General features: G+C 51.7%; 2 protein-coding genes across 3 annotated transcripts; both read left to right on the top strand.

The window, feature by feature from the left end:
* The first annotated feature begins 11,126 nt into the window (after window positions 1-11,126).
* LOC142243802 (uncharacterized) lies at window positions 11,127-58,392 on the top strand. 2 transcript variants are annotated; one of them, XM_075316005.1, is made up of 20 exons: window positions 11,127-11,657; window positions 11,947-12,004; window positions 16,799-16,921; window positions 24,780-24,920; window positions 25,225-25,350; window positions 25,575-25,697; window positions 25,793-25,915; window positions 26,797-26,919; window positions 27,007-27,129; window positions 27,312-27,434; window positions 30,912-31,037; window positions 33,559-33,687; window positions 33,878-33,970; window positions 41,248-41,343; window positions 43,851-43,946; window positions 44,569-44,664; window positions 46,663-46,764; window positions 54,302-54,407; window positions 54,518-54,634; window positions 57,214-58,392. In XM_075316005.1, the coding sequence occupies exons 1-20, from the start codon at window positions 11,418-11,420 to the stop codon at window positions 57,290-57,292; spliced, it is 2,343 nt and encodes a 780-aa protein (XP_075172120.1). In that variant the 5' UTR covers window positions 11,127-11,417; the 3' UTR covers window positions 57,293-58,392. The 2 variants fall into 2 exon arrangements, with proteins under 2 accessions (XP_075172120.1, XP_075172121.1); XM_075316006.1 differs by lacking the exons at window positions 54,302-54,407; window positions 54,518-54,634; window positions 57,214-58,392 and adding an exon at window positions 46,902-46,963.
* Window positions 58,393-67,194: 8,802 nt separating this feature from the next.
* Window positions 67,195-107,665, top strand: LOC142243776 (NXPE family member 3-like). The gene is made up of 6 exons (XM_075315976.1): window positions 67,195-67,320; window positions 70,650-70,873; window positions 90,806-90,872; window positions 90,915-90,921; window positions 90,956-91,162; window positions 107,142-107,665. The coding sequence occupies exons 1-6, from the start codon at window positions 67,195-67,197 to the stop codon at window positions 107,663-107,665; spliced, it is 1,155 nt and encodes a 384-aa protein (XP_075172091.1).
* The last annotated feature ends 920 nt before the right edge of the window (window positions 107,666-108,585 follow it).

Here is a 108,585-nt window from a genome sequence, read left to right as displayed (position 1 = left end):
GTCTATAGAGAGCGGAGGGAAAATCCTGCAGATGTGTTTGTATAGAGAGCGGAGGGAAAAACCTGCAGATGTGTCTGTATAGAGAGCAGAGGGAAAAACCTGCAGATGTGTCTGTATAGAGAGAAGAGGGAAAATCCTGCAGATGTGTCTGTATAGAGAGCAGAGGGAAACTCCTGCAGATGTGTCTGTATAGAGAGCGGAGGGAAAACCTACAAATGTGTCTGTATAGAGAGCAGAGGGAAAAACCTGCAGGTGTGTCTGTATAGAGAGCAGAAGGGAAAATAATGCAGATGTGTATGTATAGCGAGCGGAGGGAAAACCTGCAGATGTGTCTGTATAGAGAGCAGAGGGAAAATCCTGCGGATGTGTCAGTATAGAGAGCGGAGGGAAACTCCTGCAGATGTGTCAGTATAGAGAGCAGAGGGAAAAACCTGCAGATGTGTCTGTATAGAGAGCAGAGGGTAAAACCTGATGTGTCTGTATAGAGAGTGGATGGAAAAACCTGCAGATGTGTGTGTATAGAGAGCGGAGGGGAAAACCTGCAGATGTGTCTATAGAGAGCGGAGGGAAAAAACTGCAGATGTGTCTGTATAGAGAGAAGAGGGAAAATCCTGCAGATGTGTCTGTATAGAGAGCAGAGAGAAACTCCTGCAGATGTGTCTGTATAGAGAGCAGAGGGAAAATCCTGCAGATGTGTCTGTATAGAGAGCAGAAGGGAAAATAATGCAGATGTGTATGTATAGAGAGCGGAGGGAAAACCTGCAGATGTGTCTGTATAGAGAGCAGAGGGAAAATCCTGCAAATGTGTCTGTATAGAGAGCAGAGGGAAAAACCTGCAGATGTGTCTGTATAGAGAGCAGAGGGAAAAACATGCAGATGTGTCTATATAGAGAGAAGAGGGAAAATCCTGCAGATGTGTCTGTATAGAGAGTGGATGGAAAAACCTGCAGATGTGTCTGTATAGAGAGTGTATGGAAAAACCTGCAGATGTGTCTGTATAAAGAGCGGAGGGAAAACCTGCAGATGTGTCTGTATAGAGAGTGGAGGGGAAAACCTTCAGATGTATCTGTATAGAGAGCGGAGGGGAAAACCTGCAGATGTGTCTGTATAGAGAGCAGAGGGGAAAACCTGCAGATGTGTCTATAGAGAGCGGAGGGAAAATCCTGCAGATGTGTCTGTATAGAGAGCGGAGGGGAAAACCTGCAGATGTGTCTATAGAGAGCGGAGGGAAAATCCTGCAGATGTGTCTGTATAGAGAGTGGAGGGGAAAACCTTCAGATGTGTCTGTATAGAAAGCAGAGGGGAAAACCTGCAGATGTGTCTGTATAGAGAGTGGATGGAAAAACCTGCAGATGTGTCTGTATAAAGAGCGGAGGGAAAACCTGCAGATGTGTCTGTATAGAGAGTGGAGGGGAAAACCTTCAGATGTGTCTGTATAGAGAGCGGAGGGGAAAACCTGCAGATGTGTCTGTATAGAGAGCGGAGGGAAAAACCTGCAGATGTGTCTATAGAGAGCGGAGGGAAAATCCTGCAGATGTGTCTGTATAGAGAGCGGAGAGGAAAACCTGCAGATGTGTCTGTAGAGAGTGGATGGAAAAACCTGCAGATGTGTCTGTATAGAGAGCGGAGGGAAAAACCTGCAGATGTGTCTATAGAGAGCAGAGGGAAAATCCTGCAGATGTGTCTGTATAGAGAGCGGAGAGGAAAACCTGCAGATGTGTCTATAGAGAGTGGATGGAAAAACCTGAAGATGTGTCTGTATAGAGAGCGGTGGGAAAACCTGCAGATGTGTCTGTATAGAGAGTGGAGGGGAAAACCTTCAGATGTGTCTGTATAGAGAGTGGATGGAAAAACCTGCAGATGTGTCTGTATAGAGAGTGGATGGAAAAACCTGCAGATGTGTCTGTATAAAGAGCGGAGGGAAAACCTGCAGATGTGTCTGTATAGAGAGTGGAGGGGAAAACCTTCAGATGTGTCTGTATAGAGAGCGGAGGGGAAAACCTGCAGATGTGTCTGTATAGAGAGCGGAGGGAAAAACCTGCAGATGTGTCTATAGAGAGCGGAGGGAAAATCCTGCAGATGTGTCTGTATAGAGAGCGGAGGGGAAAACCTGCAGATGTGACTTTAGAGAGCGGAGGGAAAATCCTGCAGATGTGTCTGTATAGAGAGTGGAGGGGAAAACCTTCAGATGTGTCTGTATAGAGAGCGGAGGGGAAAACCTGCAGATGTGTCTGTATAGAGAGTGGATGGAAAAACCTGCAGATGTGTCTGTATAGAGAGCGGAGGGAAAACCTGCAGATGTGTCTGTATAGAGAGTGGAGGGGAAAACCTTCAGATGTGTCTGTATAGAGAGCAGAGGGAAAAAACTGCAGATGTGTCTGTATAGAGAGCAGAGGGAAAATCCTGCAGATGTGTTTGTATAGAGAGCGGAGGGAAAAACCTGCAGATGTGTCTGTATAGAGAGCAGAGGGAAAAACCTGCAGATGTGTCTGTATAGAGAGAAGAGGGAAAATCCTGCAGATGTGTCTGTATAGAGAGCAGAGGGAAACTCCTGCAGATGTGTCTGTATAGAGAGCGGAGGGAAAACCTACAAATGTGTCTGTATAGAGAGCAGAGGGAAAAACCTGCAGGTGTGTCTGTATAGAGAGCAGAAGGGAAAATAATGCAGATGTGTATGTATAGCGAGCGGAGGGAAAACCTGCAGATGTGTCTGTATAGAGAGCAGAGGGAAAATCCTGTGGATGTGTCAGTATAGAGAGCGGAGGGAAACTCCTGCAGATGTGTCAGTATAGAGAGCAGAGGGAAAAACCTGCAGATGTGTCTGTATAGAGAGCAGAGGGTAAAACCTGATGTGTCTGTATAGAGAGTGGATGGAAAAACCTGCAGATGTGTGTGTATAGAGAGTGGATGGAAAAACCTGCAGATGTGTCTGTATAAAGAGCAGAGGGGAAAACCTGCAGATGTGTCTGTATAGAGAGCAGAGGGGAAAACCTGCAGATGTGTCTATAGAGAGCGGAGGGAAAATCCTGCAGATGTGTCTGTATAGAGAGTGGAGGGGAAAACCTGCAGATGTGTCTATAGAGAGCGGAGGGAAAATCCTGCAGATGTGTCTGTATAGAGAGTGGAGGGGAAAACCTTCAGATGTGTCTGTATAGAGAGCAGAGGGGAAAACCTGCAGATGTGTCTGTATAGAGAGCGGAGGGGAAAACCTGCAGATGTGTCTGTATAGAGAGCAGAGGGGAAAACCTGCAGATGTGTCTATAGAGAGCGGAGGGAAAATCCTGCAGATGTGTCTGTATAGAGAGCGGAGGGGAAAACCTGCAGATGTGTCTATAGAGAGCGGAGGGAAAATCCTGCAGATGTGTCTGTATAGAGAGTGGAGGGGAAAACCTTCAGATGTGTCTGTATAGAGAGCAGAGGGGAAAACCTGCAGATGTGTCTGTATAGAGATTGGATGGAAAAACCTGCAGATGTGTCTGTATAGAGAGCGGAGGGAAAACCTGCAGATGTGTCTGTATAGAAAGTGGAGGGGAAAACCTTCAGATGTGTCTGTATAGAGAGTGGATGGAAAAACCTTCAGATGTGTCTGTATAGAGAGTGGATGGGAAAACCTTCAGATGTGTCTGTATAGAGAGCGGAGGGGAAAACCTGCAGATGTGTCTGTATAGAGAGCAGAAGGGAAAACCTGCAGATGTGTCTATAGAGAGCGGAGGGAAAATCCTGCAGATGTGTCTGTATAGAGAGCGGAGGGGAAAACCTGCAGATGTGTCTATAGAGAGCGGAGGGAAAATCCTGCAGATGTGTCTGTATAGAGAGTGGAGGGGAAAACCTTCAGATGTGTCTGTATAGAGAGCAGAGGGGAAAACCTGCAGATGTGTCTGTATAGAGAGTGGATGGAAAAACCTGCAGATGTGTCTGTATAGAGAGCGGAGGGAAAACCTGCAGATGTGTCTGTATAGAAAGTGGAGGGGAAAACCTTCAGATGTGTCTGTATAGAGAGTGGATGGAAAAACCTGCAGATGTGTCTGTATAGAGAGTGGATGGAAAAACCTGCAGATGTGTCTGTATAAAGAGCGGAGGGAAAACCTGCAGATGTGTCTGTATAGAGAGTGGAGGGGAAAACCTTCAGATGTGTCTGTATAGAGAGCGGAGGGGAAAACCTGCAGATGTGTCTGTATAGAGAGCGGAGGGAAAAACCTGCAGATGTGTCTATAGAGAGCGGAGGGAAAATCCTGCAGATATGTCTGTATAGAGAGCGGAGAGGAAAACCTGCAGATGTGTCTATAGAGAGTGGATGGAAAAACCTGCAGATGTGTCTGTATAGAGAGCGGAGGGAAAAACCTGCAGATGTGTCTATAGAGAGCGGAGGGAAAATCCTGCAGATGTGTCTGTATAGAGAGCGGAGAGGAAAACCTGCAGATGTGTCTATAGAGAGTGGATGGAAAAACCTGAAGATGTGTCTGTATAGAGAGCGGAGGGAAAACCTGCAGATGTGTCTGTATAGAGAGTGGAGGGGAAAACCTTCAGATGTGTCTGTATAGAGAGTGGATGGAAAAACCTGCAGATGTGTCTGTATAGAGAGTGGATGGAAAAACCTGCAGATGTGTCTGTATAAAGAGCGGAGGGAAAACCTGCAGATGTGTCTGTATAGAGAGTGGAGGGGAAAACCTTCAGATGTGTCTGTATAGAGAGCGGAGGGGAAAACCTGCAGATGTGTCTGTATAGAGAGCGGAGGGAAAAACCTGCAGATGTGTCTATAGAGAGCGGAGGGAAAATCCTGCAGATGTGTCTGTATAGAGAGCGGAGGGGAAAACCTGCAGATGTGTCTGTATAGAGAGTGGAGGGGAAAACCTTCAGATGTGTCTGTATAGAGAGCGGAGGGGAAAACCTGCAGATGTGTCTGTATAGAGAGTGGATGGAAAAACCTGCAGATGTGTCTGTATAGAGAGCGGAGGGAAAACCTGCAGATGTGTCTGTATAGAGAGTGGAGGGGAAAACCTTCAGATGTGTCTGTATAGAGAGTGGATGAAAAAACCTGCAGATGTGTCTGTATAGAGAGCGGAGGGAAAACCTGCAGATGTGTCTGTATAGAGAGTGGAGGGGAAAACCTTCAGATGTGTCTGTATAGAGAGCGGAGGGGAAAACCTTCAGATGTGTCTATAGAGAGCGGAGGGAAAATGCTGCAGATGTGTCTGTATAGACAGCGGAGGGAAAAAACTGCAGATGTGTCTGTATAGAGAGCAGAGGGAAAATCCTGCAGATGTGTTTGTATAGAGAGCGGAGGGAAAAACCTGCAGATGTGTCTGTATAGAGAGCAGAGGGAAAAACCTGCAGATGTGTCTGTATAGAGAGAAGAGGGACAATCCTGCAGATGTGTCTGTATAGAGAGCAGAGGGAAACTCCTGCAGATGTGTCTGTATAGAGAGCAGAGGGAAAAACCTGCAGATGTGTCTGTATAGAGAGCAGAGGGAAAATCCTGCAGATGTGTCTGTATAGAGAGCAGAAGGGAAAAATCTGCAGATGTGTCTGTATAGAGAGCAGAGGGAAACTCCTGCAGATGTGTCTGTATAGAGAGCGGAGGGAAAACCTGCAGATGTTTCTGTATAGAGAGCAGAGGGAAAATCCTGCAGATGTGTCTGTATAGAGAGCAGAGGGAAACTCCTGCAGATGTGTCTGTATAGAGAGCGGAGGGAAAACCTGCAGATGTGTCTGTATAGAGAGCAGAGGGAAACTCCTGCAGATGTGTCTGTATAGAGAGCGGAGGGAAAACCTGCAGATGTGTCAGTATAAAGAGCAGAAGGAAACTCCTGCAGATGTGTCTGTATAGAGAGCGGAGGGAAAACCTGCAGATGTGTCTGTATGGAGAGTAGAGGGAAAAACCTGCAGATGTGTCTGTATAGAGAGCAGCGGGAAAATCCTGCAGATGTGTCTGGATAGAGAGGGAGGGAAAAACCTGCAGATGTGTCTGTATAGAGAGCGGAAGGAAAAGCTGCAGATGTGTCTGTATAGAGAGCAGAGGGAAAATCCTGCAGATGTGTCTGTATATAGAGCAGAGGGAAACTCCTGCAGATGTGTCTGTATAGAGAGCGGAGGGAAAACCTGCAGATGTGTCTGTATAGAGAGCAGAGGGGAAAACCTGCAGATGTGTCTGTATAGAGAGAAGAGGGAAAAACCTGCAGATGTGTCTGTATAGAGAGAAGAGGGAAACTCCTGCAGATGGGTCTGTATAGAGAGCAGAGGGGAAAACCTGCAGATACGTCTGTATAGAAAGAAGAAGGAAAATCCTGCAGATGTGTCTGTATGGAGAGCGGAGGGAAAACCTGCAGATGTGTAAGTATAGAGAGCAGAGGGAAAAACCTGCAGATGTATCTGTATAGCGAGAAGAGGGAAAATCCTGCAGATGTGTCTGTATAGAGAGCAGAGGGAAAAACCTGCAGATGTGTCTGTATAGAGAGCAGAAGGAAACTCCTGCAGATGGGTCTGTATAGAGAGCGGAGGGAAAACCTGCAGATGTGTCAGTATAGATAGCAGAGGGAAAAACCTGCAGATGTGTCTGTATAGAGAGCAGAGGGAAAAACCTGCAGATGTGTCTGTATAAAGAGAAGAGGGAAACTCCTGCAGATGGGTCTGTATAGAGAGAAGAAGGAAAATCCTGCAGATGTGTCTGTATAGAGAGCGGAGGGAAAAACCTGCAGCTGTGTCTGTATAGAGAGCGGAGGGAAAAACCTGCAGCTGTGTCTGTATAAAGAGCGGAGGGAAAAACCTGCAGATGTGTAAGTATAGAGAGCAGAGGGAAAAACCTGCAGATGTGTCTGTATAGCGAGAAGAGGGAAAATCCTGCAGATGTGTCTGTATAGAGAGCAGAGGGAAACTCCTGCAGATGGGTCTGTATAGAGAGCGGAGGGAAAACCTGCAGATGTGTCTGTATGGAGAGCGGAGGGAAATCCTGCAGATGTGTCTATATAGAGAGAAGAGGGAAAATCCTGCAGATGTGTCTGTATAGAGAGCAGAGGGAAACTCCTGCAGATGTGTCTGTATAGAGAGCGGAGGGTAAAACCTGCAGATGTGTCTGTATAGAGAGCAGAGGGAAAAACCTGCAGATGTGTCTATATAGAGAGCGGAAGGAAAACCTGCAGATGTGTAAGTATAGAGAGCAGAGGGAAAAACCTGCAGATGTGTCTGTACAGAGAGCAGAGGGAAAAACCTGCAGATGTGTCTGTATGGAGAGAAGTGGGAAAATCCTGCAGATGTGTCTGTATAGAGAGCAGAGGGAAACTCTTGCAGATGTGTCTGTATAGAGATTGGAGGGTAAAACCTGCAGATGTGTCTGTATGGAGAGCGGAGGGAAAACCTGCAGATGTGTCTGTATAGAGAAAAGAGGGAAAAACCTGCAGATGTGTCTGTATAGAGAGAAAAGGGAAAATCCTGCAGATGTGTCTGTATAGAGAGCAGAGGGAAACTCTTGCAGATGTGTCTGTTTAGAGAGCAGAGGGAAAAACCTGCAGATGTGTCTGTATAGTGAGAAGAGGGAAAATCCTGCAGATGTGTCTGTATAGAGAGCAGAGGGAAACTCTTGCAGATGTGTCTGTATAGAGAGCAGAGGGAAAAACCTGCAGATATGTCTGTATAGAGAGCGGAGGGTAAAACCTGCAGATGTGTCTGTATAGAGAGCGGAGGGAAAAACCTGCAGATGTGTCTGTATAGAGAGCAGAGGGAAACTCCTGCAGATGTGTCTGTATAGAGAGCGGAGGGTAAAACCTGCAGATGTGTTTATATAGAGAGCGGAAGGAAAACCTGCAGATGTGTCTGTATAGAGAGCAGAGGGAAAAACCTGCAGATGTGTCTGTATAGAGAGAAAAGGGAAAATCTTGCAGATGTGTCTGTATAGAGAGCAGAGGGAAACTCTTGCAGATGTGTCTGTATAGAGAGCGGAGGGTAAAACCTGCAGATGTGTCTGTATGGAGAGCAGAGTGAAAACCTGCAGATGTGTCAGTATAGAGAGCAGAGGGAAAATCCTGCAGATGTGTCTGGATAGAGAGCAGAGGGAAAAACCTGCAGATGTGTCTATATAGAGAGCGTAGGGGAAATCTTGCAGATGTGTTTGTATAGAGAGCAGAGGGAAAATCCTGCAGATGTGTCTGTATAGAGAGCAGAAGGAAAATCCTGCAGATGTGTCTGTATAGAGAGCAGAGGGAAAATTATGCAGATGTGTCTCTATAGAGAGCAGAGGGAAAATCCTGCAGATGTGTCTGTATAGAGAGCAGAGGGAAACTCCTGCAGATGTGTCTGTATAGAGAGCGGAGGGGAAAATCCTGCAGATGTGTCTGTATAGAGAGCAGAGGGGAAATCCTGCAGATGTGTCTGTATAGAGAGCAGAGGGAAAATCCTGCAGATGTGTCTCTATAGAGAGCAAAGGGAAAATCCTGCAGATGTGTCTGTATAGAGAGTAGAGGGAAACTAAGGGTAAGTTCACAGAGTGCGTTTTTCGCGGCGTTTTTGCGCATTTTTCGGGTGCGTTTTTGCTCAGAAAACGCTGTGACGTTGCTTCCCCAGCAAAGTCTATGAGTTTTCTTTTTTGCTGTCTGCACACAGCGGTTTTGTAGCTGCGTTTTTGTGGTGCCCACTGCAGCATGTCAATTATTTTTGCGTTTTGCACCCATTGAGTTCAATGAGATGTTCAAAAACGCAATGAAAACTGCAAATTGCAAATATAGCTGCGTTTTGTTGCGTTTGACTAAAAACGCAGCTATAAACGCTGGGGGCAGTAAAGTGACGTGTGCAGGAAGAGGATTCCTTCTGTCAGTAAACGCAGAAGCGTGAATCCTCCCGGTACCGCCACCGCCGCTTTCACCTCCAGTCCAGCGCTATGTCTGCTCCCGTGCGGCGCCATGGTCGGGCGGGAGGTGGAAGCGGCTACAAAATTAAAAGTGAACAGTAGAAAAATGTCATACTCACCTGTCTGCAGGGTCCCGGTGCATGTCCGCTCCCAGCTCTTCTCCCGGTACCGCCACCTCCGCTCCAGCTGTGTGCAGACTCCCGGGACGTGTCCGATGTCTGCAGGACCTGGCGGTGATCACCTGATGCGGTCACCTGACGCATCAGCTGATCGTAAGTCTCGCGGTGACGCCGGCTTTTTAGCGCCCGGCCGGCTATCAGCTGATCCTGCCATCAGGGGACTTCATCAGCTGATTACCGGCAGCTCCTGCAGCGATCGGACGGGATCAGACTCCGCTCCAGGAGCTGCCGGTAATTAGCACATTTTTTGTTTTTTTTTTGCACCGATGCATCAGCTGATTGTATAAAAGCCGTTTATACAATCAGCTGCTGTGTCATGTGATTCAGGCCCTTGAACCTGACACATCATCTGATCGCTTTGCCTTCCAGCAAACCGATCAGATGATATTGGATCCGGATTGGACGGCGCGGGACCCTTGACCCAGGATTATTGCGGAGGGGGGTTCTTTATTTCAATAAAGATGGAGTCACTAATTGTGTTGTGTTTTATTTCTAATAAAAATATTTTTCTGTGTGTTGTATTTTTTTATCATTACTAGAAATTCATCGTGGCCATGTCTAATATTGGCGTGACACCATGAATTTCGGGCTTAAGGCCAGTTGATAATATACAGCTAGCCCTAACCCCATTATTACCCAGCGAGCCACCAGGGCAGCTGGAAGAGTTGGACACAGCGCCAGAAGATGGCGCTTCTATGAAAGCGCCATTTTCTGGGGCGGCTGTGAACTGCAATTTGCAGCAGAGGGGCCCAGAAAGCTCGGGCTAACCTGAGCTGCGGATTCCAATCCCCAGGTGCCTAGTTGTACCTGGCTGGACTCAAAAATTGGGCTGCTGTTTGCTCTCCTGCATACACTATTGGATGGAGTGTGCTGAGCCTTGTAGTTCTGATCCCTCTGTCTCTCCCTCCAGCATACAGTCCTGGATGGAGTATGCTGAGCCTTGTAGTTCTGCTCCCTCTGCCTTTCCCTCCAGCATACAGTCCTGGCTGGAGTATGCTGAGCCTTGTAGTTCTGCAGCTGCTGTCTGCTCTCCTGCATACACTAGTGGAGAATGAAGAAGATATTGAAGAAGGACATGACATCAGACCTTTCTTCTTTTTTTTTTTTTTTCAACAATCTTTAATGGCATTGTTCAGTGATAAAAAAAAACGCATAAAAACGCAGTGAGCAAAAACGCAGCAAAAACGCACCAAACTGCGGTAAAAACACACTCGGGTGCATTTTTGTGCTTTTTTTGCCGCAAAAAACGCACAAAAACGCAGCGTCAAAAAAACGCAGTGTGTGAACCTAGCCTAAGGGTTTCAGCTGTATAAGGAAGATGCAGCCAGCAGTCCTATGTAACACCACAGATAATACAGTGATATGTCTGAGTACAGATGATGTGGTATCTGTCACCGGCAGTCCTATGTAACACCACAGATAACACAGTGATATGTCTGAGTACAGATGATGTGGTATCTGTCACCGGCAGTCCTATGTAACACCACAGATAACACAGTGATATCTCTGAGTACAGATGATGTGGTATCTGTCACCGGCAGTCCTATGCAACACCACAGATAACACAGTGATATCTCTCTGAGTACAGATGATGTGGTATCTGTCACCGGCAGTCCTATGCAACACCACAGATAACGCAGTGATATGTCTGAGTACAGATGATGTGGTATCTGTCACCGGCAGTCCTATGTAACACCACAGATAACACAGTGATATCTCTCTGAGTACAGATGATGTGGTATCTGTCACCTGCAGTCCTATGTAACACCACAGATAAGTGATATCTCTGAGTACAGACGATGTGGTATCTGTCACCGGCAGTCCTATGTAACACCACAGATAAGTGATATCTCTGAGTACAGACGATGTGGTATCTGTCACCGGCAGTCCTATGTAACACCACAGATAACACAGTGATATCTCTGAGTACAGATGATGTGGTATCTGTCACCGGCAGTCCTATGTAACAGCACAGATAAGTGATATCTCTGAGTACAGACGATGTGGTATCTGTCACCGGCAGTCCCATGTAACGCCATTATCAGGCAGTGGTATGGCGCTGGGCTCTGCACATCTGGCTTGCTTCCCCCTTCCCCTCATCCTGTGGTGACAGGCCTCCGCCTCCCCCTCGCCCTGAGGAATTATTCCCTGGGAAGACTCCTCAGGAAAGTCTCTGGAGAGGAAGTGTGGGGGGTTCTGCTCCGGGGCCCCTGGCTCGGGCCCTCCCTGTCTCTGGACGCCTTTCTCCGGCCGGTGATCTTCCTTTTTGACTCCTGGGGCCCCTGGATCTGGATCTGTTTCCTGGGCCCGTCCTTGTTATTTGTCAGCACTGGATCCTGCAGGATTCTTCTCTGTGATCCACTCCTCTGTGGTTATGGATCCAGTGATCTCCTGATTCCAGGATGAGTCCTCCCTGGAGATTGTCACCGCTGCTGCTCGTCCTCCTCCTCGCGGAGCCACTGATCGCTGCTCAGGGATCCACCATCACAGAGGAGAATCCGGCAGGATCCCATAGAGCGGAGGGGGCTGAGCTGGGGGCGCCCCATGGCACCCAGCACCTTCAGCCCAGTGTCCGGCCCAGCACGTTGGGTGGAGGATCCCTGAGGACGGCGATCACTGAGGGATCTACAGAACAAGAGGAGGTGAGTGGGATCATACCCTGGCTGATTCACTAAATATCGGGGGCGTATTTCTTACTATGGAGCCTGTGCTCCCCCATATTCCTGTCCAGACCCCGGATTATTGGACTGTGCTCCCCCATATTCCTGTCCAGACCCCGCCGCTCTCACAGACCCCGGATTATTGGACTGTGCTCCCCCATATTCCTGTCCAGACCCCAGCACTCTCACAGACTCCGGATTATTGGACTGTGCTCCCCTTCTTTATCGCCTTCACTTCTGTTATACCCCTCAATTCTGCTTTTCCTTACAGGTTTCTGGGGTCTCCAGCACCCACCGACCGGGTCAGAGCGGCCACAATCCCCCCGAAGGTGAGATCACATCGGAGCCACAGGAAACAGATCTCCAGGATCCATCACCGAGTGCGCTCCGGATGATAAATCTGAGTTACACAGGTTAGGTAGTGTCATGTCATGCCCAGGTAGAGTCACACCGTGCCCAGGTAGAGTCACACCGTGTCCAGGTAGAGTCACACCGTGTCCAGGTAGAGTCACACCGTGTCCAGGTAGAGTCACACCGTGCCCAGGTAGAGTCACACCGTGCCCAGGTAGAGTCACACCGTGTCCAGGTAGAGTCACACCGTGTCCAGGTAGAGTCACACCGTGTCCAGGTAGAGTCACACTGTGCCCAGGTAGAGTCACACCGTGCCCAGGTAGAGTCACACCGTGTCCAGGTAGAGTCACACCGTGCCCAGGTAGAGTCACACCGTGTCCAGGTAGAGTCACACCGTGTCCAGGTAGAGTCATACAGTGCCCAGGTAGAGTCACACCCTGTCCAGGTAGAGTCACACCGTGTCCAGGTAGAGTCACACCCTGCCCAGGTAGAGTCACACCGTGTCCAGGTAGAGTCACACCCTGCCCAGGTAGAGTCACACCGTGCCCAGGTAGAGTCACACCCTGTCCAGGTAGAGTCACACTGTGCCCAGGTAGAGTCACACCGTGCCCAGGTAGAGTCACACCGTGTCCAGGTAGAGTCACACCGTGTCCAGGTAGAGTCACACCGTGCCCAGGTAGAGTCACACCGTGTCCAGGTAGAGTCACACCGTGTCCAGGTAGAGTCATACAGTGCCCAGGTAGAGTCACACCCTGTCCAGGTAGAGTCACACCGTGTCCAGGTAGAGTCACACCCTGCCCAGGTAGAGTCACACCGTGTCCAGGTAGAGTCACACCGTGTCCAGGTAGAGTCACACCGTGTCCAGGTAGAGTCACACCCTGCCCAGGAAGATTCACACCCTGCCCAGGTAGAGTCACACCGTGCCCAGGTAGAGTCACACCCTGCCCAGGTAGAGTCACACCCTGCCCAGGAAGATTCACACCCTGCCCAGGTAGAGTCACACCCTGCCCAGGTAGAGTCCAGGTAGAGTCACACCCTGCCCAGGTAGAGTCACACCGTGTCCAGGTAGAGTCACACCGTGTCCAGGTAGAGTCACACCGTGCCCAGGTAGAGTCACACCCTGTCCAGGTAGAGTCACACCGTGTCCAGGTAGAGTCACACCGTGCCCAGGTAGAGTCACACCGTGTCCAGGTAGAGTCACACCCTGCCCAGGTAGAGTCACACCATGTCCAGGTAGAGTCACACCCTGCCCAGGTAGAGTCACACCGTGTCCAGGTAGAGTCACACCGTGCCCAGGTAGAGTCACACCGTGCCCAGGTAGAGTCACACCATGTCCAGGTAGAGTCACACCGTGCCCAGGTAGAGTCACACCCTGCCCAGGTAGAGTCACACCGTGTCCAGGTAGAGTCACACTGTGTCCAGGTAGAGTCACACCCTGCCCAGGTAGAGTCACACCCTGCCCAGGTAGAGTCACACCGTGTCCAGGTAGAGTCACACCGTGCCCAGGTAGAGTCACACCGTGCCCAGGTAGAGTCACACCGTGTCCAGGTAGAGTCACACCGTGTCCAGGTAGAGTCACACCGTGCCCAGGTAGAGTCACACCGTGTCCAGGTAGAGTCACACCGTGCCCAGGTAGAGTCACACCGTGTCCAGGTAGAGTCACACCCTGCCCAGGTAGAGTCACACCGTGCCCAGGTAGAGTCACACCGTGTCCAGGTAGAGTCACACCGTGCCCAGGTAGAGTCACACCCTGCCCAGGTAGAGTCACACTGTGCCCAGGTAGAGTCACACCCTGCCCAGGTAGAGTCACACCGTGTCCAGGTAGAGTCACACCGTGTCCAGGTAGAGTCACACCCTGCCCAGGAAGATTCACACCCTGCCCAGGTAGAGTCACACCCTGCCCAGGTAGAGTCACACCCTGCCCAGGTAGAGTCCAGGTAGAGTCACACCCTGCCCAGGTAGAGTCACACCCTGCCCAGGTAGAGTCACACCCTGTCCAGGTAGAGTCACACCGTGCCCAGGTAGAGTCACACCATGTCCAGGTAGAGTCATACAGTGCCCAGGTAGAGTCACACCCTGTCCAGGTAGAGTCACACCGTGTCCAGGTAGAGTCACACCCTGCCCAGGTAGAGTCACACCCTGCCCAGGTAGAGTCACACCGTGTCCAGGTAGAGTCACACCGTGTCCAGGTAGAGTCACACCGTGTCCAGGTAGAGTCACACCCTGCCCAGGAAGATTCACACCCTGCCCAGGTAGAGTCACACCCTGCTCAGGTAGAGTCACACCGTGCCCAGGTAGAGTCACACCCTGCCCAGGTAGAGTCACACCCTGCCCAGGAAGATTCACACCCTGCCCAGGTAGAGTCACACCCTGCCCAGGTAGAGTCCAGGTAGAGTCACACCCTGCCCAGGTAGAGTCCAGGTAGAGTCACACCTTGCCCAGGTAGAGTCCAGGTGGAGTCACACCCTGCCCAGGTAGAGTCACACCGTGTCCAGGTAGAGTCACACCGTGCCCAGGTAGAGTCACACCCTGTCCAGGTAGAGTCACACCGTGTCCAGGTAGAGTCACACCGTGCCCAGGTAGAGTCACACCGTGCCCAGGTAGAGTCACACCCTGCCCAGGTAGAGTCACACCGTGTCCAGGTAGAGTCACACCCTGCCCAGGTAGAGTCACACCGTGCCCAAGTAGAGTCACACCGTGCCCAGGTAGAGTCACACCATGTCCAGGTAGAGTCACACCGTGCCCAGGTAGAGTCACACCCTGCCCAGGTAGAGTCACACCGTGTCCAGGTAGAGTCACACCGTGTCCAGGTAGAGTCACACCCTGCCCAGGTAGAGTCACACCCTGCCCAGGTAGAGTCACACCGTGTCCAGGTAGAGTCACACCGTGCCCAGGTAGAGTCACACCGTGCCCAGGTAGAGTCACACCGTGTCCAGGTAGAGTCACACCGTGTCCAGGTAGAGTCACACCGTGCCCAGGTAGAGTCACACCGTGTCCAGGTAGAGTCACACCGTGCCCAGGTAGAGTCACACCGTGTCCAGGTAGAGTCACACCCTGCCCAGGTAGAGTCACACCGTGCCCAGGTAGAGTCACACCGTGTCCAGGTAGAGTCACACCGTGCCCAGGTAGAGTCACACCCTGCCCAGGTAGAGTCACACCGTGCCCAGGTAGAGTCACACCGTACCCAGGTAGAGACACACCGTGTCCAGGTAGAGTCACACCCTGCCCAGGTAGAGTCACACCGTGCCCAGGTAGAGTCACACTGTGTCCAGGTAGAGTCACACCGTGTCCAGGTAGAGTCACACCCTGCCCAGGTAGAGTCACACCGTGCCCAGGTAGAGTCACACTGTGTCCAGGTAGAGTCACACCCTGCCCAGGTAGAGTCACACCGTGCCCAGGTAGAGTCACACTGTGTCCAGGTAGAGTCACACCGTGTCCAGGTAGAGTCACACCGTGCCCAGGTAGAGTCACACCGTGTCCAGGTAGAGTCAACACCGTGTCCAGGTAGAGTCACACCCTGCCCAGGTAGAGTCACACCGTGCCCAGGTAGAGTCACACCGTGTCCAGGTAGAGTCACACCGTGCCCAGGTAGAGTCACACCCTGCCCAGGTAGAGTCACACCGTGCCCAGGTAGAGTCACACCGTGCCCAGGTAGAGACACACCGTGTCCAGGTAGAGTCACACCCTGCCCAGGTAGAGTCACACCGTGTCCAGGTAGAGTCACACCGTGCCCAGGTAGAGTCACACCCTGCCCAGGTAGAGTCACACTGTGTCCAGGTAGAGTCACACCGTGTCCAGGTAGAGTCACACCGTGCCCAGGTAGAGTCACACCGTGCCCAGGTAGAGTCACACTGTGTCCAGGTAGAGTCACACTGTGTCCAGGTAGAGTCACACCGTGCCCAGGTAGAGTCACACCCTGCCCAGGTAGAGTCACACCGTGTCCAGGTAGAGTCACACCGTGCCCAGGTAGAGTCACACCGTGCCCAGGTAGAGTCACACCGTGCCCAGGTAGAGTCACACCCTGCCCAGGTAGAGTCACACCCTGCCCAGGTAGAGTCACACCGTGCCCAGGTAGAGTCACACCGTGTCCAGGTAGAGTCACACCGTGTCCAGGTAGAGTCACACCGTGCCCAGGTAGAGTCACACCCTGCCCAGGTAGAGTCACACCGTGTCCAGGTAGTGTAACAGTGCCTTATTTTATGCCCACTTAGTGCCTACACATAATGCCATATTGTGCCCCCAAGTGCATACGGTGTCCAAATAATACACATTGTTCATACATAGTGCATATTGTGTAAATATAATGCCATATTGTCGATATTGTATCCAAATACTGCCATATTGTGCATATTGTGTCCATACACTGCCATATTGTGTTCATATTGTGCCCATTTGCTGCCATATTGTACCCACAGTGTGCATATTATTCCCATATACAGCCATTGTGTGCATATTGTGCCAATATACTGCCATATTGTGCCCATTTACTGCCATATTGTTCCCACATTGTGCTTATTGTGCCCATATACTGCCATATTGTGCATATTGTGCCCATATACTGCCATATTGTGCCCACATCTTGCCCATATACTACCATATTGTGCATATTGTGCCCATATACTGCCATATTGTGCATATTGTGCCCATATACTGCCATATTGTGCATATTGTACCCATATACTGCCATATTGTGCCCACATCTTGCCCATATACTGCCATATTGTGCCCGCAGCCTTTACTATAGGTGGCTCTGGCTTCTGCTTTCTTCCCAGATGTTGATGAATGCGCTGCTCTGGCGCCCCCTTGTGGACTGTACGCTAATTGCACGAATACGATTGGATCTTTTCTGTGTCGCTGTGTTCGGGGTTTCCTGAGAGGAGCGAGCGTGTGTGAGGGTGAGGGGATCCGAATATCCTATAATATACATTACTACAGGGAATTATCTGCAGTGATCCGGCAACTGAGGATTCATCTCTGCTCCGTACCTCACCTGTGCGAGAGTGGGGGATACAGTCTATTGCTACCTGTTATCAGCCAATTCAGGCCATGGAGAGGCTGAAGAGCGGGCAGGGGGCAAGTAACGGGAGGTTATGTTTAGTGATCAGCGAATATATTTGTCTCTATTCACTTGTAGAGGAGGCGCGGGGCTGTTGTAGGGAGGCGCGGGGCTGTTGTAGGGAGGCGCGGGGCTGTTGTAGAGGAGGCGCGGGGCTGTTGTAGGGAGGCGCGGGGCTGTTGTAAGGGAGGCGCGGGGCTGTTGTAAGGGAGGCGCGGGGCTGTTGTAGGGAGGTGTGGGGCTGTTGTAGGGGAGGCGCGGGGCTGTTGTAAGGGAGGCGCGGGGCTGTTGTAGGGGAGGCGCGGGGCTGTTGTAAGGGAGGCGCGGGGCTGTTGTAAGGGAGGCGCGGGGCTGTTGTAAGGGAGGTGCGGGGCTGTTGTAGGGGAGGCGTGGGGCTGTTGTAGGGAAGGTGCGGGGCTGTTGTAGGGGAGGCGCGGGGCTGTTGTAGGGGAGGCGCGGGGCTGTTGTAGGGGAGGCGCGGAGCTGTTGTAGAGGAGGTGCGGGACTGTTGTAGGGGAGGCGCGGGGCTGTTGTAGGGGAGGCGCGGGGCTGTTGTAGGGGAGGCGCGGGGCTCTTGTAGGGGAGGCGTGGGGCTGTTGTAGGGAGGCGCGGGGCTGTTGTAGGGGAGGTGCGGGGCTGTTGTAGGGGAGGCGTGGGGCTGTTGTAGGGAGGTGCGGGGCTGTTGTAGGGGAGGTGCGGGGCTGTTGTATGGGAGGCGCGGGGCTGTTTTAAAGGTGGTGTGGGGCTGTTGTAGAGGAGGCTCGGGGCTGTTGTATAGGAGGCTCGGGGCTGTGGTAGAGGAGGCGCGGGGCTGTGGTAGGGGAGGCGCGGGGCTGTTGTATGGGAGGCGTGGGGCTGTTGTAGGGGAGGTGCGGGTCTGTTGTAGGAAAGGCATGGGGCTGTTGTAGGGGAGGCGCGGGGCTGTTGTAAGGGAGGCGCGGGGCTGTTGTAGGGGAGGCGCGGGGCTGTTGTAGGGGAGGCGCGGGGCTGTTGTAGGGGAGGCGCGGGGCTGTTCTAGGGGAGGCGCGGGGCTGTTGTAGGGGAGGCGCGGGGCTGTTGTAGAGGAGGCGCGGGGCTGTTGTAGGGAGGCGCGGGGCTGTTGTAGGGGAGGCGCGGGGCTGTTGTAGGGGAGGCGCGGGGCTGTTGTAGAGGAGGCGCGGGGCTGTTGTAGGGAAGGCGCGGGGCTGTTGTAGGGGAGGCGCGGGGCTGTTGTAGAGGAGGCGCGGGGCTGTTGTAGGGAAGGCGCGGGGCTGTTGTAGGGGAGGCGCGGGACTGTTGTAGGGGAGGCGCGGGGCTGTTGTAGAGGAGGCGCGGGGCTGTTGTAGGGAGGCGCGGGGCTGTTGTAGGGGAGGCGCGGGACTGTTGTAGGGGAGGCGCGGGGCTGTTGTAGAGGAGGCGCGGGGCTGTTGTAGGGAGGCGCGGGGCTGTTCTAGGGGAGGCGCGGGGCTGTTGTAGGGGAGGTGTGGGGCTGTTGTAGGGGAGGCGCGGGGCTGTTGTAGGGGAGGCGCGGGGCTGTTGTAGAGGAGGCGCGTGGCTGTTGTAGGGAAGGTGCGGGGCTGTTGTAGGGGAGGCGCGGGACTGTTGTAGGGGAGGCGCGTGGCTGTTGTAGGGAAGGTGCGGGGCTGTTGTAAAGGTGGTGTGGGGCTGTTGTAGAGGAGGCTCGGGGCTGTTGTATAGGAGGCTCGGGGCTGTGGTAGAGGAGGCGCGGGGCTGTGGTAGGGGAGGCGCGGGGCTGTTGTATGGGAGGCGTGGGGCTGTTGTAGGGGAGGTGCGGGTCTGTTGTAGGAAAGGCATGGGGCTGTTGTAGGGGAGGCGCGGGGCTGTTGTAAGGGAGGCGCGGGGCTGTTGTAGGGGAGGCGCGGGGCTGTTGTAGGGGAGGCGCGGGGCTGTTGTAGGGGAGGCGCGGGGCTGTTCTAGGGGAGGCGCGGGGCTGTTGTAGGGGAGGCGCGGGGCTGTTGTAGAGGAGGCGCGGGGCTGTTGTAGGGAGGCGCGGGGCTGTTGTAGGGGAGGCGCGGGGCTGTTGTAGGGGAGGCGCGGGGCTGTTGTAGAGGAGACGCGGGGCTGTTGTAGGGAAGGCGCGGGGCTGTTGTAGGGGAGGCGCGGGGCTGTTGTAGAGGAGGCGCGGGGCTGTTGTAGGGAAGGCGCGGGGCTGTTGTAGGGGAGGCGCGGGACTGTTGTAGGGGAGGCGCGGGGCTGTTGTAGAGGAGGCGCGGGGCTGTTGTAGGGAGGCGCGGGGCTGTTGTAGGGGAGGCGCGGGACTGTTGTAGGGGAGGCGCGGGGCTGTTGTAGAGGAGGCGCGGGGCTGTTGTAGGGAGGCGCGGGGCTGTTCTAGGGGAGGCGCGGGGCTGTTGTAGGGGAGGTGTGGGGCTGTTGTAGGGGAGGCGCGGGGCTGTTGTAGGGGAGGCGCGGGGCTGTTGTAGAGGAGGCGCGTGGCTGTTGTAGGGAAGGTGCGGGGCTGTTGTAGGGGAGGCGCGGGACTGTTGTAGGGGAGGCGCGGTGCTGTTGTAGGGGAGGCGCGGGGCTGTTGTAGGGGAGGCGCGGGGCTGTTGTAGGGGAGGCGCGGGGCTGTTGTAGAGGAGGCGCGGGGCTGTTGTAGGGAGGCGCGGGGCTGTTGTAGGGGAGGCGCGGGGCTGTTGTAGGGGAGGCGCGAGGCTGTTGTAGAGGAGGCACGGGGCTGTTGTAGGGAAGGCGCGGGGCTGTTGTAGGGGAGGCGCGGGACTGTTGTAGGGGAGGCGCGGGGCTGTTGTAGGGGAGGCGCGGGGCTGTTGTATGGGAGGCGCGGGGCTGTTGTAAAGGTGGTGTGGGGCTGTTGTAGAGGAGGCTCGGGGCTGTTGTATAGGAGGCTCGGGGCTGTGGTAGAGAAGGCGCGGGGCTGTGGTAGGGGAGGCGCGGGGCTGTTGTATGGGAGGCGTGGGGCTGTTGTAGGGGAGGTGCGGGTCTGTTGTAGGAAAGGCATGGGGCTGTTGTAGGGGAGGCGCGGGGCTGTTGTAAGGGAGGTGCGGGGCTGTTGTAGGGGAGGCGCGGGGCTGTTCTAGGGGAGGCGCGGGGCTGTTGTAGGGGAGGCGCGGGGCTGTTGTAGAGGAGGCGCGGGGCTGTTGTAGGGAGGCGCGGGGCTGTTGTAGGGGAGGCGCGGGGTTGTTGTAGGGGAGGCGCGGGGCTGTTGTAGAGGAGGCGCGGGGCTGTTGTAGGGGAGGCGCGGGGCTGTTGTAGAGGAGGCGCGGGGCTGTTGTAGGGGAGGCTCGGGGCTGTTGTATAGGAGGCTCGGGGCTGTGGTAGAGGAGGCGCGGGGCTGTGGTAGGGGAGGCGCGGGGCTGTTGTATGGGAGGCGTGGGGCTGTTGTAGGGGAGGTGCGGGTCTGTTGTAGGAAAGGCATGGGGCTGTTGTAGGGGAGGCGCGGGGCTGTTGTAAGGGAGGTGCGGGGCTGTTGTAGGGGAGGCGCGGGGCTGTTCTAGGGGAGGCGCGGGGCTGTTGTAGGGGAGGCGCGGGGCTGTTGTAGAGGAGGCGCGGGGCTGTTGTAGGGAGGCGCGGGGCTGTTGTAGGGGAGGCGCGGGGCTGTTGTAGGGGAGGCGCGGGGCTGTTCTAGGGGAGGCGCGGGGCTGTTGTAGGGGAGGCGCGGGGCTGTTGTAGAGGAGGCGCGGGGCTGTTGTAGGGGAGGCGCGGGGCTGTTGTAGGGGAGGCGCGGGGCTGTTCTAGGGGAGGCGCGGGGCTGTTGTAGGGGAGGCGCGGGGCTGTTGTAGAGGAGGCGCGGGGCTGTTGTAGGGAGGCGCGGGGCTGTTGTAGGGGAGGCGCGGGGCTGTTGTAGGGGAGGCGCGGGGCTGTTGTAGAGGAGGCGCGGGGCTGTTGTAGGGAAGGCGCGGGGCTGTTGTAGGGGAGGCGCGGGACTGTTGTAGGGGAGGCGCGGGGCTGTTGTAGGGGAGGCGCGGGGCTGTTGTAGGGGAGGAGCGGGGCTCTTGTAGGGGAGGCGCTGGGCTGTTGTAGGGAGGCGCGGGGCTGTTGTAGGGGAGGTGCGGGACTGTTGTAGGGGAGGCGTGGGGCTGTTGTAGGGAGGTGCGGGGCTGTTGTAGGGGAGGTGCGGGGCTGTTGTATGGGAGGCGCGGGGCTGTTGTAAAGGTGGTGTGGGGCTGTTGTAGAGGAGGCTCGGGGCTGTTGTATAGGAGGCTCGGGGCTGTGGTAGAGGAGGCGCGGGGCTGTGGTAGGGGAGGCGCGGGGCTGTTGTATGGGAGGCGCGGGGCTGTTGTATGGGAGGCGCGGGGCTGTTGTATGGGAGGTGCGGGTCTGTTGTAGGAAAGGCATGGGGCTGTTGTAGGGGAGGCGCGGGGCTGTTGTAAGGGAGGTGCGGGGCTGTTGTAGGGGAGGCGCGGGGCTGTTGTAGGGGAGGCGCGGGGCTGTTGTAGGGGAGGCGCGGGGCTGTTGTAGGGGAGGCGCGGGGCTGTTGTAGGGGAGGCGCGGGGCTGTTGTAGGGAGGTGCGGGGCTGTTGTAGGGAAGCGCGGGGCTGTTGTAGGGAAGCGCGGGGCTGTTGTAGGGAAGCGCGGGGCTGTTGTAGGGGAGGCGCGGGGCTGTTGTAGGGGAGGCGCGGGGCTGTTGTAGGGAAGCGCGGGGCTGTTGTAGGGGAGGCGCGGGGCTGTTGTAGGGGAGGCGCGGGGCTGTTGTAGGGGAGGCGCGGGGCTGTTGTAGGGGAGGCGCGGGGCTGTTGTAAGGGAGGCGCGGGGCTGTTGTAGGGGAGGCGCGGGGCTGTTGTAGGGGAGGCGCGGGGCTGTTGTAGGGGAGGCGCGGGGCTGTTGTAGGGGAGGCGCGGGGCTGTTGTAGGGGAGGCGCATAGGGTAATATATGGGGTAGATGTCAGCTGTTATTTGCCAAAAATCGCAGCTGCCATCAAGCCCTGGGTTGGTAATGGAGAGATGTCCATAAGACCCCCCTACCCCCCTCATTAGCAACCATGTAAGAAAAAAAAACACAAACACAAAAATTCTTTCAGCAATTTAAACAAACACTCTTTTTCACCAATTTATTAACCCCCAAAACACCCCCTCAGGTCCGAAGTAATCCACATGATGTCCCATGACAATTCCAGCTCTGCTACATCCAGAAGCTGCAGTGAATACATAAACAATTACTGCAGCTCCTGGGACACGCTGAGGACAGCGGGGGACCCGGCAATAAGAAGCGGTGATGTCAGTCAGGTCAACGAAGTTCACAGCCGGGTTCTCATGGTACGAAATGTGACCGCCGGTGAACCTGCTGCCAAATTGCTGGACTGCATGATTCTGGAACATGGCACCACCAATCTCCAGACTTCACACTTGGGAGCTCCCCCTCTGCCCTCAGTGAACTCCGCTGAACCAGCTGCCAACTATTACCGGACAGTTGGATTGCGGGACACGGCCGCACAGCAGCCCAACAATCCGGCAGCAGTTTCAATTAATTTTGAACTCCAGTGACCTGTCTGCCGGATTACCGGACTGTCAGATTGCAGACATGGCAGCACAGCAATCCGACAGTCTGGTAGCTGTGAGGGATGTTCACCTTAAAGGAGCCTTTAGGGTTCCTGGAGTTCCCAGCTGTTGTTACACCTGCAGGCTGTGAACTCTGATAAGGCTCCCTTAAAGTTACTGGGTTGAAAGCTGCCACGAGACTGTGAACTCTGGTAACCTAAAAGGTTATCGATGCTTACAGCCACCAGGTCTCCCGGCAGCTGTGAGGCCCAAACACCTGAAAGGAGTCTTTAAGGGATCCTTTAAGCTTTCTGGAGTTCACAGCTGTTGGGACATCTGGAGGCGGTGAACTCTTACTAGAGGTCCTGCCCCCAATGTGATTACTGAGCAGTAGGTGATGGAACGAGTTACTGCCCCCATGGGGATCACTGATCAGTAGATGATGGGACGTTACTGCCCTCATGGGGATCACTGATCAGTAGATGATGGGACATTACTGCCCTCATGGGGATCACTGATCAGTAGATGATGGGATGTTACTGCCCCCATGGGGATCACTGATCAGTAGATGATGGGATGTTACTGCCCTCATGGGGATCACTGATCAGTAGATGATGGGACGTTACTGCCCCCATGGGGATCACTGATCAGTAGATGATGGGACGTTACTGCCCTCATGGGGATCACTAATCTGTAGGTGATGGGACATTACTGCCCTCATGGGGATCACTAATCAGTAGATGATGGGACGTTACTGCCCCCATGGGGATCACTGATCAGTAGATGATGGGACATTACTGCCCCCATGGGGATCACTGATCAGTAGATGATGGGACGTTACTGCCCTCATGGGGATCACTGATCAGTAGATGATGGGACATTACTGCCCCCATGGGGATCACTGATCAGTAGATGATGGGACGTTATTGCCCTCATGGGGATCACTGATCAGTAGATGATGGGACGTTACTGCCCTCATGGGGATCACTGATCAGTAGATGATGGGACATTACTGCCCCGATGGGGATCACTGATCAGTAGATGATGGGACGTTATTGCCCTCATGGGGATCACTGATCAGTAGATGATGGGACGTTACTGCCCCCATGGGGATCACTGATCAGTAGATGATGGGACGTTACTGCCCTCATGGGGATCACTGATCAGTAGATGATGGGACATTACTGCCCTCATGGGGATCACTGATCAGTAGATGATGGGACGTTATTGTCCTCATGGGGATCACTGATCAGTAGATGATGGGACGTTACTGCCCCCATGGGGATCACTGATCAGTAGATGATGGGACATTACTGCCCCCATGGGGATCACTGATCAGTAGATGATGGGACATTACTGCCCTCATGGGGATCACTGATCAGTAGATGATGGGACATTACTGCCCCCATGGGAATCACTGATCAGTAGATGATGGGATGTTACTGCCCTCATGGGGATCACTGATCAGTAGATGATGGGACATTACTGCCCCCATGGGGATCACTGATCAGTAGATGATGGGACGTTACTGCCCCCATGGGGATCACTGATCAGTAGATGATGGGACATTACTGCCCCCATGGGGATCACTGATCATTAGATGATGGGACGTTACTGCCCTCATGGGGATCACTGATCAGTAGATGATGGGATGTTACTGCCCTCATGGGGATCACTAATCAGTAGATGATGGGACGTTACTGCCCTCATGGGGATCACTGATCAGTAGATGATGGGATGTTACTGCCCTCATGGGGATCACTAATCAGTAGATGATGGGACATTACTGCCCTCATGGGGATCACTGATCAGTAGATGATGGGACGTTACTGCCCCCATGGGGATCACTGATCAGTAGATGATGGGATGTTACTGCCCTCATGGGGATCACTGATCAGTAGATGATGGGACATTACTGCCCCCATGGGGATCACTGATCAGTAGATGATGGGACATTACTGCCCTCATGGGGATCACTGATCAGTAGATGATGGGACATTACTGCCCTCATGGGGATCACTGATCAATAGATGATGGGACATTACTGCCCTCATGGGGATCACTGATCAGTAGATGATGGGATGTTACTGCCCTCATGGGGATCACTGATCAGTAGATGATGGGACATTACTGCCCTCATGGGGATCACTGATCAGTAGATGATGGGACGTTACTGCCCCCATGGGGATCACTGATCAGTAGATGATGGGACGTTACTGCCCCCATGGGGATTATTGAGCAGACTGTTTTCTGGTTCTTTCCAGATGTGGATGAATGCCAGGTGTCAGAGATAGCCGGGCTCCAGGCCTGCCCTCCGCACTCCACCTGCCTGAACACCATCGGATCCTTCAGCTGCAGCTGTGACCAGGGCTTTGTCTTTGGCTTGGACGGTAAACGTTGTGTCGGTGAGTGCGGAGCTTGTGATAATCTAGAGCAAAAGCCCCACTCTCCATCCTCCTCACCTTACACGTTATTGTGCTGGTGGAGGATAGACTTTCCTTTACTAGTTAGTATTAATAATGTGGAAGGGTCATGATGACCTGAGCTGGTGCCGGGTACTATATGGTCCCACTATCCTCCTATGACATAGGGATTGTCATGAGAGAAGAATGCATAAATAAGGTCCCAACACTACTGAAGGTGACCATCAGAATGCCCCATGAAGGATGTGAAATGATGTATATAACCGTCATGTCGTTGTCGGGACAGATGTGGACGAGTGTGCTTTTGAAGATGGCTGCCGTCGTGAGTTGGGGAACCTTTGTGTGAACACTGATGGGAGTTACCGCTGCAGCTGCCAGGCAGGATTCCAGGAATCAGGACTCTCCTGCACAGGTGAGTGATCAATGGACCAATGAGGGTCAGAGGAAATCCATCGTCTGCAGGACACTGACTTCATGTGGTCAGGTTGTGGCCCAACTCAGATGGACATCCCTTTTCTCTAACCCATACATTAGGACTGCTCACTCCCCGGTCTTGTACAACCAACATGTGGACCGCCGGGATACGACTGTCCAGTATGCCCCTTTAACTCCCAGGATTTGTGTCTATTCTCTTAGATGTGGACGAATGTAAGGACAGCCTTCATATCTGTTCTGGGATTGGGGTTTGTGAGAATGTGGTGGGGAGTTACCGCTGTGGCTGTCAGGCTGGTTTTCGAGGCAATGGAACCCACTGTGAAGGTTGGTGCCAGATATTTAGTAATTATTTCCATCATTCGGACAATCGTTCTAGGGAGCACAGTCACTCCGAGACTATCATGGTGTTTCCCCTACAGATGAGAATGAGTGCGTTTCGGGGAGACACGGATGTGACACTAATGCCCACTGCGGTAACGTCATCGGCTCCTACTTCTGCAAGTGCTACCATGGATTCAATGGAGACGGCTACAGCTGCTTCGGTGAGAACTGGAGAACACCGGTGTGACCTTTGAGTTATGAGCGTTGTTTACCATGATGGCGACTTCCATGTCCTCCATGATTTTCCATCATCTCAGTGATCTTCTGGGAAGAGGAGATTGCTCTGGACCCCCCTCACCCCCGTATACTTGGCCCTCGCTAAATATAAATCACAATCAACTATTTCTGTATCAGATATCATAACTTGAGGTTGGTGATGAAGTCAACTCTAGAAGCTTCTCACCTCTGACATCACAAGCCGAATCTCACGTGGGCTCCTCTTCACCCTCCACCTCTTCGTGGCTCTTGGTGCCCAATTAAATCCCTAGTGCAAAGTCCTGAGATATCCAAACACAACTCACAGACCTCAGAAACATGCTTCCCATTAACACAGGACCCTTCCAATGTGGGCCATGGGGTAATGTAAAAAGGTGATGAGCCCAATAATTAACTCTCATAAAGTGAAACCAATGGTTTCCACACTCAAAAAATGTATTGTACTAAGAAAAGCATGATTTCCTAGATATGGCCACACTCAAAGTCTCCATGACCCGCGGCCTAGGTGTTCTCTATGAATTTGGGGACATGATTAGTGGGTTCTTCTTTTAGGCTTCTAATGTCCCAGATGTATGTTCTACAGATTGTGGATCACTCTCGCCTTCCAAGTCATTTGACCAGAGACATTCACCTCACATTATTAGTTATGAACCACTCAGCTGTTTTCGAGCCTGCCATATCGACTCCTACACCAATCCACCATTTTGCTCTCCGTTGCTGTCCTGCCTCACCTCCTTCTGCTTTGTACAATGACTTCACCTCATATTTCATCCTCATAGGTTTATTGCTTCGGTCCTTGACTTGTGCATATTCCTTTACGTACTAGATATTGATGAATGCTCTGTGGATAACGGCTTCTGCGAGCAGCTGTGCGTGAACCAGCCGGGCAGCTTCCAGTGCCAGTGCCACCAGGGGCATCGTCTCCTGCAGAATGCAAAGCACTGTACAGGTGATGACCCTACAGATGACTACATTGTGTTCTTCAGTTGGGTGGTGGTTATCATCGATCTCACATTTCACAATGTTTTTTTCATAGATTTTGATGAGTGTCAGACTGAGAATGGGAAGTGCCAGCAGATGTGTAGAAACACAGAGGGATCCTACCAGTGCCTGTGCCGGAAGGGATTCCAGCTACACGTGGATCAACGCCAGTGCGTGGGTAAGAGAGCGGCTTATATCCAGAGGAATGATCCGGCCATACCCCAACCACAGACAGAAGAAGGAGGGAACCCAGAGAATAACTGGGACATAACATCGGCACAGACTCTGGACTGGAGGGCGCAGGTTGGTGTCGGCCATTTTTGGGGTCTCTTCTTACTCGTATCATTTCATTATCCTCAGATATTGACGAGTGTAAGATTGATAACGGAGGCTGCTCACACTCCTGCAATAACACTGATGGGGGGTTCATCTGTCTGTGCCCTCCTCACCAGGCGCTGGCCAAGAATCAGAGGACCTGCATTAGTGAGTATGAAACATCCATCCAGTGGTCTGTGTCAAAGCGGGACTGTACCACAACCAATCCCTGCCATTGCACCACCAGCCCCTCCATACCCTGCGCCATCATCTGGTCATTACACCACCAGACCCTCTATACCCTGCGCCATCATCTGGTCATTACACCACCAGCCCCTCCATACCCTGCACCATCATCCAGTCATTACACCACCAGCCCCTCCATACCCTGCCCCATCATCTGGACATTACACCACCAGCCCCTCCATACCCTGCGCCATCATCCGGTCATTACACCACCAGCCCCTCCATACCCTGCACCATCATCCGGACATTACACCACCAGCCCCTCCATACCTTGCACCATCATCCGGACATTAAACCACCAGACCCTCCATACCCTGCACCATCATCCGGACATTACACCACCAGCCCCTCCATACCCTGCGCCATCATCTGGTCATTACACCACCAGACCCTCCATACCCTGCGCCATCATCTGGTCATTACACCACCAGACCCTCCATACCCTGCACCATCATCCGGACATTACACCACCAGACCCTCCATACCCTGCACCATCATCCGGACATTACACCACCAGCCCCTCCATACCCTGCGCCATCATCTGGTCATTACACCACCAGACCCTCTATACCCTGCGCCATCATCTGGTCATTACACCACCAGACCCTCCATACCCTGCACCATCATCCGGACATTACACCACCAGCCCCTCCATACCCTGCGCCATCATCCGGTCATTACACCACCAGACCCTCCATACCCTGCGCCATCATCCGGTCATTACACCACCAGCCCCTCCATACCCTGCGCCATCATCCGGTCATTACACCACCAGCCCCTCCATACCCTGCGCCATCATCCGGTCATTACACCACCAGCCCCTCCATACCCTGCGCCATCATCCGGTCATTACACCACCAGCCCCTCCATACCCTGCGCCATCATCCGGACATTACACCACCAGCCCCTCCATACCCTGCACCATCATCCGGACATTACACCACCAGACCCTCCATACCCTGCACCATCATCCGGACATTACACCACCAGCCCCTCCATACCCTGCACCATCATCCAGTCATTACACCACCAGCCCCTCCATACCCTGCACCATCATCCGGTCATTACACCACCAGCCCCTCCATACCCTGCACCATCATCCGGTCATTACACCACCAGACCCTCCATACCCTGCACCATCATCCGGTCATTACACCACCAGACCCTCCATACCCTGCACCATCATCCGGTCATTACACCACCAGCCCCTCCATACCCTGCGCCATCATCCGGTCATTACACCACCAGACCCTCCATACCCTGCGCCATCATCCGGACATTACACTACCAGACCCTCCATACCCTGCGCCATCATCCGGTCATTACACCACCAGACCCTCCATACCCTGCGCCATCATCCAGTCATTACACCACCAGACCCTCCATACCCTGCGCCATCATCCGGTCATTACACCACCAGACCCTCCATACCCTGCACCATCATCCGGACATTACACCACCAGCCCCTCCATACCCTGCACCATCATCCGGACATTACACCACCAGCCCCTCCATACCCTGCACCATCATCCGGACATTACACCACCAGCCCCTCCATACCCTGCACCATCATCCGGACATTACACCACCAGCCCCTCCATACCCTGCACCATCATCCGGACATTACACCACCAGCCCCTCCATACCCTGCACCATCATCCGGACATTACACCACCAGCCCCTCCATACCCTGCGCCATCATCTGGTCATTACACCACCAGACCCTCTATACCCTGCGCCATCATCTGGTCATTACACCACCAGACCCTCCATACCCTGCACCATCATCCGGACATTACACCACCAGCCCCTCCATACCCTGCACCATCATCCGGACATTACACCACCAGCCCCTCCATACCCTGCCCCATCATCCGGTCATTACACCACCAGACCCTCTATACCCTGCGCCATCATCCGGTCATTACACCACCAGACCCTCCATACCCTGCGCCATCATCCGGACAGTACACCACCAACTCCTCCATACCCTGCGCCATCATCCGGTCATTACACCACCAGACCCTCCATACCCTGCGCCATCATCCGGTCATTACACTACCAGACCCTCCATACCCTGCGCCATCATCCGGTCATTACACCACCAGACCCTCCATACCCTGCGCCATCATCCGGTCATTACACCACCAGACCCTCCATACCCTGCGCCATCATCCGGACATTACACCACCAGACCCTCCATACCCTGCGCCATCATCCGGTCATTACACCACCAGACCCTCCATACCCTGCCCCATCATCCGGTCATTACACCACCAGACCCTCTATACCCTGCGCCATCATCCGGTCATTACACCACCAGACCCTCCATACCCTGCGCCATCATCTGGACATTACACCACCAGCCCCTCCATACCCTGCACCATCATCCGGTCATTACACCACCAGACCCTCCATACCCTGCACCATCATCCGGTCATTACACCACCAGCCCCTCCATACCCTGCGCCATCATCCGGACATTACACCACCAACTCCTCCATACCCTGCGCCATCATCCGGACATTATGTGACGCCCCTGGACTATCAGGTCGTCACAGGGTATTGCACAATCTGCCCTCCCGTGCAGTATCCACATCCTTCTTGGTTATGGGTCCCCAACTACATGGTGTTGCCTACATCAGCTAATCAAATCCTAGGTACACTCTGCACCACACCCACCAGACACACCAGTGGACGGTCTGAGTGGAATAGAGTCGCCCACTTGGGGGGTTGGATAGGGGAGGTCAGGAGTGTCAGGAGAGAGGAGAAGTGTGTTGGAAGTGAAGGAGAGAGGAGGTCAGGAGCCGGGCTCTTAGGAAGGTATCTAGGTAGCAGACGGTGGTCTGGGCCTAGAGGAGCTGGACCCCCGGTCACAGGGGATCGTGACAAGGGGCTTGGATCTGTCGAGGAGGACAGCCGGCGGCCTTGCACCATCACCGGGCTGGGACCAGGGCACAATGGGGTACGTGGACACTAGGTCAGGGAGTAGCTTCAGGCAACCTGACAATTTACCCGACGAGAATGGAGCCTTCAAGATCCGCTCTCCACCCGCTCCAAAATCGGGGTACTAGCGCAATGTGGGTAATTGGACTTTCCACAAATATGGTCCAGAAAATCCCAAGCGTGAACCCTGAGAGCAAGCTCCCACACTTAGCCACACTGGGGAGCGGGACCCGAATAGTTCCATACTACCGGGACCAACAGAGAAGTTAACTAAGTGCCATGAGCAAGGTCACGGATCACCAGGCAACACCATCGGCCCCTCTATACCCTGCGCCATCATCCGGTCATTACACCACCAGCCCCTCCATACCCTGCCCCATCATCCGGTCATTACACCACCAGCCCCTCCAGACTTTTTGTGACCAGCAGATGATTACTTTTTCATTCTTGCAGACATTACCTCATGTGAGATGGATAATGGCGGTTGTCAGCAGCGGTGCAGTGATCGGCTGGAGGGCGGCTTTGAGTGCAGCTGTCGGGCTGGATATAGGCTTGGTGGTGATGGAAAGACGTGTGATGGTGAGAGCGGGAAAAAATCTGGAAAAGTAAAACCTAACTGGCCTCGTAGCTGTCAGGCAGCCCCATCACACTTATGTACTGTATTAGTTTCTATTTGTGCCCACACTACAGCCGTATAATAGTAGCACAATACTTGTATAATGATGGCAAAACAGTAATACCGTGTTTCCCCGAAAATAAGACCTAGCAGGAGTTTTCAGGGAGGCTTAAATATAAGACATCCCCTGAAAATAAGACCTAGCCACGGTCAATAATGAAGTGTCATGCAGCGGTAAAAACGTTAAAGGCACTGCAGGACACTTCATTATAGACAGCGGACACCCCTAAGGAAAGAAGAGAGAAGACCCTCCATCATACTCACCAGACGCCGACCAGAAGCAGACATACACATCAGATCACATATACACGCACACTACAGATTGTATACACACACTCACCACATCCAGCGATATCGCTTGCTTCTCGGCGCATGTAAGGACCTGCGATGCTGTGCACTGAGCTTCCAGGACCTGTATCACATGACCAGAAGCACGTGGTATGTCCGGATGTTGTGAGTGTGTGTGTGCGATTGTACTGGTATGTGCAATATTGTGCGATATTGTGAGTGTATGCGATCGGATTTGTGAGTGTATGCTGTTTGATGTGCGAGTGTGTGCTCTAATGTGTGAGTGTTGGCAGGAGACAGAGGAGGACGGTGTGCAGCACAGCTGCCTGGAGCGCCCACCGGAGGTCACAGGGAGGAATGATGTGAAATCTGATGTGTGTGTGTGTGTATATGCTATCTGATGTGTGAGTGTCAGTCAGACGCAGGGGAGCACAGCTGCTGGGAGATCACAGGGAGGAATGATGTGAAATCTGATGTGTGTGTGTGTGTATATGCTATCTGATGTGTGAGTGTCAGTCAGACGCAGGGGAGCACAGCTGCTGGGAGATCACAGGGAGGAATGATGTGAAATCTGATGTGTGTGTGTGTGTATATGCTATCTGATGTGTGAGTGTCAGTCAGACGCAGGGGAGCACAGCTGCTGGGAGATCACAGGGAGGAATGATGTGGAGTGTGGTGTGTGTGTGTGTGTGTGTGTGTGTGTGTATGTATATGCTATCTGATGTGTGAGTGTCAGTCAGACGCAGGGGAGCACAGCTGCTGGGAGATCACAGGGAGGAATGATGTGGAATGTGGTGGGTGTGTGTGTATATGCTATCTGATGTGTGAGTGTCAGTCAGACGCAGGGCAGCACAGCTGCTGGGAGATCACAGGGAGGAATGATGTGGAATGTGGTGGGTGTGTGTGTATATGCTATCTGATGTGTGAGTGTCAGTCAGACGCAGGGGAGCACAGCTGCTGGGAGATCACAGGGAGGAATGATGTGGAATGTGGTGGGTGTGTGTGTATATGCTATCTGATGTGTGAGTGTCAGTCAGACGCAGGGGAGCACAGCTGCTGGGAGATCACAGGGAGGAATGATGTGGAATGTGGTGGGTGTGTGTGTATATGCTATCTGATGTGTGAGTGTCAGTCAGACGCAGGGCAGCACAGCTGCTGGGAGATCACAGGGAGGAATGATGTGGAATGTGGTGGGTGTGTGTGTATATGCTATCTGATGTGTGAGTGTCAGTCAGACGCAGGGGAGCACAGCTGCTGGGAGATCACAGGGAGGAATGATGTGGAGTGTGGTGGGTGTGTGTGTATATGCTATCTGATGTGTGAGTGTCAGTCAGACGCAGGGGAGCACAGCTGCTGGGAGATCACAGGGAGGAATGATGTGGAATGTGGTGGGTGTGTGTGTGTGTGTATATGCTATCTGATGTGTGAGTGTCAGTCAGATGCAGGGGAGCACAGCTGCTGGGAGATCACAGGGAGGAATGATGTGGAATGTGGTGGGTGTGTGTGTATATGCTATCTGATGTGTGAGTGTCAGTCAGACGCAGGGGAGCACAGCTGCTGGGAGATCACAGGGAGGAATGATGTGGAGTGTGGTGTGTGTGTGCGTGTGTGTGTGTGTGTGTGTGTGTGTGTGTATATGCTATCTGATATGTGAGTGTCAGTCAGATCCAGGGGAGCACAGCTGCTGGGAGATCACAGGGAGGAATGATGTGGAATGTGGTGTCTGTGTGTGTGTGTGTGTGTGTGTGTGTGTGTGTGTGTGTGTGTGTGTGTGTATATGCTATCTGATGTGTGAGTGTCAGTCAGATGCAGGGGAGCACAGCTGCTGGGAGATCACAGGGAGGAATGATGTGGAATGTGGTGGGTGTGTGTGTGCGTGTGTGTGTGTGTGTGTGTATATGCTATCTGATGTGTGAGTGTCAGTCAGATGCAGGGGAGCACAGCTGCTGGGAGATCACAGGGAGGAATGATGTGGAATGTGGTGTGTGTGTGTGTGTGTGTGTGTGTCTGCAGATCTTGGCGACACCGGCTTCTTCACATGAGCTTTCTATAATAGTGCCGGTATAGAGTGGTGGTGCAGCCACCACATGCATCGATCCTCGTGGTCGCCTTCACCCGTCTTCTCTGTATTCCCAGATGTGGACGAGTGTGCGGACTTCACCCGTGGAGGGTGTCAGCAGACCTGCGAGAACGTTTTGGGCTCCTATAACTGCAGCTGTTACTCGGGGTTCACCATCCGCACTGACGACCCCACAAAGTGCCAACGTAAGGAGACAGAAGTGATGGGAGCGCGGTGCCGACGCCTCCTGTCCACTCATTTCCATGTGTTAGTGCATACTGCGCCTCCTCCATACGCCTTCCATCATGGAAACTGTCCCAACAATAAGGTGACATGACTGGAAAGGGTTAAACAGCCATTTCCGTCACTAATTTGCTGCTTTTGCTGTATTTCTAGCTGTGTGTGACCCGCCGTGCCAGAACTACGGTGTGTGTGTGGCCCCTGACGTGTGCGAGTGCCCTGCAGGCTACCCGGGGCCAGGCTGTTCAGGTAGGTGGCCATTATTGTTATATTATCTGTATGCACCGCTCGCACACGTTACTTCACATTGTATCATCACTTATGACTGGTCACAAAAGCCGCTACTTACAGGTGTAGGTGTTGCAGGCGGGGGCCGCTGCCGCTTCTGGGGCAGCTCGGATCCGGGTTTGCTGCTGCGGCTCGAGTGGTGACCAGACCCGGGCTCGCACGGCCGTCCGTCCTCACAACCGTCGTGAAGGGGGAAGATATTTACAGGGGATTTGATGTGTCGGTGACGCCACCCATGGGTTGCGGTGAGGGATGGTGGCACCGCCGCTGCTTGGTGATGGGGCACCCGGGGCTGATAGAATGGGGCAGCAAGGTGGGATCCCTTCCACGGGTAGGGGAGGTGTAGTCCCGGGGCCCGTGGTCGGTACACGGGAGTACTGGCTGCTGTAGGTGGTGTGCCGGGTTAGACCGGGGGTCAATGGTGTACTCAAAGTTCAGTAATCACACACAAGTCCAGTGGTAAACCAAGTTGCCAGTGACCGGCTGCCGTTGGAGGGGGTCCCACACCCGGGTGTAGTGAACAGGTGTCCCTTCCTCCTGCACTCTGTATTTGTTTCTTCTGCCGGACGACTCCGCATGGAACGGGGAAGTCCACTCCCGGTGCTGTGTGTGTTTGGGAGCTGTGGCCGTGAAAACTGACTTGTGGGATTTCCGTGGGTTCTGACGGACACCCTATCCCCCGCGTTGGGCTTCTGTTTTGCTCGCTGGGCTTCTGGAAGGCAAGGCCTGAAACCTTGACCACTGCTGGTTGATTAACAAGGGGCATGCAACCTTCCTCGTCCTAGGGTCCAGGCACCCCGTCTGTGCATGGCCGCTGGACCGGATTCCCGCTGTCGGCACCGGCGGGCTACAACCCTGCCCGGGTCCACTTAAGGTCTCCCGCGAGTGGATCTCCGTCACCTGTGGCCCTGTTCACTGTCTGCCACCTAGTCAGGTAGTCCAAGGGCCCCTACCCCTGACTACACTTCACTGTCAGTTCCGACTACTACACACTACTTGACTTCACTCCAACTCGACTCTGCCTCCAACTTGAACTGACTGATGTGTTCCTGCCTCTGACACCTCAGGACCCCTAGGTGGGCGTTCTCATCCGCCTTGTCCCGCCCACTGGTGTGTCCTTATTATCATGAGGGGGTGACTAGGCTTTAATGGCTGTGTGTTCTACCTGAGTGTGGGTTTTTGGGTGGTTACAAGGAGGATGGACTCTTTTGTGACAACCTGGTTTTGCCAGGCGTCACATAGGCACCATGCCTTAGTCAGGAAGTAGCCACAGCCAAACTACACCCCAGCTCAGTCCGGATAGATACAGCTGAGACCCCAGGAGTCACCGCAGAGACCCCAGTAGTCACAGCAGGACTCCACCCCAGCTGTTTCCGGATAAATACAGCAGAGACATCAGGAGTCACAGTTACAGGTGTAGGCACCATGCCTTAGTCAGTAAATAGCCACAGCCAAACTACACCCCAGCCCTGTCCAGAGAGATACAGCTGAGACCCCAGGAGTCACAGTGGAGACCCCAGTAGTCTCACCAGACCTCCGTTCCAGCCCTGTCTGGAGAGATACAGCTGAGACCCCAGGAGTCACAGTGGAGACCCCCGTAGTCTCACCAGACCTCCGTCCCAACCCTGTCCGAAGAGATACAGCTGAGACCCCAGGAGTCACAGTGGAGACCCCAGTAGTCTCACCAGACCTCCGTTCTAGCCCTGTCTGGAGAGATACAGCTGAGACCCCAGGAGTCACAGTAGAGACCCCAGTAGTCTCACCAGACCTCTGTTCCAGCTCTGTCCGGATAGATACAGCAGAGACCCCAGTAGTCACAGCAGCCGCTACTTACAGGTGTAGGTACCATACCTTAGTCAGTAAATAGCCACAGCCAAACTACACCCCAGCCCTGTCCAGAGAGATACAGCTGAGACCCCAGGAGTCACAGTGGAGACCCCAGTAGTCTCACCAGAGCTCCGTCCCAACCCTGTCCAGAGAGATATAGCTGAGACCCCAGGAGTCACAGCGGAGACCCCAGTAGTCACAGCAGCCACTACACCCCAGCCCAGTCCGGATAGATACAGCAGAGACCCCAGGAGTCACAGCAGGACTCCACCCCAGCCCAGTCCGGATTAGGTACAGCAGAGACCCCAGTAGTCACAGCAGGACTCCACTTCAGCCCAGTCCGGATAGAATTGTGACGCCCTGACAAAATCAGGGTGTCACAGAAGACTGCACCCCTCTTCCAGGTGCAGGATTCTCTCCTCTTTGGTCCTCCATCACAATCCCCATCCAGGTGCACAACACCAGCCAGCAAAGCCTAGTCAACCCCCATGACAATAGGGACACACCAGTGGGCAGGACCAAGCGGATGGTGACGCCCACCTAGGGGTTATGAGGTGTTATGGGAGGGGCCAGAGATACACAGACGGTCAGTGAGACAGAGAGCGAGGGTCGTGAAGAGCGGAGTGTGAAGTGACAGGGTAGTCAGGGGTTGGAGCTCCTGGACTACCTGACTACTAACAAACTGACTAGGTGGCAGTCGGCAGACAGGGCCACAGGAGATGGAGATCCGGTCGCGGGGACCTTAAGTGGACTGGGGCAGGGTTGTAGCCCGCCGGTACCGACAGCGGGAATTCAGACTGGAACCGTGCACGACAGGGTACCTGGACCCTAGAGCAAGGACAGCTTTACGCACCTTACTGATTGACCAGCCGGGGACAAGATTTCAGGTCTTGTCCCACAGGAGGCCCAGATATAGGAAGACGGAAGCCCAATGAGGGGGATAGGGCTCCGCAATTGCCTGCTAAGATCCCACGGGTCAGTTCTCGATGGCCACAGCTCCCAACACACAGTATCACTGGGAGTGGACTTCCCTGTTTCACGCGGAGTAGTTAACAAAAAGGACACAAACACTAAGTGCAGGAGGAAGGGACCCCTGTTTGCTGTACCAGGGTGCAGGATCCGAACACAACCGAGGTCACCGGTCACTGGTAATTTGGTTTACCATTGGACTCTGTGTGAATTTATTCAGGAATTGAGAGTACACCGGTACCATCCAGTCCAACCCTACAGACTGCACCCCGTCACACCATGCCACGTGCACCCGGGTCCCAGGACTACACCTCCCCTACCAGTGGAGGGGATAACATCCAGCTGCCCCACGCCATCAGCCCCGGGCACTACCTCCAGCGGCAGTGGCGGTGTCACCAAAATCACCGCACACCACGGGTGGCGTCACTGACAGACCTTCCTTTTAGATATATATATATATATATATATATAGATATAAAATAATCCCCCTTTTCACTTGCGGGCGACGGACGGGTGCTCAGGCCCGGGTCCGGCTTCCCCTCGAGCCACCGCCACGACCCCGGATCTGAGCATCTCGAGCAGCCCCCTGCCGTGGTCTGGCCCCTGCCTGCAACGACTACAACTGAAACCCCAGGAGTCACAGCAGGACTCCATCTCTATAGCCCTCCACCCAAGTAATTGTCGCAGGCGAAGGAGGGGACGCTGCGCTCACCCACTGCTCGGGTCCGGCTGCTGCTGCTGCTCGCTCGGTCGGTGGCTCGAGCGGTGGGCCGGATCCCGGGGACTCGAGCGGCGCTCCTCGCCCGTGAGTGAAAGGGGTGGTTTGGTTTAGGGATATTGTCCGTGACGCCACCCACGGTTGTGGTGAGGTTGTGACACCACCGCTGCTCTGTACGGGGATCCCGGGAGCGATGACAGGGAGCAGCTTGGATGTTGTTTTTCCCCTCCGTGGGTAGGGGGGTTGGTTGTCCCGGGGCCCGGTGTGGGAGGAATGGCAGGCGGGTTACGGGGCCTGGTGAGGTGCAGGGTCGCAGGGGCAGCGTGGTGCAGCACGGCACGGTGGTACTCACTCAGCCAATGATGAATGCAAAGTCGCCGGTAAAACAAACGGCTGGGTGGACGGGTCCCACAGGCGGCTGCGGTGTTTTTCCCCTGAACCCAGGTTGGTAATGTAAGTCCTTTCCTGCACCTTCCGTACACTCCTCCTGCGCTCCGGTTTCCAGCTGGCTCCCCGGTTCGGTACCGGTGGGCCACCGCCCAGCCCCTGCTACCTACGGTTCCACCAGACTGTCTTCCCGTTCCCTGCAGACGGCCACTACCGTCTGCCTGACTGCTGCACGAGGGCCATAGGCTCCAACCTAGGCCCCAGTCTGCGTCTGCCTCTCTGCAGACCTCCTCTCTCTTCCTCTGCCTGGACTTCACTGCGTTGTTTCCTGCCTCAGACCAGCCAGACTCCTCGGTGGGCGTCTCCATCTGCCTGACTCCGCCCACCTGGTGTGTCTGTCTGAACCCGAGGGAGGAAATCAGGTCTCACTGGTGATGTCTGCTGTGAACTGCTGGGGGTGGGGGGGTGTTGTTGCAGTACCTGTGACGACCTGGCTTTGTCCAGGGCGCCACATAATCACAGCAGACCTCGCTCCTACCCCACTCCTAATAGTTACACCATAACCCCCCATAGTCTCACCAGGACTCCCTCCCACCCCACCTCCAACAGCTTTGTCAGAACCCCCAATTATCACATAGGGAGTCTCCAACTGTAATAACTATAATGGATAATTTATAGGTGATAAAGCTTGTATTGTATCACACGGTGATCAGCAACAAGTGCAGAGGAAAACAATCAAGTCCATAAACACACAGTGAAGATATCAAATGAAGCCGAAGCGAGATGCAGAGCAGTATACAATGGTTAGAAAACAAATGCAGAGCAGTTTCTAGTGTCCAGAACAGTCCCGTGCTCTGCTACTGCATCAATTCACTGGTGGAAGCAACAGAGCAGTTAATTAAGCAAGCCAGCTTATGTGTCAGCAAGGCAGGTCAGGCTAGAGCTGCATCAGGGGCTCGATATCAGCAGAAGGTGGCAGAACCTCTGAAGAACCGCAGCAGGGGCTCGATATCAGCAGAAGGTGAGCAGAAGGTGGCAGAACCTCCGAAGAGCCGCAGCAGGGGCTCCCTATCAGCAGAAGGTGGCAGAACCTCCGAAGAGCCGCAGCAGGGGCTCCCTATCAGCAGAAGGTGAGCAGAAGGTGGCAGAACCTCCGAAGAGCCGCAGCAGGGGCTCGATATCACAGAAGGTGAGCAGAAGGTGGCAGAACCTCTGAAGAGCCGCAGCAGGGGCTCGATATCACAGAAGGTGAGCAGAAGGTGGTAGAACCTTTGAAGAGCCGCAGCAGGGGCTCGATATCAGCAGAAGGTGAGCAGAAGGTGGCAGAACCTCCGAAGAGCCGCAGTAGGGGCTCGATATCAGAAGAAGGTGGCAGAACCTCTGAAGAGCCGCAGCAGGGGCTCAATATCACAGAAGGTGAGCAGAACCTCTGAAGAGCCGCAGCAGGGGCTCGATATCAGCAGAAGGTGAGCAGAAGGTGGCAGAACCTCTGAAGAGCCGCAGCAGGGGCTCGATATCAGCAGAAGGTGGCAGAACCTCTGAAGAGCCGCAGCAGGGGCTCAATATCAGCAGAAGGTAGCAGAACCTCTGAAGAGCCGCAGCAGGGGCTCGATATCAGCAGAAGGTGGCAGAACCTCTGAAGAACCGCAGCAGGGGCTCGATATCAGCATAAGGTGAGCAGAAGGTGGCAGAACCTCCGAAGAGCCGCAGCAGGGGCTCGATATCAGCAGAAGGTGAGCAGAAGGTGGCAGAACCTCCGAAGAGCCGCAGCAGGGGCTCCCTATCAGCAGAAGGTGAGCAGAAGGTGGCAGAACCTCCGAAGAGCCGCAGCAGGGGCTCGATATCAGCAGAAGGTGAGCAGAAGGTGGCAGAACCTCCGAAGAGCCGCAGCAGGGGCTCGATATGAGCAGAAGGTGAGCAGAAGGTGGCAGAACCTCTGAAGAGCCGCAGCAGGGGCTCGATATCAGCAGAAGGTGGCAGAACCTCTGAAGAGCCGCAGCAGGGGCTCGATATCACAGAAGGTGGCAGAACCTCTGAAGAGCCGCAGCAGGGGCTCGATATCAGCAGAAGGTGGCAGAACCTCTGAAGAGCCGCAGCAGGGGCTCGATATCAGCAGAAGGTGGCAGAACCTCTGAAGAGCCGCAGCAGGGGCTCGATATCAGCAGAAGGTGGCAGAACCTCTGAAGAGCCGCAGCAGGGGCTCGATATCAGCAGAAGGTGAGCAGAAGGTGGCAGAACCTCTGAAGAGCCGCAGCAGGGGCTCGATATCAGCAGAAGGTGGCAGAACCTCTGAAGAGCCGCAGCAGGGGCTCGATATCAGCAGAAGGTGAGCAGAAGGTGGCAGAACCTCTGAAGAACAGCAACAGGAGCGTCACACAGGATTTGCTGAAGTAACTTGAGGTGCCACTAGGAGTAGGAAACCCGGCAGAATACTCAAGCAAGGACTGGAGGCTGGACTGGGATTGTAAAGGCAACAGGACACAGAACACAGGGAGAAGAATGAAGCAGGGGACACCATCTTGGAAAAGGGCAAAAAGCCCAAAAAGGATAAACAGAAAAACCAGAGTCCTGACACCAACCTTCCATGTTACACGACCCCAAGTAAACATTTACAGCCCACCCACCCAAGTAAATAGGGGAGAACCCACTCCCAGCCCACTCATAGATACATCATAACCCCCATAAACTACAGAAGACCTTTCTCCTGACAACCCCTCTGATTAATCACTCCAGAACTCCATCCAAGCCCACTCCGAATAGTTACAACAGAACCACCAGTAGGCATAGCGGGGTAGTCATTGTGGGATATTCTTACTTTCCATGTCACAAACCCCCTGAATAGGCACAGGAAAAATCCCTCCCAGCAACCTCCCCCCTCCCCCCCATTAATTTTATTGCCAATCCTCGTTTGCACATACTACATACCCCTGGTAATCATAACATTCCTCCTTCCCAATAGTTACAGCTGTCACAGTGGGACCCCCAGCCGAGCTTTCATGCCAGAAGACCCCAACAGTCACAGCAGAACCATCCCACCCTTCATCTTAGTGCCACAGCAGAGCTCCGTCCCTACAGCTGCCCTAATTTTTTGCAGAGGAGACCCCCGACCTTATGTAACCAGCGCCCTGCTCTGGAGGAATAAGTTGTCTTTCTTATGAAGGAGGGTTATGTGCATCCTTCTCCCATGAAGCGTCCTAGCAGCTGAGGAGCCTCGGTTTAGCGAGCCCTGACCTCTGGAGCAGGAGACCACCAGGGGGCGCCTCTTGAGATACATATATTGCTTTGTATTTGGTATATGAGCTGTGGTTGTGGTGCTCATGTGTTTCTCTCTCCTCAGCCATGTGCTCCCCGCCGTGCGCCCACGGAGGAACCTGCATGAGACACAACATGTGCGCCTGCCCACCAGGATGGACGGGGTCCGGCTGCCAGACAGGTAGTGACGCTGATCCCTATGATGTTGTCTTCAGGCGTAACAAAAACTTCTAAGACTTGACGCGTATTTTCAATTTCCTGTTTTGCCTCTTCAGTGTTTTTCGCTCTTTTAGTCGTTTCTATGGTTACTGATGGACAATTATAAACATTCCATAAGTTATTACATTCTATAGCTAAATCCATGAAGTTTCTGTAGAATCTGAATATTCCCAGCGCTGCCCCTGATTTCTCCAGACTTCTGCCCTTCCCCCGGCGGCCGGATATCGGCTTCTGGGCAGGTCCTGACTGACGACCGGTTCTGGTCTCATCAGGGCTCAGCGGTATCACAAGTTCTGGGTTTTTGACATCATTTTGTGAGGATTGAACGCAGGTTCTCAATAACTTAGATCAGTGAGTTTCCGCGTGGGCCGGGAACCCCTGCAGGCCACATACAGAGGCTGGTGTCAGCTAGGACCAGATGATGACTCACACGCACCAGGAGACCAACAATTCACTTTACATCGAGACTCTTTACTGCACGGTTCATTGTTGTTTACAGTTTTATACTCCAGATAGCGGCACATGTCTTCCAGAACATTACAGTTTTGCACAACATTATCAGACACAGTTTAACTTCCCTCTGGGTTGTGTCTGATCTACCTGGGCCGGTGAGATCCAGTCCAGCGTTACAGCGCACACCATGACGGTCACCTTCCCTTCCTGCAGTCCCACGTCTGGTCTACTCAGGAGGCCCATATTAACCAGAGTCAAGTCTTGAACTCCCAGACGTCTTAGTGGGACACCACTCCATTGGTTGACTACGTCACACATCAATAGAGTTAACCCGGTACCTTGATTGTTAAGGGGTCTGGTCACTAGAGTCCTGCACCAGCAGAAGTTACCCAGTACCTTGATTGTTTATGGGCCTGGCCCCTAGTGTCCTGCACCAACAGAAGCTACCCGTTACCTTGATTGATAAGGGGTCTGGCCACTAGAATCCTGCACCAGCAGAAGTTACCTGGTACCTTGATTGTTAAGGGGTCTGGCCACTAGAGTCCTGCACCAGCAGAAGTTACCCGGTACCTTGATTGTTAAGGGGCCTGGCCACTAGCGTCCTGCACCAGCAGAAGTTGCCCGGTACCTTGATTGTTTAAGGGCCTGGCCACTAGCGTCCTGCACCAGCAGAAGTTACCCGGTACATTGATTGTTTAAGGGCCTGGCCACTAGCGTCCTGCACCAGCAGAAGTTGCCCGGTACCTTGATTGATAAGGGGTCTGGCCACTAGAGTCCTGCACCAGCAGAAGTTGCCCGGTACCTTGATTGTTAATGGGCCTGGCCACTAGCGTCCTGCACCAGCAGAAGTTGCCCGGTACCTTGATTGTTTAAGGGCCTGGCCACTAGCGTCCTGCACCAGCAGAAGTTACCCGGTACATTGATTGTTTAAGGGCCTGGCCACTAGCGTCCTGCACCAGCAGAAGTTACCCGGTACATTGATTGTTTAAGGGCCTGGCCACTATTGTCCTGCACCAACAGAAGTTACCCGGTACATTGATTGTTTAAGGGCCTGGCCCCTAGAGTCCTGCACCAGCAGAAATCATCCGGAGCCTTGACAGTTTTGGGGCCTGGATGTAAAGAAATCGTCGTTCCCTACTATAGTCCGGAGCCTCTTCGTCTGAGGAGCAGGCTCTAGTTATTACGCTGTTCACACCTTGTGTCTCTGGCTTCTCTCGAGATTCATGCTATCTCCCCCCCCCCGTCTCCTTTGCTCCACTGCTACAAACCACCCACTGTATGCGACCTTTACACCCGATCGACTATACGTCTGTCACATTCACTCTCTAGACCTTCACTGACTCCTTCCAGAATGAACCGTCCTTTCCCTTCCACTTGACCCCTCCCAGGATGGGCTCGTCCCAACACTTAACTGTTTCTGTCCCTGCGGTCTGTTGCTGGACAAATTTTCCTTTCAAAACATTCTGACATAAATGATATACACTATGAACACTGCTACATCTTATGCACAATACACTTCACATCTATCACAACATCCACTATACAGAATCACGATACACCACATCGCAATATGTACAAAGACGCAGGCCAGTATTCACACCACATCACACGACACGATAGTAATGTGCCTGGTGGCTTCAGGGGCAGGAACACGACCACCATTGTCCACCATAGTCCACCATTGTCCACCATTGTCCACCATTGTCCACCATAGTCCACCATTGTCCTCCATTGTCCACCACTGTCCTCCATTGTCCACCATTGTCCACCATAGTCCACCATTGTCCTCCATTGTCCACCACTGTCCTCCATTGTCCACCATTGTCCACCATAGTCCACCATTGTCCTCCATTGTCCACCACTGTCCTCCATTGTCCACCATTGTCCACCATAGTCCACCATTGTCCACCATTGTCCACCCATGTCCACCATTGTCCACCACTGTCCACCATTGTCTACCATTGTCCACCTCTCTTACACAGGGTCCGGGCTGATAACGCTGGTTCTTTCTTGCAGCGGTCTGTGAGCTGCCGTGTGCTAATGGCGGACGATGTGTGGCCCCGGAGACCTGCCAGTGTACATCAGGATACAGTGGAGAACAATGTCTGACACGTATGTGCGGCCCAGCAACATGGAAAGATATGTAGACAATGCCACCTGCAGTCCTATGTAACACCACAGATAACACACGGATATCTTTGAGTACAGATAATGTAGACAATGCCACCTGCAGTCCTATGTAACACCACAGATAACACAGTGATATATCTCTGAGTACAGATAATGTAATTGATGTCACCTGCAGTCCTATGTAACACCACAGATAACACAGTGATATATCTCTGAGTACAGATAATGTAGTAGATGCCACCTGCAGTCCTATGTAACACCACAGATAACACAGTGATATCTCTGAGTACAGATAATGCAGTAGGTGTGACCTGCAGTCCTATGTAACACCACAGATAACACAGTGATATCTCTGAGTACAGATAATGTAGTAGATGTCACCTGCAGTCCTATGTAACACCACAGATAACACAGTGATATCTCTGAGTATAGATAATGTAGTAGATGTCTCCTGCAGTCCTATGTAACACCACAGATAACACAGTGATATCTCTGAGTACAGATAATGCAGTAGGTGTGACCTGCAGTCCCATGTAAGAGGTGTGTGAAGTTCTGAGTTTCCATGTACAGTGTTGCTGTGTCCTGATTTCCGCCCTCTTTACAGCTCTCTGTTCTCCCATCTGCCAGAATGGAGGGAAGTGCCTTGATGTGAATACGTGTGTGTGCCCCAGTGGGTGGCTCGGCGCCCGCTGCCAGATAGGTGAGGATCATCCCTCTTTTTGGGGTTGTTTGTTTCCTGTAGATGAGGGGCATTTTCCGCTCCTGTGATATCACTCTGCCTGCATAAAAAAGACAAAAGTGTATAAAAACATCACAGAAAGATGGCAGCCGAACTTACCAATACTATACACAAATGCAGCACAAGACGCAGCCGTCCCCTGATGAAGGCGAGGGCAGCACAAGACGCAGCCATTCCCTGATGAAGGCGGGGGCAGCACAAGATGCAGCCATCCCCTGATGAAGGCGGGGCAGCACAAGACTCAGCCGTCCCCTGATGAAGGCGGGGGCAGCACAAGACGCAGCCATCCCCTGATGAAGGCGGGGTCAGCACAAGACGCAGCCGTCCCCTGATGAAGGCGGGGGCAGCACAAGATGCAGCCATCCCCTGATGAAGGCGGGGCAGCACAAGACTCAGCCGTCCCCTGATGAAGGCGGGGGCAGCACAAGACGCAGCCATCCCCTGATGAAGGCGGGGTCAGCACAAGACGCAGCCGTCCCCTGATGAAGGCGAGGGCAGCACAAGACGCAGCCATTCCCTGATGAAGGCGGGGGCAGCACAAGATGCAGCCATCCCCTGATGAAGGCGGGGCAGCACAAGACTCAGCCGTCCCCTGATGAAGGCGGGGGCAGCACAAGACGCAGCCATCCCCTGATGAAGGCGGGGTCAGCACAAGACGCAGCCGTCCCCTGATGAAGGCGGGGTCAGCACAAGACGCAGCCGTCCCCTGACGAAGGCGGGGGCAGCACAATACACAGCCATCCCCTGACGAAGGCGGGGGCAGCACAAGACGCAGCCGTCCCCTGATGAAGGCGGGGCAGCACATGATGTAGCCATACCCTGATGAAGGTGGGGTCAGCACAAGATGCAGCCGTCCCCTGATGAAGGCGGAGGCAGCACAAGATGCAGCCATCCCCTGATGAAGGCAGGGAGCAGCACAAGACGCAGCCATTCCCTGATGAAGGCGGGGGCAGCACAAGACGCAGCCGTCCCCTGATGAAGGCGGGGGCAGCACAAGACACAGCCATCCCCTAATGAAGGCGGGGGCAGCACAAGACGCAGCCGTCCCCTGATGAAGGCGAGGGCAGCACAAGACGCAGCCATTCCCTGATGAAGGCAGGGGCAGCACAAGATGCAGCCATCCCCTGATGAAGGCAGGGGCAGCACAAGACGCAGCCGTCCCCTGATGAAGGCGGAGTCAGCACAAGATGCAGCCATCCCCTGATGAAGGCGGGGTCAGCACAAGACGCAGCCATCCCCTGATGAAGGCAGGGGCAGCACAAGACGCAGCCGTCCCCTGATGAAGGCGGGGTAAGCACAAGACGCAGCCGTCCCCTAATGAAGGCAGGGGCAGCACAAGACACAGCCGTCCCCTGATGAATGCGGGGGCAGCACAAGACGCAGCCGTCCCCTGATGAAGGCGGGGGCAGCACAAGACACAGCCATCCCCTGATGAAGGCAGGGGCAGCACAAGACTCAGCCATCCCCTGATGATCTAATATTCAGGGGCATCGGTTATCTGGAGAGAGATACATACTGGTGTGAATGGTGGCCTATGCAGACGTCGTGTGCATTCAGAATACTAGGCAGCCATCAGCGGATGTTTGGTGGGTTAGTAAGTGGTTTCATCAGTAGTTTGCACCTCTGCTGCCCCCACTTTTATCATCATGAGGTTCCTTCATCCTGGTGTGAGGTATTGGTAAGTTTGGCTGCCTTTTTTCATCTGTATGTGTCATTCTTTTGTCATCCAGAATATGACAGGTTAACTTTAGACCTCATGACTCCATAAAAACAAGGAAAAGCCTGCCTTTGTAAAGCCCTGAGTTATCCTTCAGTGCTGCACTCACAATTCTGCTGGTTGTGATTGGAGACAGCGCGCAGATCGGATGTGTGCGCACCTTCAGGCGGGGTTACCCCATTCTTCTCCTCCACCTGGTCCCCAGACTGATGGCTGCAATCTCTTCGCACCTCTTCTTGCAGAGCCCATCCGATGTGACCAGCCATGTCAGAATGGCGGCCGGTGCTCAGGATATAACATGTGCCGCTGTCCCGCAGGATTCCTGGGAGCGCAGTGCGAGGCCGGTGAGGATCTTATTATGTCTGTGTCTACTGATGATGATAACATGTAGCATGAAAGTGTCCAGTACCAACCTCTCAATGCCAGGCTGCTGCTGTAAAGCCCTGCAGGATGAGTCACTTTTATACCTTACGTATTTCAGGTATGATCTTACTGGTATAACGCTAGGTACAGGGAAGTACAGAGTGAATGGCAAAAGGGAAGGGAAGCTATCCTTAAAGAAGGGAGATACTGTATGCTGACCCCTGCCAACCTTACTGCTGGCCCCTGGCTTCCCTCAACACCCTAGACAGGTATTGTACCTATGCGCCGAGCAGGATACCTGACCCTTACTAACCCTGAAATAGGCCCTAGGTAGGGAGCGGATGGGATTAGCGCTTAGTCAACCACACTAAGCTCTAAAGAAAACACAAGGAAGCACACACAGAGGAAAGTATACAAATAACGTATCTCCAGAAGACTCAAGGACTGGGAGAGGAACTGCAACCACAACAAAACGTATCCAGATGAATACAAGCCGACTGCTAGCACTCAAGACCTGTAGAAGGTTTTTAAACCTATCACCAGCAAAGAGCAAGGGTGAATGAGAGTATTTAGACTGTGAGCCCTCGCAGGCAGGGTCCTCTCTCCTCCTCTGCCAGTCTGTTTTGTATTGGTAATAATTGTTGTACTTGTTTTTATGTATACCTGTTGTGATTACTGTCTGGTGGAGCTCCACTCTTGGACTCCCTCCTGTGGTCATTGATGCTAGTGGGTTGGATTTTATTCCTCTGTTCTACTCGCCTGGTTTGCAGCTCAAACCTTGATTTTGAATATAGGCGTGTGCTGGCTGTTTGTCTCTGCCAGTTGTCTGAAATTCCTGAGACTATAGGAATTTGTCTCTTGTCTTCCTGGCTTCCCCGATTTTAAGCTAAGCTAAGTTCTTGGTTTTGCTTCATACCTTTTGTGTGTTATTTGCTTATTGCTTCTGTGAATTATCTGTGAAGGTTTTTTGTATTGAATCCTGTTTTGTTTGTGCCATCAGATAAGGAAGATTTTTCTTCCTAGTCAGTCTATGCTATTAATCTTAGCAAGGGTTAGCCGGCAGGGTAATTGCTAGTCTTTTCCTACCAGAGTCTTGTACGGATTGTAAACATGCGAGTGTTAGATTACTCTTCTTTTTTTGCACATTCCATGTAGGAAGTTTTGATAGGGTTTTTTCATACCAACCGCAAGAGTTCCCTATCCTGTCTTTTGTATTTAGTATAGAGTGGCCTCTCTTTGCTCCATCTTGCTCTTACTGTGTATGTCTTTTCATCTTCGCTCACAGTCTGTACATGTGGGTGGCTGCCTATTTTCTTTGGGGAAATCTTTTCTGAGGCAAGATAGTTTCTTTTCACTTTCTGCCTTGTAGGTTATGTAGTCCTCTGGCTGGGTTTGAGGCATCTAGGTTGTTAGGCATGCTGCCCACCTACTTCTAGTATGGTGTTAAGTTCAGAGCTTGCGGTCAGCACTTAATTGCCTACGACTCTGGTGAATTGTGTTCATGGTAGTCATTGAACATCGGATCATAACAGTACAACTGGCCATAATTGATTGTTCCACAGAAGCAGGGAAAAAGGGTGTTTTGATCTTTTTTTTCCCTCTTGTAATCAGGGTGTTTGATGATTACCTCTTCAGTATGAGTGCACATGATTTGGCTGCTCGCTTGGACCAGCTTGCGGCCAGAGTTCAGGGTATAGAAGATTTTGTTATTCAGCCGTCTGTATCTGAACCTAACATTCCTATTCCTGACTTGTTTTCTGGTGATCGGTCAAAATTTTTGAGTTTCAAAAATAACTGTAAATTATATCTGGCACTGAGACTGCGATCCTCTGGTGACGCAGTATGTGTCGCCCAGGGAAAGGGGGTACTAAGAGCCGGGCTAATGGGGTCGCTTCTAAAGGTATCACGGTGGCGTGACCCGGTCTGTGATCCCAGGCTCCACAACAAAAGGGGAATATGTAAAGGGAGATTGTCTGTGACGCGACCCGTGGGTTGCGGTGATGAGATGGTGGCACCGCCGCTGCCTCTTGGGACCGTGCCCGGGACTGATGGTGTGGGGCAGCAAGATGGGATCCCCTCCACGGGTAGGGGAGTTGTAGTCCCGGGGCCCAATTGGGAGTTGTGGTGGTGGCAGGGATTGCAGGGAGCAGGAAACTTACAGTTCGGTTGTCCTGGTGTTGGATGAAGCTAGGCTGATGTGTGTGGTCAGAAAACACACAGTCCTTTGTAAACCAACTTGCCAAATGGCCGGTCACCATTGGCGGTGTCTTCGGGTCCCACACCCAGATGTACAGCCAGGGGCTCTTCCTTCCACACTCTCTGTCTGTCTCTCTCTTGTCTGGACTAGTTCGTTTGAACCTCCTCCGGATTGGGTCCCTCTCCCGGCAACGGCGGGCTACAACCCTGTCCCGGTCGCCTCAGGTTCCCCCGCTGCCGGATCTCCATCGCCTGTGGCCCTCACAGCCACCTAGTCCGGTAGTCCAGGGCTCCAACCCCGGCTACCACTTTCTCCGGGGAGCTGCAAGCTTCCCCTGTCAGCTTTCCACTGACTACAGCACAACTGACTGAATTCTGCTCTGTCACTTCCTTAGCTCCTCTCGCCCCCTCCCTTTTCCTGGGGAGGGGGTGAGTAGGGCCTGATGGCTGGTGTACATCTGTGTGAGGATTGTGTAGCTACCAAGGAGGATTAACTCTTTCTGTGACTACCTGGTTTTGCCAGGGCGTCACACCGTACAGCAGGTTAGAATAATTATTTCCTTGCTGTGTGGTGACCCACAGGATTGGGCCATATCTCTGTCTTCTGAGAATCCTTTTTTGCATAGTGTTGATTCCTTTTTCCAGGCTTTGGGTCTACTTTAGGATGAGCCCAATCCGGTAGATCAAGCAGAGAAAGCCTCGCTGGTCTTATATCAGGGATCTGAGGCAGCTGAAATTTATTGTCAACAGTTTAGAAAATGGTCAGAGTTGACTAAATGGAATGATGATTCTTTAGCAGCTCTGATCAGAAAAGGTCTTTCTGAAGCCGTTAAAGATGTGATGGTGGTTTCCCCACGCCGTCAGGTCGGAATAATTCAATGTCTCTTGCTATTCAGATTGACAGGCGTTTGTGGGAGCGTATATCTGAACGACTCAGTTTTCAGCCTGGAAATCAGGCTTCTGCATCTGTTGATCACGATCCAGAACCTATGCAGTGTAATAGGACATTATCTCGTGGTGATCGACAGAGTTTCAGACGGAAAAATAGGCTGTGTTTTTATTGCGGCGACCCGTCTCATGTAATTTCGGCTTGTCCTAAGCGGAGTATGAGGATTGCCAGCTCCTTTACCATCAATAATATACAGCCTAAATTTTTGTTGTCTGTGTCACTGGTCTGCTCGTTATCATCTTTTGCTGTAATGGCATTTGTGGACTCGGGTGCCGCATTGAATTTAATGGATTTGAAGTTTGCCAGGAGTTGTGGCTTCCTGTTGCAGACCTTGCAAGTCTTTTAGAGGGATTGATGCAACTCCTTTGGCAAAGAACAAGCCACAGTTTTGGACGGTCTTGACTATGCGTATGGCTCCGGATCATTCTGAGGAGCGTCAGTTTCTTGTCTTGCAAGATTTGCATGATGTTGTCGTGTTGGGGTACCCATGGCTGCAGACTCATAACCCGCTATTGGATTAGAAATATATGTCTGTTATTAGTTGGATCTGTCAGGGGATATATAATGCTGTGCATCTGAGGACAATTTCCGCATCTGCTTTAGGGATCCCTGAGTTCCTGTCTGATTTTCAGGAGGTTTTTAATGAACCTAAATCTGGTCCGCTTCCTCTGCATAGGGAGTGTGACTGTGCCATTGACTTGATACCAGGGAGTAGGTTCCCTGAGGGAAGACTTTTCAATCTGTCTGTGCCAGAACACGAGGCTATGAGGGCTTATATTAGGGAGGCCTTGGAGAAGGGACACATCAGACCTTCTTCTTCCCCTTTGGGTGCTGGGTTCTTTTTTGTTTATTTTACCACTTAGAAACCTATTGCAAAAGGTAGTAAATCAATATAGACCCAGAGTGCTACCTCAAATTAAATAGTATAAAAACAATTTTTATTGAAATTCATTAAAAATTCAAAATTCCACCTGTGAAAATTATATAACACATACAAATAATCCCAGGACCATAGGACAGCTCCAATATATCCGCCCAAAGGAACAAACAATTATTCCATAGATAATCGTATTAATAATCCTGCCGAAGGTACAGTATCTCAATGACCCTTACTCTCTCTTTCCTCTACCTGCCAATGGAGATGCAACATAAGTCACACACACCCTAAATGTAAAAAGGTGCCCCCATTCCTCAGCGGCTTTCCCTCCTAGGATATCCCTAGTCTCCCTCGTGATCAAATGAGGTCTAAAGGTTATACCATTAGTGGTCAGGAAAGATAAGAAAAATAAACTTATCTGAGAGATGTTTGAGTCAGAGTAAGGGGTGCTTCACACACAGCGAGCTCGCTGCCGAGATCGCTGCTGAGTCACGCTTTTTGTGACGCAGCAGTGACCTCATTAGCGATCTCGCTGTGTGTGACACTGAGCAGCGATCTGGCCCCTGCTGCGAGATCGCTGCTCGTTACACACAGCCCTGGTTCGTTTTCTTCAAAGCCGCTCTCCCGCTGTGACACACAGATCGCTGTGTGTGACAGCAAGAGAGCGACAAATGAAGCGAGCAGGGAGCAGGAGCCGGCGTCTGACAGCTGCGGGGTAAGCTGTATCCAAGATAAACATCGGGTAACCAAGGTGGTTACCCGATATTTACCTTAGTTACCAGCCTCCGCAGCTCTCACGCTGCCAGTGCCGGCTCCGGCTCTCTGCACATGTAGCTGCTGTACACATCGGGTTAATTAACCCGATGTGTACTGTAGCTATGGTAGGAGAGCAAGGAGCCAGCGCTCAGTGTGCGCGGCTCCCTGCTCCCTGCACACACAGCTGTGCGCTGGTAACTAATGTAAACATCGGGTAACCATACCCGATGTTTACCTTAGTTACCAGTCTCCGCAGCTTCCAGACGGCAGCTCCGTGCAAGCGCAGCGTCGCTTGCACGTCGCTGCTGGCTGGGGGCTGTTCACTGGTCGCTGGTGAGATCTGCCTGTTTGACAGCTCACCAGCGACCATGTAGCGATGCAGCAGCGATCCTGACCAGGTCAGATCGCTGGTCGGATCGCTGCTGCATCGCTAAGTGTGAAGGTACCCTTAATCCCTTAGCAATCCTTTTTCCATAACGTACAGGCATCCGAGCTTTCATGGTCCTCAACCCAATAATACAAATTCACACAGTCTCAACGCGTTTCTCCCCATACAATTAGTTAGGGTTCATCAGGAGACAATGAAAAATGACTGGCCCAATCACCTAATAGTTGTTAAGGGGGCTACTCATACAGCAGCACACACCTCTCCATGTGGATGTATATAATGGACGTGAATTTTGCTTCATACCTTTTGTGTGTTATTTGCTTATTGCTTCTGTGAATTATCTGTGAAGGTTTTTTGTATTGAATCCTGTTTTGTTTGTGCCATCAGATAAGGAAGATTTTTCTTCCTAGTCAGTCTATGCTATTAATCTTAGCAAGGATTAGTCGACAGGGTAATTGCTAGTCTTTTCCTACCAGAGTCTGTTACGGAGTGTGAACGTGCGAGTGTTAGATTACCCTTCTTTTTTGCACATTCCATGTAGGAAGTTTGATAGGGCTTTTTATGGCAACCGCAAGACTTCCCTATCCTGTCTTTTGTATTTAGTATGGTGTGGCTGTCATGATGTATGTGCTTTTCTCCATCCCATATTTCTTGTATCAGATGCCATGTGATGTATTTTACCTTCTCACTGTATTTGCTGTAATACTATGTCAGGATGTGATGTCACTTTCCTTTGGTTGGACTTACTGAACACTTTGAAATGTCTTGGGATGTAAGTAACCATACCTTCCCCCCATCTCCTGTGTCTCTGGGCCCATAATGCAATTATCTCTTGTCCACACAGCCAGGGGAACTTCTCATTGTTTCGTAAGCAGTGGATAACGCCAACTACACAAACCTGTAGACATCTCGGAGCCAACCTTCTAGAATCTTCTAGTGGGCCCAACCATTGCATAGACACCTACCCTTGAGGGGCGGGCCCACGAGCTCAGACAATACACTCCTGTTTCTAAGTGCAGTTGGGAGCTGAGTTTTGAAGAGAAAGGGAGCGAGATCTGATTCTGCGGACAGAGCTCGCCGTCCAGTGGATTGTGTGGGATTTCTGAGACTCTGAAAAGGACTATTACGTCGTGATCTGGCACTTTGGATTATCGGGAGGTGCCCCCGAATCTGTTTTATTAGGACTTGTCATGTGCTATTCCTGTTAGTAAACCTGTTGGATCATCCTCGGCCTGTTGTCTCTCCTTGCTCTGCTGTACACCCCGTCACAGTGGCCTCTCTTTGCTCCATCTTGCTCTTACTGTGTATGACTTTTCATCTTCGCTCATAGTCTGTACATGTGGGAGGCTGCCTATTTTCTTTGGGGAAATCTGCTCTGAGGCAAGATAGTTTCTTTTCACTTTCTGCCTTGTAGGTTATGTAGTCCTCCGGCTGGGTTTGAGGCATCTAGGTTGTTAGGCATGCTGCCCGGCTACTTCTAGTGTAGTGTTCAGTTCAGGGCTTCCGATTGGTACTTTATTACCTACGACTCTGGTGAATTGTGTTCATGGTATTTATTGAACATCGGATCATAACATATACCCTTTTCACTTGTAAAGTGTCATGGAACAAATGGTGCTATAATAATAAATAATAATATTTAAAGACACAAAGTGAAATGCTGAAGAGTACCAGCTGAAAAGTGAGGAAATCCACAGGGTCCTAAAGAGAAAGGGATCAACCCCTAGCAGGGACAAAGGGAAAGTCAGGGAGCAGTTTGTGTAGCCAAATGCTGCAACCTTCTACAGCCGGACACCACAGGACTGTCTGTCAAGCGTGACACACTCGTGACATCTGGTTTGTTTGCAACGTGGGTCAGTCCCCCCTCAGTTGTTCAGTCCTGGATTATTTTCCTAGATCATTTTTTTGCACTCATTGGTATTTCCAAGGGGACTAAAATAATAAAACTGAGCCACTTTGCAAATCATCTTTTAAGCTGTATGATGTTTATGTTCAATTTGGATACAGACCAATTCTCCGTGGTAACAGACAACTCCTGTGTATTCGGGTCCTGCACCCTTCTCCTCTACTCCGTGCTCACCTACCACTTCTCCCTTCCTATCACCCAGTGATGGCTCCCGGCCTCCTCTCTTCTTGTCTCCTCCTTCTCTGATATTATCCACCTTCCTCTTGCAGGTCTAAATGTTTCCAGGACTTGTCCACTTTTAGATTTTCTTAGTCCACAGCTCTGCTGTTCATCACCTTCCACAGCACCAGCGCTGCTCCTCCCCATTTGTGACAGTAACTGTAGACATGACTGATATAAACAATGTATCATCTTATATCTAAATAATCTCTTGTGATTTCCTCTAGTGGTGATGGAGCCGTGCGTCCCCCCGTGCCAACATGGGGGAACCTGTAAACCCTTTAATAAGTGTGAGTGTGCGGAGGGCACCGCTGGGCACCGCTGCGACAAGCTGTAAGTGACCGAGAGAAAAGGGACAAGAGATGACCAGTCCAGGACTGTAGATCCCATGAATGACAGTTCACGTTGTGAGGGTGCCATAGGTTTTAATTACTTTCTTGCAGGACTTGTCCAATTGTGACAACAAAGCTGAGCACCTCCCGAGCCGTGCGCCAAGGGGTGAGAGAAAGTTACGTGGAGCGATGCGGACCACTGGGGGCTCAGCTCTGCACCAAGTACAGGTACTGGTGTAGCACCCAGGGATATGAGGTACTCGGTTCCGGGCAGTGTATGTCACGCTGGTGACCGTTACCCGGTTCGGTGCCCTAGGCCATTTTTGTAATGGGGTATACTTACAGGGGAGTTATTATACAAAAGGAACCACAGCCACACCATGATTTACCAGACATATATGTAGATAATAACCATTATAGTATGCATAGAATCCTGGATGGGGACTGAGGATAAGTCGTAATTAAATAGCAAATAAAGAGAACCATACGACCAAAATCCAAAGTGAAAAAAGTGAGATCTTTATTCGTAGGGGTAGGTGCAGGGCGGCACAACACAAGTGAGGGCACGGACAATGAAACACTGACCATATATAAGCAATTAGTCAAATAGATGATACATCCATATAGAGATCACTTCAATCACTATGCATATATGAAACCAATTGGAGATCCGTACTTCAGAAATGGAAAAAATGGAAAAAATACAGATGCCAACAGAGTGGAATATATCATCACAAAGGGGGGAAAAATTTAAACGTATATCCCATGCATCAGGGTACTCAATTGATTCCAATGTATTCGCATTTTCAAGGGAATCCCAGAATATGCATATTGATGATGAAATCTCACTGTATATATAACCTGTATTGACATCAATCTGTGACTGACACAGTAAGCATCAAATTTATACTACAAAAATATATAGATGTCAACAGATTAAATTGCATCATCAAAAAAGGGAAATTTCCCCACATCACCCATACATCAGGGTATCCAATTGATACCAGTATATTGATAATTTCAAGGGAATCCCAAAATATGCATATTACTGATGTGATCTTTACTATGTACACAGTCTGCACTGACATCACTCTGTAACAACCACAATGGGCATCATTAACAGACTGTGGTCATAGCTATGATCATGAAATGCGGACCACTGGGGGCTCAGCTCTGCACCAAGTACAGGTACTGGTGTAGCACCCAGGGATATGAGGTACTCGGTTCCGGGCAGTGTATGTCACGCTGGTGGCCGTTACCCGGTTCCGTGCCCTAGGCCATTTTTGTAATGGGGTATACTTACAGGGGAGTTATGAATAACGGTATTCGTGACGCCACTTACGGTGTGGCAGCTAAGTGTAGGGAGCTGCCGCTGCAGGTTTTGCTGGGGCTGATGGAATGTGCAGCTCTGGTGACTTGGGCGCTCTGCAAGTAGGGTATTACCCCAGTGGGTGTATGGTGCAGTGAGCGTTGGAAGAAGGAATCCAGACAGGTATTCAGTGCAACTGGTAAGTGGGTCCCCGTGATATTGAACACTGGGGGTCCCCGGTCTGTGGTTTGTCCCCCTCTGTCCGCCTGACGGTAGCGTGAACCCTGTGGGGTTGGAGTCTCTGGTCATGTCCCCGGCTCTCCCGTTGCTACTGAGTCTTCGGATTTTTTAGGGTCAGCAAGGTCCTTGATAGTCCCCTTTGCTGTTAACAGGTCGGTGTGGAGCTTTTAACTGTCCTAGGGTCCTGTACCCCGTCGGTGCGTAGTTCCGGGAGTACTCCACCGGCAACTACCTCTCCTGGGTACCACTCCACACTCCTCCTGTCAACTCTGTTCTGACTACTCTCCACAGTCTGCCGCTCCCACCTGGTCAACTAGTGGACTGGAGTGGCTCCACCTCTAGGCAGCCATCCATTGGTCCCACCCTAGCTGGGTACCATTGTATGGGGGATTAGTTGGGGTAACTGGGATTACCTGGGTTATTGGTGTTACCGGCACTGAGGTTCTGGGTCCCTAAGGGGGTAGGCCCTGCATCCCTGTGGAGATGCAGAACCTTGTAGCACCCTGAGGTGTTCAGGGGTGCTACACTGGCCACCGACATCTCTGCTGGCACTTGGGTGGATAATGAATCTGTTGATTGCACCAGATTCTACTCATAGCACACGTTGATGTAGACAGGACATGGTCATACAGGTGCCAACGCCTCTTCATCGTGTCCATGTTCCAGCAGCAGTCACACTCTCCTCTGTAGGATAACAGAACATGATGGATTGATCTTGGAGATTGCACAGAACCTTTCATCTTGTTACCAGCCCCCTCCGAGAAAAGCTTCATGGCGCATTGTCCGCAGCCATGGGGCTTGTGTAAAAAGCAGCTCTACAATTTTATGGGAAATGTTAAAGGTTTCATAGAGATAAAATAAAATGACACAGAATTCTGAAATCACGAATGTCCCCGTTCCTGAACACATTATTGTTCCCCTCCTCCGCAGCGCCTCTGCTTAGACTCCTGCGTGGAGTCGGCCATGTGAGGGGCTGCTGCACTATTATACTGATATGGCTACAATGGGCTATGACTGGCCGGCCCCCCACATGATGTGTGCCCCCCTAGGTGACATTTCATAACACAGGAGTGTAATCAGAGAGGAATCTGGGAACCTAAAAAACATCAGTGAGAGAAGAAGGCAGGTTTAGAAGAGTGAGGGTGATGGAGGTGCAGCCTGACCTTATACTGTACATACAGACCACACATCAGCCACGGGAGTGTAATGGTGGGAGGAAGGATTTATTACAAATCTCCCATCTGTTCCTCTCTAATAGGATAAACCAAGTCCGAGTCTACGTCCAGGCCTATGTGGTCGGCTACAAGATCGAGTGTCCCACCAAGAGCAGAGCATGAAGAGGGGAAGAGAAGACCCGGAATGACCAAGGACCAGTCACACATCCCAGCTTCCACCAGTCCTGCCTCTGCCTCCATCAGTTCTGTCCCTGCCTCCATCAGTAATATTCCTGGGCCCATCAGTCACAGACTTGCACCCACCAGTCCTGTTTCTGCTCCATCAGTCCTGTCACTGCTCCCACCATTCTGGTCCTTGCTCCCTCCAGTCCTGTCCTTGCTCCCGTCAGTCCCATCCTTGTTCCTGCCAGTCCTGCCTCTGCTCCATCAGTACTGTCACTGCTCATATCAGTCCTGTTCTTGCTCCTGCCAGTCCTGTCTCTGTCCCCATCAGTCCTGTCTCCACCCCCACCAGTACAGTCCCTGCTCCCACCAGTCTGGTCCTTGCTCCCTCCAGTCCTGTCCTTGCTCCCGTCAGTCCCATCCTTGTTCCTGCCAGTCCTGCCTCTGCTCCATCAGTACTGTCACTGCTCATATCAGTCCTGTTCTTGCTCCTGCCAGTCCTGTCTCTGTCCCCATCAGTCGTGTCTCCACCCCCACCAGTACAGTCCCTGCCCCCACCAGTCTGGTCCTTGCTCCCTCCAGTCCTGTCCTTGCTCCCGTTAGTCCCATCCTTGTTCCTGCCAATCCTTTCTCTGCTCCATCAGTCCTGTCACTGCTCACATCAGTCCTGTCCTTGCTCCTGCCAGTACTGTCTCTGCTCATATCAGTCCCATCCCAGCACCCCTCAGTACCATCCCTGTCACCCATTAATAACATCGCTAGGCCTATCAGTCGCATACCTGCACCCATCTGTCCCATCCCAACATCCGTCAGTCTTTTCCCTTGTCCCGCCAGTCCCATTTCCTGTCTTGCTAGTGCCATCCTTGCGCCCACCAATCCTGTCCCTGCCCACTCCATTCCTGTCCTTGATCCCGCTGATCCCGTCCCTACCCCTGCCATTCCTGTCCCTGCTCCCACCAGTGACATCTCTTGCTGAATTGGCCGTTCCTGTTGAATATTGTGAATTCTCATCTCTCTCACGATAGAATTTTTTGTGGGAATTTATTTTTCTATTTTGTAAATTTCTTGATTTCACGTTTCTCATTAAAGTTCTAACCTTTTGTCCCCAGAGATTTCCTTCTCGTTCTCCATGCTGGGTACCTGGGAACAACTGTAAGCCTCAACTCCAGCGGTACATAGTGTATCGGGGATATTGGAGGTTTTTGTGATATTTGCACAAGGTGGTAATAGCGTCGAAAAATGTCACAGAAGTTGAACCACGGTTATTAAGTCACAACTTGTTTTCATTTGACTCAAAAAGTTTTGGGCAGAAAACTGGTGCCTCAATGGGGGCGAAATTCTTACCGTCCATAGCTAATAATTACATGGCCTGGTGGGAATTTCAATATCTCCATCAAATTGAGACTTCGTCATTGTTATTTGTGGTCTGGTATGGCCGCTTCATTGATGACCTCCTCATCATATGCCGGGGTGATGGAGCGACCATACTAGACATCATAAATCAATTCAAAAGTAATTGTCTTAATTTGTCTTTTACTTTTTCCAGTCACAAACATACTATTAATTTTTTGGATTTAAGCTTGCGTGGAAATTCTTGTACCCATAAAATAGCTTCTATTACGCATTTCATACTCACATCGGGCAATTCCCTATTACTAGCAAGTTCCTGCCACCGAAAACACGTAACAAAAAATATATCTGTAAGTGAATTTATAAGAATTAAACGTAATCGCTCATATGAACAGGATTACATGAATGAATGCAGTAAATTGGAGGGACGTCAGGCTGCGAGAGGTCTATAAATGATCTATTGACCGAGCCAAAACACAGTCTCACACAGGAACCCGGGAAAAACTACTGGAATATAACAAAAAGCAAAATCATTCTCAAGCAAGTTGTTTTCGCCACCACATTTAACACTGATTTTCCCCTCAATATCATCCACAAATTTCTACCTATATTGTACAAGGATCCAATTTTTTTCAAGATCCTAGAGTCAGGTTTTTAATAATCTGTCAAATAACCTGCAGGGTTTTGCTGAACAAAAGAACAATTATTTGTAGGCTCTGTGACGACCTGGACTCTGTCAGTGCTTAGCAGGGGTTAAATGTCTTAAAATTCAGCCAGACATGAAGATAGTTTGTTTATAGACGGGGGATAAGCCCTCATTGTTTTTGCAAGACTCTTGTTGACTCATTTAATTGCCTTGGCTAATGAAGGCCAGACACACAGATAAATCAATTATGCAAACTTCCCATTGTATTACTAAGTGAATTGATAGATGTGATGTAACTTACCTGTCTCACCCTTGTCTCTGGATATTTGAATAAAGCTTGAAATTCATCCAACAAGAGAAGAAACCTTGTACAACCAATCCGATAAGGGCACAGTATATCCTAAGAGAAGGCGATGGCTATAAAAAGGGGACTTCTTGGAGTCACCAGGAGTGTTGATGGATGTTGCATGATCCAGTCTAAGCTCTTAGGAGCTGGCTAGGGGATCAGAACCAGGATGCCTTGTGGACTCGGTCTAGGGACTTTGGCTCCGACTAGAGGATCACTTGGCTACATGGCTTCAATCTAGGGACTCCAATTCCAATTGGAGACCGTACCACAGTCTAGGGATTTCGACTCCGGCTGCCAGGATTATATCATCATACCAGAGACTACTTAAGGAAACCCAGGTTGGGACAATTTGGTCACCTGGCTACAGACTTTGCAGACCTCACACAGCTTCCTAAATCTGGCGTTATTCCTTTCTCGGTGGGTGCCCGCCGAAAGAGGGGTGTTGCTGGTCTGGAGTAAGTAGCCCTGGAAGCTCTGAAGCACGGACATTCTAATCCCTGGTGAGCAGCGGAAGGGTGAGACTCTGTTGCCTGTTACATTTGTGTGTTTTGCTGGTTATGTGCTATGTGCCGTTAATTGTTTGGGGATCCAATAAAGTCTTAATATTGTGGCTCCCTCCCCCTGTGTTGTCTGAGTAGTGTTCCGCCCACGGTTAAGGAGGTCGAGCGTTCAGTTGGGATGAGCCCTGAGCCATACTGTCTTTCTAAAGGCGGCCGGGCCAGTGGACGAGAGTCCCCACTGACCCCTGTGTTTCCACAGGAGAGCCCCCACTGACCCCCGTGTCTCCACAGGAGAGCACCCAGTGACCCCCGTGTCTCCACAGGAGAGCACCCACTGACCCCCGTGTCTCCACAGGAGAGCACCCACTGACCCCCGTGTCTCCACAGGCTCTGCCTCAGAACCCTAAACAGCAGCCGCCCCTGCTTGGCCACCACATCGCATGGTGCCTACTTTTCAGGCTCCTGTTTCTTCTCGTAAGGATCCTGCTGCCCTCTTTGAGCCATCAGCCATGTGTGGTCCATCTGGAAGTAACCCTTATACTTTCTAAAAGCCACATCCCATTAGGGTTGTACCACATTTTTTATGATTTTACATTACGTTTGAAGAAACCATTATTCTTGCTTTGATGGAAATTTATATCAACAGTGTTAAAAATGAAAACTTTAACAGAGCATTTTTAAAGAGGGTTTCATGTTTTTACCATTTGTTAATGTTTGTATTGTTTACAAAACATATGAAAATATGAATCTTAAAAATCCTTTCAGGAAGACAGCAGTACAGTGGCATCAATTGCCCCCTCCCCATAGTGCGTTAAACAGCAGGGAGGTACGGTCCATGCAACACACAGGCTGTGGACCGACATTTTAATTTGAAAAATGAAGAGATGCATGACAGACAGGCGTAGGCCTCTCGCTCACAGAAGCCTGGCACTACACCATCGCCTACTCTGCACAGTCTGGGACTGGGGTGGCAAAGACACTGGACATCCACGACTTGTTCATCTTGATGAATGTTAGGCGATCTACACTTTCAAGGGATCACCACGATCTAAAACGTAAAAAAGTGCTTCTATTGTCCACTAATGAAAAATGTTGTGTAAAGATCATGGATTTTGGGCAGTCCAAAATGCTTGGCGAAACCTCATTAATGACAACTTTGTGAGGGACACCCAACTACTTGGCTCGAAAGGTGTTGATCACAGCAGGAAGAAGAAGCAGCAGACGCGGTTGATTTGGCGGCCGATGGATGGGTAGGCCCGGTAGTCTGCATTTTAGAGATTCCCACAGTACTGCATGTTGGTTGCGCATGTGCCTGTTTATCCATGTAGTAGTCAAAATATTTGAATTTTTGCCTCTACTGAGTCGTTGTTTACAATGTTGGCAGATAATGAAAGTTGGGTCATCCTTTGTGGTCTCAAAAAAGGCCCCGACTAGGCAATCCTTCCTATATGTTTGTGCGGGAATCACCAATGAAACATCCTCACCTTCGTCCTCCTCCTGATCTGTTGAGCTACAAAGCTGCGCGCCTCTGGGTTCACACTAAGTGGGACCTACATCTTCATCATCAGAATCTATGTTATCCCCCCTCTCCTGCAGGACATCCTTTATCTGATGCTTTCTCCCTGTGGACTCTCACCTGTTGGGGAAGTTACCTGCAGGACGACCTTTATCTGATGCTTTGTACCTTCTGACTCTCACCTGTCGGGGAAAGTTACCTGCAGGACATCCTTTATCTGATGCTTTGTACCTGCTGACTCTCACCTGTTGGGGAAGTTACCTGCAGGACGTCCTTTATCTGATGCTTTTTCCCTGTGGACACTCACCTGTCGGGGAAGTTACCTGCAGGACATCCTTTATCTGATGCTTTGCCAATACTGACTCTCAACTGTCGGGGGAAGTTACCTGCAGGACGACCTTTATCTGATACTTTGTACCTGCTGACACTCACCTGTCCAGGGAAGTTACCTGCAGGATGTCCTTTATCTGATACTTTGTACCTGCTGACACTCACCTGTCGGGGGAACTTACCTGCAGGACATCCTTTATCTGATGCTTTGTACCTGCTGACACTCACCTGTCGGGGAAGTTACCTGCAGGACGTCCTTTATCTGGTGCTTTGTACCTGCTGACTCTCACCTGTCGGGGGAAGTTACCTGCAGGATGTCCTTTATCTGATACTTTGTACCTGCTGACACTCACCTGTCGGGGGAAGTTACCTGCAGGACATCCTTTATCTGATGCCTTCTCCCTGTGGACACTCACCTGTCGGGGAAGTTACCTGCAGAACGTCCTTTACCCATACCTCCCAACTTTTAAAGAAGGGAAAGAGGGACAAAGTTTGTGGCGTGCCACGCCCCTAACCACACCCATTTTACAAACGGCCACACCCATATCCACTCCCCATCTACACCCATCCAGCAAACTGAAACTGCAGAAGCTGTCCGTGATCGCTCTGAGCCACCACAGATCAGCAATGTGCAGAACAGGCAGGGAGTTAACTACAGGGTGTGCAGGCAGCTAGGACCCAGGAGGAGTGCTGAACAGGGTGTGCAGGCAGCTAGGACCCAGGAGAAGAGCTGAACAGGGTGTGCAGGCTGCTAGGACCCAGGAGGAGAGCTGAACAGGGTGTGCAGGCAGCTAGGACCTAGGAGGAGAGCTGAACAGGGTGTGCAGGCTGCTAGGACCCAGGAGGAGAGCTGAACAGGGTGTGCAGGCAGCTAGGACCTAGGAGGAGAGCTGAACAGGGTGTGCAGGCAGCTAGGACCCAGGAGAAGAGCTGAACAGGGTGTGCAGGCAGCTAGGATCTAGGAGGAGGCCTGAACAGGGTGTGCAAGCAGCTAGGACCCAGGAGGAGAGCTGAACAGGGTGTGCAGGCAGCTAGGACCCAGGAGAAGAGCTGAACAGGGTGTGCAGGCAGCTAGGACCCAGGAGAAGAGCTGAACAGAGTGTGCAGGCAGCTAGGACCCAGGAGGAGAGCTGAACAGGGTGTGCAGGCAGCTAGGACCCAGGAGGAGAGCTGAAAAGGGTGTGCAGGCAGCTAGGACCCAGGAGAAGAGCTGAACTGGGTGTGCAGGCAGCTAGGACCCAGGAGGAGAGCTGAACAGGGTGTTCAGACAGCTAGAACCCAGGAGGAGGGCTGAACAGGGTGTGCAGGCAGCTAGGACCCAGGAGGAGAGCTGAACAGGGTGTGCAGGCAGCTAGGACCCAGGAGGAGAGCTGAAAAGGGTGTGCAGGCAACTAGGACCCAGGAGAAGAGCTGAACAGGGTGTGCAGGCAGCTAGGACCCAGGAGGAGAGCTGAACAGGGTGTGCAGGCAGCTAGGACGCAGGAGAAGAGCTGAACAGAGTGTGCAGGCAGCTAGGACCCAGGAGGAGAGCTGAACAGGGTGTGCAGGCAGCTAGGACCCAGGAGGAGAGCTGAAAAGGGTGTGCAGGCAGCTAGGACCCAGGAGGAGAGCTGAACAGGGTGTGCAGGCAGCTAGGACCCAGGAGGAGGGCTGAACAGGGTGTGCAGGCAGCTAGGACCCAGGAGGAGAGCTGAACAGGGTGTGCAGGCAGCTAGGACCCAGGAGAAGAGCTGAACAGGGTGTGCAGGCAGCTAGGACCCAGGAGGAGAGTTGAACAGGGTGTGCAGGTAGCTAGGACCCAGGAGGAGAGCTGAACAGGGTGTGCAGGCAGCTAGGACCCAGGAGGAGAGCTGAACAGGGTGTGCAGGCAGCTAGGACCTAGGAGAGCTGAACAGGGTGTGCAGCTAAGGGTATGTTCACACATCAGGTTTTTGCTGTGCGGCACAATCCGGCCTGGGTTTTCGCATCTGGGGTTTTTTTTGCCGCCGGGTGTGGTTTTTCCTCATAGACTTTTATTAGCGCCGGATTGTGCCGCATGTACTTGCGTTTGATCCGGTTTTTGCCTGATGCGGCACAAAACGTCACTCCGGCGGCCGCACAGGACGCAGAGAGGAACATTTTTGCCAGCGGCAAAAAAATGCATAGCTCCGGGTGCGGCGCTGTGCGGCATGGTGCATAATGAAAGTCTATGCGAGCCGGATTCGGTGTCATGCTTCAAACGCCGGAAGCATGTACCGTATCCGATTTTTACTTCTGAGCATGCCCAGAAGTGATATAAATTCATTGGTTGTCAGAAAATCAATCAATCACTCACTCTCAAACTCTCTCACTCACTGACTGACTCACTGACTTATTCACTCACTCACTCTCACTCACTCACCGATCACCGGCACAGGACTGCACGGCTGTCACACTGCTCCGGCGGCTTCTCCTGATTTGAAAATGCCGGCCGCCCATTATTCAATCTCGTATTCCCTGCTTTCCCCGCACAACGGCGCCTATGATTAGTTGCAGGCAGACACGCCCCCACGCTGAGTGACAGCTGTCTCACTGCAACCAATCACAGCCGCCGGTGGGCGGGTCTATATTGTGCAGTAAAATAAATAAATAATTAAAAGAAAAACGGCGTGCGGTTCCCCCCCAATTTTGATACCAGCCAAGATAAAGCCACATGGCTGAAGGCTGGTATTCTCAGGATGGGGAGCTCTACATTATGGGGAGCCCCCCAGCCTAAAAATATCAGCCAGCAGCCGCCCGGAATTGCCGCATCCATTAGATGCGACAGTCCAGGGACTCTACCCGGCTCTTCCTGAATTGCCCTGGTGCGGTGGCAATCGGGGTAATAAGGGGTTAATCATGGCAGGCGTCTATGAGACACCCCCAATGATTAACCTGTAAGTGAAAGTAAATAAACACATACACCCAAAAAAATCCTTTATTTGGAATAAAAGACAAAAAAACACCCTCTTTCACCATTTTATTAAAATCCCCAAATACCCCTCCAGGTCCGATGTAATCCACAGAGGTCCCGCGACGCTCTCAGCTCTACTACATGAAGCTGACAGGAACGGCAGTAGAACACCGCCTCTCTCTATCAGCTCCACGCAGCAACTGAAGGGAGTCGCGCTGTCAGCGGTGACGTCACTGAGGTAATGCCGGGTTGTGTGCGGTGAAGATGCGTGCAGGGTAGTGCCGGCGTGTGCAGTGATAATGCGTGCGGTAGTGCAGGGGTGTGCGGTGATCATGCGTGTGAGGTAGTGCCTGCCTATGCGGTGATGATGCGTGCTGGGTAGTGCTGGCGTGTGCGGTGATGATGCGTGTGAGGTAGTGCCTGCCTATGCGGTGATGATGCGTGCTGGGTAGTGCTGGCGTGTGCGGTGATGATGCGTGTGAGGTAGTGCCTGCCTGTGCGGTGATGATGCGTGCTGGGTAGTGCTGGCGTGTGCGGTGATGATGCGTTTGAGGTAGTGCCGGTGTTTGTGCAGTGATGGTGGGGTCTCTGTCTCTCTCTCAGCATAACAAAAAAAACAAAAAAAAAAACAAAAAACGGATCCGTCGCATCAGTTTTTTCACAATCTGAGACGGATCCGTTGCATCAGGCACAAACCGGATTGTGCCTGATTGGAAAAAACTGATGTGTGAAGTTAGCCTAAGGCTGCTTTCACACATCTGGTTTTTGCCGTGCGGCACAATACGGCGCTCTGCAGGAAAAACGCAACCGTTTTTTTTGCCTCCGGTTGCGGTTTTTCCTGCATAGACTTACATTAGTGCCGTATTGTGCCGCATGGGCTTGCGTTCGGTCCGTTTTTTTGCCGCATGCGGCAGATTTAGCCTATGCGGCGGCCGGATGGAATGGTGCCTGGCATGTTTTTTTGTCCAACAAAAAAAAAACGCATCGCGCCGCATCCGGCCGATGCGGCGCGATTTGCAGTGCATGCCTATGGACGCCGCATGCAGTTTTTTCCACTGCGCATGCTCAGTAGCCTGCCGCAAGTGGCAAAATACGGACGGGCCGCATGTAAAAAACTTATGCAAAGGATGCGGTTTTGTCGCCGCATCTGTTGCATAGGTTTTAGAGCCGGATTGGCCGGTGGTGTGAACTTAGCCTAAGATGCAGCAGCTCTGCCAGGCAGGAGATCATGTGGTCGGTAGCTGATAGAAGCATTGGCAATGCTTCTGTCTTTGCATATTACCGGCCAGTGCTGTGCACCTGCAGGAGAGGACACAATTGGTAAGTACACACTGTCTTCTCCCCAATGTCCTGATCTACCGTGTGCCTGCAACATTGAGAAGCAAACACTGCACACACGATAGATCAGGACACAAGCACACGGGAGTCAGAGAAACAGCTAGAGGAGCACAGGCTCCGGACCGGAGGGGAGGGAGGGGGAGGAAATCAGCGCTGGGGACATTCATTACCTTAGCAGCAGCAGCAGCACAGAGACTAGCGTAGCACGCTCTGCTCTGTAATGCTCAAGACACGTGTTAGGATGGTAGGAGGGAAAAGCAGCAAGGCGGGGAGAGAGTGGGTGGGCGAAGCTGGGATAAAGACCTCCCGCCCGGGGCAACGGGACAAACTCTGCAAAGCGTGATAGTCTCGCTGTATCCGGGACGATTGGGAGGTATGCTACTGCGGCAGGATACATCGCTGTGTGTGAAGTCGCAGGAGCGAGGAACATCTCCTACCGGCGTCACCGCGGCTTCGGCAGGATATGCGGAAGGAATGAGGTGGGCAGGATGTTTTCATCCCGCTCATCTCCGCCCCTCCGCTCCTATTGGCCGCCTGCCGTGTGACGTCGCAGTGACGCCGCACGACCCGCCCCCTTAATAAGGAGGCGGGTCGCCAGCCAGAGCGACGTCGCAGGGCGGGTGAGTCCATGTGAAGCTGCTGTAGCGATAATGTTCGCTACGGCAGCTATCACAAGGATATCGCAGCTGCGCCGGGGGCGGGGACTATCACGCTCGGCATCGCAGCATCGGCTTGCGATGTCGCAGCGTGCAAAGTACCCCTAAGGCCCACAATCCACTGTGTTAGTAGCACGTGTGCCATCACATGGTCCAATTCTGTCTCGGACTTCACATGTTGGTCATTAGGTGGACCTTCCCAGTAACCACATTGGTCAGGTCACGGGTGATGTTATGGGACACATGTTGGTGTAAGGTGGGGATAGCACACAATGAAAAATAGTGGCAGCTGAAGTCCAAGTACCGATGTATAGCCGCCGCCAAGAGACTGCAGAAAGACAGTCCACAAACTTAAACGGCAAGATTTCCAGATCAAACAATCTGGAAATGTGCCCTTTAGTGTTTGGGCCTCGAGGTATTCTAAGATCTGGGGTAAGGACAGATGAACGCTGCTCTGGGACAAAGAATTGGAAAACATTGCTTATGGTGTTTGTGAATGTGCAACCACAGGTTCAGGGCTGAAGGCGTCCGCACCTGTGTCCTGGACAGGGATTGATCAACATATAGCACAGGGGAAGAGGCAGTGGTGTGATCCACAGACAATGATTGTAAGATTGTGGACTTGTGACGCCCTGGACTAGCCAGGTAGTCACAGACACAACACCACACACACCCCTTCCCTGGATAGGTGACAACAGTCACACAGAAACCCTTGTTGCCACCCTCCAGAGTCTGATGTCCACACCAGGTGGGGTGGAGCCAGGAGGTTGACTCCACCCACCGAGGAGTTCACAGGCCTGGAGGCGGGAAAAGACAAGCAGTTCAGTTGAGTTCAGTCAAGCAGTGAGAGAGGAGAGGAGGAAAGGCACACACAGGCAGACCTGGGACCAGGCCTGCCACGGACTGTTTAGGTGTCTGGGTCAAAGCCCAGGCACCTCCAGCATGGTCGGCAGACGGTGGTGGCCGTCTGCAGGAGTTGGTGTGCGGTCGATGGAACCGTAGGACCAGGGTCGGGCAGTGGCCCACCGGTACCGAACCGGGGAGCCGATTGGAGCCAAGCACCAGGCAGGGTACTCAGACCCCGACTAACCTAGAAGCCGCCCTGATAGTCAAATTTACTGATTGCGGTCTGGACCTCAGGGGTTCATTCCCACCCAAGTCCCGATTGATGGCAACAGTCCAACCATCCCGAATAAGAGCCACCGCCAAAGGCAAGAGATCCAAAGGGCCAGCGCCTGCGGGCAAACGGGCTCCTCCGACACTTATACGCCGGGGAGCGGACTACCAGTGTCCAGGCACAGGAGTCAAAAACTACATAACACAGGTACAGGGAAACGACAACCATCACCAACCTGTCCAGGGAGAACACCGCAGCCGGCTGTGGGCCCCGTCCATTCTATCGTTTGGTTTACCAGAGACTCTGTTATCTTGTGTCAGAGTGAGTACACCAGTGCCGTCCGGCACCGCATCGCGCTGCACCGCGACCCTGCGCTCCACACCATGGCCCTCACCTTCCCGCGGGCCCCCGGGACCATCGCCCCCTGCCCACGGAGGGGTTAACACCGAGCTGCATAAGACCATCCCTGGGAGGCCTAGTCAACGGGGTGGCGTCACAAACTTTATCAATTCCACCAAACAACCACCCAAACCCCTGCGTGTACCGCCACTACTCCTTTCAGAGCGACGTGACCCCCGGGTCCGTGAGAGGCTCGAGCCACCACCTGCAGCACATGAGCACGGATCCAAGCGGCTCGGCAGTACAGACTCAAGCATTCAGCCCACCTAGTTGTGTGCTTTGATGAATGTGCCTGAGCATGCTGGTGGTGATCAGGTGGCCAGGCCCTTGCTCATCTTGGTACAGCGCAGGTTGCAAACAATGGGTTTTTTATTGTCCCCACTTTCTTTAAACAGCAACAGACTGGGGAACACATTACCCTTGGCTTCGGCACGTGTCGCGTGTGGGTTATCTGGGAACGGTTGCCTGTCTTCTCCCTCTGCCCACCCCACTGCCTCTGATGGCCCCCTAAAAATTCAGTAAGGGCCGTCTAATGGATTTGGTGGAGTAGTAGGGCAATAAAAATAATAAATCATGAACTTTATACCTTTTTTTGGGTGGGAAGGGGAGCACAGGAATACACCAGAAATAATAATAATAACCATTTGAATTGGCTTTATATTCCTCTGCTGTCATCTGCTGGGATTGAGACGTCGGGGCCAGTCCAGGCCTTGTTTATTTTGAGAATTGTCAACATGTTATATTACTTTATTGATCCTTAATGTGTAATTTTTTGAGTTTCTCTTCTTGAGATCATTCAGCCTGTCCGCATTTTCATTTGTTAGGCTGTGCCTATTGGTTATTGTGCCCCCGGTGGCACGAAAAGCCAACAGAATCAACTTCAGCAATGAGAGAGCAGTGACTGCGGCCTGCAAGCCTCAGATTTGCCTCAAATCCATGTAAAAAAAAAACTAAAGATGCCCAAATGCAGCTCTGATGTGAATAAATGGATAAAGGACTTATTTTGTTCTTTCCTATGAGATGGGTTGGAGAAGTTGCCCCCACATGGTTCATGAATCTTCATTGGCAAAGATCTCCACTCTCCAAAGAGATAAAAAAAATGTGGACACCCCTGTTTCAATCTATTTGTAGCCTCGGGGCTGCCTGATATCCTGAGCTGGCACAGGAGGAACTGCTGCCCACCTTATCTGGAACAAAATCGGAGTTGGATGCCTGAAGGTAATTGTGGTGCCACTTGTACTCTGAGTTTATGGCCTCCGAGACTCCTTTTTGGCCACAGAAGTCTCACTCTTTCTAATTGTAAATATTTCCTGAGGCCCTCCTCTACGTGTCTTCCAGGGTGTACTGGAGGTTCTCCTTATTATTTTTGGCAGCACTTGTACTTAGTGCATAGACTTCCCCAGTCCAGGAGTCCCACTTCTTACAAATAGGGAAAAAAAACAGAAATCTCATGCTCACAATTTTTTTTTCCTGACTGAAATGGAAAAATGCTGCATTTTTTAAAGAGTGTAATTTTTCCATCGTTTTTACAGAATTTTTCACCATTGAAAGCAATGAGAAAGTGCAAAAAAGCTATGTGTGAACATAGCCTAAAGGGGAGGTGGCACTTGTTCTCGCTTTTTACATTTTCCTTATATACAAGTCATTATACAGGAAATAGCTTTTCTTAAAACTTTTTTCCTGTAAAATTCATATTATCTTTGGTTAGGAAAGTTTTATTGTCACTCTGATAAAGTGGCGTAATCATCTGACCACATTGTTTCCAGCAGTGACCTGGGTGTCAGAGATGTGTCCTGGCATCTTCCCCGTGCTTTTTCTATACATTCCAGTGATTTTCAAGCCCCTCAGACCTCCTGGAGGGTCTGCCGGAAAAAATACTGGAGTTTCCCATAGGCTACCATTATGCTCATTACTCGAGTCAAGCACCCGAGCAGTTTAGTGCGCGACCCTCACTATTGATCATTCATTATTCTGCTGGCAGCTGATGATGGAGATAACTGCACTGTTTGGACCGAATTCGTCACTTTTCTTTTTTGACTTGTGGTTTCCCTGAAATTTAGTGCAATCCATCAAAATGCCGATTATGATTCATAAATTTTGCACAAAGACGAAAATTGGCGTTTATTTTCTTTTTATCAATTTTTATGATTTCTTACAAATTTCTATAACTTTTTTTAAAAAAATGGATAATAATGGATAACAAGAAGTAACTGCTCTCACTTTGGTGTTTTTTTTTGTTTGTTAGATTCACTACCATGGATATTTCAGCCATAATGGGAGCACGGAGACAGTGAAGTGTAATGTGCTGCCTCCGGGACCAGACGTGTGCACATACCGCGACTCCAGACAGTCCACGGAGCAGTGGTTCTGCGTCCGGCCAAAGGGCCTTCCCTGCAGTGCGTACGAGGAGCATGCAGCCGGTGACAGAATCACAATATTCAATACCACCGAGCAACAATTCTTACAATGGTGAATTCTACAAAAAAAAACAACTTCTAATATTAGAACGAGAATGTGAACAGTAGCAAGCTGCTGTACCTGCACTATATACACACCAGAGAGAGCAAGCATGTGCAAAATTAGATAAAGCGGGAGAAATAAGTATTGAACATTTCTAACTAAATATATTCTAAGTAACAACTCATCCAATCCCCACAGGCAAAGAAATCAAACCATAGATGTCCAGAAATGTAATGATGTGTAATAATAAGAAATGACACAGGAAAAATGTACTGAACATATGAAGAAGGAAAGGTGCATAAAACCCTGGAAAGTCCTGGCACCAGCTGGAATCTATCACTAATTAGAAAGCAATCCTGCCACGTAGTGAAAAATAATATCAGCTGGTTCAGCTAATAGCCAATGAAAAGGTGTCTCATTACCAAGGAGCCACACAAGAAACCTCTCATGATGGGTAAAACCAGTGAGCTGCCTCAAGAACTTCATAACTTTATTGTTCCAAAACTTACTGATAGCACTGGTTACAGAAACATTTCAAAACTACTGGAAGCTCCAGTGATCACTGACATGATCAAGAAGTAGAAGGAATATAATTTCACTGTAAACCGGCCACAACCAGATTCTCCCTGCAAGATCACAAAGAAGTGAAAAGAATGATCAGAAGACTTATCCAACAGGTGAAGACCACCTTTGGAGAACTACAGGAATCAGCAGATACTTATTGGTTTCTTAGAAACAATTGTAACGTACTCCTTCTCCATGGCCTGTATGCACGCTCTTGTATGCACGCTCACCACAAAAGACTCCACTGCTGAACAAAAAGTAGGTTCAAGAGCATTTAAAGTTTACTCAGCAACATTTAGAGAAGTCTGTGAAATACTGGAGAATATAGTCTGGTCAGATGAGAATAATACTGGACTCTTTTGCGGCCATAATACACACCATGTTTGAAGGCCAAAAGGCAAATCATCTCAAAAACATCATACAACAGTGGAGTGTGGAGATGAGAACATAATGGTGTATGGCTGTATTTAGTCTACGGCACTGGAGAACTTCATATAATAGAACGAAGGATGAATGGACAAATGTAATGCAGGTGACCACTGTCTCCATACAGGATGTGAGGAGTGTGTGCGGAAGAGTGGACCAAAATCCACCTGAGCAATGCAGGCGACTAGTGTCTCCATACAGGATGTGAGGAGTGTGTGTGCGGAAGAATGGGCCAAAATCCACCTGAGCAATGCAGGTGACTAGTGTCTCCATACAGGATGTGAGGAGTGTGTGTGCAGAAGAATGGATCAAATCCACCTGAGCAATGCAGGTGACTAGTGTCTCCATACAGGAGGTGAGGAGTGTGTGCGGAAGAATGGACCAAAATCCACCTGAGCAATGCAGGTGACTAGTGTCTCCATACAGGATGTGAGGAGTATGTGCGGAAGAATGGGCCAAAATCCACCTGAGCAATGCAGGTGACTAGTGTCTCCATACAGGATGTGAGGAGTGTGTGTGCGGAAGAATGGGCCAAAATCCACCTGAGCAATGCAGGCGACTAGTGTCTCCATACAGGATGTGAGGAGTGTGTGCGGAAGAATGGCCCAAAATCCACCTGAGCAATGCAGGTGACTAGTGTCTCCATACAGGATGTGAGGAGTGTGTGCGGAAGAATGGACCAAAATCCACCTGAGCAATGCAGGTGACTAGTGTCTCCATACAGGATGTGAGGAGTGTGTGCGGAAGAATGGCCAAAATCCACCTGAGCAATGCAGGTGACTAGTGTCTCCATACAGAATGTGAGGAGTGTGTGTGCGGAAGAATGGGCCAAAATCCACCTGAGCAATGCAGGTGACTAGTGTCTCCATACAGGATGTGAGGAGTGTGTGCGGAAGAATGGACCAAAATCCACCTGAGCAATGCAGGCGACTAGAGTCTCCATACAGGATGTGAGGAGTGTGTGTGGAAGAACGGACCAAAATCCACCTGAGCAATACAGGCGACTAGTGTCTCCATACAGGATGTGAGGAGTGTGTGCGGAAGAACGGACCAAAATCCACCTGAGCAATACAAGCGACTAGTGTCTCCATACAGGATGTGAGGAGTGTGTGTGCAGAAGAATGGGCCAAAATCCACCTGAGCAATGCAGGCGACTAGTGTCTCCATACAAGATGTGAGGCGTGTGTGCGGAAGAATGGGCCAAAATCCACCTGAGCAATGCAGGCGACTAGTGTCTCCATTCAGGATGTGAGGAGTGTGTGTGCGGAAGAATGGACCAAAATCCACCTGAGCAATGCAGGCGACTAGAGTCTCCATACAGAATGTGAGGAGTGTGTGCGGAAGAATGGGCCAAAATCCACCTGAGCAATGCAGGCGACTAGAGTCTCCATACAGGATGTGAGGAGTGTGTGTGGAAGAACGGACCAAAATCCACCTGAGCAATACAGGCGACTAGTGTCTCCATACAGGATGTGAGGAGTGTGTGCGGAAGAACGGACCAAAATCCACCTGAGCAATACAGGCGACTAGTGTCTCCATACAGGATGTGAGGAGTGTGTGTGCAGAAGAATGGGCCAAAATCCACCTGAGCAATGCAGGCGACTAGTGTCTCCATACAAGATGTGAGGAGTGTGTGCGGAAGAATGGGCCAAAATCCACCTGAGCAATGCAGGCGACTAGTGTCTCCATTCAGGATGTGAGGAGTGTGTGTGCGGAAGAATGGACCAAAATCCACCTGAGCAATGCAGGCGACTAGTGTCTCCATACAAGATGTGAGGCGTGTGTGCGGAAGAATGGGCCAAAATCCACCTGAGCAATGCAGGTGACTAGTGTCTCCATACAGGATGTGAGGAGTGTGTGCAGAAGAATGGGCCAAAATCCACCTGAGCAATGCAGGTGACTAGTGTCTCCATACAGGATGTGAGGAGTGTGTGCGGAAGAATGGGCACAAAATCCACCTGAGCAATGCAGGTGACTAGTGTCTCCATACAGGATGTGAGGAGTGTGTGCGGAGGAATGGGCCAAAATCCACCTGAGCAATGCAGGGACCAGTGTCTCCATACAGGATGTGAGGAGTATGTGCGGAAGAATGGGCCAAAATCCACCTGAGCAATGCAGGCGACTAGTGTCTCCATACAGGATGTGAGGAGTGTGTGCGGAAGAATGGACCAAAATCCACCTGAGCAATGCAGGTGACTAGTGTCTCCATACAGGATGTGAGGAGTGTGTGCAGAAGAATGGGCCAAAATCCACCTGAGCAATGCAGGTGACTAGTGTCTCCATACAAGATGTGAGGCGTGTGTGCGGAAGAATGGGCCAAAATCCACCTGAGCAATGCAGGCGACTAGTGTCTCCATACAAGATGTGAGGCGTGTGTGCGGAAGAATGGGCCAAAATCCACCTGAGCAATGCAGGCGACTAGTGTCTCCATACAGGATGTGAGGAGTGTGTGCAGAAGAATGGGCCAAAATCCACCTGAGCAATGCAGGCGACTAGTGTCTCCATACAGGATGTGAGGAGTGTGTGCGGAAGAATGGGCCAAAATCCACCTGAGCAATGCAGGCGACTAGTGTCTCCATACAGGATGTGAGGAGTGTGTGCAGAAGAATGGGCCAAAATCCACCTGAGCAATGCAGGTGACTAGTGTCTCCATACAAGATGTGAGGCGTGTGTGCGGAAGAATGGGCCAAAATCCACCTGAGCAATGCAGGCGACTAGTGTCTCCATACAAGATGTGAGGCGTGTGTGCGGAAGAATGGGCCAAAATCCACCTGAGCAATGCAGGCGAGTAGTGTCTCCATACAGGATGTGAGGAGTGTGTGCAGAAGAATGGGCCAAAATCCACCTGAGCAATGCAGGTGACTAGTGTCTCCATACAGGATGTGAGGAGTGTGTGCAGAAGAATGGGCCAAAATCCACCTGAGCAATGCAGGTGACTAGTGTCTCCATACAGGAGGTGAGGAGTGTGTGCGGAAGAAAGGGCCAAAATCCACCTGAGCAATGCAGGCGACTAGTGTCTCCATACAGGATGTGAGGAGTGTGTGCGGAAGAATGGACCAAAATCCACCTGAGCAATGCAGGCGACTAGAGTCTCCATACAGGATGTGAGGAGTGTGTGTGGAAGAACGGACCAAAATCCACCTGAGCAATGCAGGTGACTAGTGTCTCCATACAGGATGTGAGGAGTGTGTGCGGAAGAATGGCCAAAATCCACCTGAGCAATGCAGGTGACTAGTGTCTCCATACAGAATGTGAGGAGTGTGTGTGCGGAAGAATGGGCCAAAATCCACCTGAGCAATGCAGGTGACTAGTGTCTCCATACAGAATGTGAGGAGTGTGTGCGGAAGAATGGGCCAAAATCCACCTGAGCAATGCAGGCGACTAGAGTCTCCATACAGGATGTGAGGAGTGTGTGTGGAAGAACGGACCAAAATCCACCTGAGCAATACAGGCGACTAGTGTCTCCATACAGGATGTGAGGAGTGTGTGCGGAAGAACGGACCAAAATCCACCTGAGCAATACAGGCGACTAGTGTCTCCATACAGGATGTGAGGAGTGTGTGTGCAGAAGAATGGGCCAAAATCCACCTGAGCAATGCAGGCGACTAGTGTCTCCATACAAGATGTGAGGAGTGTGTGCGGAAGAATGGGCCAAAATCCACCTGAGCAATGCAGGCGACTAGTGTCTCCATTCAGGATGTGAGGAGTGTGTGTGCGGAAGAATGGACCAAAATCCACCTGAGCAATGCAGGCGACTAGTGTCTCCATACAAGATGTGAGGCGTGTGTGCGGAAGAATGGGCCAAAATCCACCTGAGCAATGCAGGTGACTAGTGTCTCCATTCAGGATGTGAGGAGTGTGTGTGCGGAAGAATGGGCCAAAATCCACCTGAGCAATGCAGGCGACTAGTGTCTCCATACAGGATGTGAGGAGTGTATGCGGAAGAATGGACCAAAATCCACCTGAGCAATGCAGGTGACTAGTGTCTCCATACAGGATGTGAGGAGTGTGTGCAGAAGAATGGGCCAAAATCCACCTGAGCAATGCAGGTGACTAGTGTCTCCATACAGGATGTGAGGAGTGTGTGTGGAAGAATGGGCCAAAATCCACCTGAGCAATGCAGGCGAGTAGTGTCTCCATACAGGATGTGAGGAGTGTGTGCAGAAGAATGGGCCAAAATCCACCTGAGCAATGCAGGTGACTAGTGTCTCCATACAGGATGTGAGGAGTGTGTGCAGAAGAATGGGCCAAAATCCACCTGAGCAATGCAGGTGACTAGTGTCTCCATACAGGAGGTGAGGAGTGTGTGCGGAAGAAAGGGCCAAAATCCACCTGAGCAATGCAGGCGACTAGTGTCTCCATACAGGATGTGAGGAGTGTGTGCGGAAGAATGGACCAAAATCCACCTGAGCAATGCAGGCGACTAGTGTCTCCATTCAGGATGTGAGGAGTGTGTGCGGAAGAATGGACCAAAATCCACCTGAGCAATGCAGGCGACTAGTGTCTCTATACAGGATGTGAGGAGTGTGTGCGGAAGAATGGACCAAAATCAACCTGAGCAATGCAGGTGACTAGTGTCTCCATACAGGATGTGAGGAGTGTGCGCGGAAGAATGGACCAAAATCCACCTGAGCAATGCAGGTGACTAGTGTCTCAATACAGGATGTGAGGAGTATGTGCGGAAGAATGGGCCAAAATCCACCTGAGCAATGCAGGCGACTAGTGTTTCCATACAGGATGTGAGGAGTGTCTGTAATGAAGAATGCCCAAAATCCACCTGAGCAATGCAGGCGACTAGTGTCTCCATACAGGATGTGAGGAGTGTCTGTAATGAAGAATGCCCAAAATCCACCTGAGCAATGCAGGCGAATAGTGTCTCCATACAAGATGTGAGGAGTGTGTGCAGAAGAATGGGCCAAAATCCACCTGAGCAATGCAGGCGACTAGTGTCTCCATACAGGATGTGAGGAGTGTGTGCGGAAGAATGGGCCAAAATCCACCTGAGCAATGCAGGCGAGTAGTGTCTCCATACAGGATGTGAGGAGTGTGTGCGGAAGAATGGGCCAAAATCCACTTGAGCAATGCAGGCGACTAGTGTCTCCATACAGGATGTGAGGAGTGTGTGCGGAAGAATGGACCAAAATCCACCTGAGCAATGCAGGCGACTAGTGTCTTTATACAGGATGTGAGGAGTGTGTGCGGAAGAATGGGCCAAAATCCACTTGAGCAATGCAGGCGACTAGTGTCTCCATACAGGATGTGAGGAGTGTGTGCGGAAGAATGGGCCAAAATCCACTTGAGCAATGCAGGCGACTAGTGTCTCCATACAGGATGTGAGGAGTGTGTGCGGAAGAATGGACCAAAATCCACCTGAGCAATGCAGGCGACTAGTGTCTCTATACAGGATGTGAGGAGTGTGTGTGGAAGAATGGACCAAAATCCACCTGAGCAATGCAGGCGACTAGTGTCTCCATACAGGATGTGAGGAGTGTGTGCGGAAGAATGGACCAAAATCCACCTGAGCAATGCAGGCGACTAGTGTCTCTATACAGGATGTGAGGAGTGTGTGCGGAAGAATGGACCAAAATCCACCTGAGCAATGCAGGCGACTAGTGTCTCCATTCAGGATGTGAGGAGTGTGTGCGGAAGAATGGACCAAAATCCACCTGAGCAATGCAGGCGACTAGTGTCTCTATACAGGATGTGAGGAGTGTGTGCGGAAGAATGGACCAAAATCAACCTGAGCAATGCAGGTGACTAGTGTCTCCATACAGGATGTGAGGAGTGTGGGCAGATGAATGGGCCAAAATCCACCTGAGCAATGCAGGTGACTAGTGTCTCCATACAGGATGTGAGGAGTGTGCGCGGAAGAATGGAACAAAATCCACCTGAGCAATGCAGGTGACTAGTGTCTCCATACAGGATGTGAGGAGTGTGTGTGGAAGAATGGACCAAAATCCACCTGAGCAGTGCAGGGACTAGTGTCTCCATACAGGATGTGAGGAGCGTGTGCAGAAGAATGGGCCAAAATCCACCTGAGCAATGCAGGTGACTAGAGTCTCCATACAGGATGTGAGGAGTATGTGCGGAAGAATGGGCCAAAATCCACCTGAGCAATGCAGGCGACTAGTGTTTCCATACAGGATGTGAGGAGTGTCTGTAATGAAGAATGCCCAAAATCCACCGGAGCAATGCAGGCGACTAGTGTCTCCATACAAGATGTGAGGAGTGTGTGCAGAAGAATGGGCCAAAATCCACCTGAGCAATGCAGGCGACTAGTGTCTCCATACAGGATGTGAGGAGTGTGTGTGGAAGAATGGGCCAAAATCCACCTGAGCAATGCAGGCGACTAGTGTCTCCATACAGAATGTGAGGAGTGTGTGTGGAAGAATGGGCCAAAATCCGCCTGAGCAATGCAGGCGACTAGTGTCTCCATACAGGATGTGAGGAGTGTGTGAGCGGGAGAATGGACCAAAATCCACCTGAGCAATGCAGGCGACTAGTGTCTCCATACAGGATGTGAGGAGTGTGTGCGGAAGAATGGACCAAAATCCACCTGAGCAATGCAGGTGACTAGTGTCTCCATACAAGATGTGAGGAGCGTGTGCAGAAGAATGGGCCAAAATCCACCTGAGCAATGCAGGCGACTAGTGTCTCCATACAGGATGTGAGGACTGTGTGCGGAAGAATGGACCAAAATCCACCTGAGCAATGAAGGCGACTAGTGTCTCCATACAGGATGTGAGGAGTGTGCGCGTGGGAGAATGGGCCAAAATCCACCTGAGCAATGCAGGCGACTAGTGTCTCCATACAGGATGTGAGGAGTGTGTGCAATGAAGAATGCCCAAAATCCACCTGAGCAATGCAGGTGACTAGTGTCTCCATACAGGATGTGAGGAGTGTGTGCGGAAGAATGGACCAAAATCCACCTGAGCAATGAAGGCGACTAGTGTCTCCATACAGGATGTGAGGAGTGTGTGTAATGAAGAATGCCCAAAATCCACCTGAGCAATGCAGGCGACTAGTGTCTCCATACAGGATGTGAGCAGTGTGTGTGCGGAAGAATGGGCCAAAATCCACCTGAGCAATGCAGGTGACTAGTGTCTCTATATAAGATGTGAGGAGTGTGTGTGTGGAAGAATGGGCCAAAATCCACCTGAGCAATGCAGGCGACTAGTGTCTCCATACAGGATGTGAGGAGGGTGTGCAGAAGAATGGGCCAAAATCCACCTGAGCAATGCAGGCGACCAGTGTCTCCATACAGGATGTGAGGAGTGTGTGCGGAAGAATGGGCCAAAATCCACCTGAGCAATGCAGGCAACTAGTGTCTCCATACAGGATGTGAGGAGTGTGTGTGTGTAAGAATGGGCCAAAATCCACCTGAGCAATGCAGGCGACTAGTGTCTCCATACAGGATGTGAGGAGTGTGTGCGGAAGAATGGACCAAAATCCACCTGAGCAATGCAGGCGACTAGTGTCTCCATACAGGATGTGAGGAGTGTGCGCTCGGGAGAATGGGCCAAAATCCACCTGAGCAATGCAGGCGACTAGTGTCTCCATACAGGATGTGAGGAGTGTGTGTAATGAAGAATGCCCAAAATCCACCTGAGCAATGCAGGCGACTAGTGTCTCCATACAGGATGTGAGCAGTGTGTGTGCGGAAGAATGGGCCAAAATCCACCTGAGCAATGCAGGTGACTAGTGTCTCTATATAAGATGTGAGAAGTGTGTGCGGAAGAATGGGCCAAAATCCACCTGAGCAATGCAGGCGACTAGTGTCTCCATACAGGATGTGAGGAGTGTGTGCGGAAGAATGGGCCAAACTCCACCTGAGCAATGCAGGCGACTAGTGTCTCCATACAGGATGTGAGGAGGGTGTGTGCAGAAGAATGGGCCAAAATCCACCTGAGCAATGCAGAAGACTAGTGTCTCCATACAGGATGTGAGGAGTGTGTGCAGAAGAATGGACCAAAATCCACCTGAGCAATGCAGGGACTAGTGTCTCCATACAGGATGTGAGGAGTGTGTGTGTGGAAGAATGGGGCAAAATCCACCTGAGCAATGCAGGCGACTAGTGTCTCCATACAGGATGTGAGGAGTGTGTGCGGAAGAATGGGCCAAAATCCACCTGAGCAATGCAGGGACTAGTGTCTCCATACAGGATGTGAGGAGTGTGTGCAGAAGAATGGACCAAAATCCACCTGAGCAATGCAGATGACTAGTGTCTCCATACAGGATGTGAGGAGTGTGTGTGGAAGAATGGGCCAAAATCCACCTGAGCAATGCAGGCGACTAGTGTCTCCATACAGGATGTGAGGAGTGTGTGTGTGGAAGAATGGGCCAAAATCCACCTGAGCAATGCAGATGACTAGTGTCTCCATACAGGATGTGAGGAGTGTGTGTGGAAGAAGGGGCCAAAATCCACCTGAGCAATGCAGGCGACTAGTGTCTCCATACAGGATGTGAGGAGTGTGTGTGTGGAAGAATGGGCCAAAATCCACCTGAGCAATGCAGGCGACTAGTGTCTCCATACAGGATGTGAGGAGTGTGTGCGGAAGAATGGACCAAAATCCACCTGAGCAATGCAGGTGACTAGTGTCTCCATACAGGATGTGAGGAGTGTGTGCGGAAGAATGGGCCAAAATCCACCTGAGCAATGCAGGCGACTAGTGTCTCCATACAGGATGTGAGGAGTGTGTGCGGAAGAATGGGCCAAAATCCACCTGAGCAATGCAGGCGACTAGTGTCTCCATACAGGATGTGAGGAGTGTGTGCGGAAGAATGGGCCAAAATCCACCTGAGCAATGCAGGCGACTAGTGTCTCCATACAGGATGTGAGGAGTGTGTGCGGAAGAATGGACCAAAATCCACCTGAGCAATGCAGGTGACTAGTGTCTCCATACAGGATGTGAGGAGTGTGTGCGGAAGAATGGGCCAAAATCCACCTGAGCAATGCAGGCGACTAGTGTCTCCATACAGGATGTGAGGAGTGTGTGCGGAAGAATGGGCCAAAATCCACCTGAGCAATGCAGGCGACTAGTGTCTCCATACAGGATGTGAGGAGTGTGTGTGGAAGAATGGGCCAAAATCCACCTGAGCAATGCAGGTGACTAGTGTCTCCATACAGGATGTGAGGAGTGTGTGCGGAAGAATGGGCCAAAATCCACCTGAGCAATGCAGGTGACTAGTGTCTCCATACAGGATGTGAGGAGTGTGTGCGGAAGAATGGGCCAAAATCCACCTGAGCAATGCAGGCGACTAGTGTCTCCATACAGGATGTGAGGAGTGTGTGAGCGGGAGAATGGACCAAAATCCACCTGAGCAATGCAGGCGACTAGTGTCTCCATACAGGATGTGAGGAGTGTGTGCGGAAGAATGGACCAAAATCCACCTGAGCAATGCAGGTGACTAGTGTCTCCACACAAGATGTGAGGAGCGTGTGCAGAAGAATGGGCCAAAATCCACCTGAGCAATGCAGGCGACTAGTGTCTCCATACAGGATGTGAGGACTGTGTGCGGAAGAATGGACCAAAATCCACCTGAGCAATGAAGGCGACTAGTGTCTCCATACAGGATGTGAGGAGTGTGTGCGGAAGAATGGACCAAAATCCACCTGAGCAATGAAGGCGACTAGTGTCTCCATACAGGATGTGAGGAGTGTGCGCGTGGGAGAATGGGCCAAAATCCACCTGAGCAATGCAGGCGACTAGTGTCTCCATACAGGATGTGAGGAGTGTGTGTGGAAGAATGGGCCAAAATCCACCTGAGCAATGCAGGCGACTAGTGTCTCCATACAGGATGTGAGGAGTGTGTGTAATGAAGAATGCCCAAAATCCACCTGAGCAATGCAGGTGACTAGTGTCTCCATACAGGATGTGAGGAGTGTGTGCGGAAGACTGGACCAAAATCCACCTGAGCAATGAAGGCGACTAGTGTCTCCATACAGGATGTGAGGAGTGTGCGCGCGGGAGAATGGGCCAAAATCCACCTGAGCAATGCAGGCGACTAGTATCTCCATACAGGATGTGAGGAGTGTGTGCGGAAGAATGGACCAAAATCCCACCTGAGCAATGCAGGTGACTAGTGTCTCCATACAGGATGTGAGGAGTGTGTGTAATGAAGAATGCCCAAAATCCACCTGAGCAATGCAGGCGACTAGTGTCTCCATACAGGATGTGAGCAGTGTGTGTGCGGAAGAATGGACCAAAATCCACCTGAGCAATGCAGGGACTAGTGTCTCCATACAGGATGTGAGGAGGGTGTGTGCAGAAGAATGGGCCAAAATCCACCTGAGCAATGCAGGGACTAGTGTCTCCATACAGGATGTGAGGAGTGTGTGTGGAAGAATGGGCCAAAATCCACCGGAGCAATGCAGGCGACTAGTGTCTCCATACAGGATGTGAGGAGTGTGTGTGTGGAAGAATGGGCCAAAATCCACCTGAGCAATGCAGGCGACTAGTGTCTCCATACAGGATGTGAGGAGTGTGTGGAAGAATGGGCCAAAATCCACCTGAGCAATGCAGGTGACTAGTGTCTCCATACAGGATGTGAGGAGTGTGTGTGCAGATGAATGGGCCAAAATCCACCTGAGCAATGCAAGCGACTAGTGTCTCCATACAGGATGTGAGGAGTGTGTGCGGAAGAATGGACCAAAATCCACCTGAGCAATGCAGGTGACTAGTGTCTCCATACAGGATGTGAGGAGTGTGTGTGGAAGAATGGACCAAAATCCACCTGAGCAATGCAGGCGACTAGTGTCTCCATACAGGATGTGAGGAGTGTGTGCGGAAGAATGGGCCAAAATCCACCTGAGCAATGCAGGTGACTAGTGTCTCCATACAGGATGTGAGGAGTGTGTGCGGAAGAATGGGCCAAAATCCACCTGAGCAATGCAGGCGACTAGTGTCTCCATACAGGATGGGAGGAGTGTGTGTGTGGAAGAATGGACCAAAATCCACCTGAGCAATGCAGGCGACTAGTGTCTCCATACAGGATGTGAGGAGTGTGTGCGGAAGAATGGGCCAAAATCCACCTGAGCAATGCAGGTGACTAGTGTCTCCATACAGGATGTGAGGAGTGTGTGCGGAAGAATGGGCCAAAATCCACCTGAGCAATGCAGGCGACTAGTGTCTCCATACAGGATGGGAGGAGTGTGTGTAATGAAGAATGCCCAAAATCCACCTGAGCAATGCAGGCGACTAGTGTGTCCATACAGGATGTGAGGAGTGTGTGCGGAAGAATGGACCAAAATCCACCTGAGCAATGCAGGTGAATAGTGTCTCCAAACAGGATGTGAGGAGTGTGTGTGTGTAAGAATGGGCCAAAATCCACCTGAGCAATGCAGGTGACTAGTGTCTCCATACAGGATGAGAGGAGTGTGTGTGCAGAAGAATGGGCCAAAATCCACCTGAGCAATGCAGGCGACTAGTGTCTCCATACAGGATGTGAGGAGTGTGTGCGTAAGAATGCCCAAAATCCACCTGAGCAATGCAGGTGACTAGTGTCTCCATACAGAATGTGAGGAGTGTGTGTGCGGAAGAATGGACCAAAATCCACCTGAGCAATGCAGGCGACTAGTGTCTCCATACAGGATGTGAGGAGCGTGTGCAGAAGAATGGGCCAAAATCCACCTGAGCAATGCAGGCGACTAGTGTCTCCATACAGGATGTGAGGAGTGTGTGCGGAAGAATGGGCCAAAATCCACCTGAGCAATGCAGGCGACTAGTGTCTCCATACAGGATGGGAGGAGTGTGTGTAATGAAGAATGCCCAAAATCCACCTGAGCAATGCAGGCGACTAGTGTCTCCATACAGGATGTGAGGAGTGTGTGCGGAAGAATGGACCAAAATCCACCTGAGCAATGCAGGTGAATAGTGTCTCCATACAGGATGTGAGGAGTGTGTGCGGAAGAATGCCCAAAATCCACCTGAGCAATGCAGGTGACTAGTGTCTCCATACAGGATGTGAGGAGTGTGTGCGGAAGAATGGGCCAAAATCCACCTGAGCAATGCAGGCGACTAGTGTCTCCATACAGGATGTGAGGAGCGTGTGCAGAAGAATGGGCCAAAATCCACCTGAGCAATGCAGGCGACTAGTGTCTCCATACAGGATGTGAGGAGTGTGTGCGGAAGAATGGGCCAAAATCCACCTGAGCAATGTAGGCGACTAGTGTCTCCATACAGAATGTGAGAAGTGTGTGCGGAAGAATGGGCCAAAATCCACCTGAGCAATGCAGGCGACTAGTGTCTCCATACAGGATGGGAGGAGTGTGTGTAATGAAGAATGCCCAAAATCCACCTGAGCAATGCAGGCGACTAGTGTCTCCATACAGGATGTGAGGAGTGTGTGCGGAAGAATGGACCAAAATCCACCTGAGCAATGCAGGTGAATAGTGTCTCCAAACAGGATGTGAGGAGTGTGTGTGTGTAAGAATGGGCCAAAATCCACCTGAGCAATGCAGGTGACTAGTGTCTCCATACAGGATGAGAGGAGTGTGTGTGCAGAAGAATGGGCCAAAATCCACCTGAGCAATGCAGGCGACTAGTGTCTCCATACAGGATGTGAGGAGTGTGTGCGTAAGAATGCCCAAAATCCACCTGAGCAATGCAGGTGACTAGTGTCTCCATACAGAATGTGAGGAGTGTGTGTGCGGAAGAATGGACCAAAATCCACCTGAGCAATGCAGGCGACTAGTGTCTCCATACAGGATGTGAGGAGCGTGTGCAGAAGAATGGGCCAAAATCCACCTGAGCAATGCAGGCGACTAGTGTCTCCATACAGGATGTGAGGAGTGTGTGCGGAAGAATGGGCCAAAATCCACCTGAGCAATGCAGGCGACTAGTGTCTCCATACAGGATGGGAGGAGTGTGTGTAATGAAGAATGCCCAAAATCCACCTGAGCAATGCAGGCGACTAGTGTCTCCATACAGGATGTGAGGAGTGTGTGCGGAAGAATGGACCAAAATCCACCTGAGCAATGCAGGTGAATAGTGTCTCCATACAGGATGTGAGGAGTGTGTGCGGAAGAATGCCCAAAATCCACCTGAGCAATGCAGGTGACTAGTGTCTCCATACAGAATGTGAGGAGTGTGTGTGCGGAAGAATGGACCAAAATCCACCTGAGCAATGCAGGCGACTAGTGTCTCCATACAGGATGTGAGGAGCGTGTGCAGAAGAATGGGCCAAAATCCACCTGAGCAATGCAGGCGACTAGTGTCTCCATACAGGATGTGAGGAGTGTGTGCGGAAGAATGGGCCAAAATCCACCTGAGCAATGTAGGCGACTAGTGTCTCCATACAGAATGTGAGAAGTGTGTGCGGAAGAATGGGCCAAAATCCACCTGAGCAATGCAGGCGACTAGTGTCTCCATACAGGATGTGAGGAGTGTGTGCAGAAGAATGGGCCAAAATCCACCTGAGCAATGCAGGTGACTAGTGTCTCCATACAGGATGTGAGGAGTGTGTGCGGAAGAATGGACCAAAATCCACCTGAGCAATGCAGGCGACTAGTGTCTCCATACAGGATGTGAGGAGTGTGTGTGGAAGAATAGACCAAAATCCACCTGAGCAATGCAGGCGACTAGTATCTCCATACAGGATGTGAGGAGTGTGTGTGGAAGAATGGGCCAAAATCCACCTGAGCAATGCAGGTGACTAGTGTCTCCATACAGGATGTGAGGAGTGTGTGCGAAAGAATGGGCCAAAATCCACCTGAGCAATGCAGGCGACTAGTATCTCCATACAGGATGTGAGGAGTGTGTGCGGACGAATGGGCCAAAATCCACCTGAGCAATGCAGGCAACTAGTGTCTCCATACAGGATGTGAGGAGTGTGTGCGGAAGAATGGGCCAAAATCCACCTGAGCAATGCAGGCGACTAGTGTCTCCATACAGGATGTGAGGAGTGTGTGCAGAAGAATGGGCCAAAATCCACCTGAGCAATGCAGGTGACTAGTGTCTCCATACAGGATGTGAGGAGTGTGTGCGAAAGAATGGGCCAAAATCCACCTGAGCAATGCAGGCGACTAGTATCTCCATACAGGATGTGAGGAGTGTGTGCGGACGAATGGGCCAAAATCCACCTGAGCAATGCAGGCAACTAGTGTCTCCATACAGGATGTGAGGAGTGTGTGCGGAAGAATGGGCCAAAATCCACCTGAGCAATGCAGGCGACTAGTGTCTCCATACAGGAGGTGTCTGGAAGCTTCATCACCAACAAAGGAGAATGTACCAAGTATTAAATACATTTCAGTAACGTGTTGAATACTTTTTCCCTGTGTCATTTCTCATTATAACACATAACTTAATTTATGGACATCTATGGTTTGATTTCTTTGCCTGTGTAGATTAGAAGGGTTGTTACCAACATCTGGTGAGAAATTCACGTCAATAGTCCCTTTAGATATATATTTACTTATATATTAAATTGGTGATGTCTTCAAAATTTTTTTCCCCTGTGGTACATTAACTTTAACCCCTTAATGACCAAGGGCGTAACTGTACGTCCTTGGTCACCTATCTCTCGTTACCGCCGGCCGCTGTGGTGAGCCAGCGGTGATCCCTGCACATGTCTGCTGATATGAACAGCAGACATGTGTGGCTAACAGGCACCAGGGAATCTGCGATTAACTCACTCCTGTTTGCCACCTAGCTGAGGCGGGGAGTGCACCGTTCCTCAGCACCATCGGCTGCCCTGTGATGTGATCACAGGGAGCTGATGGTTGTCTTGGTAGCTCGGGGTCATGTGATGACCCCTGTCACTATCATAACGTATTTCCTGTAAGAGCTGATAGAGCAGAGGTTCTTAAAGAAACTGTTACGGGACTGCCCACTGATAGGGGATAGTATTCTATCTAGCAGTCAGGGCCCACCGTGCAGAATAATCTGCTGCTGGCGAGAGCAAGGAAGGGTACTGTGCCACCTCAGCGGTACTGCCACTGTTGGTTCACAGTGGCACTAGAACCTAAGGCGGTGCTCACTGTTAAGTCACAGCGAAACCTCACGGAGAAATGCTAACTGAAATATAAGGATGGACCTGTAGCTCCTGCCCAATTGCAGGAACTACAAAAACGTAATCGGATGGGTACCCCAACCGCGGTCCACAGACTAACACCTCTGTTACCTCACAGAAATGTGTAGAATGAGATTGTAGCAAGCGTGTTACTGCAAATAATATGGTAGGTGGACATGTAGTGCCTGCCCAATTACAGGAACTACAAAACATAAGCGGATGGTTGCCCCAACCGCAGTCCACTAACCAACACCAGTGTAGGTGCAGACAGTACTTTCCGTATTGTCTAGGCTCAGTGAAGCCCCTGCCTGAACTCTTTGTGTTAACCACACCTAAGGATTCAGGTAGCTCTCGATGCTAGCCGCACAGACAGATCAGAGACACTGAGGGCGGTGCGTGCGATGTCCCTGACAAACTCGGCTCCACTGAGGTGGATGGAGGCGAGCACTAGCGTAAGCTAGTAGATGCTGAGACCCTGCCTAACCCGTTCCACAAAGGTGCCAGGAAAGGGTAATGGTGTTATGCTAGCACAGAGTCCCTGCCTAACCCGATCCACTAAAGGGCAAGGAAGCGGAAATATTGGACATCACACATGAGGCGTCTACCCATGCATGCACCAAGAATGTCTGAGCACCGAGAAGCGTGCTTCAGGGTCCTATATAGACAAAGCACCTCCCACAAGATGGAGGCGCTCCTGGCTCAATCCACCAATCACCAGCGAGTTTGTCATCAATGACGTCAGCCGCGACCAATCAGGAAGCGACACGTCATAGTCATGTGATCTCGTGTCATCACTGATGTCAGCCGCGGCCAATCTGCAGCCAGCATGTCACGATCATGTGATCCTCTGTCATCGATGACGTCAGCCACGGCCAATCAGGAAGCGACACGTCATAGTCATGTGATCTCGGATCACGACCAATCGACGATTGCAATGTGGCGAGCATGCTCAGAAGGAGCAAAGGGGAACTTAGAACAAAAAGCCTGCTTGCAAGCTCGCACATGCTCAGAAGCCCCACAACAGGACTTAGCCTCAGCGGCAAGAGTCTCACCGACGACCCGTAACAGAAACAGTGCATTTTTGCTGGTCAGAACTATGCAGCTCTGATCAGTAGAAATGCACAAGCGATCAGACAGTGGAACCATAAAGTCCGCTAGGGGGACTGGTAAAAAAATAAAAAAAAAATAAAAAAGCCCTAAAATTTCAAATCACTCCCCTTTGGCCCTATAAAAAATAAAACAGTTAAAAAAATAAAAATAAACACATATTTGGTAGTGCTGTGTTCAGAAATACCCGATTTATCAAAATATTAAATCACTTAATCTAATTGGTACACAGCGTGGCGAGAAAAAAAATCCAATTGCCAAAATTAAGTTTTTTGGTCACCGGATATTTTTTTAAAATGCAATAACAGGCGATAAAAACGTAGCATCTGCACAAAAATTGTATAGTTGAAAACATCAGCTCAAGATGCAAAAATTAAGCCATCGCTGAGCTCCAGAACCCAAAAACTGAGAATGCTACGGGTCTCAGAAAATGGCATCAATGGCGAACTCGTACTGACGGGAGTCATCACAGACACATCAGTTTTACCATATAGTGAACAGTGAATAAAATATCCCCAAAACAATCGTGCAATTGCACTTTTTTTGCAATTTTACCACACTTGGAATTATTTTCCCATTTTCATTTACACTATATGGTACAAGTAATGCTTTTGTTCAAAAGTACAAGCCCTCATATGGCAAGATTGATAGAATAATAAAAAAGGTATGGTTCTCGGAAGAAGGGGAGCAAAAAATGAAAAACAGAAAATGGGTTAAATGGCATTACAGTCATATAGACTACACGCCCTGTAAGAAGATCTGTCGCTTATCCATGTTATGTAAATAAAAGCTTATAACCTGACTTTAAATTCATCCATTGGTTTTATAAATTACTCTTTTGAAAGCTGAAACCCTCCCAAATTTGGTTTAGGTTATGAAAATAAAGTTGCTGCAAAGCTGAAATATCGATCATTTAATGAACACAGAAAGGTCAGATTTTGGCAAGACAAAAGTTTTGTCGCCTTGTTATATAATGCACCCAATCCTAGTTTACATCCTCACCTGTGCTCACTAAATGATCCGTTAATTAGTGGGTGTGTATAAAAAGAAACCCAGCACCCCAGACCTTCACTTGATCTGCAACTTGACCTCTGACAACATGCCAAAAATCCACCCTGCGACCAAAGCCTTGATTATCAAGAGGCTGAAGACCAGATCCACTGCAGAGGTGGCTGCACCTTTAATGTGTCTCAGCATCAAGTACAAAGAGTTATAAAAAGATTTGAAGAGACTGGAGATGTTTTTGACAAGCCCAGGTCTCACAGACACCGCAAGACAACTGCTCAGGAGGAACGTGTGTTGGTTAGACAATCCAAAGACAGCCCCTCTTCCACTGCAGCAGAGCTCCAAAAGGCCTGGTCACCTCAAGTCCCTGTGTCAACTAGAACAGTTTGTAGGATTCTGTCTCGAAATGACCTCCATAGTAGAATCAGTGCCCAGAAGCCAGCACTAAACAAAAGGCAATTAAAAAACTGTGTGGCATTTGCCAAGTCCCACAGCCTGCTAAACAGTTGGACGCTGGAGAAGTGGCAGAAGGTGGATTTCTCTGATGAATCTTCAGTTGAATTACACCACAGCCGCCTCAAATACTGCAGGAGACCTACTGGAGCCCGTATGAATCCAGAAAACAGTTAAGTTTGGTGGTGGAAAGATCATGGTCTGGGGTTACATTCAGTATGGGGGTGTGCGAAACATTTGCAAGGTGGAAGGCAATATCAATAGCCTAAAATATCAAGACGTATTAGCTCTTACATTCCCAATCATAAAAGGGGTCAAATTCTGCAGCAGGATGGTGCTCCATCTCATACATCTATCTCTACAACAAAATTCCTCCTGGCAAAGAAGAGCAAGGTGCTCAAGGACTGGCCAGCCCAGTCACCAGACATGAGCATCATGTTTGGGGTAGGATGAAAGAGGAAGCTTGGAAGACAAATCCAAAGAATCTAGATGAACTCTGGGAGGCATGTAAGATGCATTCTCTGCTATTCCTGGTGACTTCATCAATAAATTGTATGAATCATTGTTGAGCCGCATGGATGCAGTCCTTCAAGCTCATGGAAGTCACACAAAATATTAAATATGGCTCTAATAGCAGCACAACTTCATTCACCAATGTTATGCCACATATCTTTGTATTCGAAGTTAATTATTTGTTTGAATCTCACATTACTTTCTGTGGGCGACAAAACGTTTGTCTTGCCAAAATCTGACCTTTCTGTGTTCATTAAATGATCAATATTTCAGCTTTGCAGCAACTTTATTTTCATAACCTAAATCAAATTTGGGAGGGTTTCAGCTTTCAAAAGAGTAAGTTATAAAACCAATGGATGAATTTAAAGTCAGGTTATAAGCTTTTATTTACATAACATGGATAAGCAACAGAACGTCTGTCAGGGACTGTACACCTATAAACTCAGGTGTCCAGTAGACAAGTTGACACAAAAGCATTGACCTCTTCAGGATCACTCTTCAGTTTTCACATCTATATAGACATGACTGCTTTGTCAACTGGTTCCAGAAGAGAAATCAATTGGTTTTCTTCTTCCAGTTAGCGTTGTAAATATTGTTCTGCCCTGCCACGTAATTCAGGTCCACAGATCTGTGGAATCAGATTACGTCCAGTGAGTCGAGTCTTCTTACTTTAGTGTTCCACCACTGTTCATTATCTATGACTGCTTGTGAATCTTCGGGGATCACCACTGTACACGTCTTCTTAAGTAATAGAAAATCTTAAGTCAAGAACATCATATTATGTCTATAATATGGGGCTGTAGCCTCCGTTACATCCTCTAACAAGGCCTCCACCATCATTAATTGTCTTTTGTGTTCTTCCAGGTCGGTGACAGATCAGATAATTTCCTCAGAGACTCTGAAGAAACTGACCATCCTTCCCCAGACCCCGGCACGGGTGAGAACATTCGGGAGTGCGGATCATCGTGGACAGACTACGGGTAACATCAGTCACATTGTACATTGTTGTTTCAGATGAGAGAAGTATTTGTAGACCAGGACTCCCCATTCTGGACCCATCGGGGTATTACTATGAAGACGTGTGGCAGTCCCGTGTCTGCAGGAACAGACTCTTCCCCACTCCTTCCAATGTCACCGCCTGTCTGAAGGGGAAAGTGGTCTACATGTTCGGAGATTCCACGCTTCGGCAATGGTGGGAATATCTGGTGAAATTTGTTCCCTGTGAGTAAAGACTTGTTATTCCCCTGATTATTACTGAGATCTGTGTAATAACTCTGCCAGGCAGAAGGTGAGTGTGCACTGTATGCATGCGGTGAGTGTGCACTGTCTGCACGCAGTGAGTGTGCACTGTATGCACGCGGTGAGTGTGCACTGTCTGCATGTGGTGAGTGGGCACTGTATGCACGCAGTGAGTGGGCACTGTATGCATGCAGTGAGTGTGCGTATGTTTGTGGGTTTGTGAATTATCAGCCATAGTAACCGTGTGTTATAACAGCAGCACCGGAAGTGTTGGGAGAAGGAAAATGGGAAAGTGTCAGGATTAGGGTTACATAGTTACACAGGGTGAATAAAGCCCCCGCTCCATCTAGTTTCTTCCTCCACCAATTATACATTTCATCACTAAATCATTTATAGAAATAGGAATTGCTACTTGTCAGTGTCTGCTGAAGAGTTGCCAGTGAATGATCTAAATAGGGATTGCTACTTGTCAGTGCCTGCAAAAAATTTGTCAGTGAACCATCTCAATAGGTATTTGTCATCTGATGTTTGGCACTGCATGCACTTGGTGGCATGGCAGCGTTCACACTAAAGAGTCTGACAAGAAACCTGATGCTTCAGAGTTGTTCACCCAGAGCCGGGTGTTGGCTGATTCAGGTTCACTGGTCTTCAGCCCTGCAGGAGTTAATTCCTGCAGACTGGTGAGCAGGATCTAGGACCTTAGGTTTCTAATTGTCTCATGCAGCTGTCTCCTTCCTTTTTAAGCTGGTTTCTTCTTCTTCAGCTTAGCTCCAGCGATTATGGTCTTAGTGGTGATCCAGTTTATGGTGATCTAGAGTTGCTATTTTGAATACTGTGGACGTTCCCCTGTTGTGCGTTTACTTCCTTTCTTTATCTTTATTCCCCTGTACACGTATAGACTCTCCTTTGTGTTTGAGTGCAGTGTGTACGAGTTTCGTTCTCCGTTGTCCGTTTTGTTTCTGTGTTTCTGGCCCACCCCAAGGGTGAGGGATATGCGGAGTAAGATTAGGACTCGGTCAGTAGTCAGGGTCACGCAGCAGGCTCAGACCTGACTACCATCAAGCCTACCTCTGAAATAAGGAATAGCACAGGGTCTTGAGTCTAAGTGCCAGCCTAGGAACCCCTGTTCTGTAACTTCATACCCCATGACAGTATTGCTAGTTTTCAGTGCTTGGTAAAAATTTGGCAGGGTACCATCTCAATAGGTATTGCTACTTTTTAGTGGCTGCTTTCATTTTCAGATATTTAGAATCCATGCCATTAAAAAAACAATTTTTACTTTTGAGTCGACATGAGTTATGGCAACACACCAAAGTTTTTCAATCAGGTACCCAATGAGGGTACAGCTTTAAAAAAAAAAAAAGCCATTACCTGCAGACAACAGTCCTTTCCTGCCATAGGCACCATTGTCCATGCACCTACCAGTTCCTGGCAGGGCGCACAACAGTCCCAGAAGGACTCTCCAGGGTCCGCTGTTTCCTTCTTCTCTCTCTCCTCTCTATGGTTGCCAGTCCACTATTGTACTACATTTCCCAGTAGCATTGGATAGGGGTGGAGTCCATGGGGCAATGTCCATAGGGTGACAGGGCTGTATGCAAATTCCTTGAGCAGGGACAGAGTCCATGGCAGAGGGCAAGTAAGGCCTTCACATCCCGTAGTCCGGCTATCCAGTAGAAGAGGGCGCATTGTACACAAAACAACTGGGGGAGAGGAAACAAACACAAAACCTTAGGCTGCTTCTGGGCCAGCTTCTGGAAACTTAGTCTCCTAACCTTCACTCCACAGAATGTGAAATAGTCCTGAATGTGTGGGTGCAATAAGCACAACTAGGGGGGCAGTTTAGAGATTGCTTTGAGTAACCTTTAAACAACTGAACACAATGGCCGATCTTACACCCAGGTAGCTTTGGGCTTGGACACCTTGACATATTCGGCCAAGTTGGCTCCCTGGGCAATGTTCACCCACTTCCAGGTTCCCAGCTCGGGACTCCAACATAGTGCTGAGGAAGTTGCCATCTGTCTCCCTAAGAAAATAGTTACCGTAGTCTGCAGGGTGATCAATGCTGGGGGACTCATTCTGCAAATAACCTTCAGGCCACAGTGCCTCCTGGAAGGCTTTCTTAGCCAGCCAGTGGACGACCACCACCGCATACTACCCTCCGGGCCCATCCTCCTTGATGTAGTAGGTCCAGTCTCCCCACAATAGAGCAGGACCCTGAGATACCAACCGGGCATTGACATACATCTTGGGACCGGTCCTCCCTTTCTGAATGAAGCTGTAATCCTGCTTGTGATCAAGGTGACAAATCAATCTGTGGGTAATGCGGCCACCGACGCTTGATAGCACTAGCTGAGTTTGGACCCATGTCGCCCGTTTTTTCTTCCCCTCAATGACCCAGGCCACCGACTTAACTTCCGCGAAATGTGGGGCCGAGGGCTCCTTGGCCACAGTGTATTGGAATATTGGCCTTTTAATGAGGGGCTCACTCACTGCCGGTGTGGTCGATGATGACAGGGGTATCTGGGGCACCTCCCTGGTCTGGCATCTCTCTCCTGTCTATATCGATACCCATGATGCTTGCAGCTATCGGATCCTCTCCTCTCGGCTGTAAGGCTGTTTGAGGCTCACCTTTGCTACCATCTCTTTAAGTGGAAGGGTCTAGTCTTTAGCGGCCGCTAGCTATTACCGCAAGTGCCGTTCTCCTGGGGCTTCTCTTCATAGCTGAAGGCCTCCCAGCCACCCCTATTTTGCCACTGTGGTCATTTTGGCAACATAGTTCTGCCACCTACGGTGACCACATCCACTATAGGCAGGCCGTCCTCAGCCACAATGGCTCTATTTTTCCATCTTGTCCTATGCTGTCCACATAAATGGCACCAGCCAACCTTGTGGGGGAGTCTCCTTCTTCTAGGCCACAGCTTCCAAGGTGGTGCCTCTTTTGTCTCCTCTGCCTGTTTCTTCAGAGCCACTGCCCATTCCCCATCAATTCCTCGGGAAACGCGGACCCTCTCTCTTTGGTAAACGCACCAGAGGTGGGTACCACTCAGCACGGAGCATTTCTTACTCCCCAGCCTTCGAGCAAACAGGGTCCAGCTTTACGCTCTTTTTGCACGGTAGCACCTATGATGGGTGGGACTCGTTTCATGTCCAAGGGCATGTCCTGCCATCTTTGATTTTGCGGCCAGTAGTCCTTCAATCTTAGGCGTCTTCCTGCAGCCTTCTTTATCACGTTGTGTGGGAAATGACCCTGCTCACAGCGCCACTTGAAGGAGGAGAGTACCGGGACACAAACGCTCCACACTCCTTTGCCAAGAAGAGCCCGTAAGTGTATGCATCTTTGGGTGGGGTGCATGACACTTAGTGGTTTCTTCAGGCTGATGTCCATTACCCCGCTGGCAGTTGTTGTCGTAGACAGTTAGTAACACATGGTACAACAGAGCACACTGAGTATATTATACCAAAATAGAAAACGTTTTATTTAATCAGATACATAAATTAAAATTACAATGCCATACAGCATAAAACAAAGGGCTGCTGAGAAGTACAATAGGCAGGGAACACTCACTACTGCAACATGGAATAAAACAGCAAGTGTTGTAATCTTTTCCATAAAAATGGACCCTGGCCCTTTAAGAAAAAGTACAGTAGTACTGTTTATAGGCTATAAGTCTAATATAGTGGTTGGCAAAAGCTGATAACTAATGCTGTTGGTGATCTACTAAAGGTCTATTATTAGACTAAAGGCTACTTTACACACTGCGATATCGGTCCCGATATCGCTAGCGTGGGTACCCGCCGACATCTGTTGCGCGACACGGGCAAATCGCTGCCCGTGCCGCACAACATTGCCCAGACCCGTCACACATACTTACCTGTCCGGCGACGTCGCTGTGGCCGGCGAACCGCCTCCTTTCTAAGGGGGCGGTCCGTGCGTCGTCACAGCGACGTCACTGAAGCGTCACTGAACCGCCGCCCAATAGCAGCGGAGGGGCGGAGCTGAGCGGGACGTAACATCCCGCCCACCTCCTTCCTTCCTCATAGCGGCTGGGAGGCAGGTAAGGGGAGCTTTCTCGTTCCTGCGGCGTCACACGCAGCGATGTGTGCTGCCGCAGGAACGAGGAACAACCTCGTTACTGCTGCAGTAACGAGATTTGAGAATGGACCCCCATGTCGCCGATTAGCGATTTTGCACGTTTTTGCAACGATGCAAAATTGCTTATCGGTGTCACACGCAACGGCATCGCTAATGCGGCCGGATGTGCGTCACGAATTCCGTGACCCCAACGACTCCGCATTAGCGATGTCGCAGCGTGTAAAGCCCGCTTAAGCCCATTAGCTAATTGAAATCAGCAGAGTTTATAAACTAATGTCACAAAGACAGACAACATTATAATATAGCACTTACAAATATAAAGGTGACGGAGTGCCCTGGCCGCCTCAACGCACGTTTCAAAAGAGTTTCTTCATCAGGAGTTGGGGCCTGCACTCTTGGACCGAGGAGGGAATGAAAAGTGTCACAGAGTTGTTTAGGATTGTTGGAGAGTGAGGTGATGAGGGCGGTGAAGTCGCTTGTTTGGAGAGGTGGAGAGCGGAGTTGTATGATTTAAGCATAAACTTATAATGAATGAAATCTTCAGCCAGATTTTCTCCACAAACATTCAGCGCACCTGGAGCACCTCTGGAGAAAACATGTTTGTAGCATTTGCCAGGATGGCTGACGTCTGTGCCGAATTGCTCTGTGTGTAGGGGCTGCAACTTCATCCAGGACGGTTGGCAACTGTGCTGAGTTGCTCTGTGTAGGAGGTTTAGCTTAATCCAGGATGGCCATCATCTGTGCAAAATTGCTGTGTGTAGCAGGTGCAGCTTCATCCAAGATGACTGCTGTCTGTGCAGAGTTGCTCTGTGTATAGGTGGTGCAGCTTCATCCAGGATGGCTGCCGTCTGTGCTGAGTTGCTCTGTGTGTAGCAGGTGCAACTTCATCCAGGAGAGCTGCCGTCTGTGCAGAGTTTCTCTGTGTAGAGGAGGTGCAGCTTCAACCAGGATGGCTGCCGTCTGTGCAGACTGGCTCTGTGTATTGAGGTTCAGCTTCATCCAGGACGGCTGCTGTCTGTGCAGAGTTGCTCTGTGTGTAGCAGGTGCAGCTTCATCCAGGACGGCTGCCATCTGTGCAGAGTTGCTCTGTGTATAGGAGGTGCATCTTCATCCAGGACGGCTGCCGTCTGTGCAGAGTTGCTCTGTGTATAGGAGGTGCATCTTCATCCAGGATGGCTGCCATCTGTGTAGAGTGGCTCTGTGTATAGGAGGTGCAGCTTCTTCCAGGATGAATTGCTGTGTGTAGCAGGTGCAGCTCCATCCAGGATGGCTGCCGTCTGTGCAGAGTGGCTCTCTGTGTAGCAGGTGCAGCTTCATCCAGGATGAATTGCTGTGTGTAGCAGGTGCAGCTTCATCCAGGATGGCTGCCGTCTGTGCAGAGTGGCTCTCTGTGTAGCAGGTGCAGCTTCATCCAGGATGAATTGCTGTGTGTAGCAGGTGCAGCTTCATCCAGGACGGCTGCCGTCTGTGCAGAGTGGCTCTGTGTATAGGAGGTGCAGCTTCTTCCAGGATGAATTGCTGTGTGTAGCAGGTGCAGCTTCATCCAGGATGGCTGCCGTCTGTGCAGAGTGGCTCCCTGTGTAGCAGGTGCAGCTTCATCCAGGATGGCTGCTGTCTGTGCAGAGTTGCTCTGTGTGTAGCAGGTACATCTTCATCCAGAACGGCTGCCGTCTGTGCAGAGTTGCTCTGTGTATAGGAGGTGCAGCTTCATCCAGGACAGCTGCTGTCTGTGCAGAGTGGCTCTGTGTGTAGCAGGTACATCTTCATCCAGAACGGCTGCCGTCTGTGCAGAGTTGCTCTGTGTATAGGAGGTGCATCTTCATCCAGGATGGCTGCCATCTGTGTAGAGTGGCTCTGGGTATAGGAGGTGCCGCTTCTTCCAGGATGAATTGCTGTGTGTAGCAGGTGCAGCTTCATCCAGGACGGCTGCCGTCTGTGCAGAGTGGCTCTCTGTGTAGCAGGTGCAGCTTCATCCAGGATGGCTGCCGTCTGTGCAGAGTGGCTCTGTGTGTAGGAGGTGCAGCTTCATCCAGGACAGCTGCCGTCTGTGCAGAGTTGCTCTGTGTATAGGAGGTGCAGCTTCATCCAGGATGGCTGCCGTCTGTGCAGAGCTGCTCTGTTTATAGGAGGTGCAGCTTCATCCAGGACGGCTGCTGTCTGTGCAGAGTGGCTCTGTGTGTAGCAGGTGCATCTTCATCCAGGACGGCTGTTGTCTGTGGAGAGTTGCTCTGTGTATAGGAGGTGCAGCTGCATCCAGGATGAATTGCTGTGTGTAGCAGGTGCAGCTTCATCCAGGATGGCTGCCGTCTGTGCAGAGTGGCTCTGTGTGTAGAAGGTGCAGCTTCATCCAGGACGACTGCCATCTGTGCAGAGTGGCTCTGTGTATAGGAGGTGCAGCTTCATCCAGGATGGCTGCTGTCTGTGCAGAGTTACTCTGTGTATAGGAGGTGCAGCTTCATCCAGGACGGCTGCTGTCTGTGCAGAGTGGCTCTGTGTGTAGCAGGTGCATCTTCATCCAGGACGGCTGTTGTCTGTGGAGAGTTGCTCTGTGTATAGGAGGTGCAGCTGCATCCAGGATGAATTGCTGTGTGTAGCAGGTGCAGCTTCATCCAGGATGGCTGCCGTCTGTGCAGAGTGGCTCTGTGTGTAGAAGGTGCAGCTTCATCCAGGACGACTGCCGTCTGTGCAGAGTGGCTCTGTGTATAGGAGGTGCAGCTTCATCCAGGATGGCTGCTGTCTGTGCAGAGTTACTCTGTGTATAGGAGGTGCAGCTTCATCCAGGACGGCTGCCGTCTGTGCAGAGTGGCTCTGTGTATAGGAGGTGCAGCTTCATCCAGGACGGCTGCCGTCTGTGCAGCGTGGCTCTGTGTGTAGGAGGTGCAGCTTCATCCAGGACGGCTGCCGTCTGTGCAGAGTTACTCCTGTGTGTAGGAGGTGCAGCTGTCGCGGGCGGGGAGGAGGGTGTCAGCACTGCGCTCACCCCTCTGCTCGGGTCCGGCTGCTGCTGCTCAGTGGTGGCTCGAGCGGTGGGCCGGATCCCGGGGGGCTCGAGCGGCGCTCCTCGCCCGTGAGTGAAAGGGGATTGGGTTTTGGGATATAGTCTATTGTCCGTGACGCCACCCACGGTTGTGGTGATTTGTTGACACCACCGCTGCTCTGTATGGGGATCCCGGGAGTGATGATGTGGAGCAGCCAGTTGTTGGGTTGCCCCTCCGTGGGTAGGGGTTAGTGATCCCGGGGCCCAGTGATGAGGTGAGTGATGCAGGGCTTGGTGGGGTGCAGGGACGCGGGGGCAGCGCTGTGCCTTGCGGCACTGTGGTACTCACTCAGCCTGAGACGTTGACACAGTTTTCGGTAAAACACACGGCTGGAAAGACGGTTCCCACGGACGGCTGCACTTGCTTTCCCCAGTAGGTGACGGTGATGTCCCTTTTTCCTGCACCTAAGAACGGTTGTTGGTAGCGATGGATTCCCACCGGTTACCCCACTCCCCGGCTTGGATATGAGCCGGAGGAGCCCCACTTCTCTTGCCTGCAGGCGCTTGTCAGGTTTCCAGGTTTTCCAGTTCTCTTTTGAATGAGCTTGCCCTCGGTTAACATGGAGTTTACTGTTCTGTTGCCCTACTTCCTGTCCAGCTGCTTAAAAGGCTGCCTCTAAGCCTAGTCCAGTGCCTGAGTATACTGCTTGCTGTGTGCTCCTGCTTTGCTGCTGCTAATCCTGATTGCCTTTGGATCCTCCTAAAGACTACCGGCCGACCGACTCTGGACCTTACCCGGTTTCTCAAAGCTGTGCCCGGATTCCGTCTGCCATCTTCGGTCAGCACTGTGCCCGGTTCTCTCTGGTTTGTAACCACTCTGGACAATCATCCCGTACGGACACTCCTGGACTTTTACCGCTTGCCCCTTGTGTCCCGGCTGCGGCGCATTTAGGCCTTCCGGGGTGATTGCCGGACAGTCCCTGTATAGGGGTTCGCTCTGGTGGTCTCCCTGGGGGAGTCCGGTGCGTGGCCCCGGGAATTCCCTTCGCTCCGTTTCGGGAAGGTATTTTGTGTATTTGTACCGCTGTGTTTTCCGTTGTGTATCTACCGTGGTTACACATTATAAAATATCTTGTACCAAGAACTCATCTCTGATTGTCATTGCCCTACCCTATCGAAATCCTCAGAACATATATAAGTATTACAGCGCTGGCACTGAGAAACTGGTGCCCTGGCGGTGGCGGTGTCTCTCCGTAACGGTCGGACTGTTGCCTTCAATCGGGACTTGGTTGTTTGGAGACAGACGTCCCCTTCACTGACGGATTTGGCAAATAATGTCGACTCCTAGCCTTGCCGGGGTCCGAGAGGCCCCTGCCCTGGTGCTGACTGTCCTTTGTATACTGCTCCAGACCGCCAGGCCACTACCCGTCCGCGGTCCTTCCAGCAACCTCCGAGCAGTCACCCCTCCAGACAATCACCGCCGTCTGCTGACCTTGCTGACACTGTCCTGGCACACAGCCGGACCAACTTCAGGCTTTACTTCTGTCACTTTTCACTCTCTTCACACTTCACTGTTTACTCCTTCACTTGTCTCCTCACTCAAGCTTCCCCTGAGCTGACTCCTGTTCTTTCCACTTCTCCCTCCAAACTCTAACTGCCTGGTTCCTCCCGCCTCCAGGGCTGTGTACTCCTCGGTGGGCGGAGCCAACCGCCTGGCCCACCCCCTGGTGTGAACATCAGCCTCTGGAGGAAGGCAACAAGGATTTTGGGTTAGCTGTATGTGCCTAACTGGGGTGTAGGGTGTGGTGGTGTGATGACCTGTGACCCCTGGCTTGCCCAGGGCGTCACATTCCCCCTTAGCAAAATGCAGACCGTCCGCGGGCTGCCCGTCCAACACCGGTTTTATTTTCTGTAAAGCATAAAAAGGTAAACGGTAACATTTTAATGCATAACATCATCCCACAACGGGAGGCACATTTGTTAAACGTTGCAAAACGGTTTACGGTTACGGTTTCCGCTCTCTCCCACCCAAGCAACCTGGCCCTGATGCTGCCCCTAAAACCCAGGCAGCACCCCTTGTCCCCAAGTCCAGCACACGTTACCCGAGCGGGATCTGTCCTTCCCCTTCAGAGGATAGCCACTGGTTCCTTTGGTGGCTGGGCCCCAGCCTGCTCTGCTGAGGGCCCTCCCTCCAACCTGCCTCTCCGGTCGGCAATGCGGAAACGGTAACGGTAAACAACTTATTTACAAGCCACTAACGTTTGTGGTTGCCCTGCAAGTTCACGGGCTTGTCCATGAGCAGTTCCTCATGCAAAACTTTTTAAACGGTCCCCTTGGGGACAACGGTGCCGGCAACGGCCGGTTTTCTTAATCACGGTAGAATCAGGTTACTGTTCGGTAATCATCTTTGCTTATCATTCTTTTTCAACAACTTTTTCAAACATACTCAACTCAGTGGTGGTCCCAATGGGGACGGCTGCAGCGGGCATCCGCTGCCCTTACTCATACTCTCCAGCTGAGGCGGACCCATCCTCTACCACCAGCATATCAAACATGCACTGACATGCCTGCTGTGACAGGGATACCCGATACCCATTTCCACCGGTACGCGGGGTATGGACAACCACGGGGTCTCCTACATAGCGGGAACGCTCACTTGCCTCTTCAAACTCAACAGCGGACCCGGGACTGGGGCAGGAGTCGTCATCTCTTGTTCCTGCGTCAGGCGGGTTGCCGCCAGCTGTCGCAGCCTCCTGGCCTCCAGCATCCAGCATTTCAGACCCTTCTGCGGTAGCACGGAGCAGCAGACTAGGCGAGCTTACACTGAGGTGCCCCATAAGTAACGGCAAGGGTGATGCATAGGCCGAGACTAGGCCGGCCCCTCAGCCGCAGCGGCCGGTACTGGTAGGACATAGGGACGTGGGTCACCAGTCGACTCTGCTACATCCATTTCCCCTCCGTACATCAGGGTAGTTGTAATCAGCTCCTCCACCTCGTTGGTCCACTGCTCCATCATCCGGAAGATCTGATCCTGCTGACGCTGGTGGAATTGCATCACCCGGGCCTTCATCCAGGCCACGGTTCCAGGCTCAGGGTCTGGCACGGCCACTGTCGGGACTTCTGGCACCATGCTGTTAAGGGGCCGCGGTCCTAGCGGTTCCCCTTGATGCACTTCAGGGCCGTCCTGGGCGTCTGCAGCCAGCTGGTCCACCGGAGCGGCTGGGCAGGGTATCGCTACCGGTTGGGCAGGTAGCGGACCTAATGGCGGAGCGGCAGCAGCTATCACGGGTAGCGGGGAGAGAGGCAGGGTGAGCGGAAGCCGGCCGGGCCCCTCAGCTCCAATGGCCGATCCCTCAGGAATACAGGGGCGTGGGTCGCTTACCCGCTCCTCCAAATCCTCTTCTACCTCGCGTCTCCACATAGCAGCCACCACATCCGCCATGTCGGTCTCCCACTCGACCAGGAGGAGTTGCATCTGGGCCTGCAGACGATTACTCAGCGGGACGGTCCAGTCCCTCAACCACGTCGCCGTGCCGGGCGCGGGGGCTTCCTCGTTGGGAGTTGGGTTGCACATCTTGGCAATCGTGCCTTCCAGGAACCCAGTATTGCTGCAGAGTCCTGGCATCTCTGCTTTTATAGCTGCTTTCACATGCAGCCAGCCGCCATCGCGTCCCCCTTAGCTTCTCTTCAGCCACTACTCTATCGGGGCGGGGTTTTGGCCTTCGCGCCTCTGCTACTCGAGAAGACGCTCGAGCGGGGACTTTTCGCGCCAAAGATGGCGGCTTCTGAAATTTTTCTGCCGGATACCTCCGGCGGTAACAAGGCGCACCTCTACCAGACGGCAGAGCGGTAAGATCCTGTTCGTGACGCCAAGTTGTCGCGGGCGGGGAGGAGGGTGTCAGCACTGCGCTCACCCCTCTGCTCGGGTCCGGCTGCTGCTGCTCAGTGGTGGCTCGAGCGGTGGGCCGGATCCCGGGGCTCGCGAGCGGCGCTCCTCGCCCGTGAGTGAAAGGGGATTGGGTTTTGGGATATAGTCTATTGTCCGTGACGCCACCCACGGTTGTGGTGATTTGTTGACACCACCGCTGCTCTGTATGGGGCTCCCAGGAGTGATGATGTGGAGCAGCCAGTTGGGTTGCCCCTCCGTGGGTAGGGGTTAGTGATCCCGGGGCCCAGTGATAAGGTGAGTGATGCAGGGCTTGGTGGGGTGCAGGGACGCGGGGGCAGCACTGTGCCTTGCGGCACTGTGGTACTCACTCAGCCTGAGACGTTGACACAGTTTTCGGCAAAACACACGGCTGGAAAGACGGTTTCCATGGACGGCTGCACTTGCTTTCCCCAGTAGGTGACGGTGATGTCCCTTTTTTCTGCACCTAAGAACGGTTGTTGGTAGCGATGGATTCCCACCGGTTACCCCACTCCCCGGCTTGGATATGAGCCGGAGGAGCCCCACTTCTCTTGCCCGCAGGCGCTGGCCCTGAGAAACTGGTGCCCTGGCGGTGGCGGTGTCTCTCCGTAATGGTTGGACTGTTGCCTTCAATCGGGACTTGGTTGTTTGGAGACAGACGTCCCCTTTACTGACGGATTTGGCAAATTATGGCGACTCCTAGCCTTGCCGGGGTCCGAGAGGCCCCTGCCCTGGTGCTGACTGTCCTTTGTATACTGCTCCAGGGCGCCGGGCCACTACCCGTCCGAGGTCCTTCCAGCAACCTCCGAGCAGTCACCCCTCCAGACAATCACCGCCGTCTGCTGACCTTGCTGACACTGTCCTGGCACACAGCCAGACTAACTTCAGGCTTTACTTCTGTCACTTTTCACTCTCTTCACACTTCACTGTTTACTCCTTCACTTATCTCCTCACTCAAGCTCCCCCTGAGCTGACTCCTGTTCTTTCCACTTCTCCCTCCAAACTCTAACTGCCTGGTTCCTCCCGCCTCCAGGGCTGTGTACTCCTCGGTGGGTGGAGCCAACCGCCTGGCCCACCCCCTGGTGTGAACATCAGCCTCTGGAGGAAGGCAACAAGGATTTTGGGTTATCTGTATGTGCCTAACTGGGGTGTAGGGTGTGGTGGTGTGATGACCTGTGACCCCTGGCTTGCCCAGGGCGTCACACTGCTTCATCCAGGATGGCTGCCGTCTGTGCAGAGTGGCTCTGTGTGTAGGAGGTGCAGCTTCATCCAGGATGGCTGCCGTCTATACAGAGTTACTCCTATGTATAGGAGGTGCAGTTTCATCTAAGACGGCTGCCGTCTGTGCAGAGTGGCTCTGTGTGTAGGAGGTGCAGCTTCATCCAGGACGGCTGTTGTATGTGCAGAGTGGCTCTGTGTTGTGTAGCAGGAGCAGCTTCATCCAGGACGGCTGCTGTCTGTGCAGAGTGGCTCTGTGTGTAGCAGGTGCAGCTTCATCCAGGATGGCTGTTGTCTGTGCAGAGTTGCTCTGTGTGTAGGAGGTGCAGCTTCATCTAAGACGGCTGCCGTCTGTGCAGAGTGGCTCTGTGTGTAGCAGGTGCAGCTTCATCCAGGGCAACATTATGTTTTCAGAGCAGAATCAGGACATGAAAGGGAGGAGATTGGAGTCAATAATCTCTGGAGAAGATTTGGAGTTCCTTTTTGTGTTTTTTGTGTTTTGTCCCTCTTGTTTGCCTCTCTCTGTGTGGTCTTATTACAGTTGTCCCTTCTGTTGCACTGGGACGCATGACACCTATGTCTAGATTACCGTTTACTTAAATTATTTTTCCACCCACAAGGACAGTATATGAACATAGAGATCTACTGATGAAAGTCACACCTGGAGACCTGCTCTTCAAGGCTAGTTTCTACACCTGGTGCTAATGCACCAAATAGGCATCATGGCATTGCGATCCACTTGTGCCTCCTGATCCACAGGTTGGTGACCCCGGCTTTACATCCTTCCTATTGTCCAATCGACTTCATCACCAAAACGCTCTTGTGGCTTTGATCGTAGCACGTAAGAAGCATTAATCATTTTCAGGTCAAACTTAGGGGCGCAGCTTCCAGCAGTACTGTATATCGAATTCTTTTAGTTGTACTCGCCATCAAGTTTTCTTGGCATAATAGAGAAGTAGATTGCCAGGCCTTTCTTCCACGCAGTAATATGGCTCCCCTGAAGGAGCCGCACTGAATCAGAGTTGTGTTGTCGATACAAACCGCCTCATCGTGCAACGTCTTGCTGCCGGTGCCAGCACTGGGCAGTATGCATGGTTCATACCTCAGCTGAATCCTGTCCGCCCGGGGTGTCCCTGCTGATGAAATACACAGCTGAAGGGATGGCTTCTGTGCTGCCCTCATGCCAGCAGCTGGGACTGCTCTGATCCGGACCTACGGTGCGGCTCGAGGGGTTCTCCGGACCCGGGGGTCGCGCGGCCACGTCGAATAAAAGGGGGAACGTAAATCTACGGGATTTGTAGTAAACTGTCTGTGACGCCACCCACGGTGTGTGGTGAGCTGTAGCACCACCGCTGCTGTTATTGGATACCCGGGGGAGATGTAGTGGCAGCTGGATGTTAACCCCTCCGTGGGCAGGGATGGATGCCCCGGGACCCAGTGTTGTGCTGAGTTGCAGGTTTCACACACTCACAGTTCAGTTGTCCTGGTGCTGGAGGAGGTTGCACGGCGGGATGGAGACAATAAGTGTCACGGGCGGAGGGGTTGGGAACGCCGCTCGTCTGGAATCACTGGCGCTCGGATCCGGTGCTTCTGCTCCTCGGTGGCTTGAGCACGGGGCCGGACCCGGGGCTCGAGCAGCGCCTCCTCGCCCACGAGTGAAAAGGGGAGGTTTTTGGTGGGTATTTGTGATGTCGGTCGTGACGCCACCCACAGGTTGTGGTGATGGTGGGCACCATCGCTGCTGGTGACGGAGGATCCCGGGAGCGATGGCGGAGAGCAGCTAAGGTGTTGACCCCTCTGTGGGTAGGGGCTGTTGGTCCCGGGGCCCCGGTTGGGGAGTAGGGAGGAGGTATAGGTGCAGGTGCCGAGGCGGGGAGGCAGCGTGGGCGCGGGTGCAACGTTGCGGTGCAGCGCGGTTCGGTGCCGGATGGCACTGTTGTACTCACTCAGGCACAGAAAGACAGAGTCTCTGGTAAACCAAACGGCTGGATGGACGGGGCCACAGCCGGCTGCGGTGTTCTCACTCTCCCCGGACGGGTTGATGGTGGCTGATGTTTTCCTGCACCTGTGTAAGTGTATTTGACTCCTATAGCTTCCCACGGGTAGTCCGCACCCCGGCGTGTACGTGTCAGGAGAGCCCGTTTGCCAGCAGGCGCTGGCCCTTGGATCTCTAGCCCTTGGCGGTGGCACTTATCCGGACGGGTTGGGCTGTTGCCTTCTGACGGTACTTAGGTGGGAATGAACCCCTGAGGTCCAGACCGCAATCAGATAATTTGACCTTTTCAGCGGCTCCTAGCCTAGTCGGGGTCTGAGTACCCTGCCTTGGTGCTTGGCTTCAATCCGCTCCCTGGTTCGGTATCGGCGGGCCACCGCCCAACCCCGGTCCTATGGTTCCGCTGACCTCCACCAACATCTGCAGACGGCCATCACCGTCTGCCGACCTTGCTGACCGTGCCTGGGCTCCAACCCAGACACCAACAGTTTTCACTCCTCTCACTTTCACTGTCCACCACTATCTAACTACTGTCTTTTCCTGCCTCCAGGCCTGTGAACTCCTCGTTGGGTGGGGTCAACCACCTGGCTCCGCCCCACCTGGTGTGGACATCAAGCCTGGAGGGTGGCAACGAGGATTTGATTGACTGGTGTCACCTGCCCAGGGGTGTGTGTGTGTGTGATGTTAGTGTACTATGACCCCTGGGGGTCCAGGGCGTCACATAAGCGCAACATTCTTTTTGGTAAACCAAGGTGGTGGTGGCCGGTCTCTGCTCACGGGTGTATCTGGTCCCACACCCAGGCTAGTAGTCAGTGTCCCTCTCCTCTGCACTGTGTGTTTCTTTTCAATAGACTTCCTAGTATGTAACATGTGAGTCCGCTCCCGGTCCTTTTGTGGGGAGCTGTGCCCATCGACACTGATCCGTGGGATCTCCTGGGCCCTGGCGGATGCCCTATCCTTCTTGGTGGGTGGTTGTCACTTTATGGGACCTAAAATCCTGCCCTCAATCGGTTAATTAGCTAGGCCGTCGGTGCCGGTCCTGGATTCAGTGTCCGAGTACCCCTTGTGCACGGTTTCCGGTTCAGTTCTCCAGTGTCGGTACCGGTAGGCTACAACCCTGTCCCGGTCCACCTCGGATCTCTTCCCGTCTCCTGTTGACTCTGACTACTGTCTGCCACCTAGCCAAGGCACCAGGGCTCCAACCCTGGCACCTGTCAACTTCAGCTTCTTTGTCCACTGGAACTACACCTAGCCCAGCTTCCACTCCACTTGAACTCCAAACTTAAACTGACTTGTTTCCCGCCCCAGGTTCTCTAGACCCCTAGGTGGGCGTTCTCCATCTGCCTGGTCCCGTCCACTGGTGTGTCTGTCCTACCCTAAGGGGGGTGACTAGGGTTGCAGGTCGGCTGTTTTAACCCCGTGTGGGAAGGGTGTTCTGTAGGGGCCTATCTGTGTGACTACCTGGTTTTGCCAGGCCGTCACACTTCCACTGATGCACACAAGCCTTGCCGGTGAACAAGCTGCCATAAATGGGGAAGCGTGTGCTTTACCCACTTACATATCTCTTACCCACTCAGCCAAACTTTCATTTTACTCTAACAAAGAGTAGGAAGACAAGGAAGGAGGATAAGCGCGCAATATATGTGGTAGGAGACAAATACTAAGAGCGATCTCTCAATGTGTAGAATTCTCTCCTGAGAAGTGTCCTCCGGGCTCTCTGTACGTGAATATGATGAATGATGATGACACCTGCAGTGATTTTTGTATTGACAGCTCTACAGAGGGTCGACCTTCACGTCAACTACCCCGGACCTCTGCTGGCCACCGACGCTGAGAATGACTATCTAGTGCAATGGCGGGCACACGAGAGGCCACTTAGCATGACGCGCACACGTGTCCAGGAGCTTCGATACATCGCCAACGAGCTGGATAACATCGGAGGGGGAGACGATGGACTGGTAATTGTCATAAACTGCATGGCCCATTTTGTACCATTTCCAGTGAGGTTTTATCTACAGAGAATAATAAATATCCGTAATGCTGTTGTCCGGTTATTGGAGCGAAGACTTCAGACCAAGGTCATCATCAAATCGGGGAACACTGGCTTCTTGTATGAACACGGCAGTGACTGGCTGTCCTTACAGCTGGAGACCCTGATGAGGGGCGTCTTCTCGGTTACAGTGATTGATGCCTGGCAGATGACCTCCTGCCACTACCTGCACAAAGGCATCCATCCCCAGGAGATTATCATCAAGAACATGGTTGACTCATTGCTCTCCTACATTTGTCCAGCATGACCGGAATGATCCCCATCATTGTAATGACCCTGACACTGGGGGTACAGGGTAATGACACTGGGGGTACAGGATAATGACAGTGACACTCAGGGTACAGGATAATGACATTGACACTCAGGGTACAGGATAATGACACTTGGGGTGCAGGATAATGACACTCACTACCCTGGGCTGCTCTGACACTTGGTATTTCCCAATATCTTCAGCAGTGCAGGGAGAACCGCCCACCCCATCGCCCATGTGCCCTCCTGAAGAATGAGAGATGATGCCTCAGCAAGTCAGCGTGCTCATGACCACTGAGGAAGGATTCTCCGGTCGTGATGGTTTACTATACCCCCCAAACTTAAACCTAATTAATAACACACCGACTGCATGTGACTTGGTTAAACGAATTGGCCACAGCAGCCTTTATTACCTATTATTAACATTCTAACACCAGGGGGCGCCGTCCAACGGGCGACCCCAAACAAATAATAATAGGTAACACATAAATAATACACTGTACAAGTACCCTATGTAGGCCCGGTCCAGAAACCCTTTCCTACACCAATATCCCTGGCCGCAACGCTCCGACCCAGAGATGAGGTATTAATCACCCCACAGATTAATACCCCCCAAACTTTGCAGAACCCCGTGCCTGCAATTTACCGGAACCCGGAGACACCATACCCAGACAGTGCCTCTTGGTCCAGCCACCAATCCCTTACAACCGCCTCTGGACCAGACCTACTCCCGCTGCTGCGACAGAACATATGACCCCATCAACTCTGCCTTCTTTTTTTTTTTTTTCTTTTATACCAGTTTATTTATTTAATTTATTATCCTTTTTTTTTTTTTTTTTAAAACGACATAGCCGGAACAACACTCACAAAACACAAGGGAGGGTGGGCGGGAATCCTTCGCCGTCCGGAATCACAAGA

Source organism: Anomaloglossus baeobatrachus, chromosome 6 (assembly GCF_048569485.1).
Source record: "Anomaloglossus baeobatrachus isolate aAnoBae1 chromosome 6, aAnoBae1.hap1, whole genome shotgun sequence".
NCBI lineage: Eukaryota > Metazoa > Chordata > Amphibia > Anura > Aromobatidae > Anomaloglossus > Anomaloglossus baeobatrachus.
Note: the sequence above shows the minus strand (reverse complement) of the source record. Positions and strands in the feature narration are given on the sequence as shown.

Excerpts from the sequence above, each read along its gene's own strand:
- LOC142243802 (XM_075316005.1), top strand. The coding sequence starts at position 11,418 with ATGAGTCCTCCCTGGAGATTGTCACCGCTGCTGCTCGTCCTCCTCCTC. Across the intron at positions 11,658-11,946 it reads GATCTACAGAACAAGAGGAG|GTTTCTGGGGTCTCCAGCAC; the intron begins GTGAGTGGGATC and ends TTTTCCTTACAG. Across the intron at positions 16,922-24,779 it reads AGGAGCGAGCGTGTGTGAGG|ATGTGGATGAATGCCAGGTG; the intron begins GTGAGGGGATCC and ends GGTTCTTTCCAG.
- LOC142243776 (XM_075315976.1), top strand. The coding sequence starts at position 67,195 with ATGTATAGCCGCCGCCAAGAGACTGCAGAAAGACAGTCCACAAACTTA. Across the intron at positions 67,321-70,649 it reads GAGGTATTCTAAGATCTGGG|ATTCACTACCATGGATATTT; the intron begins GTAAGGACAGAT and ends TTTGTTTGTTAG. Across the intron at positions 91,163-107,141 it reads TCTGGTGAAATTTGTTCCCT|CTCTACAGAGGGTCGACCTT; the intron begins GTGAGTAAAGAC and ends TTGTATTGACAG.